This window comes from Megalops cyprinoides, chromosome 1, assembly GCF_013368585.1.
Source record: "Megalops cyprinoides isolate fMegCyp1 chromosome 1, fMegCyp1.pri, whole genome shotgun sequence".
Classification (NCBI taxonomy): domain Eukaryota; kingdom Metazoa; phylum Chordata; class Actinopteri; order Elopiformes; family Megalopidae; genus Megalops; species Megalops cyprinoides.
In genome coordinates this window covers 18,771,923-18,916,101 of record NC_050583.1, presented here as the reverse complement: position 1 = coordinate 18,916,101, position 144,179 = coordinate 18,771,923, and the positions used below count along the sequence as shown (strand labels likewise).

Here is a 144,179-nt window from a genome sequence, read left to right as displayed (position 1 = left end):
TGTCAGGGACAAACAGGGCATCCTGAATTCCCTTAACCTTTGGCCCCAGCTGGCAGCTCGGATTCTCTGTTTAAAGTCCCCACCTTTGGCTGAATGCATCTTTCCTTTCCACATAATGAGAGAGGCAGCTTGGCTCCAACCGGAGCTTTTCTGCTGCAATCACACAGCCCAGCACATCCATTATCAGGGCCTCTATAAGTGAGTGCAGCTCTGCAGAATAGCACTCTGTCTCACTTTGATAAGGAGATTACATCACTGTCTCTGGCTCATTATTATTACATTGCCAGCCCAGTTACACCGGTTTTGTTCAAAGATCGTGCGCTATATACTGTAGCAAGCCGGCATAAATGTCAGCTCTCCAAGGCAAAGGCACTGTGCAGAACGAGATTTACATAATTTACAGGTAAACCACTGCATTTATGCACCCACTGGGTAACTGGAGGGCCTGTGTGCCTATGTGTGCGGTGTAATTATAAGGAACGCGCTGTTCCTCGTGACTCTGGAGGGACAGAGTTCACTTCATCAGACAGTGGCCAATCAAACCGGGTCACCTCTCCGTTCGGGGGGAGGAGCAGGAGGGGGACGCAGAGTGCTCCTCTCCCGTTCTTCCATGGAGCCAAAAAACGGCTCCTTTCTGGCTGCAAAGCCCTTCTCCCGCACCTGCCGAGACATCTGCAGCATCACGAAGAGCCACTCCAGCCACATCCCATTGCGAAAAGAGCCAACGACAGTGCTGGATATGGGCACAAAGCGCTGTTAAAAGCACAGGGGAGAAGCTGATTGCCTGATTGCCCTTTAGTTAATGGACGCAGTCAAACCGCCTCTCAACCTCTCGGTCTGAGTAAAAGGCAGCAGCTTTCAAACTGCCACGTAACTAATCACCTTGCGGTCATCCCCCCCCCCCCCCCCCCCCCCCACCTCTCTTTCTCTCTCTCCCAGGACAAGATGAACCTGACAAAAAAAGAACCCAACGATAGATAATGTGACTGGGGATCATCTGAAAAAAAAGCGTCACGTGTCAGCTGATATGCTCACACTCCTGCAGGCACACAGGGGCCCAGAAGTGCCGCAGGGGGGCTGGTGTTAATCAGCACGGTCTCTGAGGAGCCTGGGCTCCACAGCGGGTCCTTTCTCCAGAGGCTAATTGGAGGGGCCCTCCACAGGCTCCCTCCTGGTGCAGCTCATCAATATCCCCCTGCAAAGCGTTGTCAAAAACAAAAAAAAAAGGGAGAAGAGAGATCCATGAGTCTGGTGTGGAGTCATTTCCCTCTGGGCTGGGATTACTGCAGACTGCAGCAGTAATAACTACAGCTAACTAATCCCCCCCTTCATGACAGGGTCTTGGCTGATTTCAAAGCTAGCAGCTCATTTTGCCCACCTCAGAAGGGAATTACTTTAAAGTTTTTTTCGAATGTAAAGTTTTTAATTCCTCAACAAATTTATGAGTCACAGTATCAAAGCCAGGCTATTTTAGACACCATTGTATATCAGACCCTGCCCTAAGTAATCTGAAACTATGGCTAATCAGATTTTTTTCAGTGTGTATGTTAAGGATCGTTTTTAAGTAACAGCACGATCTGTGTTTCATTTGCATGAAATGAAAACTTCTCTCTGATGTGAAGGGGTCTGTGCTTGTTCTCGGCTTCCTATTCTCCATTTCATTTCCCTTTTCCATCTAGGAGATGATGATGTTCAACTTCCACTCATTTAGTAATGTGCCACCATGGTGATTGACAGTATTTAGTCAATGTGATCCATTACTGTTTACATTCCTTTGATATTTGTGATACCCAGGTCCATCATATTTTGTCCTGCATTTGCAGAATTTTACCCAAACCTGTCTGCCCAATTTTTGGCATCTTCTACCCTTTTCCATCAAGAAAGGCCATTCTGTGAAATTCATATATGTCTCCATTTTTGGGGAAACGCAATTTCTGGCCCCATAACTTATCTGGTATTATTTCACCAGGAGGTAACTGTGCAGAGTAGGTGAAGGGTATACTCCACAGCTTTTTGGCTTTATGTAACCGTTTTTGGAACTGCCAAATATAAATGAGATTCGCCTCACCATGACAACCCCTGCAGTTGTAGAGAAATGCTAAAGCGAGACAAATGCAAGCCGCTGAAATACTCACACACAGCTAATAGCTATTTTTGCACTACAAGTTACACGATGCACTATGGTGAGGTGGGCAACAACTGGAGATTAGGCACTCCACCTCTAACATCATCTGAGCAACTCACGGGAACCTGTTGAATTGCAGGGTGCCTGAGAGCAGCGAAATGAGGAAATAACACAGAGAAATAACACACCCACCCCTATCCCCAGCGGTACAAGGCCAATTTGCTCTGCTGCCGTGGGATCACAGACACAGTTAGCTAGTGACGTGGCTAGGATCAAATCCTCACCACAGGACTCAGCCTGCACTCGAGACAAGTTTCTCAACAGCTACTGGGAGCCCATATGCTCTACCTAATTACATCACAATCAGCAAGTGCACATTGTGGTTGTTGTAAATTTTCCCTGCTATAAAAAAAGATAAGTAGCCACATAAAAGAAACCAAATCCTGTCAGCTTCCACACCTGGATGCCTACATTGTCTGGAATAGGAGGGTTCATGTCTCTGCTTTAACTGAGATCAAATTGAGATATTGATCCTTGGTCCAAGACAACCTCAGAAATAAGATGTCTGACCTGTTGAATTGAATTGAGATTGATGCTCTATTATACTATAAAATCTTGTGACAAAACATCTCATCTCTATTATCCTAGGTCTGACATTCAACACTTATGTAAAGAAAATCTCCAGAGCAGCATTCTTTAGTTTGAGTCATTGCTAAAATCAGACGTTTTATGTTATTACAGGATGCTGAGAAAATAATCCATGCATTTGTACCCTTGACACCACGCTACTGCAAATGTCATGTTGTCTGGCTGTTCCAGCATCTCCACAAAGAGCCTGCAGTCAGTACATAACACAGCTGCTCAGATTTTAAGCAAAACAAGGAGATATGAGCACATCAGTCCCATTCTCTGTTCTCTTCATTGGCTTACTGTGAAATACCAGACTGACTATAAAGTACTTCTTTTTTCTGTATTTGATGTAAGTATTCTGTATTCTGTATCTGTATTTGTAAGTGATTACACTTTTTGTCTATATCTATTATTTCATCTGTTTTCATTGGTGTTTGCAGTGCATTTCATATTTGAATTTTATATTTTTGATTCACTTTATTTCTTTTATTGTTACACGGTACCTGCTTATTTAGTGTTTGCTTTGATTGTGCTTTTACACGTTTATTATGTGAAACCTATTGACATTTCATGTAAAAATCAGAATTTGATAAATCTGACATTTGACAGTAGTTTGTTACAGCAAATGGTTACACATTGTTTATACACCAATTCAACAACCTCAATCACCAGATTGACTAAATTTAAGATTTTTTTCTCTTACTGCATTTAGCCTTGAAACTCTTTGAAGACTTTTTTTCTAACTCTGCCCAATGGTGGAGGACCTTTTCTGAAGGGGCCTGCTATGTCCTAAACAAAATGGTTCCCAACTATTCCCAAACTATTAAACCATTATCCAGCCCACCTGTGTTAAGTTCATAGCTACTGTTTTCAACCCAAACCTGCCCAGCCTTGTATTTAGGGGTCACTAACAGATTTGCAAATTGTTATCATTACCAATGTGTTTACCATTGTGCTCTCCATCAACCAGGAGCCATGACTCAGTTCATACTGTGGTTGAACTCCTTAACTTTATTAAGTGAAAGGCAATGTGATCATTTAAAATGTGCTACATTGCCATGTAAGGAAGCAAAAACACATTTGAGTAACCCATAGCCTAGAAATTAGCCTATCATAGATTAAAAAAAGAAAACGCAATTTAAAATAATGAGTCTCAGATCTTCAGAGATAAGAGACCTGAGACCTCAATGGATAGCAAACAGATCTGTCCACAAAATCTTTCACAGCTGCGCTGAAGTCATTAAGGCAATTATACACCAAAGGAGATTAATTTACTTTCTATTTTCACTCATACATGCCCAACTGATTGTGTGTTGTAATGCCAAACCTATGGGTTGAGAGGGAATTAAATTAGGCATTTCTGAATGGCAATATTACAATTGCAGTCTCCAAGGTCTTTAACCAGCATGTTGAGAGACCTTCACCTAAGAAAGTGTGTAAACCAGAAGCACCGTGATGCTTTTTATAGCGGCATTTTTAGCAGCAGGTTTTTTTATGAGTTGCTTTCAAGGCTCAGCACTCTGCTTCATCCTCTCTGTTCTAGCTGTAGACCAAAGTGTTCCTCATCTAGGTATGTGTGCCTGCAAACCTATTAGTCTTTGTGCATAAAAACGGGACACTTCAGCACTAACAGTGGTCCCATTATACTGGGGGTGATGCACGGTGACTAGCACACTTGTGTGATGTACAACACACCCTCACACACAAAAGCGGAGGGGTAGCGCTGATTTCCAGCTCTCCATTTATGAAATTTCCTGATATTTCAGCGGTAGCCCATAATAAAGACGATGGCTTAACAACATGCAACATTCAACCTCCGCACCTTTGTTTCCTGTGCAGGGGAAGAGTTGAGTTTTACAAATGTGCAAGCAAAATTCGCCATGTGCACATGAACACACTCCTGCGATATCATGTATCACTGGAGGCAGTACTGGGGTCTGTATAGTGTGCGGAGGAGCTCATACAGTGCCTGAAAGCCACAGTGCCCACAGAGTTACCTCAATCGCCCACACAAAGTGTAACACCAGTACATCAGGTCAAATCGACGGACCGCAAAGCTTATCAATTGATGAGACACTGTCTCCAAAGTAGAAAAGCTAAGGTTTAAAATGAGCACTAGGTAAGTGTTGCACCAGGGTGTGCGGTCAGGGTCTTCTGGTGGTGATTAATGCTGGGATATTTTCCCATTAAAAGGGTTTAGCTTAAGCCAAATAGAGTAACAACAGAGCGACAATCTTCATTTTTTGCTGCCACACAAAATGGAGGAATTTACTTGGGTGCAGCTTGTGGCTATTATGTTGGCTCTAAGGCTTTGTGTTCTTCCTGGAAGGGGAGTCTCAAAGGCTCAAAAATATGGGAGGGATAACATTTGCATAATCTTCCTCCAATTCCAAATGGTGGAAAAATGTCAGTAAGAATAATATGAGAGAAAACAGAAGTCAAATGACAAAAAATGTTCTCATGAAAAATGCAAGAAGTTCATGAGGTTCAAGTGTGTGGGTGTTCCATTTCAGCACTCTCAGAAAAAAAAACATACGCTGTATTTGATACATAAAATCAACAAGTATAAACTACTTTATCTCAGACAAGGTACAACAAAATAAACTAGAAATAAATGTATGGGTTTCCACAACATTAATTAGTTGAATGTTAATCTGAACTAACAACCTAATGCAAAAGGTATACTAAGTCAATGTACTCTAATAAAGGATCTCCCACTCCCTATTGCACTGTGCCCCCAGCTAAGCTAAACTGTGCTATGGATTGTAAACGTCTCACTCCCAGCAGATATACCCACAGCCTTGGGCACTAAAAAAATTCTGTAACATTACAAGCTTGTGCAATTTGTAATGTTGAATACATATTTCAGGGTTTATTAACAATAGATCAGCAGCAAGAACAACACAACGAACAGGTATACACATCAATTTAACACACCTTAAAAGAACTCCAAGAATCTGTGCAGGATCCAAAGGCATGCATCTGCATGTCCTTGTGAAATCTGTTTCTACTAAGAAGCAGAAACTTCCTTGTCTTGTCCCAGACTACTAGTTCAGAGATGTGGCGCACCTTTATTGAATGTAAGTAAGCCTCTGCCCTCGCAAGCACCACCCAGAAGTAATCATTAATTTATAGTATCTTGTAAAGCTGCAGAGAGGTTGAATATTCTACAACCTTTCTTGGGAAAGACTCAAAAGAATAAACTGACAAGCTGTCAGAGGGACGTTTCAGACCATATCAGAGTTCAGCTCAGCGCACATGTGCTGTGGTAAGTAATTTTGTCTGTACCTGTATAACATTTTGATACAGAACTGTACTTTTAACACTAACGGCAGACAAACATCCTCCTGTGCAGATGAGATCCTGTACAATATCTCTGGGTACTTTCATGTTTGCTATTTAATTGTTAGCCTGTTGCCTTCTGGTGTATCAGGTATAATTCAAGGTGTGAGAATTTTATTTGGTTTCATTTGGTTCACATCTGGTTTCAGCACCAACTTTCTGGACGTTCCATAGAGTGCCTGCTGGCTTATTTTACCTGCCTCAGTCAGTGTGGTCTGTGGTGAATTCAGCAGTCAGGAAAGTTTCCTGACATTACCCTGGACAGTTTTACTGACCGTTTCACCTACTGTGTTTCAGTGCAGCTCAGGAAACCCCCCTGGGGTTTTTGGTTTCATTTCCAGTGATTTGGGACTATTTGCTACACAGTTTTTTTTTAGTTGTTTGCTTCGAAAAACCACTTCAACACTGCAGAAAAGCAGAAATTCCACAGGGTAATTGCAGCGACCCTGCTCTTTGTTGTAGCTCAGAACAGGATCACCAACAACTTGATGTCTGTTTACGTTCAAAGACATCTTTTAGGTTTCCTTTCAAAGCAAGGAATCGTAGCATTATGCAACACCACCTCAGGCTACAAATATCAGCCCTGAAAGTGCAAGCGAACTGTTTTCTAGCTTGCAGGCTCAGAGGATTTGAAGTGCAAAAGATGGCACATATGGTAGAAAATCAGTGACAGTCTTTGCCAAGTCACCCAGCTTTTTCTTTCATACTGGGCTTCCGTTTTAGTAGCATTGTCTCTGCGGACAGATAAAATAAACAGTCTTGTTCTCGCCAAAGCTCAGCAAACCCCTTTTCATGTGTATGTAGGCTGCAGGACACTCCCAGTGCAACATCCAAGGTGGATCTTGTTTCTCCATTTAAAAGGAGGAGGGAGACAAAGCATGTTTTCTTGTTTTCCTTAGCTAGCTGCACAGCCCACAATTTTTTTATAACCTCATATGCTCATCAATTGTGTGAAAACTATTTATATAAGTAGTAGCATCCATGAGCCTTGTTCCAACAGTTACTTTTTAAGACTTTTGTATCCCTTCTCTCACACTTTAAATGTATTTAAATTTACAATGCAGTTCACAGTAGGAGATATCAGATGCAATTAAGGTCAATCCAACCCTAGCATTGCTTGTTTCAGAAAGCAACAAGCAAATGTAATATTGCTTGTCAATGAAGTATCATGGTAACATGATAACAGCAATGTAATATCTTCAGATAACATGGCAAGGTAAAGGAGAGGATGGGAACAGCACAGTCATCTTATTGTTGTGGTTTGGGAAATACCTACTTAATGCTTCACCAGTCTGACTGCCACCAATGAGCTCTGCTGTGACTGTTGCAATTACTTTCACTTGTTGCAAGCAAATGTTAAAAATGTAAATAAACAGAGCAGTATTCCTAGATTAAACAGCACAGATTGTATTTTAGCAGGTACCATGTATTTCTTAATTTTTGCTTATCAGCATCCATATGCATAAACATAAGCCCCGTCAGTTTCTGTTTATTTTTGATAACTCGCCATTTCCTTGAAGTCATTCATTTACTTTTCCTCATAATGGCATCTCACAGCATCAAACAAGTGATAAACTACTTCAGAATAAGTGCTTCTGCTGCTACAGTACAATCATGCTTGCATTATACAGAATATTGAAAGCTAATTAAACTGGATCTTCTGCGGCAGCTTAGCTGCCAAAATTGATTTCACTGCGGTGTTTATGAGTAGAAAACTTTGACTGGCTTGAAGGTTGATGATGTAAAGATGTAGCATCTGCCACTGTCCACTACTGAAGAAGTCTCAATTAAAGGGATCTGCTGGGGCACACACTTCACATTACATTACAGTTCATAACTTTGGAAATTAGCCACAGGGTTTGCCTCTGATTACAGACCTGAACAATGCCATTGTGGGCAGAAAGCAATGGCACCTTAAAGGGGAAGTGTTTGTGATAATCAAAAACACAGACAATGGCAGAGCTGAATTATCTGAGTACTGAAGATATAAGTCTGTCAATCACTGGAGTGGGGCAATGTGTAATAGTGATACTGACAAGTCATATTACGACCCCAGGACTGTATGCAGGTGTTAGGCAAAAACAAAATAATGCAAAAACAGGAGAGAATACCAACCCACTGCTGCTATGCTGTTATGATTTACTGGATTTGAATCTATTGATTATGGTCGTAAGCAGTAACCACATTTCAACCAATTGCTCATTCATTAGGTCAGGGATCTTGTGTTACCTCACACAGACTGAATGGTCAAAACATCACTACTTATGAGTAAAATCGAATAAATCACAATAGAGTATGATAGCAGTGCGCTGGTATTCTTTTCTTATTTTACATATTACAACCTTGTATGACTGCAAAGATAAAGCTAAATCTTAAGAACTGTAGCTCAGTACTGAGGAATTACAAACTTGGCGGCACGTTTTTATTCATTTTTAAACATACAGTAAAAACATCTCTGATACGGTATATTGGCAAAGGAATTCTAGCAGTACCAGTGACACATCTGTGTAGGTGGTAATGAGTGTAGAAAGTAGTATAGTGTGACAAATGTAATATCACCACCTTTTGCAGACTACTTCCTGCCCAGATGGTGCTTTTTACAGAATTCTTTTTGACTCCCACCACTTCCTCATAAGCATGTATCACAAGTATTTATTAATGTATGCATCAAAAGCAAACAAGAGTGTGATCTGATACTGTAGATATATGCAGAGGTGCCATCAATTAAACGTGACGATATGTGAGCTGCAGGGAAAATCCACAGAAAGTAATGTACTTCAACTTTGCATTTATATGGCAGATCCAAAAATGGGGGTCGTCACTGCAGCAGCCTTTTTCCTTTTCCTTTTTGCAGTTGTCACCTCTACCACCAATGGTAAGTCATCCCTCTTCCTGAAATGAGATTTCAACTCAGTGTGTATTCAAGATTATTCTACCCTTACCAAAAAACTGTCCTATGCAGTGCTGTAGTGTTCTGTACTGTGGGGCAAGAAAAATCTACTGAAGGATTTGCAATTGTCAAGCATGGCATTTTACAAAAGATTGCTTTCTCTTTGTATCACTGAAATCATCCTTGGAAGCCAATAGTGTTTCTTTACCGTTGTCTGGCAAATGGTCAGATGGTGATTTGCTGTTTCATTTCAGTTTGGTAGTTTGTTTTTCCTCTAAAAAGTTTGTACAGTGTATTTCATTTAGTGATCTCCACAGTGAAAAATGAACTGCCACCAGTGGTGCTTCTGTGCAGATAAGATCTCCCCCTTCCTGCCACAGGCTTGGTGGAGCTGCACGCCAACAGGTTGGTGACAGCACAGTGCCACAGCCGAGTGACGCTGCACTGCAACATCTCCTCGCTGAATGGCCTCTCGGTCACGCTCCTAGCCTGGATCCATGAAAAGACAGGGGAAAATCTGTGCTCGTTCGACAACAAGGCGTCACATAAACCAGATGCTAGAATCCTGTGCGACTACATGCCCGAGAAGCAGCTGGCCCTGACCTTCAAGCATGTGTGGCCTTCAGACCAGGGAACATACATCTGCAAACTGCGCTCCAACCAGGGCATGAAACACGTCAGCTCTGCTGTGAAAGTACAAGGTGAGTATTGTCTCTGTGCTTTTCAGTCTCATACAAACTGTATATTTCCCCAAAGGGCAAAAAAACTCCCACTGGTTTGATACCTAGTGACCAGAAACTAATGTTGCCTCACGGCTGTGTAAAAGGCAGGTGAAGGGGTCTCCACTGGTTGTGCCTGCCGAGTAGATTTTATTGGAGTCTGTGCCTGAGACTGTCTATTGATTTGGAGCCTGAGGGCTGTGCGCTGCTGAAGTCCAGTTGTGAAGGCTCAAAACCGACCCGTTACAAGCATCTTGATTAAATGTGATAAATGGGAGGGATTACGTAGCCACCAATGTACTTGAATACTGTTGCTCCACTGCATGAGCTTTAGTAATTTCGCCCTGCTTCCTGTCACCTGTTGTCCTTATTATTCACACCTTTGAAAGGCTTTTTTTTTCTTTTTCCCTGAAGAATGTCACGGACATGCCAAACAACACTCGTCCTCGTCACAGGTGGAGTGCCATTTCCATGGGGTATACCCCCAAGGTGAGGTGCACTGGTTTTTCCACGAGAAGAATGTAACTCTGGACGCAACACCAGCCACCTGTGCCGGACCGGACCACAAGGGACTGTACAATGTCTCCAGCAACCTCCCCACTGAAAAGACAACAGGGGACTACACCTGTTCTCTGTGGATTCCCAGCACTGGAGATTACCTGGTCAGCAAAAAGGTGAACGTGTGGATGCCACCCACCCAAGACCATCAGAGAAGCAGGGCCGCCTCAAGGCATGTTGTGGGGCTGGGTTGGGCCCTGCTTCACATCTGGCGCTTCATTGTGTAACACTTCAGTTGTGCCCGGGGGGCTGCTTTTACAGGAAGCCACGTGACCAACACAGTTCACCCAGCCAATAAAGAAACTGCAAAAAAGTCCCGAGTAGATGATATGAAAAACACACACACCAGTCACACAGACATGTGTGTATGTTTTTCTCTTCTTTTGTACAGTAGATTTTCAGTTTCATTGTATATGGTGGTATGTAAATATTATGCAATTATTTCTCTTCTGCATCCACTTATTTTTCTATGGCCATTTCCTATAATAAAGGAATCCAAAAGTGATAAGGAGATTACTGAACACACAATAAGGTGTGGTCAGTGGACTTTTGTACTCAAGGGCGAGCCTTGGCAGTGTATCTGTGCGCAACGCTGTTGTGAAACAGAATTGAGCCATCTGAGAGCTGCTGCAGGTTTTCCAAATCATTCCAACAGACGAAAATTATAAAATATGGGAGGGGACGCTCAGCGCCAGACCATTTTATGAACCATTGTGTCAAAGATAAATCTCTGTTGCTAATTTCATGGGGCATTACTGCCCTCTGGTGTCCTGGTTTGGGGAACTTCTGGGGATATTTACCAATATGGTGTCACTGTAACGTTAAAAGCGATGAAAACAGTATTAATATGTGTTGAGGCTTAACCACAAGAATAGGCACAGTGAGGTAAAAGGGAAGTGGGGCAGGCATAACAACAATTACCGTCTAATGCATACCACTTCCTGCTTGCATCTTTTGTAATGTATCTCATCTACTGCAAGTAGCTCATAAGATGCACACAGAGATGTGCATATCTCACATGTCTGCCTCCAGCTCCCTGCCTCACACTGCTATGGTAATATAAATACTGAGATTGCACTAGAGACCCCAAGATGCCTTTCCATCACCTTACAGTGACCTGTCTGCCCACATGACGTGGGAGGCTTAGAGACATTGAAATATCCTTTGTTTATTTTTTTAAGCTTCACAGCTGATGTTAAAACTCATGATTCATGTTTTGTTATTGCCTGAAAGAAATATTTATCATGAATTTGATGCTGTATGTCACTATATACAATATGCGTCCCTGTTCACACACCCTTGCACGCAGTGACTGTCCCCATGAACTGTATCAGTATTAACACAGTCGTTTCTGTCCCCTGTTCTGCTAGCTGGAAGATGGGCTTGTTATTTTACTGCCTTTTCAAATCCAGTAATTAGAAATAAAACAACTTTCAATACTTTCAATGATTTATTCATAATCTTGGCTGTGAATTGTATGCTTGGCACTGATAGTCATTACTGATACAGAGATGACTGAAATAAGCCCATTGAATAAGCCTTATTAACTACAAATTTATTATTTGATACACAATGGAGAGCTCGTGTTTCAAAGGACATTTGCCTCAGTGGGGATCTGTGGTGCTCTCAAATGCAAGAGATGGAATGACAGGTTTTTACAGTGGCTTTGATACATGAATACTGACGTGAGGGCACTTCTGTTTCTTTGGCTTCGACCCCCCACTGGTTTGGGATGTTACAGTCTGAGCCCACTTTCCCACTGGCCTAGTGCCCCCTCACTGACCCGCTCACCAACAGCTGAGGTTTAGTGTAGGGGAAACTGCACACCTCCTCAGCACTCCTCCACTGAGTGATCTAGGTGGATAGAGACAATGGCTCAAAGAGCAGCCAGCTCCTTGCCCAAAGCAATTTCACTACCACTGCTGCGGAAAAAGTAAGCCTTTTCATTTAGCATTTTCAAGCTTCTTCGCTTATCCACTTTCCTCTGTTAAACTCTGTCGAAGGCGACCAGTGTGTGCTTTTAGTGGAATTAACAAGGCATTGTTGTTGTTGTTGTCGAATCAACTGTGCAATTGGTTTGAAAGACAGATTCAAAGAGCTTCCTGCTGTTTCACAGGAATAAATATCCCACAGACAAAGAGGCAGAGGTAGTTTGTGCAAGAAATCATGATACAGCAAAGCAGAAAGGTGTGTCTGAAATAAAGATCTTATCTTTCAAATAAAATGAGAAACTGAGCTCTCACTGGACCTCTGGTCTTCAGCAGATACCACTTCACTAATTGAGTCTCATAGGCTTTAAAAAGTAATAAACACTGTACCATTTCTTGTCTCTGTGCTTCCTGGCAATTGATGTGGTTGTGTGTTGCTGACACTTTGAAATGTGATAGCCTTTATATTAATTATAATTAATAATACATATAAATTCATTATAATAATTTACTGGAATTATAATAATTTACAAATATATTTGTTTTAGTTTGTATGGGCAGATTCACCTACAGAGCCATAAGAACAGGCTTGGCATTTGATCTATAGAGACATAAAGACATAAAAAATGCCTTGTCTTAAATTGTTCCCACATTAGAGCTGACAGAGTCATAGGTGGCTGCTCACATGGCCAGCATACTCATGCCCAGACGCTCTCACTTTACTGTGACTCGATCCTCAGGGATACAACACCAGATCTAGGGAACAGCCTGTCCCTCATGTGTATCCTCCTGGCAGACGATGTGAGTTGTCTGGAATTTGCTTTGACTGCGGCCTACACAGCAACCACCTGGTCTTACTGTTGCCATGGTGCACGGACTTAGACTGGTAGACAGAAACAAAACTACGAATGTTAAAATGGTTTTATGCTCTCTGTGTGGCTGAAGACGCTGGCAAAGGTGCTGCTTTAAAAGCCACAGTACACATAGATTTTTACTGATTTCACCTGAATTGTTCATGCAAACTTTCCCATTCTGATTATTAGCTACATTACTGAGATGTACATTTGCTACGTTACTGAGACGTTTTTAAAAGCGTGTCAGGAGCAAATCAAGCATTTGACTGACACTCAGATTGTGACTGCAGTTTCTTCATTTTCTCCCTAATTCCAATTGCAGATTTTGTAATCTTCAAAACTGATAAGTAAGGAAAACATTACTTTTCTATTCTGTTCAGAATAACAACTCCAAAGGAAGAAAACTTTACCGTGGTACTGACACTTAAGTACAAGGCACATACTTAGCAAAACATTGCCCTCTATTGGAATGAGTGAGGAACTTCTAATCATGGTATGGAGGGTAGGTAGATATATTTGTTTTTGACAGGATTGCTGAAATGAATACGATAACGCAACATACAGTCAGTACATCAACATGTAGCCACCTCAGCCAACGTACAAAGGTTTATTATACAATATACAATATACATTATACAATATACAAAAGACTTGATTATGACAGGTTTGTTTTTTTTGGGTTAACATTCGAATACATTACTGACCGTCAATATCAGTGCAAACAAGTTCAGAAATCTGTTGAAACTGATGTTTTTGTATCTCAAAGAGCTGAAAAGGCCCTGTTTTGTGCCATATACCCAAACACAGGGAAGTATCATGCGCAATACATTTCAAAGAGGTTACTGTAGCTCGTTTGTTCAAGCTAACTTTCAGGTAGTTATAATTTTGTTTATTTTGTCCTTTAAAGTGTGTTTTTTTCCTTTGTTCTATTATCAAGATTTTGTACTATTAGTTTTGTTTCTATTCTGCTTCCTATGCTTTATTATATCCCACTTTTATGATCCTTTTTTGAAGGGGGCTTGGTGTTTGTGAATTTAAGATGTCCTAATTCTTTTATTTTTCATGAAACCTAGAGAAATATAGGAAATCATACTCAGTATAACTGATAGCTGTGAATTATATGCATTTACAGCTTGACATATTTTATGTTCTCATGCACTGCTTTCCGCTGGATATATATCAGTGAACACTTATGAAACATGTCACAGAGGGAGGTCCAGTCATGGTGTAAAAGAATTCCACAATTTCAAACCATGAACTTCAGCATCCATCAGCACAAAACCTCAGTTTCTCTTCTCAACTCAGCCTTGATTCCTGAGTAATGCAATCAGTGCGTTTTTGACTGTGAGAATTCCTCTTTTTTCTACTTTCTTCTCTGCACCACAAGGGGGCGTATCCATCCCATAAGACCTGATAAAATGGACCACAACCACAGAAAAGAAAATTGTACTCCTCTGATTAGATCAGATAAGACTATTTTAAAGTCATGAAATGGAGATGAGTTAGCATCTAGTGAGAATGGTAAGGTCTATATCTGGTAGTTCAGTGTTACATCTAGGACTGCACATTAGTTAAATGGGGGAACCTGATTTCATGTAGTTTATCTGGAGCCCTGGCTCTTACACAGGGACCCAAAAACAGACTCTTACCTGGAATGTTAAACATCCCAGTAGCAGACATGAAAAAATCATGTAATGATATCTCTCTCATCAGAAAGTAGGCATTTTAACTGCAGTTTTACAATGTTATTGTATTTTTAAAATCTTTTTGTGAAGATACACATATAATACGTTTTCCATTTTACAAAGGAATTAAATCTGTATGAAGCACAAAACTAAAGGGAATAGAAATGTAGTGTTTCTGCACTTAAGGGTAACTGACTTAATGGAAAGTTATATGTATATAACTTTCTGTACTATCCATATAACTTGCGGTCAATTGCAGTTATATATATATATATATATATATATATATATATATATATATATATATATATATATAATTGCAATTGACCGCTATATATAGTGTATACATGTAGTCATGTATATATACATGATTACCATATTAGTCTAATTCAAATGAAGATCTACACACCAATCACCAATTAAAAGCTTGACCATGCAATAAAAGCCTGGTTGATGTACAGAATATTAAAACTGTTCAGTATATGTTTACAAATCCCAAAGCTAACGGGGGAGTGCACAAGGCAGAGAGGACGAGGCACACGTGCACAGTAGCATGATCACAGAAACAGAATGCTTGGAAGACAACTAATTCGGCTTCATTGTTCAGAACGGAACGACATGATCTCCGCGCCGCACCTTCGGAAAAGAGATATGAATGCGATATGCCTGCACGCCCTGTGAAATGAGGAATATAAATCAGGTGCTGGAGTGTCCCGTGTCCGCGTGCCGGTATTAATGAAGAGCTGTCAGACTGTGATTGCTCCTAACACAGCTCTCAATGAGGCAGAGTGGTGCAGAGACGGGGCCAACTTAATCTGAGTCCATCTCCCTGCGCCAGGCAGGTGATTTATTCTTTGTCTACCTCTGCACCAGAGACAAGTCAGGCTATTAGTCTGACAGTCTTTTCTCTCTCACATCTTCTTTATCATTATCGTAATTTATTAGATGCTATCCACGTCGCACTGTCAGTGAAGGCTCTGCTCTCTTATTCAGCCTTGTTTTCTTCAGTGCTTCATGCACCAGAACCCCATTGGTTTTATTAACCACCCCATGGGCACTATTTGTTAATTGTGCTTGTTTTTCTTGTTTAGAAGGGTAACGCATCTAGCATAAGAATGGACTGGTTTAGTGTTCTTAGAGCAGCAGTAGTAGTCAAGATATGCACCTTGGTGCTGTTATATTGTTCCTGGAATGATGGAGATGGAGATATAGAAGGATGGAGATAGCTAGAAGAGGTACCGTCTTCAATACCCAGCGCTTGCACAGGAGAGCATCATTAGCAATGACACGACGCTCATTACAACCTACAGAAATGCTCAGCACTTGTAAGACCATACAACTTGCTTTATGGAATCTGCCCCGGGCTTTGTTCGCTCCCAGCCTTGTACAGCTCCTGTTTGATGTGGTTCCTCTCTTTCATGCGGTAAACACTTCAGAACCGGCACAAAATGCAGGCTAGAGCGGGGAGGTGCAGTCAGCGGGATCGCTGCTTCAGCACGCACTTCAAGCTGTGGAACATCGCTGGATCCCGGGGCGGTTGCTATGGAGAGCTGAAGCTGCCAGTGTTTCTGCCACACACAGAAACAGGAGGCTGCATTCTCTCTGACTAATTAGCAGGGTCATTTTTTTTCTTTGCACATAAGATCGTGCACATTTCATTCAAATTCTCTCTTGTTGTTGCTATGTACTAGAAAAAAATGTCGGACATTATTTATTTAAAGTGCTTTGATTTTAACAGTAAAGAACACTTTAAATTTGTCTTATTCCAATTGTTTTTAACATAAACCATGATTGATAAATTCATAGATGTATTTTTTGAGTAGTGACAATATAACCATTCAGTTTGTAATAGAATTTCAGATTGTTATGTGTATCCAATGCTGAGAGTGTCCTCCAAGGCCCCCCCCCCCTCTCCCTCTCTCCCTTTCTGTGTGTGTGTCCTCACCTCTCTTCCTCTCTCTTTCTGTTGTGAAAGAAGATTAATCTGCTCCATTGCATTGCAAGAAACATACAATATATGTGTAAAGTCATTGAAAACTTGTAAAAGTATAAATATATTCAAGGTGTAGCTGAAGGTTTGAATGAAGGCTGAAGGTGAATACACCTGATTTTCAGAATAGACTGACTGATGACATGTGATATTTGTCATATTATTCCATTGGTAAAAAAGCAAAGCAAGATGTATCCCTTCAAAAAAAGGACCCATATATAGAGCACTTAATGATGATAAATCAATGTAGGCCTGGGATTCAGACACTATATTTTGCTTTGTGGAAGTATATTTAGACACAAACTTGAGAAATGGGCTCAGTCAACAGGTTAACAGTGCTGATTGAAGCACTGGACTTGAGCAGTAACCTTCCTAAATAGCAGGCTGTCCCATTTTCATGGTCAAACATTTATCACAGCTAAGTGTTAACAGTGGGAAAAAAGTCTGAATTCTCCAGATTTAGTTGTCTTTGAATTGAAAACACAAGTAATGTTACACATAGTCAACAACACAAAAACTCATCAACCCCTCCTTAAGATGAGAATTTTCTATTTTAGTTGTGGCTTCAGTGTTTTTAATTGACAAACAACTTCTAGGATCCAGTGCCATTTTATGGACCAATGGTGAGAATATTTCCAGCCGCTGCCTCTTTCTGTCTTGATGACATTATAGCCAATTTGATGTCTTTTCTGCCATTCATTCTACCATCCTGGCTGACTACAAATAGCAACAGCTCATAAAAATAGGAACTGCACTGTGCACTGGCTCGTCAAACTGTCACCCCAGGTACAGATATAGCAAGATGATGGACAGCGCAAGAATCTCAGGGACAGACAGAGATAGAGAGGTTTAGCAACACGGGTCAAGGTTGGTTGGTCTGGACACAGTGATGCTTGAAGGACAGCGAAGGGTTCGAAACTGCAAGCACTGCAGCTGTGACGGCAGTGGCAGTCCAACCGGCCGTTTTTCACAGACTGATCACGCAGAACGTGACACATAACGAGGGAGATAATGGGAAACCTGAGCAACAGGACCACCCGTCGTATACAGGTCCTTAGCAGTGAGCCTCCATTTTCAAATCATGTCTACAAACCCCCCCATCTGCACTCGCATAAAGCCTGGGATTCCATGTTCATGGCAGTCGTTAAAGGGCTATATTTCAGCTGGGCTCTCACAGGTGGAGAGAGGTTACCGTGATAGGCAGGTCTGATCTCACCCATCTCATCGCGCAGGTCGTGAGCGGCGGGTCACATGCTTGCCATCTGCTTTCAGAGTTTGCCATGACATCCCGTTGCCACTGGAAACCGAACACAATCCCTGGCTGGACGATATTTCCTCTCTCTTCACTGCTAATGTGGCACATAGAATCCAGGTTTCAGCAGGAATACGGTTACCATCAAACAAACTGACTTTGTTCTGTAGTTAAGCAATCTCATGCTAATGGTATAGTAAATTCTGCACTTGCATTTGCTTTCGCTCTCACTCGATTCATGAGACTGTATTATTCACTCCACTTTATGTCACACTGTAGAACTGTAGAATCTCATTAGATCATTATGAGGTTGTCATTATCGTATGATCATTATTTAATCGTCTTACTTGTCTTTTCCAATATCATCGTGCTTTGTGCTGCTATCCTCTCTTTCTGTCACTCTCAGTTTGATTTTATCCTTCTCTTCTGTGCTCTAATACTGTGTTAATACAGTACCTTGTAATTACAGTTGTGTCTTATTTCTTTTGTTTCACTCATTTACATTGGTAATTGTGAACAGCACTGTAAAAAATGTATTATTAGCCGATTGATTGGTTATTAATCAAGTGATTATTTGTTGATTCATTCATTAATTTGCTGAGTAATCTGCTTTCATAGTTTGACTGTATGTACTGTATGTCCATAAATGTATTATGCATTTGATTTGATAAAATACAACAGTACAAGTATTACTTGTTGATTCAGGCAATGTGTTTCAAAGCACAGCAGGCAAATTGCTATATTGCTGAAGGCTGCAGACTTTAAATTGGCTAGTAGTGTCTTGCAATAAAGCAATGTTTTACTTCTTCAAAACATGTGCAGGCTTTGCACCTACTCTCTGACTCTCTGGAATGACTAATATCATGGCTGTTATCCTATGTTTCCAAAGCGCTTGTCTATCAGAGGTTTTAGCAAGGAATAACAATCTTTTAGAATATAAAATATCAAAACCAATTTTAGTATTTTTTCCACTGACAATTTCTTTTTGTCAAAAACATTGTTTGAGTCACTGTCTCATATATGAATGGAAATTTCAAAATGGTGCAAAATATCCAGCAGGAAAGGGATGAATGACCTATGAAGAATTGCAGGTCATGCAAGTCAATGCAAGAGTACAGATGCAAAGAAACAGAGATAGGATTTTAGTAAAATACAGCAGTAATCTGGGAAACTCATGTTTTGTCATTGGCACATTAATAGCATTCATAATAACATTATAAATAACATTATAAATAAAATATTTATGGTGATAGCAAAAACCGAGAGCATATACAAAATAATAGTTTATCTTAAATAAAACAATAAGTATGCGTCGTTATCTTTTAAACTCCAAGTGCAATTCGTATTTTTCACAACCCTTATTTTTTACAGATTCCTCCCTGTAAACATATACAAAACCTGAAGAGTAATGTTACTTGAATCAGTAGACCCTTGTCTAAACAAAATGGTCACACATTCAAACTGGTAAAGGATCTGTAATATCACCACAGTTATTACAATTTAAATAATCAAACAATTTTTATAGGATATTTTCCAAAAATCTTGGCTCAAAAATACATTGTAAATAGAAGTTATGGATTTTGTTCATACCAAATATCACACAGGAGTTTTCCCTTGTTTATAGGTTTATGTGAGCTACCTGAAAGATACGAGGCAAAATTTTGTATAATACGTGCTCATAGAGTCACAGAACAACTTACGCCCAAAAGATATGTTTTATTGGTAGGGCCCTACATTTCCTGTGACTTAATTTTATAACTATAATTCATGTCCTCATATACCCAGTTGTTGATACGCCCTCCCCACGAAGCCACAATGCACACGGTCATTCAATTGCAATAACTTAATGACCTCAATTACCCATTTAATTACATTGTATTGTGTGTATTGTGGTCTCTTTAAAGGGGCAGTCTGTCTGTTGGCCCAGATTTATTCAGCAGTGCATTATGTAATCTGTTGATAGAATAGCCCATATCCTACCCAGCCCTGATCCTGGCCTGCATTGTGTGTGCGCTGCTTTGCTTGTTTTCAGCTCAGCTCTCAGCTCATTGTGTTTGATTGATCTGTTAATTGAATTCTTTATCTTTATCTGTATTTGCACTCTATTTATTATGTTTATTTATCTCTATGTTTAATCTGCCGTGCGTTGTTTCTGAAAATGTTGGAAGTGCGGTGTGTTAATGGCAATATAAATTAGTTCTTCAACAAATTTGAAGCAGCTGTGAAATAATTTTCTCTGAGTTCCACTCATATAATAATTGCTCTTAATAAAGGTGAACACTCCTTTGGATTATTCATGTTTAAGGGGTCTAAATGAATGGGGGAAAGAACTTACAGAGGCACATTCACATTTATTATTCTGATAAAGCAAACACCTGTATCTTTAACAAAATAGCAGCAGCCATTATCCAGATCAGTCATCAAGGAACAACTCTATCAAATCTAATGACTAGAAAGCTAAGTGAAAATGGAAACAAAAATAAACATTGACCTACGTGTGCTTGTGTAAGCTTTTTGCATTAGCTTCCACCTCCTTTCTCATCTCAGTCTTCCTGCAACAGCAGCTCTAACCTTGTTTAGTGATCAACTTTATTTGTTACAGAGACACCTGGTGGAATTAAGATGAATTGCATGTTTAAAAAGCGGTTGGCAGAAGACTGAGGACGGCACGGTATATTGGAAGCCATATAATAAAGAATATGAACAAAACTATGGAATTGTTGCTAATGGAAATATATTCAGCTCAATAACATAGAGGAATTATAAGGAAATAATAAAATACATTGTATCACCTTCTTCTTTACAGGTATTTAATTTTGTAAAAAGTTCATTTAAAATGTGTGCTGTGCTTGTGCATGCTCAAGAAGCATTAGCAATTGCAATTACAACGCATGGTTGTTTCATTTCATTATATACATTTCAGCTCCTGTTATATTATGGTGGACTGCTGAAGAGCATAACTGCCTTCTTCACCTGTGATGGAACTCCTCCAGCCTCTGCTGCTGTCATACCTGCCCCTAAAATCTGAGATGGCCAATCAGATGCCCCCCCATACTTTGTATGTGTGAAGCCATGCAGAGTCATTACAGAGTCCATTACAGAGTCTCTAAACATTCAAACAGGTGGCCTCTGAAGGGAGAGATTCCAGTCGAACACATGTTCATGGATATGTTTGACAGTTGCATCAGCATCTTCCCAGAACTTGATAAATCTTGACAATCATCAAAAATATTTTTTAAAAAATAAACTTCTTTCCCACATCCTTTTTATCAATAGCTGCTGCCTTAAAGTAAAACCTTAAAGAAGTGTATATTGGCTGAATTTTGTATATGTATATATATATTTTTTAGATTCCCAGAGTCTGTGCATATGTCTGAGCAGCTTAGGCAAAAACACCAACAATACACTAATCCACACATTCTGTTATATAACAACAATAAACTAGGCAAGTCAGCATATCAAAAGTTTGGGTGTGTCATCCAGTGCTGGAAAAGGCACTTATCAACTGCTTTCTCTCCTTTCACTCCTAGTCCCTGATGCAGCACACTCCTTATAAAGACTGCAGTCAGTGACGAAAATGTACATTTAATTAGCTGACTGCAGAGCAAATCCACTCCCCTTCTCCTATGAGCTGATGAATATTGTTCTAGAGGCATCTGTCCATCTCAGCATATGTGTCTTAGCATACCAGCACTGATGATGATTCAAAATGAACTCATTGCAAGAACATCCACAGCTTTTCTGGCAGAATTCATTTTTCAGCGATTTACACCTAAAGGAAATTGAAAATAATGTAACGGCTCTCTTATTTTACACACAACATACCAGCCCTCCATCAACCTCCCACCCCCACCCATGTATTTTTTCCCTATATCAATGCAGTCCTGGTTGTGCATTATGAAAGACAGTGTGGATTGCTTTGAAGTGCATACATCAAGAATGCAATTCTAGTACAATCCAATGTGCCTCGGACAAGCCAGCGGGATTGCGATGAGCTACAGGGCTGAAAAGCAGGTGTACACTCATGATTAATCTCCCAGTTGCCATGGTCTCTATCACACTGCATAAACACATCTCATTTCAAGATGCTGCCAAGGAGCTAAAACAGAGCTAGATACCGTTATATAATTCAAAGCATTTGCTGTGAATGATCAATAATGGAATTATATTCTTCTTGAAGATTTATTTATATAAAATATGTATTATTCATGGGAATTGTACTTTCAATAAGGTAAAGTTCTATTTGGCCTACCTGTCCACCAGCAGTGAACAGTGAGGTAAATTTATAAGAATTATTTACAGAGATTCCACCTTCCAGCCAGCCTATGAAAATCACATAGGATGCAGTACTGTAGGCTTGAAATACATGAGCTTTCAACAGAGGTAGCAATCATCTTTTATTTGATAGTATATCAACTCTGGGACTACAGTCACCATTTGTTATCTATTTATATCCCTGTTTTTAAACAAATGTTATTTGTTTTACAAAACCCAGACTGCCAGTATTTGGAATCACATGAGTGAATATCTGAGGGCATAGGGCATACATCTGAATGTAGGTGGTGGCTGGAATTTAAACACTGCATTCTCCAGACATGATAACACATTGGCATCAAAAACAACAATACTCAGCTTTCACAACTGGAGATGTCTAGCTCATATGTAGATGCTGTTATAGGGCATTTCCAGGAGAGGAGGCCTGGCCTTTGGAAAGCAAAGAGCTCTCCCAGATGCTGTTTTTACGGTGGCTGACTGGCCATTCCGAACGCTGAAGGGGACGCAGGCCATTTTTTTGTGGGTCTAAGGGCTGTCGATGGCAAATTATTCCCGTCTGGTGCAGCGGCTCCATCTGTGAAGAGAGTCGCTGGATTGCGGGCGGCGTTATGAAACGGACGCAATAAAAGGGCACTCATGGGTGGAAGTGCTCCGGCGGACAGGAAACGGAGGACTCGCCGCCACTCTGCCCGAGAGTGCCCACACAAGGACACGGGACCGAGGCCGCCATGAACGCGGTGACCTCCGCTGCCCACACCTGTATCACGCGGATGACTACTTTCAAATAACATAGCTTCCAGCACAACACATGCTGGCAGAGACGGGATAAGCAGCATGTAAACAGTCGAACATACAGACTAAATATTGCTTCTTCAGACTTTTTTTTTCTATTTTTTAACTATTCTATGCACTTCTCTCTACCATTTGCCTTTATTCTGACATACTGAAAGTCAAAAATCAAAACCATTAGTTCAGGTATATTTTTAACGCTATGAGTGGGCTAATGCATGAGTCACTCATCCTCTTTGGATGTTCAGACAGTAAAAATAGTGGGATGGTGTAGCTAGAAAGCAGGGTAGAAGCAAACAAACCAAAAAAAAATTGTTAGTGTCAGATGATGTCTAGGTTGGATATTAGCATTTTAAAAACACATGTGGGAGTATGACTGTGCCTTATTTAATCCAAGAGGGCAACGGCAAAAAAACACATCTTATTTCCTACCCCGAGATGCTTTCAGCTCAAAGAGAAGGTAAACTGTTCCTAAAAGAGCAAAAAGGTACAGTGGAAATATTTACTCAAGGGATCCTGTGAGTGTATTCTATAAACGCACTTCAAACAGCGGCTCAGAGCACAGAGGGAGCTTTGCACAAATGGGCTCCTGGTGATTCGTCCTCATCTGCCTGGAAAGACACGAGCAGGTTGGGGGGCATTTCCAGTCACGTCGGGGCGCAGGAGGAAAGAGCTGACGTGAACATTGTGCCACCAGGATCTATCAAAACCTTCGGCGTTTACTCTCCTTACGCCTTTGCAAAACCTTCAGCAACATCATAATGGATTAGGTACAGTGACAGATAACAAAAAGAGTCACCGAAATTATCCCAGCAAGGACACGTTACACTGTCAAGTCAATTTAGCTCCCGTCCTTTTTTTTTGTGCATCTTTGCAATAAAAGCTTGCGGGGTATTGATAATTCTTTTGCTGATATGCCGATATGGTTGGATCCCAACTGGGCAAAAAACAGAACATATTCTCAACTATCACACAGTATGAAAGTCAATATACCACCCAGTGATGCAATCACTGTATACGATTACTCATGGAGATTACATCACTTTACTTATGAGGTTTAAGGACAGAAGCCTCCTCGGTCAGTAGCCCAGGTGTTGCGTCCGTGGTGGAAGTCCTTTGTGAGTGGTGTGGATGTGCGTATGCCTAATCCACGCACTCATGCCTGGTCAGGTGTGCTCTGTTTGTACATACAAAGGTCAGGTGTCTTCTGTTTGTACACACGAAGCTCCAGGAGGTTGCGGTGAGTCGGCCCCTGGGTCCCCTCACAAACAAGCCGCAGGGTAGATTTGCGTCACCCTGAGCACTCGCTCCCCCGATTGCGTGGCGGTGAAGGCAGGTGCTAAGAGACGACTACGGGAGGGTGGCCATTGTGTGACCCACAGGTGATGACAGGTTTAGAGTCTGGTGACACGGGAGGCACACAGATAGACACAGAGCCTCACCTGCTTCGGGGGCGGGGTGGAGGGGGGAGGTGAGACCAGGCAATCTGATGTTTAAAGTAAGGACCATAAATGTTAAAGCTTTCAGAATTTGAAAAAAAAGAAAATTTGAGAACTTAGAACTTCTCACATAAGCAAACACAGCAAGTGGAATTTGTGAAGCCTTGTTTTCATGCATACACTCACACACACACACACACACACACACACACAATCACTCTAGATTTGGTCTAGATTTTGGTCTAGATTTATCCACAGATAAACTCTCCAACCTTGGTTCATTGCCATGCCAACACTGCAGTCAACAGGACCAACTTGCTCTTATAGGTCTGATCATTAATACAAATGCTTGACAATGATTGTCCAGGCAGCACATAGGTTCTGCGTAGTGACCCATCTACCAAGTTGTGTTTCATAACCATAGCACAAACACATTTTACGAATCTGGGCAGAGTTTGCAGGGACAGGGTGGGTTCTGATTGGTTCTTGTTCTGGCCAGATGGGCTCTATTTTCCTTTGTCAATAAATTGGATCATTAAAGCACTAGCTGGAGTCGCCATGGTGACCAGCAGCAGCGTGAAATCAGGGGAGAGGTAATTGTGAACAGCATGAAAAGACCTGATCTTGAACAGCACACAATGCCACATGCCTTAGTCTACCAACCCAGCTCAAGCTTGCCCTAGAACATATACTGTCCATAACTCTGCAACACATATTAAGAGTGCAACAGTGCTGTGATAGTCTGATGAAAAACATGTGCACAGTTAACCTGGAGCATATTCACACTTATGTGAGTGGTGTATGCTGCCACTCTTAAAACTAGTTTCCAGGAGTTAACTGCATGAAATATGAAACAGTGGCATTTTTATAAGCCGAATGAGATCAGCAGATAAAATGTCGGAGTCGTCTTACTTTGCTTGCATCAGTTTGTGTCAGGACTAAAGTTGAGCCACCAAAGCTTCTCCATTTTCTGCTGATGGGATTATATAGAATTAAACCGAATGAAAAATATCCACTCTCCAGTTTCACCAGTCTAAAAATATAGAATGTGTTAAACAGTGTCATGCAAAGAAGTGTCCAGCGTTTTTCTTAAACTATGCAGGACTAAAACATGCTCTGCCTCCATGGAAAGAAAACTTCATATTTGAATTTTTTTTAAATATCAATATCAGGTTTCTTAAGGTAGACAACCCATGGAGTTGTAATTTCCTTAACATAGATATATCCCCCCATTTTTGTGTCAGGATTCGATATATATTGCTGGATAATGTCAGTTAAATACTCTGTTTCCCCCTGAAAGTATTATACAGTCCAATTACAAGAATCATTTTGGGCTCACTCATGTGTAATATGATAGTCAGTTGAGTACAATGGCACGTCATAAGTGAAAAAAGCCCTTAAAATTTCGAAAATGAAATGTACATATCGTGTCTGGCATTAATGAGCATAGCAGCTAAACTGTAAAATTTTTCCAAAAAATGTGCATTTTAGCTAAGTGCTCAGAGAAAAGAAAGATGCCACTTTCTGCCAGTGAAAGCACATCCCTTCTTCAGTCTAAAGACAGAGAGGGCATGAAAAACAAGGGAGACAGAAACCTAAGGGAAATATGCAAAACACTTACGAGGGAGGAAGCTATGACTAAGGCAGCCCTTGACAGACCAGACAAGTTTATGATTAAACAGTGACTGTGCTATAGCATTGCAGACTACAACAGCGGCAAGTGTCATGAAGACCATCAAGATAACTAACCAAATCAAGTTATTTTTTTGTCTGAAAAATTTGTCTAAGGACACTGACTGCACTGTGATGTTGTAGCCTGCTTAACAAACAGTGAACAGCAATATGGACTTTGCTCAGTTACATCAGAGAAAAGCATTAAATAAGACATAAATGTCCATTTTGTCCACTCATTTCTCATTCTGTGTAAAAGAATCAAATAACCCTTAGTGGATGTGATTCTTATAAACAGATAGTATTGTGTTTAAAACCATCAAATTTAATTCATTCTCAAGATTTAAATTTTACAAATTTCAGTTGTAACTACAGTTATGAGTCACTACAAAATTGAAGAGGAACTCACAACTAATCCGGCTGAATCACCACGGCAACAAACTGAAAGCAGTACAATATCACTGTACTTGAGGAACCACACATACTGTAGGAACTGAATGGATCAGTGAGTCTGTGAATCAGATTTTTGTACTGAATGAAACATTTTGACCCAGTCCAAAGAGCCAAATGTAACACACAGGCAACAATACAAGCTAGAAAACAAACTCGGCTCGTTAAAGTCTATAGGAATAAATGCTAAATCAGGAGCATCCGGGTCTGTTGAAAAGGAAACCCATAATCGCACCTGATTTCATTCTAATTACTTGTCAGGAGACAGGGACTCATAGTAAGTACGGCTGATCATTGTCCAGATCTCATGATCTATTCACAATAGTTTTTGTCTATTAGCCCTTCACATTGATTCCTGTCTTTGTTCCATTTAACGATCATCCAACTCATTCGATCAGAAGGCACTGTAACAAGGCATTGTTTGTCTCATGATCTCTCACGTGCTGTTTATTGTGGATCTAATCAGGAGGCATCTCTCATTGACACCTGTCTTTGTCCTGCTGCCAAGGCGGAGCTGAGCGGTCAAAGGCACATGAGAGCTCCCTCCCTCTGTCTGTTCCCCCGTGTGGTTGAGTCGGGACCCTCGCAGCACTTTCCACGCAAAGCAGGATCAATGTCATAAAGGGGTGTAATGGAGAGGAAACCACGCTGGTCGGAAACTGTGGAAATGGAGCAGCATTGCAATTAAACGTGATGGCACGCGTCTTCAGATTGTCAGAGATTCCTCCCTCCCCTCCGTCCTGAAAGGCACATGAATCACAGGTTTTTGTGCTTTCAGATGGAAGCGCATTCCATTAAACATAAATTGGGCTAGGGGAGATATTACTCTCTGCAAGATGGGGCTTTCAAACCTGGACATCACACATGTTTTGTCATCACTGACAAGCCTGACCCACTGCACCTCTGCCACATGCTCAGCACAATAACAAAGAGTTGCTATTTATACATTTCTGAAAAGCACACACAGCACAGACAGACCAGTGGCTGAGTTTCCACTTCTTGAAAACAGAAACCATATGTATGTGTGTGTGTGTGTGTGTGTGTGTGTGTGTGTGAGAGAGAGAGAGAGAGAGAGAGGGCATTTTTCTATTATAAATGAAATTCTGACAGACATTAAATTTGACACATTTCAATACGTGTTACTTTGACAGTTTTAAATGACATAATGTCCTCTAACCTCTCATTTATTCTAAACCTGGAAAATTACTGTCATAATAGTGGTGCTATTCTCAGAAAAAAATTAGATTAAATTTTGTAATGTGATGTGAGATCTACATACGTGTGCAAAATCTTTAGGGTGTCATGTTTTGTGTTTTTTGATGTTGGTGGAGACAAATAAGGTAAAAAGAAAAAGAATTCAGAGATGCCATGGAAACTCATTAGGACACATTTTTAAAACCGTTTATGTAGGAACTTTGCATGACAATGAAATTCCTGTGATATCCTCTCCCTCCCTATCCGCTTCACTGTGATTCAGCTCCAGTAACCTTGGACACGGCCAGAGTCGTGATACTCTGGGGCCAATAGGATCAACCACAATCAGGACTCTTTTCAGCATGTTGCCACAATGCACTTTGTCCTAAACACATCTTAGCAAGTGTTACATTTTTTCTGTCTCTGACATATTTTCTATTCATTTAATAAGCCACCAAACAAATAATGACGTCCAAGAAATGGGGGAAAAAAAATCTTGTTACTGTCAAAAATTAATGGTTTGGTGGTAGAGAAAAAAATGGTGGAGGGGGAAAAAAGCAATGTTTGTCTGCGTACATCTAGTATTCCAATGCTCCATTCTGTTCTGTGTCCTAAAAACCTAAAACCCCAATCCTCCACTTCCATTCAATGTTGCACACGAGCTTTGCTGCTCACAGTGAAATACAGATTCTGGTCAAAAGCTTCAGTCTGTGGATTGCTTCCTGATCACATAATGACACCGATAATTCTGTAGACTTCCTTTGAGCATGTCAGCGTGTGGGTTGTGTATGGGGCAGATTTAATCTAACCATTTCTTTTGGTGAAGTACATATGAAGGAGTGTTAGTCATAGATATTTAGCATCTCTATAAAGGCTTTCGCTGCACAAAAACGGCACGTGTCTCACAAAGAAAAATGTAAGTCAGCACATGTGCAAATACAGACCTTTTCAAATAAGATTTAACGAACTATGGCCATGACATCAATGGCCCTTGAACACTTCCGTTTGTGGTCCAAAACAACAGTCGAAACGCTGAAGAAGATATTGGGGGTTAACGTAAAATTACTTGCTACCTCTAACAGCAAACAGTCATGTCTTTCAAGACGTTGAAATAAACACTAGTGCCTCAGTTGTACGCTTTCCCTGCGAGATGGAACAAATTTGCAGACTGAAATCAAAGTGTTTCGCTCTCCCAACTGAAATGCAGCGGAGTGCGTGACATGACTGCTGTTTCTACAGACTAATGTTTGTGAGCTACATTCCTGACTCTCATGCAAGAGACATTACAGTCACGATAATCTGAGCTATATTGGCGCCCTTTGGTTAGCCCGCAACCCCTCTTTCGTTGCTGTACAGAGGTATTTCTTAACCACTGTGTCGCGACGCAAAATGGATTGCTGCAGCTTTATTCCTTGGTTGCAAGAGAAAAAGTTCCCTCTGTTAGCCAATGTTCACGCAATAGCAATACATAAACGTATTAATCAATCTACTGAACATCAGTGGCATCTACTGTCGTGTCACGGGGATAATTTTGGCTTTGAGGTCGATCTAACCAGATAGCTAATATATCGTTCAGGATAACTTCCAGCAAGAAATGTTTAAGTGACATTGATTCCCATACAAAACGACTATCCTGCGGTCACAGACACTGCTCACTGAAGCATCTAATGTAGTACGATAAAGGTGAGTTACGCATCAAAGTAGGTTACCTCAGGTAGAATTTCTAGCTAAATCTTTGAACAATAACAATTTCCCCACTGAAATTCTCCAAATGTGTCAGAAGCCCTTGGTCATTTTTAATATATCGATTGTCACAGCGCTGAAGTCAGTGGTAGTTGAAGAATTAATCAGCATACAGGAGAAATGGGAGGTTATTGTGAAATATGAAGATGTGTCATAACCTTCTCAGTGTCTCAATGATTTGGAAATTAACAGACTGCCACAACAAAGGACAGTTGTGCCTAACATGCTATGACCATTGTGGTCTAGGGAATGAATTTAGAGTCATGCATAATAATAGGAAATTAAGCCCAGATGAAACAGAATGTGTGAATGCAGAGTCTGACCTCCAGTTGCATTCTGCAGCAGACACAACTGCCTGCCAAGTATCCTACCAATTAATGTGCATAGTGTCAAATCTTTCAGAAAGGCCAAATGCTCATTAGACCAGTAATTGCAAAACACTGAGACGGCATATTGTGGCCCAGCCAACACATAGACAGGAAACCACACCTTTACTATTGCCCATAATGTATGACAAAGGAGGCAGCTAACTTGCAATAGGCTACAAAGAACGGATGTTGCTGTAGACTGAATATGAGGAAATATGTGCTATCGAGGTAGGACAGACAAGTAGTGAAAAATATTGATATGGGGACAGGAGGGAAAATAAGAAGAAGTGCAAGAATATGATGAACAACATATCAAATGGTCAAAGTCTGAGCATTTACTTATGGTTTTAAGAAACTGTGTCCAAAATTTGTGTTTTTCAAAGAAGTTAGCCTGAAGAGAATGTTGTCAGGATTTACAATTTACAGTCATTGTGGTTGTTTCTGTAGGAAACATTGAAAGGGCTTAACTCTCAATACTGTACAAGTATGGCAGTATGCTGGCCACCTATTCGTAACTTCACTCAATGGCATACCTGCCATCCCAATCATTCATTTCTTCATGTGAGGAGTTTGTTTCAGGAAATCGGTCAGGGTTTGACCCGGAGAGATAGCTGCACAGTGATGTTATATGATCATATTTTTTGTAATCACTATCAATTTATATTGCCCATCTCTTCCTGTGGGAGAAAAGATTAAGGTGAATAGCAGAATGCTTATACCCCTCCCATGGGCACTCAAACAGAATGGAATAGAAAACAGAAATGTCTTTTTTTTTCAGCTGAGGAAAAAGTGGGTCACTTTTTCAAAGAACAGAAATCTCTGACATTACTTCCAACGAGCTGTGTCTGAGTCACTGGCATTTCATGCTAGAAAGTAAACAATCCCCTGCCGCTGGCAAAGCAAGATGTGGTTCTAAAACTTCTGGTAATAAAACAGCAACTTTATCAAATACTGTTCCCCCAGACTTTGACTATGTGCAAGAGACGGAAATAATGTGGTGACATATTGAACACCATGCACTCTTCATAGCTCAAAGGAATGTTAGCACTGCAGAAATCCCTGCAACAAGTGTGAGGAGCTGAATGGCAGCTTTCAGGGAATATGATCAGGGGTGCAGTATATTCTTATATGCTAGTTTAATGCAGTGTTACTGTTAATTGTGTTCACAATGTGTACTCTGTTCAGCGGCAGCAGGTTGGCTATAAACCTGAGGAGGCCAGGGTTATGGGGGTAGAAGAATATTTTTTGGACAAATTACTCAAAAATGGTTTGGTAACTTCTGGGGGAGGATATTGCTTAATTCCACAGTGAATGAGGCAAAAATACAAAATAATATAAGCTTATTGCTTACAATTCTAATCAAATTGAATTAATTTGCATTTTCACATATTTCCCATACATCATGAAATGCTTCACCTCCACGCAAGTAAGACCAGGGTGACAGCGGCAAGGAAAAACAGCCTTCCACCAAGTATTTAGCTTTAGCTCTTTACTTGAAGACAAAATATCTTATACTCCTTAATCATTGCAATCTGAGAATTTGATATGCATTCCAAGTGTATCATTTGAGGCCAGTACAGCTTTCTGGAGTTCCATACGCTCTGCTGTGGATTTGGAATAACTCTGTCTCATGCTCCTGTGCATTGTGTCTCTCCTGAATTGAATGAGGACTCAATACAAGCTGCCTACTACCAATGAAACAAATACCACATATGACGCATGAGAACAAATAAGGTAAATAGGCTAATGCACCCACAAAAGTAAACACTGACTAAGAATCTCCACTTTCTGAAACATAAAAAAACAATGCAATATTCTGGAATGATTCCCAAGAAATGGAATAAAATGGAGGCAACTGGATCATTCTGGAATGTTTTGATATACCAGAAAATACAGCTGAAAATTTAACAACTTCTAATTGAACACTTCTAATTTAACAACAATAAAACAAAGATTTCAGCTCCACACTCCAAATGAGTTATTCTCATGTACTGACGTGCACTGTATATTTACACACTATTAATTATGTTACAAAAAAGGTGGAATATTAATTTTTGAATAATTTTAGAGGAGGCTTGGCTCTGAGCAGCCACCACAGACAGTTAGTTTTATAGTAACGATGGTTAATTGCGCACACATTTTAAAAATTACACTCTGCATTGTTTCCAGTTGCTGTTACGTTTGAAAGGCCTGAGACAGAATCACAAAAACACCAGAATCGAGGAGAAGAAAGACTATTGTCTAATGTTAAGCGGGTCTGTATCCTCACAGAGCAAGCAGACAGGCCCTGGAGACTCACGGATGACACTGAAAGTTCAGGAGGGAGCTGAGGATGTGTGGTGGGTAAGAGACTGCTGGAACCAGCGGGACCCTGAGAGATAAGAGAATGGGACAGTCAGGACAGGCTGGCTGCTGTGCGGCATGATACTGCTGGAACCACAGGGGAGAGTTACGGGGGAGCAAGTGTGGTGGAGAGGACGTGATCGATTTCTCAACACTGCATCAAAACGCACTCTCCCAGGTCTGTGTTATGGTGAAATCACCCACTGGCAGTCTGGAACAGAGGGATGTGGGGACGGACCCCCAATGGAAGTGCTTTAATGGAAGCACTTGAAACTCTGGCACGGGATACACGGCACAGAGCATCAGGTTCACAATGCGGGAAGATTGAAATTCAAATTCAGAGGGCGCTGAACGCTTCACTTCCAATACTGAGGACAAATGTTCTACGCTGCAGTGTTTTTTTCCTTCTCTCTGTGCTCTTCCAACCAAGCTCAGTGACTACGTCACCTGTCCTCATGCACTTCACCCTCAGTTAATAGAAAAATGTACTTCTTGTAGCCCATCTCCCTTTACAGCACATCCGCTTCACACACAAACTCACACAGATCTGCACAGTCACTTTACTTATATAACAGTCTACATCATATCCTGTGGAATTTATATTTATATTTATATTTTTATATTCATATTTTTATATTTCTAAACCTACCATGTGCCTTGATGCCCTTGCTGTAAATATTTGTAGCTTGTTCTGTCTCTAATGTCACACATTTTATTTATGTCTGTGTTATTGAGCCATTTGTGTTTATTGTATATCTGTGAAAATTCTTGTTCTTGTCTCCTAGTGTCACTGCGTTATGTCGAACTGTTGTATTGTCACCGTGGGCCTGAGAGAAACGCAATTTCAATCCTCCGTGTGTCCTGTGCATATTGCAGAATTGACAATAAAGTTGACTTTGACTTTGACTTTTGACTTTTTCCACATCCCGTTACCATGTGCATAGTCAATGCCACCCTCCATTGAATATTTCAATATACCTATCTGATGTGAAATGAACTTCCTGCGATTATGTTAAGGTAATGAAGGAGTGCCCCATGCCAGCGAGAATGATCTCTGCAAGTCGTATGAGCCCTTTGTCCCCTGAAAGGAGTACAGGGGAACTTTTAATTAGTCCCTTCGCAATGGGGCATGTTCTTCGCTGTCTCTCACCTTCCTTCATCCAATTCAACCACTACCCTGTGAATGCAGCTATCTGCGTCAGGTGTTGAGGAGTCATCAGGGTCTCAGTGGCATCCTACCACCACAGAGAGCAAAGGTGTGCCTAAAGCAAGATCCCTGATGCGCTGCGTGATCCCTGATGCTCTGGACAATGAGAAAGCATTCCGCCTGCAAGGACCTGGGGCAGCTACGAGCTCCCAGTACTAGCAATGGGTTATCTGAGGCAACAGTCACTAATGAGCCCTCTACTCAACGACAGATCTAGACGCCACATCTCGGGAAAAGGAGGGCAGGCATAGGCTATCTATTTTTGACCCAATATAATGAGCCCTCTTTTTCACATTTCAGTTACGGTTATGCGTTGGCACCATGTCGTCACAGAGAGTGAAAAGAGACAGGGCTTCTGGCTATGCCTTCAGATGATGAGTTTGCAAGTCACAATGAATTAGGAAGCACGCCGAAGGGGAGAGTGAATAGAGTCCATTTGGATAAGTCAGTCTTGAGAAAGGCCAAAGACAGACCATTCGGGTTGCACAATGACTGGTCACTCCTCTGTAACTTAGTACAGTAAGTAAGTACCCTTTCTGACTAACCAGTGCATGATGCCAAAATGACAATGTGAACAAAACCCCACATGTAATCCCTATGCCCCAAATTATATTCTACACAAAACTAAAGAGGGAGGGGTGGGGCACTCTCTCTTTTGGTGACGACACGCTGTACAGTGTCCCGGGGCAGTGGTATATACACATACGGTACGAACAGCACAAGCACGGCAGCGTAAACGTGTCTCTGTGGCACGTGTGCATCCCCAGGCCACGGTTTCCCTGGCTGCTTTGTGCACTGCCTACCTGCTTGTCACATCTAATCTCAGACCCAGAGAGCAGTACGGACGCAAGTGTAGCCACGCCCTGCTACAAGAAGGACCTTTTTATTGCATTCAACATTTTTTTTTTATTTCTCTCTGTTATTGTTTTTGTTTTTCCAGAATGCTCCCTTTGCAGATGTCAGCAGCCATAACTGAGCATGCTCCGTGGCTCTCTGCTTCAGGACTGACACTCCACACCCACTCACCCTACTGACCCAGTTATGCTGATAAGGCCCCACAACCATGTGTGTGTTCAGCCCTGGGTACAGCTCCTCTCAATCAACAGAGATACAATAGTAGTGAGATGAGCTAATTATAATGCTACACTAGAGAGAGATGCCTGGGTCACTCCATACAAAATCAACCTGTGCTCCAATTTGAGCCTCTAAAGCTCACTCCGGAAGCTGGTATATGTTTTCCATATCAGTGTGAAACTTACATAGCCTTTGAGATATTTTGGGTTATTTTTACAGTAATTAAAGAAATGTGTCAGCTGTAATGTCTTGTTGCAGGGAGAGTGGTTAACTCAAACATACACATCAGAAACACACCACAGCTGAATGTGATTAGACCATGACATGGTTGAATTTTGAAAAAGGTCCTCATGACCCCAGAGTAGAATTTTTTGATACAATTAATAACAAGAGAGATACAATGCATGATGGGAAATATGCTTGATGGAAGTAGTTATCCTTCGGCATTTTCATGCCCACCCAGGCTTTTTTAATCCTATATGGTTTATGAGCAGGAGTGGTAACCAGCCTGGTTTAATGCCCTACTAAGTCACCATAAAACATTAAAATTATATATCTAAACTAAAACTTGTGATCTCAGGGTCTAAATATATGTAGGAAAATCAGACAGGATCATCTAACCTGATTGATTTCAATTAAAAAATCATAAATTTTGCATGGCATAGAGTTACAGTATGTCTGAAACATAATCCTGCAATGGTTTTGCTTGCACGGTGTATGTTACAGATTTTGCCATCCTCTACATGAGCCTGTTGCTGAGCTTGTTTAGGTGATTTCAGTTGAAACAAATTAGGGAGAGAGCTGATATCAGACCACAGCACAATATGGTCTTGCTTGGCAGATACTCCTGTTTTGCTTGCTCTACAGTATTTTTTATTCTAAACCAATTTAATAGGAGGATTATGTGAGGATTATGTTGTTCATTATATTGTATGTCAGCTTTTTCAATCTCTGAACCGTTTCCAACATTCCCTCTTGGCGTTTTCCCTCTTTTTTTCTGCAAAGGAAAGTAATCACTACAGAGATTACATGTTGTGTCTGTCTGAGTGATTACAATACAGTAATCACCCAGACAGATACAACATGTTCTCGCATTTTAATGTCGTGTTTACAGCTCACCTGACTAGGCCTAACCATCAGCGCGCATAGTTTACAGCCCACTGCCTTCCTCACTTCCTGCTGGACTCCTGCCCTTGTTCATCCAGACCCTGGGAGAGCTCTGCCCCGTAACCCTCCTCCCACTTAAACCACTGGAGCTGCCTCTTAATTCCCACTAATGTCAGATCAAACACAGGACAATAACGCACCTTCTGCTGCGGCCACACAGCTGCGGCAGGGCCGGTCCTCCATGTACACCGGCGCTTTCCCCTTAAAGACAACACAGCGTGCTGTTAAATGACGCAGCCCCCACCGAGGGAGGCTACCGACGATAGCGCGCGGGTGTGCCGTACTGCCCGCGAGATCAGCCGCAGACAATGAAGCTCGCAGACTGCAATGTGCCATCTTAAAACGTGGCGTTCGCGTTCACATTTTCAGAGAGGTTTCACAGCATCTCCCCTCTCAAGAGGAGGGAATTTGAGAGCCGATCTTTTTTGCAGCTCAATATCAAAAACAGAATTATTCATCAAAGCTTTGGTTATGAAATAAGTAACAATGCGTCTCCTGGCTCTTTAATGTTTAGCACTGCCTATACTGCACTTGTTTTTTTTCGTGCTCTGAAGGAAGTCTGGCTCATTATCGTGCAAGAGGCTTATTGAGAAGATATCCATCACAAATCACTCCAAAACTAGCCAATACAGAGCGGCATGAGGACCACTCTAAGGTCAATGGCTAGTAAGGCCCTGAATATATTTCTATAACTGTGCAAATACCATAGTAAAACCACCAGCCTAACTGCCAGCAGTCATTCTCTTTTGACATTTATGCAGCATTCATTACCTGTAAAGGTCAAGTCCCCTCTCAAGGACTTCAGAATCCATGGGGAATGAACAGCCCCTTTTCAAATAAAACAGAAGACATCTGTCCTGTGTGCATCTGCATTTATTTACCGTGAGCCAAGGATCTTCCAGTCTTATCATTCACTGAAAAAGGAAAAGGACCTAGCTCATATATAAAAAGAAAAAATATGAGGGTATAAAAAATAATACATCGGAAATGATTTAGATATTTTTTGCAAGATCCCTATATTGACTGAAGCTCTGTATTTCCCTGTTACATTTACATGAGGGCCTGTGAAATACGGGTGAAAAAAATAGCCACTTTCCAGTTGTACTACCACAAATTGTTTGTGAATAATATAATTTTATTAACAATAATGATACAACAATTGCATAATTCCTACCATAGCTTACAACTGAGGAAATGTATATTTTTGTCTGTAAGTCCCTCCAAAAAAAATTTAGTTATTCACATTTCCAGACTGAAACTTGACAAGCCCAAATCCAATTATAATTCGTGCCTGTACAAAATTCTTTCTTCCTCCCACAACTCTAAAGTGGGTCAGCATCAGAGAGGCAATTTCACAGATGGGTACTAACATCCCATTTTGGCTCATTCATATAAGTCTTGCATGTCTTCCAAATCTTCCACCCAAAAGGCAGATGATGAATCAGAGCTGGGGATTGCAACTCTGGGTGCAGAAATGATGACACGGTGTTTGACCTCATTATCGCGAGTCATCTTCAGCTCTTCTTCACTTGAGATATGCAGGCTTACCGTGTGGATCGTTCTCGGCTGCTGCTACCTTCTCATTTGGCTGGGGTGACACCCCTCTGGACACCTTGGTGTCAAGGACAATCTGATGTATGTTTTTATTTATTGCATGACTTAAGTCAACCTGGCAGCCATTTCTAAATAAACACCTGCACAATTTTCAGGTTTTCCTTAGCTCGCATTCAGCTCCACAACAGTTTTAGTGCACATAGACTTTCAACTGCCTGGCTAAAGACTGCTCTCCATGAACCAACAGAGAAGCTGGCAACTTCTGACATACGGAAATTTCTTAACATTACTGTATTCTAAACTGTTTCAGTAACTCATTTGTAAAAGTTGCTCAGACATAAAATAATATGATGGCCCTGCTCTAACCCACTTAGGCTAAGGTTTTATGAAGGATTTATCATTAGCATCTCGCTGCCTAGATCCATAGCTCATCACATCGCTGCCCAGGTCCACAGCTCACGTCACTGCGCTTGGACTCAACGCTGAGCTCTCAGCTGAGGACCACATGACATATTTCTCCTCGGTTTTCTAGGTCAAACATTTCTATTTGCTCTGATTATTGATAATGTGTTTTTTTGGGTCATTGTGACAGCCTTATAAGGGAAGTCATAATTTTGTTGCTTTTCGAGAGCGGGTGACCCTGTGTTTTGGATGAGCTATGATGAATGCCACTTGCACAACAAAACACAGGAAGGAAGGGCTTTCCTCCACACTGTAGTGGGAGGCATAATATGTAGGACAGTAATGTAGGGCAAATTACCATCACCCATAGAATAACCGCCGACTCACCACCGACTCGGCCCCACACGTGCAAACACACAAAGCCATCACCTAAACATGCACTCACCTAGAATAATAACAAGTGGCTTTACAACAGGGACTTCACCGCACACACACACTGGCTCTGGTATGTCGTCACCCCAACACTCTGTTAACAGTGAAAACAACATCATTAACAGAGTAAAGCCAGATACCTGTGTCCAGCAAGGTGTTACCGATATCACACCTTCAATATTACCACTACCATCAGCAGCTCACTTCTTTCTGGATATTCCCAGAGTATCTCAACTAGCTCTCTACAATGAGACAATACTAATGGGATTGAGACAACCATTTCTAAGATATCAATACTGTATAAATACGTGTGTATTTAAATATGCTTACATATATAAAGTAGCATACTATATACATATATACATATAGTGACACATATTGCATTACAGTTCAGGAAAGAAAGGACAGAGAAAACAGCCAAATGAAAACCACACTGCTTGTTACAGCAGGTATTCCACAGATCCACTTATATTCTATGGATGCAGTAATGAAATCATCTGTATCCACTGTTATCCCATCCTGACAATATACAGACAAGCTGATCTGTGTAGCAGCTTCTCTGAGGTGATTTTATGAACAGACAGCATTTATTAATGGTGAAACAGCACACACTCAAGAGTAAAAAAATCTTTAACTCTCCCACACAAGTTCACTGAATGAAAATGAGAAAAAGAAACAATCCCAATTCCCGAGAGAAAATGTTTGCTGCTTTTTAAGACTTTTTTTCTTTGCTGCTTTTACTTGTCTTTTTGTAGTTTGTTGTAGTTCACCAGCCTCTCTCTCATCATAAATAAAGAATTTCTGCTGCAAAACAACTAAATGCCAGCATTTTTATCAATAACACAAGCATGGATTGTTGCAGACTGGATCTTCAAGAGGCAGGGGCTGCTTGTTCTACCAGAAGTAGAGACAATGTCGTCATCAAAGACGATGCGTATTCTTCCAGCTGAATGGCAGACAAACCTTTGGGCTCCTATCAGTGCCGTGGCTTGTTTTACGTAGATAAAGGCTATGTGGCCTCCCTTCCCCTCATGCCAGATTTCATGGTCTCTTCTTATCCAAAGCAGCACACCCCGACTATTGACTGGGACCAATGTGAAGAATGAGCCTTCAACTGTATTGTGAAATTGTAAATGAGCTGGTATTTTTAACATACTCAGCAACATGTTTCATTTGTATTGTATGCTGAATGCGTGGTCATAAATGTTTCCGTAAATGTGTCACTTTCCACTAACAGCTGCACCCATAGCAGATCTCTGATCCATCACCTTTGTTTCAGACCTGATAATTGTTGTTTTGCCTGTGTAAGAGGTAGCCGCATGAAGGAAGCCAGCCATTAGCTAACAAGCGACACCTGTCAGATTAGCAGGTTAGTGTGTGTAAAGGCAGGTGTGTGGCTGTGGAAGAAGGTAGTTTGTTGTTACACATGTCATCCTGTCAATGCTTAGTTTCCTGATGTTTAAATTTTATTTATTATTATTTTTTATATGTAAATTGCTTCCTCTGCTGCCCTTTTCAGGTGTTCATCGGCCAGCACTGTCAAAGCCGATTTTAATGACAGCGTGCCCCAATGAGGGAGCCGAGGGAGTGCAACTTTGAGAAGCTAAGACCTATACCCTTCTCACACGTCCACATCCTGGTGATGTGACAGCCGAAATGCAATGTGACAGAAGTGTTCCTTCTCCCCGGTCACGCCATCAGGGGCAATACAAACCTGACAGGCCAGATGACTGCTGACTCAACGACACCCTGGCCTCCCTCGCCATTCCCCTGTGCTAAGCTGACTTGTCCTGCGGGATGCAAAATTAGCATCGTTTTGTTAAGCAGACGCTCGCAGCTACGGTTTGCATTTACAGAGGTTGATACAGGCTGAGTTTAGGCAGTTTTAGGTATCTTGTTCATGGATACAAAGACCTGCTGGAAAATCGAACCTCTGTTACAGGTGTGGTTCCTTATCCCCTGTGCCACATCACTGCCCAAAAGTGCCTACTGTCAAATCTCAATACATTATAGACACGGACCCTGTTTCATACTGGGACAGAAGTGTTTGTAAAAGGAGGACATTATTAGCCTACATCCAAATTTGGGTTCATCATAGCAGAATATGTCACTGAATACACTATGATTGGACACACTGACCTTTTTGAGGTACCGTTGAAGGTACAGGAGTTGTGGTTGACATTTTCTCAGCAGGAAAGCTGGATGTGGAGTTTGATGCCGTAATGTTCATCTCTTAATTGGGTTCACGCTAAAAATTGATGCAGGAGGATGCACGAGGACATTGTCCTTTTGTTGCCTTAGTTTAATCAGCCTGCCTTTCAATGTGAATGTTTCAATGTGAACAGTAGTTTTTCGATGTTTCCATGTGAACAGTAATGTGGATGTGGATAACAGATCAACAATATAGGAGCTTAAATCTTTATGTAGTTAAAGCTTAGTTTAGATGGAGAAAGTTTGACAGTGGCAATGGCACCTGCTATGGCTAGCTTTTAATTATATCTCCAACTTCATACATAGGCATCAACTTCAATATTTATATTTGTCTAAGAAACAGATTGCAAGCATTTAAGCATAAGTCTTTAGATCAAAGTGTGTTTGAATGCATGTTCCCCATTATCTTAATCAGGTGTGTCCAAACTTTTGACTGGTACTGTATATTCTACCAGACTCTTGCAGCAGAGTTTATTATTTTCAGTTAATCCACATTGCAAGACCTCTGCCTCTATTCAATATCCAACTGTTTTCCCATTCCTTCCAGCAAGGAAGCAGCAAGCTACTCTCTCTCCTGTGCTTAGCTTGAAGCCTGTCATGCATTCAAGGTGTTGGGTTAATTCCCTCTTGGGTTGGCAGCACCCTGAAGCACAGAGGCTAAGGTCAATCTTAAACATGTATATGGTCATACTTTCACACGTGCGCTGCATTAAACTCTTGCCTTGTACTTGTATCATTAAATGGGTTCATTAACATTGGATCTGTATGTTCTGCAAAGCCGCACACAGGAAACACTTCTCATTATTTTTCGCTTCCCTGTGGGAGATCTGTGAGATTTTGACACATTATCTAGGTGTTGCTTGTGGAGAGCTGAGAACACCCCCAACACACACACACACACACATACACACATACCCATTTGATGTTCTGTGAAGCAAAGGACTTCCTGTCAGCACATTACACTCCCCAACACAGACACACTCACAGGAACTCTCAGTCCTGATCAGCTCTGTACCTGACACCTCTGGTGTGGTGGCAACAAGAAATGAAACAGCTGTACACTTCACTGGCTTTGTTTGCACCATCAGTGCAGACTCCATCTCAGGGAAAACTCCTTCTCGCTCTAAAATGGCACCACCTTCAAAGGAATGTGATTTTAATTCATGAGAACACATTCTTTACAATCAGAGCGGAGAGCGTCCCAGCTATAGAGAATCCATATTAGAGCATCCCAGTTTTCACAAAGGAGAAAGTGGAGCACAAATCCAAGAGCCCCTCAGGCCTGCAGTAAAATTCAATACATTTCATCGTGTCTAGAAGGAACAGGGCCAGTCAGCTTAAATCAGGAATCAAAAAGTCACAGGGCAGTCTGAGCTTTACTGAGACATGTCGCAGAATAGAGCCCAGTGCAAAATAAAAAAGGAGATATCGCTTAACCTACCCTCCAGCAGAGAAGGCAGGATTTAGAGAATGATTTTTCCAAGTCAACCAAGGTAACCAAGGCAAGGAAAACCACAGTGAAACACAAATAGCCAGTCTGGAGTAAATCAATTTGTTGGTATAAATACAAAATAGAAAGTGTAATTCTTAAACAATTTTTTTTTTATCATTTTCCAAACAAGGTCTGTGATTTTAACCATCACAAATGGGGCTCAGTGCTGTGTTGGCAATTAGATGTAATGTAAATGATGTGACTGGTCTGTGTCAGTGATTGATTCATTATGAAAATAAGACTCCAATATTTGCTTTCTGCATGGCAGGTCAGCTCATTTTGCACAAGGACCTAGTTTCCAAATGAAAATTTTCCTGCACGTTTTCCAGTGGGAGACACAGATACCATTTGTCTCCCCTCCACAAAATCACGAGGTGTCAGTGCCTGGATTTTAGTCAAGCAACATGTGGCCTCCACTAGCCTATAATAACTACTTTAATGACCCTTCCTTCTCTGTACTCAGAGACAACAATGGAGGCACTTGGAGGGGGCTGTAAACCCAGCTCACTTAATATTATAGTATTTCTATGTGTCTGAGCCCATGCTGAACAGTTCATTTATCAAAGATAGACCATACAATAAAAAAGCTACGATTAAAGATATCAGATACAGTTGAAAGAAGAAGGTGTCCAAAATTCATATTAACAGGTACTGGACAGAATCCTGCCAGTGCGGGGGTGGGGGTGTCATTTGGGAACTGTCTGCTGTTTCTTACACAACAGCAGACAGCAAAAAAAAGTTATGTGTCAAAATATAAAGACCAGGCCTCTCAAGTCATTATTTTTAATGCAAAGTGATAATTACCGTCTCTCACCATCTGGCGAGCGCCCTAGCCTTGCACTTAACTCCCCTTCACCCCACCTCAGAGCCCAAAGTCCCCCATCATTTCCCCATTTGTTACGCGGCGGTTGTAGGTACATGGCCCAATCAGGCCCACATCTGCTCCACCAGCCCCCTCTTATCTGAGGCAACTTGCGGTGAACCTGAAGTTTAACAACACCCTGTGTCAAGACCAGTTACGTAAAGACCAGCCATCCCATGGGGTCATGCTTGACGAGTTACAGTCTTTAATTATTTTGTGTGCGAGTAGGACCGTGTTGTTGTCGTACCGCTGAGGCTGCCTGCAGGTATTGCATAACCCTGGCTGTGTGTACCGAGGGGGCGAATGCTCACATCAGCTTGCCGAACGACCCCCCCCAGGCTGCGCAAAGAGGGCGGGCGGAGTTCAAGCGAGTGCAGCCGGCTCTGTCTGGGTCAGGCCACCCCGTGCCATGCTGACTGACTTCACCACTGTCATTACTATCATGCACAAGAGCATATTATTAAATGGTGAAATCAAACTATGATTCTACCATGGAGGTCTTCATCAGGTCACATCTGTGTGTACTGCAACAGCCATTGTAAAAACATTGCTTAATTTCACCCAATTTCATGCATTTTTAACCTGGGAGTGTCGCAATGGAGCATTAAAACAGGGTATATATTTTTCCATAGCATGCTTTTTTGTTTCATTTTTTAACCACACAGCACCTGTGGAAATGCATGGATGCTTGTGCTTTCTGGTCTTCAGTCAAGATAAGGGCAGTCATGGAATGTCATGCAGCAGTTCACCTGATTTAGGAACATCAACACACACTCAACAAAAAGACACATTTCTGTGCTCTTGCTTTAGGTCACAACTCTGCTCTCTTTCTTTGTGTGCCTTCTGAGGCCTAAGAGCCAAAGCCTTTACCGTGAACAGGGACCAGGAATGAGCACACCGAATCCCCTCAGAGGCGTGTGACCAGGGCCACTAGAACAACAAGGGCCTTTGGCACCTGTCTACTCTTATTTAGCACACTATTTACAGCAGGGCTGGTTTCCTTTATTAGCTTTAGCCTGGGAGCATGAATCAATCTCAATTACACTTTTCAATTTGATTACAATGCTACCAAACTGGGGCCACTCAATGTTTCCAGTCTAAACCCAAACACAGCAGCACTGGTTGAAAATGACAATTATAATTCTAACCGTTGGACTCGTAACCAAAATTATCTCAATTACAGGGGTGCCAGAATCTTTTAAGAAATCTAAAATAAGCAATGGATGTCAGCATGCCAACATTACAGGAAATTAGAGCCAGAAAGCTTCCAGGGACTGATAATTGAAATTAAACTTGGAAAAAAAACTTTTCAGATGAACGATTAAGCATGACAGACGAGTGCGTGTGCCTGATGAATAAACCCACCCCCGCCTAAGTCTTCATGCGCCTAGACACCGATCCAGAGAGAGTGCTTCTGTGAAGTGTGTGATCCAGTCGCTGAGTGCTTACATGAAAGCCAGCCAGTGAAGAAGGGAGGTGGAGTGGGTTAGCACGGCGACATGACCCTCAGCCTCTGGGATCTCCCTGCGTTTTGCGGGGGGCTTTTATGTCTGCAAGGACTGCACGAGGGAGCCGCTCATGGTGATGTGAAGTGCCGGGTAAGAGCTTCCCACACAGCGGAAAATCCGCGGGCCCGGAGGAGGCTCTGCTCGGCGAGACAGAGATCAGAGGCCCCTCGGCGCCTCTCCTCACGCATAGCCTACCTGTGGCTGGTGGAATCACAGAGAGGGTGAGTCATCGGGCCAGCGTCCCCGGCTCAGGGCGCTACAGCGGTGGAGACAGTCCGAGTCCCAGCCTGCTGATGTCACTGCTGGCTGTTTCAGTGCCTCTTTATCACGGACGACTCAGCTCCAGCCTCTTCCGGCCAGGCTAGAGGAGGGCCCTAAAGAGGCTTTTGTACACCCTTTTTGGGGGAGCAATTTACAGCTTAATTCCTGCTATCTGGCATATGTCACACCAGGACTGTCTCTCGGAGTGATGAATCCTGTAGTGCATGGCCGGGAAGGACCGGAGCCCAGGCTAAGTTGGCTTATGCAGTTTGGCTCTGGGTAGGAGCTGCCTCCATCCCGTGAGTTAGATGCAGAAAAGACTACGGGCCTACCACCTGCCGTTAGCCATGAGCAACACATTCGCTCGTATGGGTGAACCAAGATGTTTGGTGTCCCATGATATTGCAGATTGTTTCTCCTGCAACAACCTGTTTATCCCCTGCACAGCCACTGCAATGTCAATCTTAGAACTTGATACTTAAGGCAGAGCTAGTGCATTTCGTACAATCTGAGCCACAGTGCCACAGTAAATCAGAAACAGCCAGAAAAAAAAGCAGTTATGATCCATTTCCATTTTTCTGACTCCACAGGTAGAATTCTACATTGGTTAGAATCTGAACTTTAGACTATATTCCTGGGAAACAAGCAATGATGGTACAATATGTTCTTTGTGCAGAGAGTGAAAACCGCACCTTAATTATCCCCTCAAAACATGGTTAGAACTCAGCAGGGTAGGACTCTAACAGGGAACTAAGTGCCTCTGTTGAAGGGCACAGGAGGGAAATTTGTTCATGTGGAAGATAAAATGTAAAACTTGCGCAAAACTGGTAAAGCAAGGAAGGGAGTGGCACGGGGCTAAAAAGAATAGAATGCCTTTTAGCTATTAGCGGAGATGAAAGTATAAAATGCCAATTAGTAGCTACGCACAGTAACGCAGAGTTATTTCGAAGGATCTGTGAACAACCTCAGGCAAGTAGTTTCAGAACAGACACTGAATAAGACAGAACAAGTGAAGAAATTACAGAGAGGTACTCAAGAGGAATGCAAGTCATGTACAGCATTACATTACAGTACCAGCTGAAAACAAAGACAAAAGTACTAAACTGATCTGTGGAACAGTGAATCCAATTGTGAATTGTTTTAGGCTAATTATAAACCGGCCTGTCTTTCCAAGCATCATGGTTATTTATACATTCCATGATTCTCCACATCTATTGATTCATACTGCATTACACAATGGTCTCAGACTGGTGAGTCAGTAAGCAAATCTATAACTTCACTTCATCATCGGGCAATAAAGCTATTGGGCACCTTTTAATTCTTATCGTATTCTTTAAAAAAAAAAAATCAAAAACAATAATTAAACTTTTTTTTTTCTAAAAAGTTTTAGAAAGTTCTCACATGCAAGACCAAAAAAATGTGCAGGAGTTTTGTCTCACTGAACTTTTCTGAAGAAATGAGCAAACATAAAGCTGCTGGTGGTGTTAATCCCGGGAGAGCTGTAAGAGGCAAATACAGAGAGGCAGCGTGGAGAGCGTCCCTCCGAGAGACATCAACGCCTGTTAAAGGCACACTATCAGGAGCCCGTTACCCTATTACACGAAACTCTCATATCAACGTGGACATTTTACCTGGAAAGTTAAGCAAATAAGCAAATAAATAAATAAATAAATAAATTGTTCATTTCATTTCAAGTTTTACAGTTTTGAGAATTCTCGAGTTTCAAAGCCCCGTCCAGGAACTGTCGGGAATTGGCCTCGGCATGAATCCTTGACGCAACACAATGTGATGTTTGTTGTTTTTGTGTCATTGTGTCAGTCCGTTAACTGCATATGTCCCTGTCAAATAGGGTAATTAAACAAAGCATCCATATACTTCGAATTTTTCAGACATGGTGAATACCTTGGCATGAAGGCTGGGAAAACTGTGGATAGAAAGATGTTGTTTCACCACAACAATTTACATGCTGGTTACTAATAAAAATGCCTTACCTCGTCCTTTCCCCTTGGGGCTGATTACCCAGGTTTTTTGAGTGGATGCCCTTGAGAGTCCCCCAGTCTGCTGCCACTTCCTTCAGCTTTGACAAACAGTGTGACGCATAGGCCTCCCCAAGGACCCTCCTGCACCGCTGAGACTCCGCTGTTCACCGCGCGGCTCCGACACAGACGAGCTGAGCTTCTTTGCCAATTAGCTAGGCTAAGGATCTAAAACTTCCACTGACAGTGCACACCAAAATACCCGCAAAAAACAAGCACAGCCGCGAAGACTTCACACGCAGACACATGAAAGCAAGGAAGGGTATTTCATATAGAGTATCATTAATTTAATTTGCTTCACTCCTGAAATCAGATTACAGGAATTTGTCATTCTTTTCGGCTGAAAAAAAAGTAAAGCGTTCACCGCAATGCATGTTTTATGGAATGATCACTTTGGGGGCCGGTGACAGCACTCTCAAAGTTCTCCAGCAGCAATGCAGTGATGAAAGCTGTGATAGTTGCAACTTGTGTCCATGCCGTACTGTATGGTTCCAGCAGCTTCAGGTGCAAGTCTGTCACCGCTGAATGGCTTTCTACACTAATCTGGTACAAGTTATCAGGTGAGGCAATGGAACTTTGCACGTTGATAGTGGGGCCTATGTGGAGGGCATCACTGACTGCAATAGGTGATTCACGTTTTTACAATACCCCTCTATGTGGAAAGCATATGAGGTACAGCCCTTGCAGAGCCAATGGCAAGACCTCTTTGACTGCACTCTCTGTGGAGGGCCACTATTATCAAGAGCTCTATGCACAGTCTCAGACAAAAACACAAAACACATGGAGTATTTTCCAGCACCAGAAACAGTTTCTCCAGAGCAACAATGCATTACTGGCAGCATTTGCCTCTGAATGTGCTGAGGGTTAATGGCTTAGAACCGTCCTGATCAAGGTCACCCTTTCAGCGGAACCTCGGTCACTGTGGAACGGAACAGCTGGAAATGACGCTCAACTCAGAGGCTCAATAAACAGCTTAAGGCCAGTGCAAACAGGACCGGATATAGATGGTTAGCCAAGAAAATCAACGCGGACCGCTATCCGAGTTGTTTGTAAATGGATGTACCCAGAGCCAATCAGACTGCAGGAGGGTGTGACTTAAGGCCCTTTTTGAGCTTCTGTGTGAATATGAACACACTGTAGAAGAACAGTGCAGGCAGTGGTCTCAGCATTCAGTACTCAAAATGAAGGTAGGCAACTATGCAGTGCTCAAAAAATCAGTTTTCAGGGGGAGCGCAAGTTTGAAAGGTATATATGCATGCACAATGAACTCCAAAAGTATTTTGACAGTGACACATGTTGTTGCTTTAGCTCTGTATTCCAGTAGACAAATGAGCCAGTTCCAGTAGCAGTCTTACATGCCCAAGGCATAATACTACCTCTACCATGTTTCACAGACAAGGTGGTATGTTTTTGATCATAGGCAGTTGCTATTTTCTCCAAACTTTCCTGTTTCCATCACTCTGGTACAGGTTAATCTTCATTTGCCAGTACCAGTTTGTCTGCAGGATAATGCGATTTATGGCCCTTTTGAGCCTGGACACCGTAGAAGAAATAGTGCAGGCAGCACCCTTAGGGAACGTTACCACTGAAAATGAAGGTAGGCAACTCTGAAGTACTCAAAGATCAGTTTACAGGGGGACCTGGGTATATACTTATTTGTGGGCTTTATCTCATCTGTCCATAAGACTGTGGCAAAATGCCACAGGCCCTTTTAGATTCATTTTAAGCAATGTGTAACCTTGCCATTCTGTTCTTTAGCCTTACTAGTGTTTTGCATCTTGCAGTATACCCTCTCAATTTCTGCTGCCGTAGTTTTCTGTGTATGGTAGTCTGTGGTACATCTATGCCTACATCCAGGAGAGTGTTCCTGATCTCTTGGATTGTTGTTCGTGGGGTTCTTCACAGGTATTCCTCAGTCATCCACTACAGGGGTCGTCCTTGGTCTACCAGGTCATTTGCCGTTGCTGAGCTCAGCAAATGCAAACTGTGCATTTTGGCATGCCTAAAGTTTTTCCTATGTCTTTGATTGATTTATTCTGATTTTTTAGACGGCTGTCTTTAACAGGCATTGACACTTCATTGTCCAAATACTTGTGTACTCTAAAATGGGGGGACTGTGTACAAAACATGCTGTATTTTCTGGACAATCCATCAGATGTGGACGAAGGTACCCTCAAATTAAAGTTGACAGTCTGCACTTTTACCTCACAGGCATTGTATCATTTTGAATTCAAAACACTGTGTCTGTCACTGTCCAAATACTTTCAGCGTTCACAGTACATAGCTTTCAAGCTCTGTCATAATGTGCTGCTGAATTTGCTCAGGAAAGCGTTTATTCCTCATAGGAATACATAAATATACAAATACATATAAATATATAAATCCTTGGATGCTTTGTGTCCTCTACACCCCTTTAAAAAGCTCTCAAATGCATTATTTTGCCTTCCCTTCTATTGAAATCAAATCTATTGATATAGTATGGAGTGAACAGATGAAGCATGACATAACACAAGTGACATAATATGACAAAAACATCTTCATTTTCCTTGTATTGTGAAGATCAGCCCACACCTGACCTCCTCCTGGATCAGTCCGGCAGTTCAAATTCAAATCATGTCTCGTGTTGTAACAGAATGGTAACTAGTGTCTAAGACTCACTAGTCACAGCTGATCAGGGGGCATTGGGTTGTTGTGCAGAGGGCTGAAAGGAATGAGAGAGAAAGGCATATCTCTTAACAGCCTTCTCCGAGTTAGAGAGGTTCAGATAATAAGGGAGACACAGAAAAAACAGCACACCACGATGTCCATTTCCAAATCCTGCTTCAGAAATTATATTGATCACTGCATTCCACAAAGCCTTTAAGAATATTCAATACATAATATAAATTTTAAAGCAATACAGAATATGAGCTTTAAAGTTCAAAGCAGAAGATGCACTCTAGTGTGCCGATAGTGTGTGTAATCCTGAATGCAACCTGAAAATGTCATAACATTGATTATTTAATGTTTGATGTAGAATCAGCAAAGTGCTAGCTTTTGATCCTAAAAATATAAATGTGCCTGAGCTTTCACCACATTGACTGTAAAAAGGTATTTTATATGTTTTTACAGAGGATTAATTTTGTGAAAGGCAAAGAGAAACACATAATTATATGAAATGTGCCAGGAGTTTTGCATCAAACTTGATACAAATCCTGTGAAAAAAATATTTGCTTCATAAAGAATTTTGTGTTTATTGTTATTATTGTCACTCTTTAAAACAAGATCGGACTCCTCATAGTGAGAAAGATAAAGATGGAAAGATTTGTTTCAATCAGATAAAGGATGAACAAAAAGTCATACTTAATGCAGCTTAATGAAATTGTACTTGCTCTTAATGAAATACAAATTATACTTGCTCTTCATGGAAACACAAATTATGCAGGTAAGCCTGTTTTGGAGGGCTCCAAGCCCAGGGATTGAAGCAACTGTATGGTCTACTGGTACAGACTGTTTAATATGTGTAATCAGTGGCCTTGAACAGGGGATCTGAATACTGTAATAAAATATGTTTAAGTTGCCCTCTATTCTATTTACAGTAAGAGACACTGCAATAAGTGGTGAACATCAGGAGTTTGAATCTCCGAGAAATAGTGTATACACTTAAATACATTACCTTGCTTTCCTCAGTCTGGTCCTGTTTCTAATTTGCATGAATCCTTCTGATTGGTCACTTTGAGCCCCCACTAAAACATACAGCTGTTTGTTGATTGGCTAAAAGCTACAGTGGGCATGGAATCTCAGCTGTTGAAAATACACATAAGTAGAAGCATGCAAGCAGAAAGACTCAGAGCCACGATTGCTGCTTTGCCAGGAGTGTGCTTTGTCACATACTCACTGCTGCCGGACCATTCTGAAAACTAACAGACAGCCAAAACAAAGACTCAACAGGTAACTATTCAGCTGGCTTGCACAAAGAATTGATCTAATTTCCAGTGCTAAAGCTGTAAGACCAAGCATCACAAAGAGACCTTTTGCAGCACACACCTACATGAGGCAGGAGAGCATGTCTCTGGACGTGAAAGAGAAGACACATGTGCGGCTCGTGTTCCTGGGGGCGGCCGGCGTGGGCAAAACAGCCCTGATCCGCCGCTTCCTGCAGGACACCTTCGAGACCAAGCACCGGCGCACGGTGGAGGAGCTGCACAGCAAGGAGTACGACATCAACGGCGTCAAGGTGACCATCGAGATCATGGACACGAGCGGCAGCTACTCCTTCCCGGCGATGAGGAAGCTCTCCATCCAGAACAGCGACGCCTTCGCCCTGGTCTACGCCATCGACGACCCCGAGTCCCTGGAGGCGGTCAAGAGCTTGCGAGACGAGATCCTGGAGGTGAAGGAGGACAAGCTCACGCCCATCGTGGTGGTGGGCAACAAGACGGACCGGGAGGGCGAGCGGCAGGTGTCCAGCGAGGACGTGCTCTCCACCGTGGAGCTGGACTGGAACAACTGCTTCCTGGAAGCCTCCGCCAAGGAGAACGACAACGTGGTGGAGGTGTTCCGAGAGCTGCTCCAGCAAGCCAACCTGCCCAGCTGCCTCAGCCCAGCCCTGCGCAGGCGCCGGGAGACCTTCCCCAAGGACAACGGCATCCGGCCACCCATGAACAAGACCAACAGCTGCTCCATCTCCTAAATGAGGCAGAGAGCTGGAGGGAGCACAAGGGACATCTCCCCGCTGCACGGCGGTGCCGCTGCCACAGAGAGTGAGAGAGAGCGAGAGAGAGAGAATCCTCCCTCCACCTCAACCTTCAGAGTGACTTTGTGCGTAAAGAAAAAAAGGACACTGACTATGGTTAAAGTCGAAAAGAAGACAGCGGGGAGAGGGGAAAATATTAAGCCTGTGTGAAAATGACTTTGGTTCAACTTTTGGGGACTGAAAATTTGGGGGGAGGGGCTGACAGGATGATCAGAGACACAGAGCTGATCGTTTTTTAAATCTACTGTGATGATATTGAAGTAACAATGAGCTTATGGTGTTCAAGTTTAGATCAATGTCCACCTATGTATTGTATGTGTATTACTTTTGCAAATACATAGTATTCACTTGCAATAACACTTCAGACTGTTGAAAATAGTCAAAGCATATTAATTTAACTGAAAACAAAAACATGTGCATATTGTGCAGTCTATACAAAGTTTCTGCTCCAATTTTATTTATTCACTCACTGGAAAATTAAGTTGTAACAAAGCATAATGTTTACATAATAAATTGCTTCATTTGCTGTCATTGTGACAGAGCATGTATTGAATTAAAGTAAATAAGTTGTTGTATTGCAATGTTTACCAGCACTTTGTTTCAAATGAGTGTATTAAGTATTATGTTTCATTTTTTATTTATTTTTATTTGAAATTTATTTTTTAAATAAATATGGGTAAGCTAACATAAAATGTGCTGTGTCTTGAATGTGTTGTGTGTTTGCATAGTGAAGTTTTCTCAACACTACCGTGCAGAAGAGAACAGGCTATATATTCCAAATATAGTTCCTAAGCCTATGCTGAGGATGAAAACATGTTTCACTTACATACTAGTATTGTACTGAGAGATAGACACAAAATCCAGAAGAGGAGAGAGTATTTTCAACAGTTGGACTTCTGCAAGTATGCAGGCAATGGGGATGCAACATCACTTAGAGCATGCAATATAACAAGCAGTTTAACACTGCTAAAAACTTAACTTGAAGGAGCTGTGAACAGAGACAGCCAGGTGTCTCAGGGGGAGTGTTTCGTTATGATCTACCACGTGTGTTTCCTCCAAAAAGTTTACTCAGTCACATTTCAAACTATATTACCTCACTGTTCCTGTCTTGTTACATTAAATGTCAGCTGCGGACAGAACAATCTTCAGATTTATCTTATCGTCAAATAATTATTCTTTTCTATTAAGCATTGCTTTGTATAGTTCACCCTCTTAATGCATATTGTGGTAAGGCGCACTTCATTCATTTTGTTTGCTGACTGAACCCATCCTTACATGCTTATTTGTGGCATATTCTGTAACTTCTCTGTTTATGTAAGTTGCCCCATTATTGTCTCACTTCAGCAGTTTGTTCTAATTTATTGACAGACCACGGCCTAAAAACAGGAGGGTCAAGCATCCCGGAGTATCAGAAATAGGACATGGAAGTGAGTTAAATGAGTTCAGTGTCCCAAAATTATATCCAGATTTTAAATTAACTTGTGCAGTGAACAGTGACATACCCCGCTAATTGTTACGTGTTCATAAAAGTAGAAAACGTTTTGGACACGCGGTGACCTTATGCAACCACAGTTATAAATTGTATTAGATCGCCCCCTGGTGGTACTTCGTATGATTGTTCCGCCTTTATAGTTGTTCACGCACATCATGAAAGGGCATTTGATCAACGGGGGAGCACAACTGGCTGAAGGAGAAAATGTACGGGAACTTCGTGTCAGACAAAAGATTATTGTTCCTCCGACTAGTTCATAGGAAGTGAACTTGTTCCTACAATTCAAATGTAGTCTTCAAATAAAAATAAAACGAACAAAAGCATACTGAATGACTAATGTTTTATTTAATCAATGCATTTCACGTTCTCACGATTTCTGTAATTCCGATTAGAGAGCCTATATGTATAACTTATAACTAAGGAATAACCCTCACGTTTGCTAACAACATAGAATTGCATCAAGACATGTAGCTTCCCAAAAACTGTTGCTGAGAGAAGGGACATTTTACATCTGTGGAACATCTTTAAGCTATTACTCTCAGTCAGATGTAGAGTCAATCCTCAACATCAAAATTCAAATCTGTCAAAAGCAGCAGAATTTGATTAGGGCAAAACTACCATATTAATCATCTCTTCTTAAGTGTGCACATACACTGGGGAAATCAACCAATATACATACAATTACAGAAACGCAATATTTAAAAATAAATATCATCACCCAATCCAGCATGGGTTATTTGTTCTTGCATGAATTTGACAGTTGCTTTTAATGAAGATTTCTAATTCAATGAATGTTTCCATAGTGATAACAGATGAGTCCATAACCAGGCTATGCCAGAGATGATTATGACAATGTTATTTCATACTCTTTCACTAGGTATATCTAGTTGTGGTCACTATTTAGGTGTTTAATCTAAACTGTGTGATTGAACCTGAGGTCTAACAAGGACAAAACCTTTCAGTGTGCAGACTTAGGAGTGCACCGTCTTGGTTACTACTTGCTCAATTTCTTTGGTAAGAATATTGACACTCCATCCATATTTTTGTAATCTAATGTTGTTTTCCACAGTATTATTGAGTAGCACTCAGCAGACAGCAAGACTGCCTATCAGTATTTCAGGGATGGCTGATCTACACTATATGGCCAAAAGCTTGTGGACACCTGGCCATCACACCTATATGAGCTTATTGGACATCCCATTCCAAAACCATGGGCATTAATATGGAGTTGCCACCCCCCCCCCTAGCAGCTATAACAGCCTTCACTCTTCTGGAAAGGCTTTCCACAAGATTTTGGAGTGTGTCTGTGGGAATGTGTGCCCATTCAACCAAAAGAGCATTTGTGAGGTCAGTCACTGATGTTGGATGAGAAGGCCTGGCTTGCAATCAGCGTTCTAATTCATCCCAAAGGTGTTCAATGGGGTCGGAGTTCCTCCACACCAAACTTGTAAAACCATGTCTTTATGGACGTTGCTTTGTGCACAGGGGCACAGTCATGCTGGAACAGGAAAGGGCCTTCCCCAAACTGCTGCCACAAAGTTGGAAGCATACAATTGTCTAAAATGTCTTTGTATGCTGTAGCATTAATGGTACCCTTCACTGGAACTAAGGGGCCTAGCCCAAACCCTGAAAAACAGCCCCAGACCATTATCCCTACTCCACCAAACTTTACAGTAGGCACTGTGCAGTCCAGTAGATAGCGCTGTCCTCAAACCCAGATTTGTCCATCAAACTACCAGATAGTGAAGCATTATTCATCACCCCAGAGAATGTGTTTCCACTGCTCCAGAGTCCAGTTGGCGGCGTGCTTTGCACCACGCCGGCTGTCGCTTGGTATAGCGCATAGTGATGTTGGGCTTGTGTGCAGCTGCTCGGCCATGGAAACCCATTTCAGGAAGCTCCCGACGCACAGTTCTTTTGCTGATGTTGCAGGCAGAGACAGTTTGGAACTCTGTAATGAGTGATTCAGCGGAGGGTAGGTGGTTTTTACGTGCTACGTGCTTCAGCACTCAGGAGCCCCGCTCTGTAGGTTTGCGTGGTCTACCGCTTTGTGGCTTAGCTGTTGTTGTTCCTAGATACTTCTACTTGACAATAATAGCACTTACAGTTGATCGGGGCAGATCTAGCAAGGCAGAAATTTTGTGAACTGACTTGAGGCAAAAATGGCATCCTATGACAGTGCCACGTTTGAAGTCGTAGAGTGAGTTCTCCAGTACGACCCATTCTACTTCCAAGGTTTGTCTATGGAGATTGCATGGCTATGTGCTTCATTTTATGCACCTGTTAAATATTGGTGTGGCTGAAACACCTGAACTCAATAATTAGGAGGGGTGTCCACATACTTTTGGCCATATAGTATATATTCCACTCTAGAAGTCAGGTGACCACCTGCTGTATGTACAACAATCAGTCTTGATACTGGAACCATACATTTTTATAGTGTGATTTACTAAATGGGTTCAGGGTCACAGCCACTGCAGGTCTATGATATGCCTGTTCAATTTTCATACAAGCCACATCTATCATATCTTTAAAGTCCTCTGTGAAAGACTGTAGCAAGATCAAGCAGAATTTAACATCCTTTGTCACCTTAAAGGTGTTCTCCACAGAACTGCTAACAAATGTTGTGTCGCCAGTCACACAGGCTATTATTTTCATCAGCCAATTAAAAAGTGGTAATTAATAAAGTACTTTCTACAAAGCCCTCTCCCTCTAACTACTGATTGCAGACATTTCCTATTATGGAAGCATTGTGGCTGCCCTATTTGGTCTTCACAACCCGCATGTCTGCCATCACAAAGTAACAGAGAACAAGGGACCTACTACCAGAGGGACCATGTAACAACAGCATAGCAACACACACGCACACCCGCGCGCACACACACACACACACACAGCTGCACCGTTCATGTTCTTCCCCTTTCCTGCCCAGCATAGACAAGGTGCATTGTTTCCTAAGTCTCAGACAAGGAAGTGGCCTCTGATCAGTTGCTCTCTGGTTCCTCTTTACTCTGCGTTTAAACAGGCTTCTGTCTCACCATTTCACATTTTCACTGCACGCAGGCTGACAGAAAGGCCTACACTGCTGTTCAGGTACGTACCCCTATGGCTTGGAGGCCTCTAGAAAACAAGTAACACATGCCATTTGGGTTTTTCTGTTGGTGAAAAAATTGTAGAATACAATGAATGTGTTTTTTTTATTAGACGGCCTTCAATGGTGAGGTATGCAGTAGTTTGTTTTTGAACTACAGTGGTACATTTCTATGTGTCCTGTTTGCTTTGCAGCAGGTTCAGGAAAACTAGTGCTTGAAATTAATGACTGATTATCCTCATGCTAGTTAAGACAAATGAAAATAATATTTTGGCAAATTATTCCATGTAAAATTTAAGATGACATGTCAACCTGATAAACAGTGATTTTTTTTTGTGAAGCTCTAGGTGGCATAGCTTCCACATTTGATCTGCACTTCCTCATTAACCTGCTGACCATCTTAAGAGGCTGAACATTTTGCTTAGGTTGGGGGTGGGGGGGGGGGGGGGGTTTCTCCTTTACCTTTGTCTCTGCCCCTGGACTTGGTCGAAGCTCCTCAGTGACTGCAGAGAAACCTGAGGAGTTTGGAACAAGTACAGGGTCCCTGACTCTGTCTATTGTAGTTATGTATTTAATATTTACACAATTGAACTGAGAACTGAAAATAGGCTAAAGAGATGGGGTTTTTTTAGAGATTTACTGTGACTACACATACCAGACAGACCAGTGAAAAGACCAAGTATCTGGGAATATTTTGTGAAATTTAAACATAAATCCATCAATATATGTTCAAGTACTTATCAGTGGTAGAGGTCCTATGTTTATTTCTGTGTCTGACCCACCAGTTGTTTTATGTATGTTTAGTGTAGGAAATGCCCTATAAATACCCTCCTTGAATACAGATTTGGATTTTCCAATACCGGTACCACAGAAATTATGAAACACAAACAGGAATAGTTGCTGTTCAAAAGTTGCTATTCCAAAATCACTATCCAGAACTTTCTCTGCCATTGACCCCCCAATGGGGGACCTTCCACACTTCATCCGTTCTGCCAAATCCCTCACAATTTTTAAGAAACATCTGAAGACACAGCTCTTCCGCACTCACCTGACCACCGCATCACTACCACCTAAAGCAATTGTCCTACACTGTTTTCCTGTTAAAAAAAAAAAAAAAAAAAACATCAAATTTAATGCTTTAATATGCTTGTATCTTTACCAGCTAGCTTGTACCTTGCCTGGCCAACTATTGAAACTTGGTCATGCAGCACTTCTAATATTCTCTTTGACTCATGACTCTTTGTATGACTTTTGCTTGTTTTGTAATCTGCCTTGTAAATTGCTTTGGATAAAAGCATCTGCCAAATGAACAAATGTGAATGTAAAATATACCTGTTTCAAACATATCCAACATCCCTTTTTTTGTTTAGCTTAATATATTTACGCTCCGGTGGATGGATGTTATAAATACAATATTGCACATCATGTTAGCCAAAGAAATCGTAACATTTCTCAGTTTTTTGATTGACTGTCTGCCTGGCTTTCTGACTGAAGAACTAAACTAATAAACTAATAAACTAAAATAATAAACTTAAGTTCACCACTACATTGCAAAAAAAAGGCACTAATGAGATTGACCCAAGGTGTCACAGTTCCTAAAGAGTTCTTGTAGCCACTTCCAACTGGGCTCACATATTGTAGTGGTAATATATACATACAGGTCCTTCTCAAAAAATTAGCATATTGTGATAAAGTTCACTATTTTCTGTTATGTAATGATAAACATTAGACTTTCATATATTTTAGATTCATTACACACAACTGAAGTAGTTCAAGCCTTTTATTGTTTTAATATTGATGATTTTGGCAAAAAAGTAAAGAAAAACCAAAAATCCCTATCTCAAAAAATTAGCATATGTCATCCGACCAATAAAAAAAAAGTGTTTTTAATACAAAAAAAGTCAACCTTCAAATAATTATGTTCAGTTATGCACTCAATACTTGGTCGGGAATCCTTTTGCAGAAATGACTGCTTCAATGCGGCGTGGCATGGAGGCAATCAGCCGGTGGCACTGCTGAGGTGTTATGGAGGCCCAGGATGCTTCGATAGCGGCCTTAAGCTCATCCACAGTGTTGGGTCTGGTGTCTCTCAACTTCCTCTTCACAATATCCCACAGATTCTCGATGGGGTTCAGGTCAGGAGAGTTGGCAGGCCAGTTGAGCACAGTAATACCATGGTCAGTAAACCATTTACCAGTGGTTTTGGCACTGTGAGCAGGTGCCAGGTCGTGCTGAAAAATGAAATCTTCATCTCCATAAAGCTTTTCAGCAGATGGAAGCATGAAGTGCTCCAAAATCTCCTGATAACTAGCTGCATTGACCCTGCCCTTGATAAAACACAGTGGACCAACACCAGCAGCTGACATGGCACCCCAGAGCATCACTGACTGTGGGTACTTGACACTGGACTTCAGGCATTTTGGCATTTCCTTCTCACCAGTCTTCCTCCAGACTCTGGCACCTTGATTTCCGAATGACATGCAAAATTTGCTTTCATCCTAAAAAAGTACTTTGGACCACTGAGCAACAGTCCAGTGCTGCTTCTCTGTAGCCCAGGTCAGGCGCTTCTGCCGCTGTTTCTGGTTCAAAAGTGGCTTGACCTGGGGAATGCGGCACCTGTAGCCCATTTCCTGCACACGCCTGTGCACGGTGGCTCTGGATGTTTCTACTCCAGACTCAGTCCACTGCTTCCACAGCTCCCCCAAGGTCTGGAATCGGCCCTTCTCCACAATCTTCCTCAGGGTCCGGTCACCTCTTCTGGTTGTGCAGCGTTTTCTGCCACACTTTTTCCTTCCCACAGACGTCCCACTGAGGTGCCTTGATACAGCACTCTGGGAACAGCCTATTCGATCAGAGATTTCTTTCTGTGTCTTACCCTCTTGCTTGAGGGTGTCAATGATGGCCTTCTGGACAGCAGTCAGGTCGGCAGTCTTACCCATGATTGCGGTTTTGAGTAATGAATCAGGCTGGGAGTCTTTAAAAGCCTCAGGAATCTTTTGCAGGTGTTTAGAGTTAATTCGTTGATTGAGATGATTAGGTTAATAGCGTGTTTAGAGTACCTTTTCATGATATGCTAATTTTCTGAGATAGGAATTTTGGGTTTTCATGAGCTGTATGCCAAAATCATCAGTATTAAAACAATAAAACACCTGAGATATTTCAGTTGGTGTGCAATGAATCTAAAATATATGAAAGTTTAATTTTTATCATTACATTATGGAAAATAGTGAACTTTATCACTATATGCTAATTTTTTGAGAAGGACCTGTAACTGGTTTAATGCACACATTATGCTTACAATAATCTTTCAGAAGAAAATAAATTGGATACATTATACAAACTGTTAGACTTATTTAGATTTTATTTAGGGCTAGGAGTGCTTGGACCTGGGTGCAAATGGATATGGTATGTCCAGATTCTAGGAATTAAGGTGTAAACAGTGGTGCTTTCAGCCAGTCCTTGTCCATGTTGGTCAAATCCATAATTCTGATGGTTGCACATACACAGTTCCACCACTTGGGGGTGAGTGAGGAGAAAGGCAAGTTCATTCAGGGTGTGCAGTCACAGAGAGTAGGAATTGTGCCCTTGACAGCACGGTAGACAACATCTGCAGCTGAATATTGCACAAACTGTGATCAGAAGCCAGTGGGAAATGAAAAGCAAGACATGGTCTTACTTAAGGAGGGTGAAGACTAGCCAAGCAACAGTGTTCTGAATGAAGTGAAGCTATCTAAGGCCGCAGGCAGGGAGGTCAGCCAACATAGAGCTACAGTAGACAAGGCAGGACAGCAGAACGGCTCGGGCCAGAAACTGAGATACCGCCCTGCTATTCATTTAGTGATTACACTTGTCTCTTCACCAAGGCCATGTGCCACAGGGTGGGGAAAAACTAACCCTACATATCTTGTGCAGCCCCGGCATCCAAATCCACCAAAAGGATGAAGTCCGAAACCATAATGTGAGGCATCCCTGCCTACCTCAAAGTACATTATTCATCCGTGACCGTTTCCATTCATAAGCAAATCAAGAGTGCTTAAAATCTGATTTGCATATGAACCAGGGCTACCTTGTTTCCCTAACATTCCACTGTCTGTTTTCAAAGCTTGACATTCAAAAGGTGGGGCACAGAGACCAAACAGACCAAACACCAACCAATGCAAATAAATCCATTTTTATTATGTGGTTACAAACACGCAGCTCTTACAAAGCCCATTCTACAGACAGTCATTACAATTATGACATGCTATATGAATTTTATATGTGGAAGAAACAACCTTTGTGTCTTCATGAAAAGCACACAGGGCACACTGAACAGGAGTATATATTTAAACAAACAAACTGTAAACTGAGATGCTAATAATAGCAATGTCTAGTGTAGTGCTTTTGAACTTCAGGTGATGAACCCCACCTTGGTGATGTAAGCAGAAAAAAAAAAATACTGCATTAGCAATCAGACAAAGATTACTGATGCCACCGTCAAAGGCATCAGGCCAGCATGGTCCAGCAGCTTTTCTTTTGCATAGACACGAGGAGTCCCAGGAGATCCCTTCAGCTGGGAAAACACTACAGTCTGCCAAAAATGTATTCTAAGGGATTGAGGCCAACACCGTGGGGGGGGGGGGACTTGATGCACCTCCTCAAAAATATAAAGCCCAGCATTTATCTCTTCACTTCCTGATATGCCTGATAACCACATCTGATACGTTGAGAAGCAGCTCACTTCGCTATAGCACGTACAAGTAAACACAGTATTTATCCTGATATACCAGGGCATAGAACCTGGGAACAGAAAGGCAAAAGACGACATGGAGGCGTCTGACAGCACTGAATGCTTCCACAGTTCAGCTACGAGCGCTTCTGCGGGTCTAACTTCATCAGGGTGCAAATATTTTCTCATGCCAAATTGCATATGCAGTAAAATGCTTGCGAAGGCCATCTGCAAACAAGCTGCACTGAAACAACAAAATGTATTCCCTTTCGGTACCAAACAGAAATCTTGAGTACAGTCTGGTTCAGATGGAGAAAATCCTTGAAGTGTCATGCACCGTCAGTGTGTGAAACCCTGCTTAACTCACAAGCCACAATAGCTAAATGCTATCCTCCCAGTGACAACAGCATCTACAGGACCGATGAACAGCCCTTTACAATGAACATTTACATGAAATGAAACCATGGCTTTACACACAAACACTGGACATCTCACACAACATCAAAGTCTGACAGTTTTGCTAGATTTATACTGGAAGGTCATGCTGACTTCCTGTGTTCAGATCTTTTTTTCTGGCTGTTGCATTACAATGTAATCAGTACCAAGACAGAACACATGAGAACAAGACAAGACACACTTGCTTAACGATGTATTGGGTTTCATTCATTGTGCATCCCTTCAAGCAGTTGTGCATACTTTATCTGAGTAAAAAGCGTTCAACAGTCACAGATCAACACCCGCCTGAACAGCCTGCAGGCAGAGGAAAAACACTGGATTCAACAATGAACTGAGCAACAAATTTTATCGGCGCACAAACGATGATGTCCTTTCAAAAAAGCATAATGTGGGAAAATACCTACTCATTAAAAGGCAATAAGAGCAATGAATGAAAACATGTCCACTTTCCTTTGGAGGAACCAGTGGCTCCAAGTTGTAAAATGTCTATTTTGCTTCCTTAATGGGACCCTCACTACGTAAATTCCTAACACCTCAAAGCATTCATTCAGAGAGGAGGAAAATACTGTTCCAATCCAGACACCACAGTGTAAAGTACTGAAGTATACGTAGACTTTGGGTACACTTAGGAAGCAACTAAAAGGCAGCTTTTCTTTTATGTGCGGAACAAAAACATGACTTTTATTGTATAGCTCCTTAGTTTGCAAGGACGTACAGTACACGTGCATTTGGACAGAATACAGAAATACTTACTGACCCTTCAAGCATTTACTGTACCCTGCTTTCCGCTTTTTGCTGCACAGTCATTTTTACACTTGCAATAATGAAATAATTATGTAATAATGTTACAGATGACAGGTAAATCAAATTGGTTCTGGGGGAGGGAGGGAAGAAAATAATGTGGAGAGGTTGACATTGGCAGGGTGTCTGCAGCCCCTCCTCAGTGAGAACTCAAGAGTGTGTGGGCACAGGGAAAGGAGCCTGTCAGGCGGCAAGATGCCAGCGCGGGAGGCTGGAGGATGGAAACCCCCACCTCCCCCATCACCCTCGCCCTCACCTCAGGCCCAAACTCAGCCCCCTCGCCAACCTCCCCTAGTCATCGACGGTGATGTTGCGGAACAGATAGGCCATTGACTCCCCGTTGTGAATGCGGCGAATGGCCTCTGCCAGGATCATGCTGACATCCACCGTCTTGATCTTGGGGCACTGGAGCTTCTGCACCTCATGAGGGACAGTGTTGGTCACCACCACCTGACAACGCAGGGACAAAATGCAGCTTAGCAAAGACCGGGAAGCCTGGGACCCACCGGTGGATGATGAAATCAATATTTCTGCTCCAGCTCTGATCTACTATATTGATCTTCGGTTTGCTGACCTTAAATGCATTTCTGATTTATTTTTAAAGGGGGCTGGGTGTTCCTTACAGTAATGAGCACGCTGTTGAAACCATTACTTAAAGAAAATGTTTCTAGGCGGCACAAAGAGCGGGGCTCACCTCATCAATAGCAGACTCCTCGATCAGGCGGGGGGCATCAGCGGACAACAGGCCATGTGTGGCCATGATGTAGATCTTGTAAGCCCCCCTCTCCTTCAGGATCTCTGCAGCAGCAACAAAGTCCTCCACATCGTCTATGATGTCGTCCTAGCAGAGAGCAGCAACATCTCAACATGGTTCCAGAAGCTTTGGGCACACTTCCCCCTAATGCTCTCTTCTCTTTTTTTTTAGCCTGATCTGGTCATGATTTGCATATAATGCCTAATACTTGCTCAAAGATGCTTGTTTTGTAGCTTCACACTAAGAAACCAGACGAGCAGGGAATGCCTGGTTGAAGCCAGTACACAATCTGTACAAAACTCCCCACTTTGTTAATCTAGCATCTTATCATTCTACTGAAAATACATTAGTGTCTTGCTTTCAACTATACCTATTACTACAAAATGAACCAATACAAAGGGAAAAATTCTTACGACAATGATGGCAATTCTTCCTCCCACATCTCCCACCACTGTGATGGGTGGTTTTTCCTTAGCCATCATTACTGCAACACAAAAAATGCAAGTTACACCCAGCTCCCGCTAACAGTTTCAGGCATGTAAGCATACAGAAATAAAATCACCAAAATCATCTTAGTGTAGATTGGGTAAGATGGGTTAAAGTGGGCTTTTCAAAACTGCAAGACCTTCTTTGCTGAATCCACAAAATCCGTTTGTCCCAACTGGCCCTCCTTGTCAAACCTCTACCCACCCCCTGAAACAAAGGAACACTTTTGTTTAAAGAAAAAGAAAAAAAAAAAAAAAAACTTAACACTCTTACAGTTTATACAACACATCAGCAGGGAGGGTCATTAATCTTCACTGCCTGCCTTCCTCTTTCGCTAGGGAGTAATGGAGTGAAGAAATATGCGAGATGAAGGTTAGAGCAGGCTGGCCAGGTTAGGTGACAAATGTGACACATCAGAGACTCCATAAATAAGACTGGGGTCTGGTCACAATACTGCTTAGCCTAAGCTTTAGCATAAGCTTTAGCATAAGCGTGGATAATGTGCATTCATACGCTGGCTGTTTCAAAGACACCCAACAAGCGTTTGCTTTAGTTAATGTTAGCTATATAGTAAAAGTCTCACACGCTAGTTCATATGATTACCAGTTAGATGGGCCGTCTAATTTGAGGCAAGCTGTTAAATGAACTGGTGAATGCATCACATTCCCCATTTTACCCCACCTACAATTTAAGTTTCGATTTGAAGGGAAATCTTCATTGCAGCACATGCCATGCAAAATCAAAACAACCTCGTCTTTTGCCCAGCATACCCAATCAGACTCCTGTATATTTAGAAACTCCCACAAGAGTGCATCGTTTTTTAAGAGGAGTTCTGGAACAGAGGAAAAAGTTCCATTCAGAGTGGGAACAGACAACAGCTACTGTTCCATTTTTTTCACTCCAGAAACACTACAACCATGCAGGGACTTTAGGAGGGATGTCAAAGTTTTTAAATATACAAGAATCAAACCTTTTTTCATCGATCCATCAAAGCCAACCAAAATAAAGACAATGCAGTGAAACAAAGGCTTGCCAACATCCCCTGTCTGGCCGCTGTGGTCTTTTCACAGGTAGGCTGTGGCATTATTGCTCTCAGGAAACACAGAAAAAAAGGCAGACAGCCAGCTGACACACACGCACAGCCAGGACAGCCAGGACAGCCAAATATATAGGAGCACTGTTCAGCAGAGCTAGATTATAGCAGGGATTATAGCACTGACATATGCCCATCAACTCCCAGATAAGGCCAGAGGCAAACAGAGTTACTGTACACTATTGGCTTGGCCTAAGTAATTAACATCAAGCACTTTTTATCCATCCATCACCATTTTCTCAGGAATATAGCAAGTAAAACACTGTTCATTAATTAGGTGTTTGCTCAATTTACATGACTAACAGTGTAGTGTACTGTGGGTTTATTAAATTCTTCCAGGATGTACTGGAATGGTATGAGAGCTTTATACTAAGCTGAGAAGCAACACGCTGTAGGCCACATTTAGTACACAAGGGGGAGAGTTGGCAAGCCCTATTGCCTCATTACGATTTCAAAACTGCTACAGGTTACCAACAATAGATCTGCCATGAGTGCAGAATTCAGAATACCGTAGGGAAACAACCATGAAAAAAGTGCTGTTCTTTAGATGGGTGTTTCCCAGAAATCAGTGTTTCAAGGAAGTAAAAAATAAATCAATAAACCAAACATTAAGTCAGTGTTTGGTATTCTGACACAAAAGGGGATAAGATGTGGTTGTAAGTAAAGGGCACCTCATGCAGTAGGCTGTCGTGTGTGGATGTGGTGGACGTGAGACTGCAGACCTGTTTTAACTCAGCTCTGACCTAGGGTCAGTGGGCGCACGAATGTCCTGGTCCCTGTGTGCTTTTCAACCATGGCACCATGACACATCTGTCATATTCTAAGGATGTCACTGGCATTAACGTCTTGTTCCTCCATACATACCAAATGAAACGGTAGCAGTGAGACCTTATGAGGACCACAGGGTAGAGGCAGGACCAAACAACCACGCTAAGAATGTGGCACTGTGTCCCAACTTCTCACGTGGAGAACAGAGATGCAAAAATCCCCCTTACCCTTGCGAGATTCAAGACATTGTATATTCTCTACACTTCTTTACATACCTGCAAGGCTAAATTTTTATATGAACTGCATGATTGCTGGGTGCTACTAAGTGGTGATATTACAGGGCAGACTCAGCAATTTGAGCACTTTTTCCCCTGCAATAAAAATTATGGGAAACCAGCATGGATGGTCTTGGCTCTGAACGCTAATTGGTTTGCTGAATTCTAATTGGACTGTGATCGGAAGCGATGGAAGAGTGCCCCGTTTTAAAACCCCTGTCGGATTCGTGACAGCCAGCTGCCGGAAAAATTAGAAATCTTACAGGATCTCAACAAGATGAGGCAGTGTGTTGATTAGCAATTCAATCCAGTATCAAAAGACATCACTCTCCAGAAATAATGGTTCCCTTTCATCAAAGGATTGTTCGGAAATTATCCTACAGATTTTTACAACGGAGAGCTTTCAACCCTGTGCATGGCAAACACTCTGAAAATCTGCCTTCACAGTTTATCACAACTGCGGTCACAATGTCAGTACATCCAGGAGATCCCCTCAGTGCCATATTGCTGGCCTGAGTTCTTGCATAACCTCGACCTGGAGCACCGACATCTAGCTAGGGCCCAGTGTGACTGGCCAGTCCCCATGCCTCTCTTTTGCACTGCCCTCTCATGGTATAACCCACTCCACAGCCAATCCCAGCTCCTCCAGCCAAGCCCAAGCAGAGACAGTCATGCCTGCAGCTGTGGGGTGCAACTGTGCAGCTACAAGCCCTGGAATAAAGGATACACTTGGCTCGCAGGAGACTGACTCATGCCTACTAGCTATGAGCTCAGGTAGAACAAAAAAAGGAAAACGCGTCCCCATCCAGGTTGAAAGGTCACCACGTCAAATGTGAGTTCAGGTTTAAAAAATACAGCTGACTAAATGGGTCAGCAGCATCGATTTCAGTAAGCAGTGCACTGGCAAGGGCCCAGATCCAGACAGACCAGCTTTGATGTTCTGAATCAAAGACAGCACTGCATGAAGGGAATGGGCTTCAAAGACCTAGTACGGTCCATTTCAGATGTCAGCTTCCCCAACCACCCACCCCCCCGCAGTGGAAATTAAATAAGGTTCCTGAATCTCAGAGTGTGTCATGACCACAGAGATTGAAAGCCCTCACTCACAACAAAGTCTACATGCATGTGTTAAGGAACCATCTGATATGTTATTGCTGTGTTCAAAAGCAGAATGGAATTACTGTCGTACTTGGGAGCTCTATGCCAGGGAACGGAGCTTGGTGTTTCCCTATTACCAACAAATAAATGGCACATTAACAGATAGTCAAACACAGGTGACATGACACAGATACAGCGACAGGACTGGAAAAAGCCCCTTGGTATTCTCTGTGAAAAGGTAATGATCTCATTTTGGTAAATCCTCATTTGAAAAATCCAGAGATTACAGCAAAATATGATTAGGTTTCTTGACTTAAAGTTTCCTTTAACAGCAGAGTACTGTTTGTTTCCCTGATTCAGAAGCTTAGGTAATGACGTACAGGCATTCGCAGCCACAAGTAAAAATTACATAACGGTCCATTGTTTTTCTTGTCCCTTCCCCCCTGTTCAGAGAAGCTTTTACTGTTATCCACGCTCTGATCCTGAATTAGGGAGCATGAAAGGAATCGATACTTTACTCTGCCCTCGGTAATTTGCTGGCAGGCGGCAAGAGTCTGAAACGTCAGAAGGGATTTTGATACAACAAACTTGTTTTTCAGTCCTCTGATGGTTTGCAGTCTGCTGCTCCATCAGGGAGAAAATGACAGTTTAGCCTAATCCTCTGCATAAAAATGCAAAACCCATGGATTCCCATGAGGAGACAACCATGTAATAACTACTGTGCTACACATCTAGTCCCAGGGGGGTAGGAAACAAGCCTGGGTGGGATTCTGCTTCCATTTCTGTTGGAAAATGGAAATGACCACAGAGGAGTTCTTAGCCAATTTGCTGATCAAATAACAGAGGCACACAAGAGGATTTTTGAAGTCCTGGATTAGAACAGTAATAAATATACAAATGCACAGTGCTAGAAGTAATGATCCAGCTACACAGGCTTAACAACTTATTAAGTTCTAGAGTCATTTGCCGATATCATGACACAAACGCCACCTCGTGTAACGTTTTTATCAAGAGCAAGAGCCTAACTGGAGGACTTCAGCTAAATGTGTATTTCATATGGTCGCATCTACAAGAAAAGATTTTTCACCAGCTTCTAACAATGCAGCATTATTTATGGATCCTATCTTGGCTGCTTTGACTTCCTTTGATCACAGCAGTGTTTAAAAAGCCTCCCCAGCAGATAAATTATTTCTAAATGTGCTTCACACAATAACCATCTGACAGACAGTGGCCTTTGGCTCACAGAATGCAACAGCTTACCAAGAAAAACAAGCCAAGTGCCTTTTCCATAAAATAGAGCCCTGATTTAGGTAACTGGAGAGCTGTAGACTGTGACTTCCCTCAATTGATTCTTCTGTGTGTTGGATTCAGGAAAACTGTATCATTCTGTCACCTTACTCAAACGTACTGTGATACGTGTAGCTTTGTTCCATAAAAGAAGGTCTCTACCCTTCAAAGACATTAAGGCCATTTTTTCTACACATCTGTAAACAATACTGTCTAAGTCAACTGGAGAGGTCTGTTCCAGGGACACAGATGCCTAGAATATGCTTTAAAAGGGACTGCAAACCAAAGGGCTCCCAAAGAGTTCAGCAGTTGTGTCTGACATCTATAAACCAAACCTGTTATATAAAGTAACTGCAAAGACCAATTAGAGACAGGGGTTCACTGTGTTATCTGTTGTTCACGGTGTTATATTTGTTCAGTGTTATTTAGATGGATGAAGAATATTAAAGAACTTGGAATAGACCACGGGTCAGCGATGGTGGCGCTTTCAGTCATGCCTCTTCTCAAACGGTTCCATTCTAGGAGTCCTGAATCGGTAAGAGGATGCTGCAGCGCCACCACCAGGCCGACCGTGGCCTAGTAGCTCCAGAGAGGCGGAGAGGACAGTGTGAAAAGGGCCTGGCGGCATCTTACACGGCAGCTCCAACCCCGGGTGGCCTGTGGTGTTGCGGACAGAGGGGGGAGAGTGTCGGCCGTCGGCCATGTCAGACTCAGAGCACTGAGCCTCCCCATGCATCACAGCCAGGCCCAGCCGCAGCCTCTCCGCATAAGACTGAGCCCTGGAACGACATATAGACTGTTAAAACGCACACACCCTCATGCTCACACGCACAGGTACCAAAACACAAACGTCTGTCACAGTCACCTTTGCAACAGCACAACTGGTCACCATATACAGCACACAGAGGCAAGCTTTGTGAACTCAGCCCGTCACAGTTATTGCTGCAATAGCAAAGTTGGACATCACATCTAGTGCACACAAACCAGCCCTAGTGACATCAAACTCACTATTACACTGGAACATACACATACACCCAAATACACGCGCACACATACGCACACGCACAGCGAAGCGACAAAACAACACCAGTTGCCTGCAGTCAGCAACTCGACACGCAACTCGCTTTTTCCAGGCTACACATTACCTCTTGGCAGCTGACGGGGACTTTGCAACAATAATGGCATTACGATAATCTGGGATCTGAAAGGGAAAGTGGGGAAAGGGTTGGACAAAGCAATTTACATACATCCAAACAGTAGGCACTCTGGCTCTGTTTAAAAGTAACCCTTTAAGCCCTCTAGCCCTCATTTTGGGAGTCAGAAAAGACACGGGCCCAGCATGAGGGGATGTCCAGATTCAGAGTGACTGAGATGAGGTAAATTAAAAAAATTTATCCCTGAAATAAATTGTCAACAAATGGGAAATCAATGGCTCCCCTGCAAGTACGAAATCTTTATTGGCCTACCGAATCAAAACAGTGGGTGCACTGCAATTCTGTCAGTTCATACATGACTTGACCACCATCTGCAAAACCACAATGTCCCCAAACTCCTGTGAGACACATACTGTAGTCATGCTATTTACTAGCAAAAGGGAGGGTAGTGGTGCCCAGCTGATGATGAAATTACTTTAAGACATGGGTCAAGGCACCTCTTTTTACAAATCCTTCGCCCCTCCTCCCTCAAGCCTTAGACTGACTGCTTGGTAAGGTCATGCCATGTCACCAAGGACGAGCACTTTTGAGGGCTAGAGGATTTAAGAGTCAGTGACACTTCAACGCTCTTGAAATGGTCATCTAATCTGAATGGACTGCTGCTGTTACACATCACCCATTTCACTGAAACAGAACAATCACTGCAGGTTACCTCCTCCTGGATGTACTGCAGAAGGAAGGGGGAGGCTCTCAGGTTGTCCACAGGAAAACTGAAGAAGCCTTGAATCTCCTTCTGGTGCAAATCCATAGTGATGATGTGAGTTAAACCTGTGAATGCCAATAGAGCAAACTGTCAACAGGTCGGTAAGGAAGCTGCTAATGGGGATGACAGCTTAGCCCCAGGATCCAGTTACCTTCACACTCACTACCCACAGCTGCCTGTCAGGGGATGAGATGCAGCAAAGCCATCTGCAAATTTTCATTCTAACCAAGGCTGGAATCTCCTCTAGACACTCACTAACTAGTTTATTAGACATCACTGTATCAAGCAGGCAAAGTTGGGCTTCTAACTTAGAAAGATGTTAGCTCTGCCCCAACATAACATTTGTGGCAAAGGCAATTTTTAATATGCTTTTCAAATGTTAACTTAATCTGTCCCTGGTATACAAATATGCAACAGTCAAACAGGCAAATTAAAGTGCAGATGACAAAATTATTCATTACTAAAATCCTATACATAACTTCAGTAGGCAAATTCTGCTTTGCGTGTATGTTCATTGTATGACAGTAGAGCCCCCTCTACAATGAAAACAAACCATATTACCTGCTTTGGCTAGCATAGAGGCCAGCAATTTGCAAACAATGGAGCCTCTTTTCCTCATCTTACACTGTTTGCTGTAAGGGAAGTAAGGAATGACCCCGATAATGTTCTTTGCACAAGAGGTCTTCAGGGCATAGGCCATCACCAACAGCTCCATGATAGCCGTGTTAACATCTCTAGATTCAGAAGAAAAAAACAAAGTGATTAATTATGAATACTAAAGCACAAAGGCTTACATCTAACTCTCACCGAGCTCTGCCTGCACTTCACAGACAACTCAGTTAGAGACTCGTATTACAGTGTTGACACTATGCCTGTAACCCTGACACTGTAAAGGTCTCCTTTAGTCTTTCCTTTTCAGAGCCTCTAGGGGAATGACTACAACCCTGAAGTGGGAGAATATTTTCCCGTTATTATGCCTCACCAGAACCGCAATAACACAGCACTGCACTTTTAACCAACAGGAAAGCAGTTTATCCTGGGTGACAACACAGGCTAACCATGTACCCATACAGTGCCTACTGGTGCAGCCCCCGAAAGCAGGAGCCCAACAGCGGAGTCTAAAAGCTGCTCAGGATTACATCTCAGTTTACAGAGATCAGACCTCTCCCGCTGCCCCGGGGCCTGAGGTGGCCAGTGTCACTGGGAGGTCCTTGTGAGACTCGGCTGTGGCCTCACAGCACAATTCTGATTACAGTAATCAGCTACGGAATGCAACTGACTCACCAACACTTACAAATGGGTGCTGCTTATCTATACATGCTATGAAACAGCAAGATACTGAAGATTGCTGCGAAGCTTTGATGTTCAAGTCCCTAGAAAAAGAATGTCCAAGCACGCTGTCTAAAATAGTTTCTTAACCTTCAAAAGGCCAATAATTTTGATCATCCTGATAAAAAGGTGATCCTCCACTGGTCTGGGGTGAGAGGGGATGCTATTCCAAGGACTTCTTAGAATTCTTTTAGGGCAGTGCATAGTTTAGTTAGTTAGTCAAACACGCTTTAACATGCTTTGACATAAGGTAAATCATTTGATGTAGCTCCAGAGAATGCAACTGACAACATGAGGTTATGGACAATTTAAGACAAAGACCACCCGGCCTTACCTGGGTATGGTCTGGATGATGAAGATATCTTGCCCTCGTACAGATTCTTTCACATCTACTCTGGTTTCTGCTCAGAAGAGAAATAAACACATTCAATTCCAGTAGCGAGATGGGCGTTTACACTTTCCAATTCCATTTCAAATGATTTTGGTGGAAAGGCACTTTGAAAATGGACCAGGTGCTGAAGGACTTAGTCACACCACTGGCAGTTGCACATCCAGGCCATCACCATGACATTGTCACTAGGAGTACTCAAGCAGACATGAGGTCAGGACACCGCACCAAAAACCTCACCTCTGTTTGACTCCTGGTAGACCACTGACTTCCCCAGTTCCACACCAAGGCGCCTGGCAAGGAAGACGTGTGAGAGCAAAAAATTAAAACATACACAGATTCACTGAGAGACAAACCATATCAAAGGGGGAAATGGCTATATACAATACACTTCCTCTTACAGGGCTGTCATCTGTAAGTTATAGATGGAGATATACTAGCTGTATCAGCCAAAAATGCTATTGACCACTTTAACTAATCCCCAGGTAGCCACACCTCAGCCATTCATAATTCCTTTCTACCTACATCACTGATAGCGTGACTAGTAATCAATTCCCACGTGTTTCACACATCCATAAATTCTAAAGGCCAGGCCTATCTCGGCACAGACGCACCATACACAAACAAAAAGGACATACAAGCTAGTGCAAACAGTTGACTTATGATATGAGGGTCAGAGTTAATGCAGAACCAAAAGGTCAGAGCAACTCAGGATGGGGGGAAGTTTCACAAACCATAACAGCTGTCATTAATATGATCTGCAGTCAGTTAAATTCAAAATTGTTGACATACTGGGTAACCAAACATGTAGTGCACAGTGCAGTATGAATTTTAGCCAGAAAACCTGCAGCCTTAAAAAAAAAAAAAAAAAAAACTGTAACATGACTGTAATGTTTGATTAACAGACGGGTCAAGGTTCCACTTTAATTCCAGCCCAGTGATAAACACAGAAGGCTGCTATAAACATGTTTACCATTAACAGAATTCTTTAAAGTGCATGCTTCCATGTTGTGCCTTCATCACAAGGTAGCCTAATGATTATAACACCAGTGCTCATTAACATCGATGGACAGTAGCAAATAGTCTTTTGACATCAAGTGATGCAGCTGAATGCTAGAGCTTGTTAAGTGACATCATAACTGATTTTCTGCCTGTAAATCTCAGACAAGTTCACTAGGCAGATGACAACTACACCAGCAAGTAAATATAAATTCTGCAATTTCAGAAAAAAAAGCATTGAATAATGACTTATTTCAATTTTCAAGTATGGTACACACACAGACACATTTTTCACTTGTGGCTATTTAATTATTTTCTTGGGGAATTCTTTACCAGCATAATATTTTTAAATTCTATTACTTTTTAACTATTAAAATTAAGTTAAAGAAATATTAAAATGAAGTGCTCTTCAGCAGTGGGCTATTTCCTCACTGTTTTTTTCCCCCTACAATACAGCAATTACAAACCTCAGGTGCCTCAGTAGAGTGAAAAAAGCCAATTTCCAAGCACTGCAATAATTCTGTCTTTGTAATTTAATGTCTATGGTAAGAGTTATTCAATTCAGTTGAATTAAAAAAAAAACTATTGCCTATCCCACAGGGATAGAAAATTTTCTTTGACAGGAGGCTCAGTAAAACATATAAAAAAACATTCACGTTGGGAACAAGGACATGCATACATTAAAAACACAGAGCAGATAAAATAGCAGTTGGGATAAAAGTCTTCTTGTAAATGTTCTTTTTGACCAAAGGTACTGTGTACCATCTCCCTGATGGGAGTGGCTGAAAGGAGTTATGGAAGGGGTGGGAAAGGTCTGTTGCAATGAGGAGGGCTTTCCTTCTGACTGCCAGCGTTTAGAGTTCTGAAAGTGGTGCTTGCTGTGTGCCTGTTATCTTGCTAGCTTGGTTTGTGATCCTTGAAAGCCCGTTTTTGCATTTAACTAAAAGGGTTGAACCAGGATGAGATGTTGACGGTGAGCACAGATTCGACGAGTGATATGTAGGCAACTGTTAAAATGTCCTTGCTAATATTAAAACATCTCAGCTTCCATAGAAGGCCTAGGCATTGTTGAGCCTTTTTAAAGACACTATCTGCGTGCTTGGCAAAGGTGAGACAGGGGTCGATCTCTGTGCTTAGGTATTTATTATTTCTCATCCCTTCAACTTTGAATGTTCTGGAATACATATAACATGTCATACAATGTACCATAATCTGAAATAAGAAAAAGTAATGCAGTTGATTGTATTATGTGCATTGAGCCTATGTGTATGCTGTACATGAAACAACTTTTTACAAGGGGTCTGTCCCTTGGAGTCATTAGATCTGTCACTAGCAAATGAAGTGAACCAAGAAGTCCATGTGCAGCGTGCTCTGGTTCTGTACAAAGGACACTCTCTTTAAAATTTCTTTGGGGTCAACATCATTCAGACTGGGTGTAATAGAGATGGGCAGACAAGAAAAGAAAAAGGGAGCAATTATGTGCTAGCCCATGCTAACCAACTGTAGGTATTACTCTTTGATACAATGTAAAATAAAAGTGCACATACACATGTTTTAACTGTACTTACTCAGCAGCCTTATACAAAGGGCAACTTTAATCTGTCCAAGATATGACGTCTCTATGCTGCATTCATTTACAGTAAACACAGAACAGAACAGAGCACTGTCCTTTTTTGGCAATCATCACTCTCGTATGCAATGGCGAGACACTGGGACCAGCAAAACCTGCAAAATGGTGACCCCATGGACGATTAAAAGCTTAATTAGAGTGCATTTTGGCAGCTACAGTTATCAAGGACGTAAGGGGGTAATCCTGCCATAAGCCTTGGCCGAAAAACTGAATGGTCAGCAGCAGTGATCTCACACTCTATGCATGCAGTGAACTACCTCTTGCAAGGAAATAGTGATGATTCCCTCTGTGCTGTTCATTTGCACACACATTCTGCCTGTGACCAAACTGAAAAATGTATTTTAATGCCATTTACTTCATTTGTGCTCCAGGACACGTATGAACAGACTGAACTTCCTGACCTTAAAACACACCAGTTTAACATAATCAAAAGCAAAAACTGGAAAATGCAGTCTCTTAGGGAAATTTCTCTGTGTGAAGAACTAACTACCTGCATTACTGCAATGTCACAGTGAGGAGGTCCCATTTCCATTAACCCTGGTCAAAGCACACTAGAACATGACCAAACTACTAAGGACATGTCCACTTATAGCCAGCTGCAGAAAAGACACGGTGGAAAGTTGGAAGTTCCAGGTGCAGCTGAAACCTAGGTCACCAGGGCATGGCAGAAGTAGATGCGTTTATGGACCCTCGTCATATGACAACAGAGGAAATAGCACTATTTATATGGTGTTCTGTCAGGCTATCTCCCGTGACTAGAACTGACTGGTACTGAGATCCAAAAGATCAAATTAATTACTGCATATACTCCAGCTGGATGGAGCCACAGATCACTGCATGGGAGCAGGAGCAAGCCATTGCACCCCTGATCACACGGCCAGGGTCCCTCCAGAGGAAAGGGCAACTCAAGAAATGGAAATGAGGCAACTGTCCTAAGATCAGTTTTCAAAAGCAAAGCTATAAGACTAAGGGAAAAAGGTTTCTGCAATGTGACAAAATTGAAAGTTATCTGAGCAGCACTGTTTTCCTTTCCAACAAAAACTGTCAGTCCTCAACAAAGACATTCCGTACAAAAATGGCTAGTGTAGCAATTTAACAAACAGAATACTTCTTTCCAAAATCTGTCTTTTTGAAAACCATTTGCTGTGAGTCTACAACAGACCCCACTGCTATACTTATCTTTAAAAAAAGCAGATATCTTCTCACAAAAAATGAGAAACCTGATTATTTTTTATTGTTAATTATGGCTTTTGGTGTTCAAATCGATATTCCCACACAACTCACAACTCATTTCCCTTCAATTCTCACATTTCTGCCTATTGGTTCAAGCATCTCAGTCTGTTCCAAAATCTTCTCGCATTTCTGAAATACACACCAGCCATTTTAGAAGCTGGCATGCTTACACTGTCAATTCCAGCCCAGTGCCAACATAAGTGTCTGTTTACACATTTACGGACTTTAAACTCTTCCTCTGAAATACAGTTTAGTTTTCATGTCAAAGAATCGGAGAAGCTCAGAGCAATCTCAGGGACATTAATACAAAAAAATGTAAATAAATTCCTTTTTGTCACTACACGCGCTGCATTTGTCTGGCTATAGCATTAACGTCATCTGAAATTTAACTTAAAATTCACTCACTTCGGACTCCAGCAGATTCCAAAGGCAGTCCTACAGTAATGTAATACACCTAAACACAGTGTGAAGCTAAAAGGAGCAGCACAGATTGAAGTGCTTCCATGGTCTCCAAGTTTCTCAGAGCTTCAAGTCCCTACAAAAGTTGTTCTTGAGCCCATAAAAGAGCCAAAGAGGTTCAACTACTAGGCAATAGGGTTTACTTTTACAGGGTAAGTGGAAGATATTGCCCACCCACAAAAAGTGAGACTAATTATGCTACATAAAGGAGGTACACAAGGGTCCCACAGCACTCCGTTAAAAGTAAAATGAATACATTCATCGAGGCTGTTGCTGGTCCCTTCCCCATACGAATTCTGCTACAGAAAGGCATAAAACCTTCAGTAACCATGTCATGCAGTCTTTAAGTTGTCAGCCAACAGCAATAATAAACACGAGTATCAGAGCCTCTGGTGCAATATGAATTGGCATATTTAATCGTCACATCATAGCATTTCCATGTAAGCCTGTTGTCGACATTACTAGGGTGAATACCAATGGCCGACGCATAACGAAGCAAGATAGTTAGTCCTACGCTAATCATTCAGAGTGAATGATGCTAAATATCCTACCCACTGTCTAGTTTTAAACTCACTGACTCTAGCTATACAGTACTAGCTACAATTCAAAAAGGGCAATAATATGTACGGGAAAACTGCAATTAAGACGCCGACATTAAGGAGTATATTAACTCGACAAACCCCTTTTACTGACCACCTGTGACCAGACCCCTAAACCACAGAATACACAGAAATTTTAATGCTACTGTTACTGGATAAAAGCCGAAAGTCCTCTGCCTGTTTCTATTGATGTATTATGACGTGAAGGTCACTTCCATCGAATGTCTCGCAGACCAGTTTTCCAATACGGAGAAAAACACTATATACATCAAAATAAAGGCAGCCGTCACGCCAACTTACTGTAACGTCAATTAATGGACGACTGCGGGTCGAGACGGCCAGCATGTTTGCACTTGATTATCCAATAAGGATCCCTTCAGCAATACGAAACTTACTGTATTTTTATACAATACTTACTCTGTGATCTTCTTGGCCAGTTCTGTACATGCTGTAGTGGAGTTAGCAGAAAAGACACGATATCCGCTTTTTGCGACATTCATTCTCGGATGGTAACCATGCGAAAGCCTCAGAGTATGAGAATGAGAGAAAGAAGACTTGTGAGGCCCTATGAGTCTTTTCGACATGTCTGCTCACACAAAGGACAGAGTTTAAAACATTCACACCCTACACCATGCAATCACTGAGGCAAATTAACTGCAAGTTAGCTAGATTGCCACTTGTCGACTCACTCAAAAGCAATGAAACTTGCTAACATACAGTTACTTTTTAGCTATTCAAGTTAGTGAAAACCCTAATGTTAGCGTTAATACAATGTAAAACGCGTAACGTCAGCCAGATGTCTTGCTAGCCAGACACTCGCGGTGACAAGCAGATATTTTCAGACAAAGCGATTAAGTTAGCTAGATAGTTACTTCATGGCCAACTAGGTACAGATGTAGCTAAATTTTCAGAATACAAATCCAGGTATCTGAACAAAGAGCAAATATAAATGAAGCTAGTCAGCTATAGCTAACGTTAGCTATTCAGCCACAGTTTAACAGTAACGTCAACACTTGACTTACTTTTTCCTTCTTTTTAAGCCTTGCAACCAAGTCAGCGGTAATAGTCAGCTAGCTAGCTAACAATGCCGCTTAAACACCAGCTAACTTGTTGGCGTGCGAGTAACTACTAGAGGGAGGTAGCTAGCTAGCTAACGTTAGCGCAGCAGAATAGCTTGCTAACACTGTTAGCTGTCTTAGTTAATGAATATGTAGTCAGCTAGAAGTAACTAGCTAGGCACGTTAGCTGGCCACAGCTGTCTGTACTGATAGGTGGTTAGCGAGCTAATAGCAGTAGCGAGTGTCAACAATAGCCAGCTATATTCAATCTAGCTACCTCATGATTTACATAGCCATTGACCTAGCTTCCGAAAAGAGACCACCGTAGGAAACACGTCTACCGCTAGACTGATACCGAGTTGGTGTCAAAAACTACTGCACATATATGCGTACACCTGTCAACCCGCTACCGAATTATCTCTCTCACTACAGCCGATAGCTTGCTAGCAACGAGGCGATAATTTAAAATGAACGGACTGTATCACCAGCTATTAGGCTAAGTGTCGGTCGGTCTTGTTTACAAAAATAGCGAAGGTCAGCTAGCTAGGTCCTGAGCGATAACTACAGGGGTTAGATATCTCTGCTCGAGCTACGTCGTCAACTTTTTACTAGCCAACGTTATTTCCCAGTAAGCAATCGATATATGTGACAGTCGATATTTGTATCGGTGTAGCTGCCCAGTCTTAGATATTCCTAGACAGTTAACACTCTACCACTACCCTGCCTTTCTCGCGGTACTGTCGCTAAACTTTGTTGCAATGCGGTCACAGTAAAGAAGTCGTCACGCTTCTCGTGATTGGCTAACGGTTGAATTTAACGGGCACCCAGATATAGCCAATGAGAACAATGCATTCGAAATCAAAAGGGTGTCACGCTGGGAATTTCAGCCACTCAGAATGCTCCCGGGTCGAGCAAGAAAGGTCAAAGTTTGAAACGCGCGACATATTTCCGCAGTTCGAATGTTGCGGCATTGGTTTACAGATATTTGTATTAGTCGTTGGACAAGTTGTATCAGTTTTGTTAAGAACGTTAAACTGGTTTGTTTCTTCTTAATCTTCTGTGAAGGACTGTATATATTGCCAGTGTTTAGATAGCTAGTTAGCTAACTAACCATACTTACCAGTCTAGCTCAGTCCTGCGTAGCTCGGGCTAGGTATGGAAGCTAGGTACAAAAAAGTCTTATAAGGGTTATAGGTCATTATGAAGCAATGCAGTAATGTTAGCGATAATAGCCAGCAACCAAAGTTATAAATATGTTATATACCAGAATAAAAATATGTCTAAGTTCTTCTAATAGTAATAGTATTCGAATACAGTGCTATTCAAAGCATTAAATCAATATTAGAAAGATGTTCTTGAAAAATACTTTACTTTTTCAAAGTTTATTATAAAATAAAACACATCATCTGAGAATAAATCACCGTTCTATTTCACTCAAGCAAAACAGTTATTCGTAAGTAAAAAAAAAAAATTATTGACCTAGATACAGTGTTAAGCTCAAGACACAATCCATATGTCTAATACAAAGCTCAAATTTACAAAATATGGCACAATGGAAACTATTTACATCTTTATTTCTACAAGCAACTAGGCCCTGTCTTAAAAGTATACACAAATAAATCACTTTCCAAAATGATCTTAATCCACCTTTTCATATACAAAGTTGAAGTGCGTAAGTGCTTTCAGACCATCCCAGATGTACATGCAGTTTGTAGTTTGAGTCATACAGAATGAACTTTTAAATGGCTACAGAAGGCAAGAATGTAATTGAACTGCTCGGACTATAATTCCAGTGGGTGGTTTCTGTGTCATCCTTTTGTAACTCTTCTCTTTTGATCGATGGAAGGTACACGCTTGCTCTTTCACAATCAGTGTGTTCACCAAAACACCCTTTTCATGAGAGACTTGAGCAAGCATACTTGCTTCCCTCACTGTCCTACCTTTTGTAAAATCCAGCCATCCCCGTCTTGCGAAAGCAGGCCTTGACAGAGGAGACACATTTAACAAAGATAGTCGCTGCCGCCATGTTTTTTCCTTCTCTCTCCTTGTCGTCCTCAGCACTTGAGCACCTTCTCTTTGAGCAGGTCAAGGATGACCTGTCTCTCCTGGCTCTCCAGCTCAAAGCGCCGCTCTCTCTCCTTCCTCTCAGCCCCCAGCCTCTCCCTCTCCAGGGCGATTTTGCTCCTCTGGATCTCCAGTTCCTCCCGCCGCAGGGCCATCTCTTCTTCCCGCAGACGCTGCTCCGCCTCCGACCGCTTCTCCAGGAAGCTGAGGATTTCAGAGTAGGTTTGGCAGCAGCACTGGCATGGCCGTTTGGCTGTGGGCGCCGCCATTTCCACCATCTCTTCCTGCTCCTCTGGGTCTGGGGTTGGGGGTACTGGGCCAGGGGAAACCAAAGAGAACAATTTCCTGGGTTTACTGTCCTCAGCAGTGGTAACGGTGTTTGATTATCTACACAATTTGACATCCTTTAAAGATGCTGAATAAATACAATCCATTAGTAACAGTCGTAGCAGTAGCATCTTTTTATTTGGTCATAGTACTGTTTTCAGCATACTACACTATTTTATTTTACTATCAGACACAATTGAACTTTGCATCTATGAAACATGGTTAATTAAATGTTAACAACAAATGGACCCTAATTCAAGCTTATAAACAATTGCCAACATATTTTTAAAAGACCGTTAAATTTACCTGTGCTTTGTGTCTCCTCACCTGCAGGAGGCACTGTCTGGGTAGGCATCACACTGAGCTTGTCTTGCTCTGGTAGTACCAGCTCCTCCAGTGATCTTTTCCTAAGATCCTCATCCTGGTACTTATTCTCATTGCTTCCCAGAAGCCCCTTTTCTGCTTCCAATTCCAGTACCTCATGTAGCAGGTCTTCTTTTTGGGCATAAAGCCTTTCTGTCCCAAACCTGAGAAGAGGAACACAGTAATCTTACTGGCAATGAAAGCCTTACTTATCTGCTCATAGTGGCCTCTGTGTTTTCTGCCATTACAGTTGATTTTTAAATATTTGGAAATATTTTTACTGATATTTTTGGCAAATGTTAAAAACAGAACACAAATACAAAGGACAATAAAACTATTCAATATAATGTAAATATATACACAAAAATTGATATTAAGTAAAATAACATAGATGCTGACATTAACACAATGGATTACCAATCAAGTATAACTTCATTTTTCATGCACAGTAATCTGTTGAGCTATCATGGGCAAACCAGATACTAGTTTCAAATCAGTTTGCAAATCCTTTTTCTCACTTGTTGGGGCAGTCATAAAGGCTCAACTGTTTTCTATATTACCCTCAACACAAAAATATATTTCTTTCACATGTCCAAGAATGAACAGCGAACAAACTGTTTGCCCCTGTTGGGTTTCATATGAAATTTAAATAAGTTGAGCATCAACTCTTACAAGTTATTTTAAGTCACTTTTTTAAAGCTGATGAAAGCTACAACAGCAATGACAACCTTGACTCATATGTAGATTTACTGTGCTAACTATTACTATGCATCAATCAGCATGCATCAATCAGCAAAGTCTCAGGTCATTGGCCGTGGGGGGTGTACACTGTATAAAGAATATTTTACTAGGATCACATGAGTGCCTGAGCCTGGCCTGACCTGCGCAGGCTGGCAAAGTCCTGCTTCTTGTAGTAGTCCAGCAGCAGTGTGGTCCTCTCGCGGCATCGCCTGGCGTCCACCTCAAAGCTCTCGTCCTGCAGGGCAGCAGTGATGATCTCACCCACTCTGGCCCAGATCCGGCCCGGCTCCTTGGAGGAGAAAGGGTTCTGAGCGATGACTTCCCTCAGCAGTAGGATGTCGTGGCGGGCAGAGAAGCGCACCTGCCGCTTCCGCGGGGTGGTGGAGGGGCCAGCGATGGAGAAACCTGTGGGCAGAGGAGGGGTGAGAGAGAAAAATCATTTAGGTCTATGTCCTCTGAGTGTTACCGAAAGAGGTGGTAATAACTATAACAAGATGGCTGCACTGAGGAGTGAGAAGCTGATTGATGAAGGGTATCTAGAACAGAAAAGTAAACTTCTGACAGACAGTACTGGCAGACAGTCCTGTGCAGAAAGTTTGAGAGACATTTAATACTTGATGTGTTTATTTGGCTGGCACCCTGACCCAGAATGACTATGTTATGGCAGGGTAGGGGGGAAGAGAAAATGATGTAAGAAAATCTATCCAACCAATTGGTATTCTCTACAGAAGAAAATTGTGTATTTTGATAACATTTTGAATTATTAATTTTAATGTAACAACAATAAACACATTTAATGTCATAACTGTAATCAAATAAAATATTGTTTATAATTATATTACTGTTGCCGTCATCAAAATCTTCAAATAACGGTATAATACACACTGAGAGAATACATTAATGTGTTTGGAATCCATGTGTGATCCAGCTGATGCAGCTAGCTAGCCAAACCGGCACGACAGCAATTTGTAATTTAATACATAGACGGACATTTTTATTAGGGGTCGCCGCTTGTAATCTGAAAGCATGACACATGAATATGAGCTGTCATCAAGCCTCGCTTTCTCACACGAATTTGTGAATGTTTTCAGCGCTGTTGCCGCATGATATAAAGTAGTCAATCGGATTGCCAAACACACGTAGCTACGCCAGTTAGCTACGTCTACGCATTACAGAGATTACGCAGACAGAGGAGGGAACAGTATCTCAGTGTTTATTTAGCTGTGGCGCGATATTGCAATCAAATGGGATATTTATGGAGGTAGGAGAATACATGTATTCTGTCAATTGCTAAAGAAAATAAAATCCATATCAGACGTAACGTTAGCGGTGTAAATCAGAAGTCTTACCACCGTTGCTTGGCAGCTCCACTACACGTTCCATGTCGTCTTGTATCCGGGGTCAGCTGATACACAGGAATTGTTGAGGTCACAGTACACGTCCACTCACCAGTACAGGTTCCACTCTGACGTGTAACTCAACTTCTCAGAAAATCTGGCAAAACTGGAGAGACCAGAAAGTGTAAGTCCTGTAAATATCCACAAGAGGGCAACAAAAGTCTATGTCTGTTTCTAATCTTATCCTTTCCGATTGTCGTTATGGTGCTCACCAAATACCATTGCGCTTGAAGTTTACATCTGTATGATATCGTATGCATTATGTTGCTGCATGGAGGTGCAAAAAATAAAAACAGCAACCTTATTAAACATTACTATTATTATTGATTAGATCATTTTCTTTTATTCATTGGCATAGACGTCGAAAACCAGACAGTAAATTAAATTATGCACAGAGAGTTGCACTATCAGATCATTAATAACGCAACCGGGATTGCTAAAACGGCTGTGAACAAATAGGCTAATTTACTACTTCAGTGGCCTTGTGGGGGACTATCTGATCCAGATCCTTTTTGGTTGAACACTGACGATTGCGATACAAAGCATAAATTCATTAGCGTGATTTAGTGTTTTTCGATGTCATCCTAGAAATAATAGATCGGTATCCGTTCCGAGGGACGATCTTGAACAGCCTCTAATAACTTTTTTCTTGGTAATTCTGCAATATATTCATGTATCTACATACATGACAGCAACAATATCTGTACTGCTGGTAATATTTTAGAAATATATTACAGATTTTCCACATTAATTTATATGTTTTATGTCATATTTTAAAATAAATCACTTTTTAATTATAACTGTCTGAGTCAAGACAAGTGATAAAAGGCAGAGCCTAGGAACTCTTAGTTAGGTAGAGTTAGGTCTACATTTAATGCAGACATGAAGCACAGGCAGAAGGAGCTCACAGAAAGAAAAAAAGAACAGACAGATGGGGTCTGTCATTCATGAAGTCTAATTGAGGTAACATCTGCAATATGAAAGCAACAACTTGAAAGTGGACTACCCAGTTAATGCACCATAAGTCATTGCACAGTGTTATTGGGGCAATCAAAGGACGCTTGCAACATGAGCAGCTGAGTTTTATTTTATTTGTTATACTTGACACTCACGTCAGTGCTCTGGTGTTTCAGGGTAATAAACTGTCACATTTCTTGACCTAGATTATGCTGCCTTGTTATCATATCGCAGTACTAGCCGATGCCCCTTAGATATTATTGAGGAAGAAATCATTACACACATCCTCTCGTTGGCACCAGAAGGGGAAAAGTCTTTCAACGAGCCCTTGGTTCCTCCTTAATGGTTCACCTTACGTCAGAGAATATTTCCTGGACTTTTTGCCTGACCAGGCACTTCTTTCATACTTTTTAGAGTGCCTGTTTTGCAACCCCATCTTTGGACAGCCCTATTTCCAATGCAGGAGTGTCTGACAGCTCCTCTGCCCCCCCCCCCCCCCCCCCCCACGCACTTTTGCCTGAGCTGAGTGTGGCCCTGTCACTCCACGCCCCCACACTGAGCCCTGCCTGAGCAACTTTCACAGTCCCGTAACTTGGTTCCCCTAATGTGCCCTGCTTATGTGGGCAGCGGAGCTTAACAGGTTTAATACAGTGTGGATAATAAGTTATAGTAATAATGAAATAATCGCAATAATAGTCTCCGCTCTATCAGCCGGAGGGGCCCACACTCCTCAAAAGCAGCTTTTGCAGATGCAGCTTGCTCACTGTACCGGCGCAGCCTGATTGAAGCTGACAACCTGTTACTTTTCATTTCAGGAGCTCTCCCACATGAGATAAGTGCTAGAATAGCTGGCAAAATGTTTGATGTTTGTGTGCCAAGGTAGATAGTTGCATACTTACCACAGTGTCCCTTGCCACATTCTATAAAAGAAAATTTTAAGATGGCTTTTTGGTCCGTTTAAAAAGTGACATACTGCTACTCATAAATGAATCAAATTAAACAGATCATATTGAGGTGTAAATTCCATATGCACTGTCTGTCGGCTAGTGTGGGAATGTGTTTGGGTTGTAAGGAAAAGTATTAGATGGGTCCCAATGTTCTAGGGTGATGATTTGAATACAGACACACAGGCACTGTGAGTGGATTATGCATACAAGCAGGGTAACAACAATGGGCCTTCAAGACAGCACCACTAAGGTGAAACAGAAGTAATTGAGTTAGCATGTGGAGGGGAAACTGATCAGCTTCCTTCACACCTAGGACATCCTGTCAGTCCTGTCTCAAGCCCAGCCCAACTCTGAATTTATCCCTTTTGAATCCAAATTCACATACACACCTTCACACAAAGGTTCTTTGATGGGGAGGGTCTTATGGGGTATAAACAGAGGTCATGGTTTCTGTGCTCTTGGCATTCGATCCACCTTGCGATACCCAGGGAATGCCTACACTGTGAGCTATACTACTTTTGCTTTGCAATAAAACATTATTTTGCCAGAGCCACCTTTTTGTCTTGCAAGTTGGAATTCTTACAGGGTGAACGTTTGCGTTGGGAGGACGAAGTATACTCAGATGAACAGGCTGTAGGGTGGTGTAGTGGAACTGATCTTGTTGTAAATAAGTTGCAGCTTCTTTCTCGGATCAGACACTACTGCTGTACCCTTAAGCGAGACGCTCAACCTGAATTGCTTGGGTAATAATAGAATATAAATGGATAGTATGTAAAAATGAATTTGCTCAAGTTAACCCCAGGGTATCTGCGAAGGAAATAACAAACCTTAATTTAATGTAATTATATTTTCGGCACCAAGGGATTAAACTCTGCCTGCAGTCAAGGTGCAGCCTCGTTCCTGCTGTCAGGTGAAGCACAAGAGGCAACTGTCAGTATTCTAGCTTAAGGCGGTGTCTGGACCTTTGTCAGCTACCTTAATATATACTAGTGAAGCAGCTTGTATGTAGAATGAGTGCATAGAGCTCCTTGGAATCTCAGAACATTCCTGTGCTTTTTTCACAGCAGATTTGTTCCCTTCCGGCTGCAACCCCAAGGTACCGCTTTGCTTTTATTTTTCAAGAGGAACTCAGTTGACCCCAAGGTTCTGTGTCTGGATCGTAACGATTCCTGACTGTGCTTTGATCAAAAAGAATAACCACAAAATAACTGTTGCACTGCTACAAAACTGGTTTCATGGTCACATTAGGTGTAAGTAATACCATTTGCAAGGAGAAACTGGTATGCGTTTGCAATGCATATTATGGGTGGCACAGGCCATCTCTCAACAATAGCAAATGGACAACATTGTAAGTCATTCAAAATTCCAGATAAATAAGTTGATGTTCAATTGTCATTGTGACAGATCTCGAGTTACCATAGCTTCTTTATTTAGTGATCCATCATCACATGATCATATTTCTCCTTTAGTAGAACTTCAAATCCAAAGTCAAGATTTCCTGCAAAGTCAGTAATTACACAAGTTTATAGTGGGCTGTCGCAGTACACTGCGCATGGCTTTGTGCAGAAATCTGTCATCTTCTTATTGCACTGACACAATCTGAATAGCACAACTTTCAAAAGACTTTTCTGCATAATAAAAATGTCAGCATGAACTCTTCTGCCTTTCTTCAGACAGCAGTTTATCAGTTTCCATATCTTCCTCTGATGAGCCGCTATCTCCATCACGATAATGCCAAACCATGCTTTTTAATATCCTCAGCGACGCTCTGGAAGAGATCAGCATGTTACATTAGTTTTAATACCCCATTTGACTCTTTGCATCACACTTGGTATGCATTCTTTGGGTTTGAAATGCCTTTTGTGGGCACATTGTTTTCCCTCTGAGTCACAATCCGTAAAAGACTTCACACCTTTATTTATTCATCACTGAACTGTGACTGAACTCTTCATTTAGTCTGAATCAACATGCAAACCTTGTTATCGCGAGTGAAATGTAAAATAAACTCTAGTAGCGGATGTCCATCCATGCGGTTAGCCATTCTCCATTTGGCCACTTGTAACCTTTGAACGTGAGATTTGAAAATGAAAATATTCTACAGCAAGCAAGCCACCATTGCCACATGTCAGGAAAATATTTGGGCATCACAGTGGAAAGAACATAGTAATATCACACTGCCAATATAAGAGAAAAGACAAGAACCAAAATGTCACAAATGAAAAATGCCTCTCTCTCCAGAGAAGATAGCTGGAGCGTGTTTGGAAAGGTGTAACATGACACCATTAGAATTCTGGTCAGCGTGGGTGGTCGTGGCTTATAAATTGCATTCACTTCCAGACATTTTTTAGAGCATTATTATCACATAGAGCTAAGCAAGTCCTAACTATTTGCAAATAGACTGTTACTTGCACCACTTACAAGGCAAGTGGGTGTGGTAGTGACTACGTTTACCTTTTATCTTTAACTACTTTCTTTTTTATTTCAAAGTAGACTTGTGACTTTCTGTTTTTTATTGTGAATAAAGCTCCTATGTATTCTGCAATTTACTCATGTTTCTTTCAACCGTATCCTGAATACCTGACCATTTTATTTCATTCATTGTCCCTGAAAACACATTATTTCCTACATAAAAAAAACAGTTGAGCTGCCAGCCTTCCACTGTCTTCCTCTGTAACTTAATTTCTTCCTGTCTTTATTTTGTCAATCCTGCCCTGTGAAACAGGGGCTCCCCATGTGTTCTTATCAGTGTGTGCATGTGCGCCAGGCTGTGCAGGCACCCCATCTCTGTCTTTCTGTCTGTTTGTCAGTGTCGCTCCCAGGGGCTGGCACAGCTGCATCACTCCAGTAACAACAGCCCTGGTGTGTGTGCGTGTGTATGCATGTGTGTGTGTGTGTGTGTGTGTGTATGCATGTGTGTGTGAGAGAGAAAGAGAAAGCGAGAGAGAGAGAGAGGGGCGGGTGGTTAATACAGGCGCGCTCACTGCTCTCTCTCTCTCTCTCTCTCTCTCTCTCTCTCTCTCTCTCTCTCTGTCTCTCTCTCTTTCTGTCAGGTCCTCACAAACACAAGAGAAGTTCAGAGAGGAGGCAGCTTCTGAGCCAGAGAGAGGGAATAAAGAGGGACCATCTTGAGAAGCAAGTTGCTGAGGACAGAGAGATTAGATACAGGGGAGAGGGGTGGGTGGGGGGTGGGTGCTGTGTCCCTGTGGATCTGCTTTCACCTCTGTCTCCGTGTGACTTCATCCTTTCCCTCCCTTCCTTCGCCGTGGTTGCTGGGGGAATCTGCTGCTGGAGACTTGGATGGAGAAGGAGCAGGGTGACGGGGGGATGGAGCACCGGGAGCGAGCCGACCCGCTCTCCGAGGCCGAGAGGGGGATGATCCTCAACACCTGGGGACGGGTCTACGAGAACTGCGAGGACGTGGGGGTGTCCATCCTCATCAGGTACTCCTTAACATCCTTCCTCTTTGTCCCTGGCTTCTGAAAGTTCAATAGGGACCTGAATATCAGCACCAGCGTGCACACTAGCACCAAACTCTGTGCGTGGTGCCTGTGCCAAAGCACATGCGCATCCAGACCTGACATTCTCATAGAAAAACAGGCATGGAAAGGAGGAGGCAGGGAATCTCTGAAGCGTGAACAGCAGAGATGAAACCTGGCTCAGAACACAGCTGGCATATGTTGCTTCTGCCTGGCATCAGCAGCTGGACTATGACAGGAGATTGGTGTACGAGCAGATTATTCTCTGCACTAAATTGCCTAAGATGCACTCTGTTTTCTGTTGAGATTCATTTTTACATCCCCTCACTGCGTTGCATGAAAAGGTGCCTGTACAAAGAAGAGAGGTCTGATTGACACGTTGCTTCATAGCTCTGACCCCACTTGATTTCAGGGGAATTGTAACTTTTTTATATTGCTCTCCAATATTGTTCGCTGCTATCGTTGCTTTTTTGTTATTTCTGTGTAACAACCCATATATTCTGAGCAAAATTCAGATTTTTTTACATTTACAATGAAATGTTGCCACATTTTGCCATAGCGTTACCAACCTTATCTTGAGCTGTAAAGTTTAACTGAAGATCATAATTCAACTTGAGTTGCCTCTCTGATTTACCCCCTTCCTGTCACCTGGTGTGACTCTAATCCATTAACGGCATGTGCTTGTGTGCTGTCTTCAAAAGTGGTTTTTACCATGTTTTTAATACATCTCAAACTTTTCTACAACCTTGAGGTAACCTTAATTAATATATGCTGAAAATGCAAAAGACAAACGACACAGCTGTAGAACCAAATTCCTTTATACTCATCAGCCGTCCTCAAGTTGAGGAATAGTTCCTTTGGCTGTTTCAGCCAAATACACTTCACAATCAAGACGCAGGGAATTTTGGCCCTTTCCTTCCCCTTTGAAAGCTTCTCAGAGAACATGACCTCCTATGAGTTTAATAATACTTTACCTCTCACGACACTAAGCACCCTGTAGAACAAGTATTTCAGTTTGTTTTCTTCACCATCACGTAGCACGCGTACAAGAAAAATAATGAGGACTCTGGGTGGAAAGTTAGATTTACACGTTCAAACATAGACAGTCTCCAAGCAAGCCGCTGTTTTATTTGAATCCCGCTAAACTGGTTACTGTCGGGGGGTGTGTTGCTCTTGGCCGGTTCAGTGCACGATATCGGTTTAATGGGATGCTGCGCTTGCTGTCTTCAAAGTGCTCAGAGGAGATTGCTCTGTCAGGGTTCGATGTGCAACTGTGCGGCTGCAGCTTTGAGGTGATCTCCAAAAATTCAAACGTGGAAACAAACGGTAATCTCTGAAGCCGGTTACACGCGTCAGTCTTTTTTAAGTGTGACCAGATCTGAAGTGGTCCTGCCAAGAAGTGAAGTCACTGCACCTCTCTGGGCAATCTGAAGCAGCGTATGTCGCCGCGTTACCGTTAGTAAAACAAAATTTACTCCTGAGAGAGCGAGATAAGACCACTGAGAAAAGGCATGCATCGGGATGCTGAAGTTAAACACTCCGACTCCTACTATCACCATGTTTGGGGTGGGAAATTGACTCGATTTTTATTTGTGTGTTTAAATAAATAGAATGTGTTCTGGAGTAAATACACCCTAATGTCGCTGGAAAAATACTGAAAAATTCATTAAATTAATGAATACCACATGTACAAGATCACAATATATCACATTTTCTTTTTTTATGGTGATGAACACTTTTACTTAGGGTAATTAGGTCAGGGCATCAGAACTGAGACAAAACAATACATGAGATGATATGGATATTTTATTTTGGATACTATGATTTTTTTTTTTCTTTTCAGAAAATGATCACTGAAAACGGTTGCTGTCTAATAATCCACTGAACAACCACTGGACAGTGGACAGTCTTTGGCGCGATCCTTTTAACGCTCTGCTTCTTTGTATTAGCCACACAGAGAAAAAAAGGACCCATGATCCTGAGTTGCCTCTTGTGAACAATAAGTAGAGTTAAAAAGAGTGACTTGTTCTGAGTTTAGGGGTATAGGATTAAAATATGTGTCCCTCGACGATACTCTCCTAAGTGTGCATTTGCCCTCAGGGTAGTAATAGGAGCAGAGCAGTCAAAGTGGTGCGTGTGTGTGCTTCTCTTATCTGTGGGTGGCAGCTCCCACTGTTGGCATTGCAACGTTTCACGTGTTACCCGCCGAGCCTGTGCCTCAGAGTCCGTCATTCTCCAAGGCTTTGCCAACATGCCCAGACTTGATAGTTTTTTAATGGTCCGCCCAATATGAGGCGTCCGATTCACTCACGTTCAGGGGCTTGTGATTATAGCATGTCTCACGCAAGAAGCACTGGTGTGATTCAGGAAACCATAAAAAGCGTATTCTCATGAGCTAGCTAGAAATCAGCGGTCTTTTCCAAGCATTCTGCTCCTTATTAATGGAGACAGATGGATTTGATTTGGTGCCAGTCGGTGACCCATCTTTGAACTCTGACTCCTGACTTCTGTCTTTGTTCAGCAGAGAGGCAGATCCTTGGAGGTAGAAGTAGCACAATAACGTTGTTCCAGTGAGAACCGTGAGTGGTTCAGGTGTGCTTCGGGCAAAGATTGTGGTCGAGTTCACAAATAAAAATGCAGCACAACAGAGGCCACATCCTGAGGATTATATTTCAAAATATGAAAAAAAGTAAATAAAGACTGAATTTTCTTTAGTTCATTAAAAAGAGGCATTAAAATCCCATAAATATAGCATACATGCATCTACAGCTGTGCAATACACTTTGAGACGGGTAATGCAATGAGTTGCCTGCCTGCCTGAGTTCTTGCGATCGTCTTACAGATGTCATTCTCCATACAAAAGGAGAAGAGCTAATGCATGTTAATCAGGGGGTAAGACAAACTCTTATAACAGACTATTGTCAATACATTACACATTGATGGGCTATTAACAAAAAATATCTTTTGTTAGGAGTCTTGTAAGGGGCATCTTTCTGTGTACACCCACTACAATTTTTCCCTTTGATGTACCTCTTATCCTGTTTTTAAAGACTGAGACCATTTGTGTTTATTTAAACCAATTCACCATTTGTAAATGTGATTAGCAGTATGGTGACTGTAGGAATTTCTGCTTGTGAGGTATCTCCAAGTTCAGCCAGGTTCAAATCAAGTGTGATTTACTGAAGACAGTAAATGATGATCACACTAAGTACACTGGGTACCGCAAGGCAGGGCAAATACAAAGAAATGTTACAGAGTGATTGTCTTTTTACTTCACAGGACCCATCATGATGGTCCACAGTTCCAGAACACCTTGATAAACCTGAACAGGTGTCTTTATGCTAATGCATGGACCAAATGGTTGCCTGTAGACAGACCCTCCTGCAGACATGTAAATGAGTGCTCCCAAAGCACCAGGCACCATTGTCTGCAAACCAGTTAAATTCCCAAGAATAGCTAATGAAATTTGCGAACAAATTCAAATGTTTTGATACATGATCATTCGCTGATGCATTGCAAGTCACCCGGGAAAAGAAAACAATCAGGTAATCTCTTTGATTTTACCATATCAGTTGGATAAAACATTCCTCTCGGTGGGGTAGTAAACTGTGTTTTGTATTACCAAGGATACCAAAGGATGGACTTTAAATATTTTAAAAGTTCCACAACAATCTCAGTCATGGTGTGACAGCTCTGAACTCTATCTTTTATGGGATTTTAAAATTCCACTTCACACGTATACTGTATGCACACAGTCTGTCAGCAAGCTTACGGTTATCACGAGGGGATGGACTCCCTGGCTGGACTCCAGATGGGACTATTCCAGGCAGGTTCACTCCAGCTCATAGCTCCCAGGACTGCTAGGGCTAACGTGCAGCAGCCTACGCCTAAGAAATCTGGCCCTGATCCTCATATGTAACCCAGAAATGCAGGAAATCAGGCTGCTCTTGCTTGATCGGTGTGGGTTAGGAAAGGCACCCCAGCAGGCCCTAAATCCTCTCCTCAGCAGCGGAGGAGAACATCTGTCAGTGTTTGGGTAAAACTCACAGCAAACGCAAATGTTTACCTCAGTGGGGACATGGTTAGCAAACTGAACTCTAGTAAACTCTTTGCATACTAACTTGTAGTTTGGTTTTCACAGGCAAACAAATTCAAACGTTTTGATACATGATCATTGGCTGATGCATTGCAAGTCACCCGGGAAAAGGATATGTTTGAGACTTTAGTAATAATAGTCTTCATATAGTTTGTATGGCTAGAAAAAGCAGGAAAACTGGTGGTAAATACATTAGAGTACAAACATTCAAACTTTTGAGTGGTAGGCAGTTAGATGGCTGTAGTTAAAGAGTTCAGTTACAGTACACACCAAAAAGAGGGATATTTAGATGGACGGAATAAACTCTAGTTGGTGTTTCAGGCATCTTAGAAAAACACTCACATCGCACTGTCAGGCAGCACAGGGTAGGACACAGTCGCAGACCCCAAAAAACGCGAGGGCAGAGAAAAAACACACGGCAGAATCAAAAAACCAGAATACAGGCAGGGTCAAAAACCAGGGAAGCAGTCCGTGGGAAAATCCAAAGCGGGATAGTCAGAACGGGCAGGGTCAGACAACAGGAAGGCACGATCGAGCAAACTAAGCAAAAGCGGCAGGCAAACAACGGAGTCAAAAACGGGCAGGTCGAAAATCACAAGAATAGCGAGGTAAAGAAAACGCGGGGACGAAACAGGCAAAAAACACTGAGACGAACTAGCAATGACTGCACAGCGAGCAGGGTATAAATAAGGACAGACCGACGAGGGGATGAGATGCAGGTGCGCAGGTAATAAGGCGGAGACAGGGCGGAGAGAAGGGCCGGGCAGAAACACAAGGAGAAAAAAAAGGAAAAAAAAACCAAAAGCGCAGGGCTAGGAGGCGGGAGTACTGACACGCACTCTACTGGGAGAGCTTTCACTGAGTGTTTATGATACATCTCTATGCACGCAACTTGCCCTGAGTTGGATATCTTGATGGCTACCCCGCAGGAATTACAGGAGTGGGTTCAGGTCAGAATCTGGTGTGTGAGAAAGTGCATCCTCCAAGTGTAATCCCCTGTAATTAACCAGAAAAGGCCTGATAAGACCCCTAATTACAATGCGCTAATGAAGTCATTTATATGCAGCCACAGGTCAGGCCTTTCAGTGCGAGGGTGCCTACACATAGACACTTAATCTGATTTCCACTTTTCCTCTACCCTTGAGTGTTTCTCTGATGCATTGAACAAGGTTCAGGGTTCAAACTCAGTGCCAAATTAGAGAGTGTGTTCAAAAGAAGGCAAGTTCTTTCCTCCTAGTTTATCAAATACTATGACATGCAGTCCTGAAATAATGATCAATTGGAACATTTTACAGAAGTAATTCACCCTCTGGAAATAAAACTACAGATGTTTTGGCTTTAGGACTTATTTACATAGCTTTGTGACATATTTAGCAGTTTTAGACAGTGAATGAAGCATTTCTGAGTGAAGGGTGAGATTCTTCATGCTAATTCATATACACATGTTGGCCTGCCTTTCCTGTTATTGACTTAGAAGAATGGAATGGAGTGGACATCTGGAACAGATGCGCATGGAGAGCTAGACTGGAACCATTCCAGACCCCGTAGCTCTTGACAGGATCTGGAGACCCTGCACCGCGATGCTGCCTGCGGCCAAACCAGTGAATGAATAAATAAAAACCGTCTGTCAGCCATGCTTGTGTAAAACAGCACTGAGATGAGTTAAATTGGGTCACCAAGCTGAGCATGGGATGGGGGTGGGGGAGGGTCCAGTTCATCAGAATGGATGGGGGGTGGGGGGTGGGAGGGGGTTGCCTGTCAAAATCCTGATAAATCACACAGCTGTTTATGAAAGAGCTACAGCAGTCTAAGAAAAGTGCTCTAAAGAGGTGAGAATGAATAGAGCTGTGTAATTTCAGCTCCATCCGATGCTAGCGCCAATCCGCGTGTATTTACTAAGACCAAACGGTACTTTATTGAGCAAGGATAGACAGGGGATGAGGAGAGCAGAAACACACTACTGCTTCAGCACTTGGTAAATCTTCTGTGTTTGCATTCTCACCTCTCCTTTCATTCACAGGTGCAGGTTCTCACATTTGAGCGCTAATTAGACCTGCGCAGGCGTCTAATCACCTTAGCTACAGCGAAGCGCAAGATAACTGCACCTAAATTGCACACATGAAAGTCCATTTTCTAAGTCCGGATACGCGTACTGTCCGTCAGTGGAGATCCAAAGCGCTGACACAAATTATGCCCAAATGCATTGTGCCCTTCGTCGGTGCAAAACCGCCGAAGCAGAAAGTGTCCCCAGGCCCCCCGTGCAGACAGTGTGGAGACGGGCTCGAAAGTGAACCAGCCCCCATCCTGCTTTTCTGCTGGCTGCCGCTCAGCACCTGTTTCTAATTACACAGACGGCAACTTAATGATTTTCTTCTCATCAGCGCCACTTCACTGTTCGTCTGTCAATCATGCGCTGCATTGGCAGAGACAAAACAGCCTCGTGAACAAGTTAGAGCATGATTCCCCGCTCTGCTGCGGAGTCGCACATACAGAAACATAAATCCAGCAAGCCCACATGCGTTTCCCCAAGAGGCTAGTCACTATTCTCACATCACGCTGCATGTAAGCAAGGGCTGCGTTCTGGTTTCGCTGCTTTTGGGGGCAGTCAAGGTAACGAACAGCGTCGCTTTTTCCATATGGCGTAAAGTGACTTTGTCCCATGCTGTGAATATTCATTGAGATAAACCTCTTTTGTTCACCATATGTTCTTATCACTTCATATGGGGCGTTCACATTGCATTCCTATAGCACCGGACAATAGAAGCACAGTTACCATTGACTGAACATTGACCAATTATTTATTTTCTTTCATACCAATATTCAAAGATTACAGAGGAAAGTAATTATGGCAACATTGCCGGTGTGGTATGATATTTGTTTTGGATGATGTAACCAGTAGAAGATAAGTGCACCCCCTGTTGACATAATCCAGTGGGTACAGTTTAGGGTGGATCCAGCCATCGACCTGAGCTGTTTAGGTCTGCCTAACCCATCAGCATTCTCTGCTTCCACAGGTTCTTTGTGAACTTCCCTTCAGCCAAGCAGTACTTCAGCCAGTTCCGGGACATGGAGGACCCAGAGGAGATGGAGCGGAGCACGCAGCTGCGGAAACACGCCCGGCGGGTCATGAACGCCCTCAACACTGTGCTGGAGAACCTCCACGACCCGGACAAGGTGGCTTCCGTCCTGGGATTGGTCGGCAAGGCGCACGCCATCAAACACAAAGTGGATCCCATGTACTTCAAGGTGAGGGCACAGTTGGCATCCATTCTCGTCTTGAGAGCAGCGAGAACGAGAGACAGTCAGAGTCCGTGACTGATTTCAAGTCAGTCCATCTAGAGCCGTGCGGTTCCATCCAGGTTCTGGTTAGCAGAAGGCGAACCTTTTTAATGCCCTTGCAGCTCATGCTGATTTGAAATTGACATGATTGCTCAGCCGCATGTTTGAACAGAAGTTCTCATGTCTTGTCTGCGCTCACACTACCTTATCTCTCTCTCCTGCTCTCTCCCCCTTTCTCAGATCCTCAGTGGGGTGATCCTGGAGGTGCTAACTGAAGACTACCCCGACTGCTTCACCCCAGAGGTGCAAAGAGCTTGGACCAAGCTAATGGGCGTGGTGTATTGGCACGTCACAGGGGCCTACGCAGAGGTTGGCTGGGTCCAGTTGTCCAGCTCAGCCGTGTGAGCGGCCAGAGTTTTAATAGGAGGGAATTGGTATCTTACTGTTGCCCCTCCGTGACAGGTCAGCCTGGGGAGTCAGGCGGGTGGGAGGGATGGGTGGACATTTGGTTGGGGACCAGAGACAGCAGCCAATATTTTGGAATTTATAGAATCTCCATGTTCTGTCCCTTCTACCCACTTTTTAGGGATCTTTCATTCTGCTCACTGATACATTGTGTGTAAAAATCTGCGTAACCTCTGAGGTGTCATCTGTGCTGTATACAGTGAGTGAGTGTGTGTTTAAGTATGCCCTCCTTCAAAATGTATAACCATCAGGTGGATCTCAGCTACCATCACACACACACACAAAAAAAAATCCAACTCTCGAGATTGGACTGCAGCTCTCTCTGACACATGTAATGCTGTTCTTCATTCAACCTGCACATGGCTTTCAACTGTCTCTGTCTCTTGTGCATCATAAAGTTGCGCTCACACACACACACACACACACACACACACACACACACACACACACACACACACTCACACACACATGCACAAACACTCACACACACAATACACACACACAAGCCTATACATTGGTTCATTTTTGACACAGTGATGAAGGCACAGGCTGGAGACTAATCGAATATCACATTACTGCGACTGTTAACTTGTTGCCCATATTGATTTATACAGGGCCAGAGCATTCCAGTCTCACACTGGCACCACGTTCAGCTGGGCGTGTGATCCACTCAGCTGAGATCTCTGTAAAATACTCTTTACCGATTTTCTTTTGTCAGTTTGTTCATGTTCAAAAACAGCATGGGTTCACTTGTGTTTATTGGTGTTCGTAAACATACCTTGACTTTGTCTGGATCATTACAAGTTCCTGAAGATGAGGAGACCCACAGGTTATTTAAGATGACTGTTTTACAACATTTGCTTTCACAAAAACCAATCGCAAAAACCAAAAAAAAAAAAATGATACAATATAATTTGAAACCCAATCATTTTTTCCACAGTAACTCAACTGCACAGCCAATCAAATGAAAGCAGGCCACGCAATAGCGAGGGAAAAAAAAAAAGCTTTTATAATCCGGCATGTTTGTCACAATTTTTAAACAAAATTCCCTTGATCATAAAAATGAGCCCTGTGTCGTTTCAGCCGGAGTCTGCCGTAGCCACTCCTTGCTCTCCTGTTCGGCTCTCTGCCGCTTTGTCATTTAGCGCTAATGAGGAGGTAATGAGTCCCACCGGCCATCCATAAACATCTCCCTCCAGCCCCATGCAGGAAGCTTCTGTCTGCTATGCCCCACTATTAATGGGAGAGCAGGGGGGAAATTGGACATGATTTGTGCCTCTCTCGCTGCCATTTTACGGGGCGATAAATAAAGCTCAAACTGTCAAGGTTAACCATTTCTGACAACACAAACAAACAGACAGATGAGCAGACAGATGAACCACAAGCACACACACACACACACATACAGTCTCGCTCACTCGTTCGCTCACGTACGACAGCTAGCTCGAGAGCACAAAAAACGAGCTCAGCCAGGGTGCAGCAGAAGAGTCAGGTACTTTTAACTTTGACTGTTGTTTACAAGTCTGCCCCCGCCTGACGTCAGCCAAGCGCCCTGTGAGCTGGCCCCCATGCCAAGTCTTTTTCTTATCCTCTTTATACCGCTTTCGTAGCATCCAGTGAAAGGATGTTTGTACTCCATGCTGACTTTTTTGACAACTTGTTTATTAAGTACTGCAGTGGACCATCAATACTCACAAAATGGCGTTGTACTGTTCTCTCTCTAGCTGTACGAATCCTCTGTGTCTGAGGTCTCTTCAGTATCCTGTAAAAAAGTGTTTCCGTTTGTGTGTTCTGCCCACCTGCTGACAGAAACAATCCACACCACGGTTTACAATCACACACCACAAAAAGTGCCATCATCACCTGCATTGTTTTATTTTTATTTATTTTTTTTTTTGGGGTGGGGGGGGGGTGAATGTTATGTTCCACAACCCAACGGGAATCCAAGAAAACACAATGTAATATATAAGAGAAGCAGTCTGATTTATATAACACCAACACTCACTGACTGGCAGAGTAGGAAAAAGGGGTGGATATGGAGCGCGTGAGCTCCGTCTCTCTTCCGATCGCAGCAGTTTTGTTTGCTTGTCCAAGACGTTGACTGGATTCTTATCCGTGCTGTGTGTGCACCTGTGACCTTTGAGCTCTCTCACACACGCATATGCCTGTCCACTATCTGCCTCTGCCCCTCTGCACTGAGGCCATCCACCTGGTCATTGTGAAAGGCAATTCCTGTGGCAACATACTTCAAGCGGCTGTAGGCCGAAGGTCATTTAAACACGGGAAGGGAAAGGGGAGCATCTTAATCCCCTTTGGCTGCCTGCGCCGGGGCGCATTTGTTGACTTAATCGACTTCAAACAACATGGTGTTGTGTAACTCTTGATTGGAACGGGACTGTAGGAGGGAGAAAGAGACAGACTGAGCATTGTGTGGCTCTTTCTTTCTGAGCCCGAGAGTTTAGCTGTACTTGCCTATGCATTTCATTTGTATGGACCTGAGTACATTGTTTTGCTTTAGAAAGTTGCCTTTTTCACTCCTCTTGAACCTCTTCTTTCAGGCACATATGCCTGCATAAATACCACAGTAGGCCTGGGGCCAGTCAATGTATTTTCATAGGTTTCAGGGAAACCATAGATTCTTATGTTCCCCCATTGCTGCACACCCCATAATAAAACAAATATTATCACATATTCCCCTTACACTTGGCATCACGGTTCCGTGCACTGTGTTCCATTGCTGATAAATGCAAATGCACTCCAGACCGGACCTTTCCACATCTGCACCCTCGCGCTCTCTCTCTCACACACACCCACACAATGTTCACACACACCTACGTGTATGGAGAGAGACAGAGACTCACATACATACACACAGAGTTGCACATATACTCATGCGCAGACCTAATTACACACATGGCACTGTCTGTCAGCAGGAAAGGCTTCTCAGATGTAAATTATTCTTCAAATAGCCTTATTTGCAAGTTATTGTTGTGACTTGTCTTGTCAGTTCAAAGCTTGGACTTTATATTTTTCTATATATACAAATATACAGTTTATCTATATATATATATGAATATATATGAAACTATGGTACATGAACAATATTGTATACTTTGTTGATTGGGGATGGAGGTAGTTTTGTGCTGTCTTAGCATGTTTGCACAGTCTACACAGACTTGTAACTTAGCAGACCTGATGGAATGAAATATGAATATCAATAAACCAATTATCTAAAGTCTGTTCTTCACCCTGGGTTTTCATTTCCCTTCGTCCACCAAATCAGGGAGCAAGTTCAGAGGTTGCACCATTTGGTATGACCCCCATACGCAGACATCCACATGTATAATTCAATATATGCTAGACCACCAGTCTAAATTCTGGGATCCCATCTTCAGCTGCCCCCTGGACTGGCACATTAGCTCCAATAATATGACTTGATAAAATCCTGACCATTATTTGACCATGTCACTTGTGTTCGAACAATGGGAGTTATTTCGCAAGATTTCCACATGAAACATCCCCGGAATGACAACTGAATCAAGCCAGAAACAGGTGCTTTTGACATTGTGCCACTAAGTCAAATTATGTGTCTGCAATTTCATGCATGACTCAAACCCTATTAAACACTGCACTGAAACGCTTTTTTTTTTTTTTTTTTTTTTGCAGAAAACCAGACCAGATTTGAAGGTGCGCTCTCCCATACATATTCACATTTTGTGCATCATTTCGTCGGGCTGACAGAATGGTGACATATCCCCTGTCACGCAGCTTGTCAGGAGAGCAGTGGCGCTGGAAACTCATTTGCAAGTCTCCAGCGGCAAGGCGCGACACGTACCAGACTGCACAGAGCTGCGCGGAGCAGCGCGGATTGCGAGCGAGCCCTCCCCCCTGGGGGGGGGGGGGGGCTGCCCATGTGAGCGATGGTGCGCTCACCATTGTTCAGGTGAGTAGTCTCCTTGATGGGATAATGAGCCCGCGGTGGTTTTTATTTTTACCCCGGTCCCCTCCCACCCTTCTGATCCTGCCTGCGTGATGAATTAACAGTCATGTGGCCTCCTCTGTTAACCCACTGCCCCCGCCCCCCCTCAACCCCCCCCCTCGCACAGACTGAGTCAGCAGTTCCAGGGATTGATGGATTAGCCGCGACCCTATTTATACTTGCGTGGCATGAGCACAAGCTATCGGTTCTGTAACCACCTTGGCTCATCCACTGAGCTCTCTAGCCATGGGGTGTCAGGTTAGGAGTCCTGTGACCATATTACCACATTATTATGAGTTTTGTGATAATCGTACATCAGGTCAAGATTTTTATGTGCACATTAAATGACGTTGTCAGATCTGAGGAAATGTACTGCCCAATGAGATTGTTTTTGACCATGCTGTATCAGGTCATGTGTCTATGGTCTATGGTCTTGTAATATTGGCCCATTCAACCCATTACATTGCTAATATATTTTTAAAGCTTTTTCTGCTGTAGAGCTTGGAACAGGATGCTGTTGTTGGTGACACTGAGGAAAAACATTAAAGCCCATGTCCTGAGACACGTCTGAGAACATTCTGAAACTGAGCATTGAATGCGAATGCAAGACAGAGATGATGAGATGCTCTGGCCTGCGTTAAGGCCTGAAAGGAGACGTGCATGCACAAACATCACAGATCTGAAACAATTCCAGCTACGCACGCCTGGGCAGTAATTGACGAAACGCAAGGAGGCCGGGCCAGCGCTGTGTGGAATTTCAGCGATTCCGTCAGAATGGCGCGAGAGACTAAAAGAGACGCCTGCCATTGTCTGTCGGACACACTTATACTCCTGTCTCTCTAATGAGATGGAAGGAGTCGGCATTTATCCGAGTGCAGTGGCACAAAACACAATGCAGCCGTCCGTGAATGCCCCACGCCTTTCAGATTCACCTCAGAACTCTTTATGCTTTCAAAGAGCTTGGCATTCAAGGGCTTAATCAGCTAGGCCTGGAGTGCCCACATTTCTAGATAAGAGAGGCCTGATTCATTACAGCTATCAAAACCATGAAAAAGTTCCTTGACAGATACCTATTATGTACCTCTTGGTAGAAGATCCTCTTGTCCGTGTGGCCGCAGAATGCCATCCTCCCCCATGTGGCGGTCAGCTTTGTGTATGTAGACCACAGACACTTTCTGCTATGCACTGTTAGAGCAGAGGGGGCACTGAGAGGTGGAGGTTTGGGTGACATTCCTGTTTAAGTGGGACAAATTGCGTGTACACAACTGATCATAAAACTATCATGTGCTATTTTTGTGCATGTAAGAACCATACGCCCTACTGTCTAATGTGGACCAGCACAACACCACTGTGCAGGTAACTGTGATGGAAGGTGACCACACAGTCAAACCAAACACATACCCATACATACATGTGCACACACACAATTGGCTATTGTGAAAATGTTCCAAGGGAGATATTGTACTATATATCATATTATAATACTGTATAAGCACTGCGCTGAAATAAGAATGTTTTATTCTTGTTTTATTGAATCTGTCTTTATATTCTCCTTTGTCAGCTGGTACAGGTCACTTAATCTCAAAAATACAAACAGATTGCAGGGTATCGTCAAAGCATACAGCAAAATTGCAGGTATGACGCTGAATGAGTTTACTAATCTGTACAAGGTCAGGATTTTGAAGAAGGCCCAGTCAATCCTGGCTGACCCTAGCCATCCCATGTTCAAGGAGTTCAAGTTGCTTCCATCTGGCTGCAGATACAAATTGCCAACATGCAAGACAAACATATTTAAGAACTTGTTTGTCCCAGCTGCCATTGGCCCTCTAAATAACTCAGTGTGATTTTTATGTTGTAGTTACCGTCCTTTACCCAGTGGGATTTTTATGGGATTTTTTTATGTTGTTTTTTTTATTTTGTGTCTATTGTTTATTGTTTATTTATTTGTTATTGTTCGTCTGATGTTGTGCGGATACTGCTGGCTGTGGAACAAATTGCCCCTCGGGGATAATAAAGATATCCTTGATCCTTGATCCTTAAACATCGTTTCGAGTTCACTGCAAGACCTCTTAAGTCTCACTCACCACATGCCATTGTTCATGACTGATTTTGCTGTAAAAGCTGTGTGATCGTCAGGGGGGGATTACTTCAGACAGCTGCATGCAAGGGGATCAGATCTGATCCCCTTCTGCTAATGTGGCGACAGGAAGTTGCAAAACCGAAGTACGTCTTCTCCTCAGGAAGAGGTCTGTAAATAGGAGGAGGTGGGCGGAACAGGGATTATGGCGTGGCTCGTTTTGCATACCCCCAGGACTAATGAGGAGGCTGGGCAGTAGTATTACGTTGAAAGTGCTCACACAACATGTTGTGGCTTATGTTTACCACGTTGCTCGTGCCTGGCCTTAATAACACTCCCTCTGATCTGGTTTAATCCAGCAGCTAATCTATCTGCAGGTGGTAGGAATCGTCGGAGGGCACAGAAATAGCCCTCAGTCGGCGCGCGCTTACTTCGCTCTCCTCACACTCGGAGCCATGGCCCGTTCATGCTGACCCTGCAGCCCACGGCCGGGGTACATGGGCTTAGACCATGTGCACAACGATCATGGTCCTCACCACCCTGGCCGTCATCCTGCGCCGGCGATTCTCCAACACAGTCAAGCCGTGAGTAGCCAGCTCCTCTCCCGCCTGCAGGGTTGGGGTCCTGTCATGCTCCGACCGGGGACATCCATTGACTAATCTCGTGTGCGGTTTTTGGGATGACCATCCGAGCGCTGAGGACACTCCGGATTCCGGAATTCTGGCTTGCAAAACCACAGCGGTCTGATCTTGGCTGGATATTGAATTCACCCTAGGTGGCAAGGCAGCTGCACGAAATAATCAATTCTCTGTTGGTCTGTTGTTGATCATGCTGTTTTCAAGCGTACATAATGAAGGAAATCCTGACTTCAATCGCGGCTTTTTCGAGAATCGTCCGGATGGGTTCTGGGAATCGCAATCTTTGAAGTGTGCAGAGCTGTTATCCAATGTTGCTTCTCAAGACGGTGAATTTGTGTAGTAAAATGGAAAGCCTGCAAGCGATGTGGAAAATACTGGGGGTGGAAAGATGAACTTATTAGAGTTGCTTTGTTTGAAATATGATTGTAATTTGTTCTGCAGTGTGCTGTGCATTCCTCGGGCGAACAGAATTTTATGATGAAGGACACTTCAGGGAATGAATATGCCAGACCTAATTGGGGCCCTTGTGTGTATTCCAGGGTATTGAGACAGTGCTACCTAACACATTGCTGTTAAGTGAAAATGACAGCTTTGTAGTCCAGAAATCCCATAGGTGACTAAATTTCATAAGAAGCTCTTGGATGATACCGAGTTCAGCCTCCAAGGCTATTTTTGTGGTGATATTTGAGGAATGCAAAAAAAAAGCCCAGTGAAAACAGCTCTAGGATTACCTTCAGAGACCTCACAGATACAGTGTTATTGCCAGCCTAATGCCAAGTACCAGGTTGTTCCTTGTCTTTGCCTCTCTGAGTTAACTGACAAGTTGCATAGTTAAAAAAAAAGCTTAAAAGAACAGGCTGTGATTTCTCTTAACACTAGTGGATTCCAGCCCCAGTCATAAAGCATATTTTTTATCACTGTTACTCAAAACATGATTGTGTTCCAGCAATTACACAACTAATCTTCTTATGATACTAAATCTACTGGACAATGTCTCATTGCTCTGTAAATGTTGTCCTTTTTTCTGTAGCAGCAAGATTCCACAGCAACGATGTTGAGGGAAAAAATATACAGCTACAGCTCCCCAAACTTCATTGATAACAAGGACGACAAATCAATGAGAAAGATTACAAGATTAGAATTATGTTAGTTTAGTACAGTGTTGAGGGGTTGCATCATTTTGATTTCTTTCAGAATGCATTTCCATTTTGGCATGACATAGTTTTTCTGTAAGGCTTCAATGGCTGACAGCTTAACTAAAATGCATCAAATAACTTTAGCGAATACCGTACAGGCAGTAAAATTTACAAAAACTGACTTTTCACTTTGCATTTATACTGGCTTTGTAAACCTGTTAATTCACATTACATTCACATTCTCATATTTGGTTTCAGTAGGCAATATTCATATTTTGAAAAAATACATAAAAAATACATCTTCATATCTTACAAGTCTTTCATACATAACAACATAAAATTACTCAGTTTGTCATTTAGCGTAGGCTGTTATGCAGAGCGATTTTCAAAGAACATTCATGTTTGGGGAACATTTAAACAATAGTGGCCTTCCCTTATGAAGTTTTTTTAGCTTGAATTTAAGCCAACACAAGTCTAGGTAACAGCCATTTCAAATAGGAGAAGCCTCTTCTTTTAACTACAACAGCTCAGAGCAATTAATCTATTATGGATAGCCACTTTCACGTCATATATATTCAATTTGACAAATCAATCTTGATTTTGCATAAGAAATGGGGTGGAAAGCAATTCTGCCCAAGTGGAAGTGTGTGTACGGAAACACCACAAGAGGGGAGAGAGGACGGGCCAGTGTTCTTCTGCGGCACTTTCGTTGGCTCCAGCCTTTCCAAAACCTTCCCTCCAAACAGCCGTTCTCATGATTCCAGAGCTGTAATCTGGTCCTCCACATGGCATCCAAACACGAAAGCCACAAGGGCACAAAAGCACTTTTCTGGAGCCCCTGCAATTAACAAGGATTAACCAGCACTGAATCAGGGTGGATGTGCAGGTTCTTGCCTGTATTTGCTTCACCTCTCCCCCCGTGAAACTCTTAAACAAATGAAACTAAAGAACTCTGAATTGAGCCCTTCCGAAGTGGTAATCCTCAGAGGAGGGGATTCATAGTTCATCTATGGTGGGGTTTTATAAGAACATTCATAGTTCATGTTTGTGGCTTTCATGAAAAAGGATTGATAGTAGAGGTTTAGTATGGTTTTGAGAAAAGAGACTCAGTAGATGCTCTATGGGGTTTTTAGAAGTGAGCAGTCGTAGTAAATACATAGCTAGTGGTCGGGGTTTAGTGAAGATTGGATTGACTGTGGGGTTAGTAATGACATCCCCTTCCCTCCCTATAACCAAAGCAGTTCATCACAGTCAGTGTCTCCACAAAGAACAGATGCACTAATCTTGCAACAATCAAGCATCTTTTCACCACGGTCACACTGGCAGCAAACTGACTTTATGGTTGCAACCTACACTTGTACAGAGTGGACTTGCTGCATCCACTGAAGCCAGCCTCTGAGATAAACACTACAATATTTCCTTGCCACTGTCAGCTCTTCTGACACAATGTCCATCTTCACTGAGGCAGTTGGGGTAATTGCCAATGTAAAATGAGCAGTCAATCTACAGTGTAGATCTCACAGACATCTCCTACACTTCCCCAGCTAACCTGATATGATAAGTGATATAAATCAATACCTCCTCCATCCCACCTTCCCGTGCAGGCACACAGAGGAAGTCACCGAGAAAGAGGCGGCTGATGCGCAGAGAGACCCTGAGCCTACGAAGAAAAGATGACCCCTTTCCTGCAAAACAATGCAAGGTATGTTACGCTTCCCCAAAACGCACATGAACACCCATGAAGGACCCCCTCAACTCCCACCCCACACCCTGCAAACTCACACACACACAAATGTCTTCCAATCTCGCAGTTCACTATGGACTTGAGTCTATCACATCACTTGACAACAAACTTGTATGTAGGATCAGGGTATGCAGTGATTCCCTTGTTGCAATACAGGAATGTTGGAAAGGCTATACTTTTTTAAATGACAAGTATCTGAACTGTTTACATGAGCAAAGTATGTTTCTATGTATTGCAAACTGTACTGTGCATGACATTGCAACTTTTTCTAATCCTTCCCTGCGGGAGTGAGTAATTCTGGCTCGACTGTACTTTCGGGTAATACTGTAACAATGGCAGGACAAAAGCAAAGCTGAGTTTCAACCCCACCTCCCCTCACTACATTTGCATGACGAGAAGCAAGATGGAAAGATCATGGAAAATACCAGAGGAATTTTTTCCATTAATGTGGTGTAAACATTGAAATTTATTAGGGGTGTTTTAAGTGACACAAACTGGTGTGGTCCTCACCAGAGGTTATGGGAAATAGTCTCTTATTCGACTGATCCCTGGATGCTGGAACCATCTGAAAGGAGTGCTTTCAGTTCTGTTTCGGGGGAGAGACTATCCCTTTTTACAGCTCCTTAGCAGCAGATACACTTGAAGTCACCCAGGAGTCTGCTGTCAAGTAAGAGCTGCTCCCTTCTCTAATTTGTCTAGCTCATCCTCGTGTTTCCATGGCGATCAGGTAAGGCCTTCCTCAACAGCAGGAATCAATAGCTCCCCATCAAAGTACACCGAACGACCCAGACAGTCCTCTGGCAACTGATTTAGCAGAATGACCACGGGCACTGGGCTGGTTGATGTTCAGGCCTATTTTAGGCCTCTCCGCAAAGTCTGAGGTGTGTGTGACAGCACAAGCCCAGTGTTGCCCTGTGGGAGGTCTGTGCTGTACACTGCAGTCGCATGGTCAGTGCACGTGCCCCATAAATGCTCTTTAAGTCAACCTGGTTAATGGAGTATGATAATTAAATAACAATAAATAATGAGACGTCCCTGTGAAGGACATGTCACTTCCATGGCAAGCACCCAGGTCATCAAGTCCCTCAGTTTAGTACCACTTCCTGTTAATTTGTTGCTTTAAAAAGACAAAACATCAATTTAAAAACAAAGTCAGAGGGTGTTTGTAGGTGCTTTTAAAAAGCAATATTTCCAAATGTGGATTTTTTTTTTTTTTTTTGCAAAGTCAAATTTTGTTTGTGCTCTTTTTACAAAAGTAGCACAGAATTATCTTCCTTAAAATCTCAGAGATGCTTCATAGATCACATTATTCTATTAATATTTTAAAAACTATTGATAAGTAACATAGTAAATTTTGTTTCAAAGATGGATATTGCCGCAAACATGTCAAAATATTTTTAATTATCTGTGCAGGTCTTCAGACAGTGACAGCATGCCGAAAACTGAACTGGTTAGACTGAATAGACAGAGTGAAAACAGGTGAGACAATGCTTTGGCTTTTTGCCAAAAGAACAGCTACACCTGACTGTGCCCCACCTTGTTGGGTTTCACTCACCCGTGCCTCCTCTGGTTGTGCCCTACCTGATTGTGTTTGACCTGATTGCATCATTCTCAGTTGTTAGCTGGCAGTATCTTACCCACTTTAGTCTCTCCTGGCTTTGTGTGGCCGGCCTTTGTCTCACCCAGCCATAGCTCAACTGCTTTGTTCTCACTCGATATTGTCACAGCTGAGTGTTTCTCCTGTGGCTGTGCCTCACCTAAGTACGCTCTGACACATTTTGTAATCTGAGATCTTCCTTCATAACAAAGTCCCCTCCTCAGTTTGTCTGACCTGCTTAAATGCCAGCAATATCGAAGTGTTACAGTGCACTGCAGTTTCTTCACATAGCTCAAGTTATTTAAAAATATCTTCAAATGGTTTTCTAACTGCTCTTACAACAACAGAGGTCCCGAAGAAAAAAGGAAATTGGATTTAAGATACAACAATAATACACATGCCTTTGGCCGTTGTTAAGGCTCGCCCATAGGGAGCTCACATGGAGCATTGTCTGACAGAGCAGAAGTGAGCTGGGTCACTCCAGTGCCGTGTCAATGAGAACTGCAAAAATAAGAATCCTGTCACAACCTGCAAGACAGACTCCACACCCCGGGACAGAAAGACAGAAAAAGGTCTCGTCCAGGTGGCTAGAGGAAGCCTGTCTGAGGCGGAGAGGACATGAGCCGCGGCAGTTGTGAAGGATGTGAGACAATGCAGCAGAGAGAAGAAAAGACAGAGCCACAGAGTAAGACACTGCCTGGCCTGCTTTTAGCTTTTTAAGTGCTTCCGCTCCTGACTACACCGCCCGTGCTGAATGATTTAAAGGTTACACAACCAGGTCCCAGATGTGTGGAAGGTCGCCTTAAGACTCCCACTCTTCTGACTGCAGCCCCAGTGAATCGATTGGGGTGAGATGGTCACTCTTATGCGCCTATTGTTACGCGGCTGGATGGAATGTAAGCTTTTTAGGTGATGAGTAAGATGGCTGCACATTTGTCTAAGAAGGAATCCAGTTTGGATGTGGATGCTTTATTACTGTGGAAGAAAAACATCTTTGCAACCAAAGTAGGTCTTGTGTGATTAAACAGGCATAAACTTATTCTCTGTTGCAACATTTTCCCTTAAATATTTATGTCCTTGCATGTCAGCTTTTATCCTCCATCTGTCTGGTCTTTTCTCACAGATGTGGGCCCTAGATGTAGAGTGTGTCCTCAGTTCAATGCATAGGAAGTTGGTAAGCCTGTCCAAGCCCCTCCTCTTTCAGTTATTCTCACCTCCTGACACACAAATGAATACAGCAAGACTGTGCATGCCGGGGTGGGGGAGGGCTGTAATCCTCTACTGGTCTGTCCCATTAACTGAGTCAGTACCTCACCCCGCTGAATAATCAATTAGCGGCAGTGGTTTGGAAATCACTGAAGGTGAACACGCCCGACAGCATTTGCCACAGGAGAGGGCTGTCTGTTGATGCTGCCAAGGGACAAACCTTTCTTTTGACTATAGCGTTAACCTGTTTCTATAAAATCATCAACACGTCCTGAATATGATCCATGTGGTTACTCTGACTATACGCTGATTTTGCCAAGATGCTCTGAAAGTTTGTTATTTATCATTTATTTATAGTGATTGCTCATTATTTATTTATAGCTGTTTGATCCTGTTATTGAAAACGTCTCACTAGTTCATTGCGTGAATATTGCATGCACGCCGCTGTTTCTCTGAACCTAAGTGCCGTGCCATTCTCTTCATTCTTCCAGCGTGCTCCTCTACAGAAACGCCCTCACCAATGCCCACGACCTGCCCACCTCTCCGGCTCCAGACATGCACCCTCTGTAATGCCCGGCACGGACATACCATAACATTTAACCCTCAAGCCTTCTGAGTTCCTGAAACACAACATGGACCGGGAGCTCACACCACGGTGATACTGAATACGGTACACCTCTGTAACGCTGCTTACCTTAAATACGTCTCAATGACAGCACCACACCTACAGGTGCTAATACCCTGACAGCTGTCGATCAGAAAAATAGGACACCACTTCTTAAAATGCAGAACCCAGCACACATACATGCACATATTCCATTCAAATTATTTCTGTTAATTGCTATTGTCAACACTATCTCCTCCAGACTGGTTGTGCTGTATAAACTGAAAGTATGAGATAACTCTAAAACTCTAAATCTTAAAACTCCTATGAGCAAACAAGCTCAAAAAAAATAAAAGGGTTTGCATGACAGATCATGCATTTGTCATTTATGTCTCTAACATGCATAGTATTGCCTGTGTTCTGAATGTCAGTTCTTCCAGCCTCGGAGAAGAAGTATTGTTATACCTGTTAGAGAACTAATGACATTCTAACCTTATTTTACCAGCCCAAATAAACCTTGAAGGTGCAGTCTGATCCCACAATAAAAAAAAGTCATTACAAAGAGCGCAGCATATCCCTACCATTTATCAGGGAACTCTGAAAACATAAAAATATCAAATAAACTGTGCCATGCACGTCAAATGTAGTTAGGGTGGAAATATTATGGAGCTTGATAATGTGGTTTTCTGCAGATAAAAGACCCTGTACTATGCTATCTTTCTCATCGTAACAGAATACTGTATAAAAGATACTGTAATAATGAGGCATGTAATTCTGCTCTCTGCATGACTGAATCTGTTTTCCCCGATGTAAAACTGTAGGGCAATTAAAGCCTACAGTATTCATGACCTAACTAAGTCTTAATGCTCTGAGAACGTTATGTGCTTCCCCGGATCAGTGAAATATAGACACTGGCTGAGTCTAAGTGACAGGGTCATAGAAAAGGGTAATCCATCACATACAGTGATATCATTTTAGAGCCTGATTTTAAAGGGCTTGGAATTGAAGTTCTGTGAGTTATTAACATAAGAATGCTCTTTGAAATGTCATTCTATATGAATGGTTACACCAGAAGATACTTTATTGTTGTGTTAAGACCAAATGGATTTGTAACAGAACAGCATGGGATACGTTCTAGCAACAACATGGGATTCAAAAACCTTAAAGCTCGATATCATGAGATTATATTGTTTATGAGAGGACCTTTTAATTTTACCTTTTAATTCTAACTGGTGTGAGAACCCCCCAATTCCCCTTCTGGAATGGATCATTTCTTTGTGTGAGCTTGAGGGGAATTTCTCTTTGTCCACTGTTATTTTCTCCTGTCATAACAAACAGCATGTTTGAGTGAGACACTGCTGTGAAATCGGCCCAATTTCAAGCCTGTCCTTCAGCACACCTGTAGCATTCCCAAGGCCTGTATGCTGCTTGTGGCCCCCATCTGGTAGTATGGCACCTTACTGAAATGAAATGTGGGCTTTTACAAAGGTTGAATGTTTTCACCTACAACGATCAATGGCTCAGGATGAGTTAAAAAGCTTCAATGCAATCAGAGTGAAAAATGGTCAAAATAATTACCATGAAGTTAGCCTTCAACCTGTCTTTGATAAAAAGCAGGCTGGTCACTGTAACCTGGACTCTGTCAATTGATTGTCTGAACCTTTCCTCCACAGCCCAGATGAGATCTGTTCTTTGTTCTTCCTGCCTGATTAAATAAATGACTGGAATATTTTTTTGCTTTGCTCCTCATAGTCTTGGGGACTGTAGTGCGTGGTTGTTTTCTTCTTCCACTGAGGTTTTATATGTTTTTAAAGGACACAGTGCATCACTTCCAGCAGAACACATTTAAAATCCAGCCCATTGTAGGTCAGGACACATGTGGTACCCATCTGATGGAGCGCCACTGAAATGAAACAAGTGCTTGTAACCAAAATAAAATTTAAGCAACATCTAACAAAAAGGCATCTGACCACTTTTCATGTATTACAAACAGATGTCTGTTAATAATCAGGAAAGACAAGACTCAAATATCTAACATGGTGGTTCATCTATCTCCATTCCATCCTGGCGAATCTGCACATCTCAAATTACCACATGAAAGCATGTTTTTTCTTTTTTTTTCTTCAACAAAACAAGCAGGGGCCTTTCGTTAATAAGATCGCCTTCCTGCTCTACAAAGCAGACCTCGAAAGCTAATTTAATGATCTGTGGAGGCCATGCCGTTTAATAGCACTGAAAGGCAGAGAGAGAAAAATTGTGTCTAATAGAGTCTGTAGTGCCTTCCCTTCCATGGCTCCATTTGAGTTTCACTCATATGTCGCTTGACATAATTACTGTGCAGATACACAGACAGAGAGAGATTGAGGGGCAGATAAATAAATATGAAATGGCCTGGCCAATCAACAGGTAGCGAGATTAAGCCTGTTGATTGCATTTTAATATGGGGTAATTGTTATAGTTACTGATGCTGCATATTCTGTCATCGCCTTCCCTCATTGCTGCTGGCAACCAGGCCAGGAAGGGAGCGGGGACTGTCCCTCTGTACCTGTGTACCCCATTACTGAGGGTTCATGCTGGATTTGGGGAGGATAACTGACAAGGGGGAACAGGCGCCTCATGGAGTTGAGTGCACCTCGGGAGGATTAGAACCTGAATAATTCAGCCGCAGTGTTAATCCACAAAGGTGAGCAGATAATTAATGGCTCGCTGACACAGCAGCCTCCCTCCATGTCCTCTCCCTTTCAAGACCGCGCCGACAGACAGCACAAATGCCACGACCAATTACAGGGCCAGAGAAGTGCTCAACACACCTGTCATCCCACCATCGAAGTTTCAGCATAGGTCAGGGGTCAGGGGTCAGGGAGAGGTGAAGACCTCTCAACTCTCAGCGAACAGCTGCAGGAAAGGAGACAGATAGCAGGAGAAACTTTCAAACAGAGCTCTCAATCGATCAATCCAAATGTATTTCTTATATTTTTACAACTGTGTTGACACAAAGTGCTGGACAGTTTACATTTTCCTGAGGGAAGTGAAAAACGAGAAAACCCAGGGCCATTTTGGGAAACAAAGGAAAATTATTCTCAGACCCAAGAAAAAGTGGTGGAGAAATGCTTCTGGAAATAATGGAAAAGAAAGCACTGAATGGAGACAAATGAGGGCTTGTAACTTGAAAATACCCATCAGAGGTAATCAATAGGTTTCTATGAATGCTGTTAATGGTAAGCTGTTGGTAGCTGGGGACTGGGCCACAGGTGCATTTGTTGCTTGGATGGCATGAAGGAGAGAGAGGGAGAGATGGAGGTGGAAAGTGGTCAAAGAGAGCAAGCTAATCAAGCTCAATATGTCATGACCAGTGCTACACGTAGTAGCCTCAGCAGGGATAAACTATGGAAGCACACAAAATGGGTTGGTGGCAAGGAGAAATCATGTGCCCATGAAGGTGATCAAAGACTGTCTTTTGCACAAGTTGCAAAGACTACACAGCAATGAAGGGAATTGCAGTTGTCTGATCTAGATTAAATAGTATAGACCATTTTTTGTACCTCTTGGAGAAAGGAAATGTGTCTGCGGTGAAAAAATAACTCTGGAAATATATTTACATGAGTTTCAAAAAATATCTGGGACCACTGTGACCCCAAAATAAATTTTAAAAATGGGGTGTTAAACTTAGTGACGAGAGTAAGCTCACGTTTTTTTCTGTAAGATACCTGGCATTGTGTATTGCCTGTGCAGCAATGAAAATTCGCATAACATTTCCAAGCAGCAGAGTAAAGAAGAGTAAAGACCAACCCCTGTGGGATATGCTCAGAAGTCCTTTAAAGTTTATTGAAAAGGATGTGGCTTTCTAATATTGTGTCGCCGCTCATGTTATGGCATACCTGTGGAGAGGGACAACTACAGTCAGTTGATAAAAATTGATAATCAACACGTTTAATGAAAGCTGTCTCCGTGTATGACCGGGTCTAATATTTGACTGAAACATCACAAAAATACTATATAATTCAAGATCGCCAAAAGATTGAGAATCTTGAGTTACAACTTTGTCCATAATTTTTTGATAAGGATGGGAATTCGGTATTAACCCAAAGATTAATTGGATTTAGATCTGATTTACTCAAAATGGACTTGATCACAGACAATTTTAGGGACTTGGGGGTGTAGCCTAACAATAAGAATGTATTGACAATGTTTAACATGGGCTGACACAACACAGGAGGGTCTCTTTCATGAGCCCAATTGGTATTGAAAAGGGTACATTTTAAGAAAGATTCAGAGGGATTTTCACTGTGTCAGTGACAGCACTGGCCTCTGACCACTGACTGAAAACAACATTGGGATCATGATAAATTACATTTCTACTCAAAAACTGGAACAGTCACCTTCAGTGCAATGAAATTTTATTCAGCACAGATATTGGATGCTACAGTAGAGGTCCAACATGTTCTTGTACACATTTTTAGGGGCACAATTACAGTGTTTTAATGCAATAATGCAATAATAGAATACAGAGTACACTAACAAAGGAATCCTTGGAGGTCTCTAAATTAGTATCTAAGTATACTTACTTACTGTTAAAAATTCCCTTTTGAAAACCATGGTCTGGCAATAAGCATGACTTGCAGTGTGTTTTTCCCACAACAGAATAGTGCAAATCTGAGTCAAGTGCATCTGCACACTCGTATGTGTGCACATGTGTGAGTGCCTGTGTGGCATGTGTGCATGTCTACACGTGTATGTGTGTGTGTGTGTACATGTCTGTGTATTTCATGATCTTAACACACATCTCCTTTTACTATGTTGTCATAATGCACTTTATCTGCAGGCCAAAGTTCAGGGCGATTACAGTACACACCCATGAGAATTTACCATCCAGATTCCAAACAACGGGGTATGAAGTACACAGAGGAAAGACAGTCATGTGGAGGCCTTGACCCCTGACTGAACACTTGTTGAGAGGAAACATATGTCTGTGTGTTTTCCTTATTTTACAAATGTTTTTTTTTTATTAAAAGTACACCCAAGAATAAGGCACCTAGCTGGTACTGGTTAATGGTGACTTCTGAGACACACATTGTCACACACTCCACTGACAGGACTAAAAAAAGGAAAAATGCTACATGCAAAAATGTGTTTCATTTCAATTTCAGCTGAGAGGGTTCGAGTTAACAAAGCTTTCTCTGATCAATTGCTAAGTGTAAATGATGGTGAGTAACTCTGGCTTTTTGCACACATCTCAGTGGGTCTGAAGAAACAGAGCGGACGAGTGATGCCCAGTGGCAGAGGGAATTAAAGCCGTGGCTGAGATTTAACCCAACTGCATTAATGCAAACAGGCACTGCTGGTCCATTAAACCAGAGCGCGCACACACACATTCAAAAACAAGCTGCGATGTGAACATCCAACCCACAAATCCACTCCTACAACCTGAAGACAAACAGACTCCCAGTGCAGTGACGAGCCTTTTGCCTGCACTTCTACTCATTTTAGGAACACTGACCATCACCATCAATGGTTCTGAGGCTGCCCCCGCTGCCACACAGCTGACTGGTCCAGCGCTGGCGGCCTGAGTCACCAACTCCAACAGCTGTGATTGTGATGTGATGTAAAGCTAGGCTTGCCAGGAAACAGAGCAGAAATAAGGGCTGGGGGGTGGAAGGGAAGCCCGGATTGGCAGGACTCCCTTTGCATGAGCAATCCACAGCACAAAGCACCTCCACAGATCATGACCTCATTGTTCTGTCAGTTTGGATCCTCTGATCAAGGGTCTGCCCTGGTATAGAACCGCACACCCACTGAATGACATCACAGTAGCAAGGACACAGAAAAAAACAAAAGAGAGAGAGAAAAAAAAGCTCAGACAGATGCCTGTCAGGTCAGAGGACCCCTCTAATAACCTGGCATAACAGCCAAAGCTAGAGGCACATCAGGTGAGGCACTCGTGAATGTTACTGAAAATTGCAACACAGAATCACAGGATTCTTAAAATAGATTTTTGAGAATGCTTGGGTCTGGTTTCCTGTCTTTGCAATGACCTGACCCACTGGAATCCCAGTCAGAACCACAGAAGGGCAGAAGGGTTCTCTCTGGAGACTCCGCTAATTGGAAAGGGGGGGAGGCAGGGGGCAAAGTTCTGGGAAGAGAATCATTTGCATAATTCACCACTCTTGCCTATCAAGCGTCGTGACTGCAGGAAAAACAGTAAGCGATGCCTTCGTGATGCAAAGTAAATTTCACCTCCAGCAGACAACATACATTCTCCCAATAATACATAAATGTGGGTGTAATAAACACTCTGCAGCACAGATAGGGAAGAATTTAATGTTGTTGCAGTCCTAAGAGGAACAACTGCTGGAACTATTGATTTGAATCTGGTACATACATTAATTGTCAATTAATTAGAAAGAATATGTCAGAACATTCACAGAATTTATTGAGCAGAAGCAGATGCTGCACACAGAACTAGTCAATGTCACATGCATACATATGACAGGGAGACACACACACACACACACATTACATTACATTACTGGCATTTAGCAGATGCTCTTGTCCAGACCAGATGCTCTTATCCACAATTTTTACATGTTATCCATTTATACAGCTGGATATTTACTGAGGCAATTCTAGCTCAGGCACCTTGCCCAAGGGTACAGCAGGGGAATAAAACCCACAACCTTCTGATTACAAGTCCTCCTCTTTACCACTATGCTATAGTGCTGGCCCATACAGTACATACATACGTGTTTACTGTTATATAAATATTTATATATAAACATAACTGTAAAATTAAAAGTAAACATTAAATATATATTTATTATTTTTACTTTTTAATTTTTATTTAAGTTCAATTAATGTGTGAGGATTTTGAAGTGTCTCTACTTAAAATTCAAATTTATTTATCCCTTAAAGAAGATGCTAAACAGCATAGATGAGGCCATCACACCAAGCCATATGCAGTGATCCCTTTTTGCACTGTCATTTCCATGTGTTACTCTGAATTCTGGCCCTTCCCACAAAGCTGCGAATGTACAACAGTTAATTTAAACATATGTTTGAACATTTAATTGTAGACAAGGCTCAGGACATTTCTCAACAACCCAAAATTTTGCTCCCAATTACTTCCATCCCAAACCACTGTGGACGTTCTGAAGAACACAGGCAGCAGCTGTGAAGCAAATGTGGACTGCGGCAGCAGTGAGATGGGGAGCCCTTCTATCTGCGAGCCTCTTTCCGCTGTCCCCGAGTTAAACACTTGTCTTCCATGCGTGCATTTATCTGAAGAGCCCTTTTTTTCAGGGCTGAGGGGATGGCAGAGGGATGCGGGTAATTGAGGGCTGAAAGGGAGCAGAGACGGAGACATCGAAGAGCCCCGTGGTCTGTGATCCAGCTCTCCCCAGACCCACTCCAGCTGCATGCGCGGGGTTCTCTGCTGCATGGCCCGTCGACAGCTGCCAAGGGCCAACACGCGTCCACACTGGACAGCAACATCCCAGCTGTACTGCACATCGGTCACATACACATCCCTTATCGCAATTTCCAACATATACCATTTCCTCAGCTATGCGCATGTTTAAAAATTACTATCTACCGCAGATATGAAGATAAAATATTACTAAACCTATGTGAAAAGTGCATCCTGATATAAATCTAGTCATCGATTCCAATTTGTGCACTAAAATCCATTCAGACTGCACATAAGGCATTCTAGTTCTTATTCAGACTTTGCTATCATGCACCGGCACAGACATGATTGAAATGACCCGCTGTTTGTCGCTAACACTACCATGCACATAACTAAAAATAGGAGATGGGGGCGTTGCTGGTAATGGCACCCCAGCTGATCCCCTGTCAACATATATGAAATGACACCTGTCTGCTGCCATGCTGTGTGCCTAACATGCTGTAATTGCCCATAACCCTGTCAGCTTCTTGTAATGGTAAAAAAAGCGTAGCTACAGGTGCTCTCGGAAGGTGCCTCTCTCCCACCAGTGGAAACAGTCATGCAAAACTGAAGTACGGTCAGCTTCCAGTGCTGATGTCCAGATAGAAGCATTAGTGTGGTCCTCCAGGGTGTTCCTTCAGCGATGTCTTTCAAAGACCCGCTGAGAATTTGTGTCCATCTGGCACTGAAAGGTGTATGACAGCACTGACAAGGTGCCACTCACAGAGAAGACACTTTTTGTTCATGAAAAAAAAATGTGGCCTGACAGGAACCAGATACCAGACGATAAACAGAGACGGCAAATATATTTTTGATGACACTGTAAATATTTGCAGTATGAATTAATTATCTCTTCAATGTCAGATTTCAAAAAGGTAACACATTTCTTTTTCTTTGTTTGTGTGTGATTGTGTGTGCATGTGTGTGTATACATATACAGTATATGTACACATATATGTATACACACACACACACAAATGCATACAATGTCATACTACAAGTAGCTGCCAAAATAAAGGTAACATTAAAAAATGAGGGATACAAAATATATTGAAAGCAGATGCTTCCACAAGTGTGGTGTGGTTCCTAAGTGGTGGTTCCATCTCTCAGTGACTTTGAGAGATGGGTGATTGTTGGGGCATGTTTAGTGGGATCTTCAGGGACAAACACTTCCAGCATCTGTGCATTGGTTCTGAGATGCAAGGCAAATAGACAAGAAACTCTCAATCAGTTGACTGCAAATATTAATCTAGGGTGTCAGTAGGTAGTTTCACCAAGAGAAGTTCTCTGAAGAACTCTGTGAGTGGGACACTGTGGCTGGGTTGCAATGGATAAACCCCTTATTACACCTAAAATGCACATTTTCAAGTAACGTGGTGCAAAGAACACAGGCAAGGGTTTGCTGTGTGGTGGAATAAAGTCGTATGGTTGTCCGTATGGAGTCATCCTTCACCCTGTTTTCAACAAACGAATAAGTGAGTGGGCGGTGCACACCAGAAGAAACCTACAGAGTTTGCTTCCACTCAGTCCTTCTGAGGGCAAGGTAAATGCCGATAAATACAAAGCCATTCTGAGTAATCACCTTTATCTTATGGTGAAGCACTTCTATCCTGACGGGAGTGATCTCTTCCAGGATGACAATACCCGTCCACAGGGCACAAGTAATCACGCAATGGTTTGATGGGCGTGAAAAATTCTGGCGTATTGCCTGAGACAGCATTTTCCACAACTATCAACAAAGCACTAAATGATGGAACTTGACATGGAGGAATCGTGTCACATCCCCCTAACAGAGTTTGAGACACTTGCAGGATTTATGCCAAGGCACATTGAAGCTGTTCTGGCAGCTTGTGGTGGCCAGACACCCTATTAATGCACTTTATGCTGGTGTTTCCTTTATTTTGGTAGTACGACCTGGAGTGACTGTTTCACTTTGAGTAACGTCTGTGTAGTTGTGCAAACTCAATTCGCAAAAGACAATCCAGCAAATTACAGTAGATTTTCCATGCTGTACTACCTCGGTGCACCTCCAGATTTCAAATCAACACTGCCCTCTGGTGGTGACATTCTTTTAAACGTAAACCCTCTGATGTATATTGATAAAGGTTCACAAATACGCTTAAATTAAGCATATTTTGTGGGTGGCAATAGCTGGACAGCTTTTTTTGGCAAGATATGACAGTCATTTTCAATTATACATCTTCTTATCAATAGGTGCTACATTAACTACATGTAACTTCATGGGGCTCTTCCTATATGCAGCATGTGTTTATAATTGGTCATCGCGAAAAAACATAAATGAACATAATGTGTTCTTGCCACAATCTTAATGCGTTTCCACTTGACGTATGATAGTGCCAGTGTATGACTTTTCTTCTAGGCTCACACAGCAGTTTTTCTTTTTTTTTTGCTACTGAGGCAGACAAAGTCCGTGCAAGACCTGGATTAGCTATAACCACTAAAAGAAACAAGGTAGGCCTACATAAAGGACAATGCATTGTAATGGAAAACGGTGCACACAAATGTCGGGATGTTGTGGCTTACTTTCGTCTCCATACTGCACATGCAACAACACAAGTGACAGATGACTGGCACGTCAAAAAAATCTATTTGTCAGGTGTTTCACCTCAAGTACAATAACCGTACAAAAAAGAGACAAAACTGTGTTGTGCCAGGTGTTTTACTTAAGCAACCCACTTTGGGGGACTGGAAGGGAGGTGGTATTTGCGAGAAATTAATTCTCCATTTTTGCCAAACACATTTTCCCAATGGTATACAGTGGCACAATGAAGATCAATCCATTTTCCATCTTCATTACATACTAAATTGTATCCTATTATTTCATAAAGCAAGACATTACCTAGTGTGAAGACGTGTAGCTATCTTGGAGAATGGGCTGATGTTAAGGTAAATGTTGAATTGACCGTATGAACATTTCCGTATTATAACGACCCACGTTGCACATTGTTGGAATGTGTAGAGTACTTTTGGGTGGTTCATATTCTGGCTTTAGCTAAGCAGTTTCATGGGTCCTACTTTCCAGTCATGCTGTCTGCCAACCACGAGAAGGCAGGAAAACGGCACCCGATGTGAGGGTTAAATTGAGAAATTTAACATAACCAACATATACAATATGCAAAGCCAACTTTGGAGAGCCCCCACCTGCTAAAAAAAGGAATCACTCAAAGTGTAATGCCAAGGTAAGCAAAGATAAAAGATTAGAACTAAAGTACTTATCAGTTTTATTTATTACACACCTCCAAAAACTCCCTCTCTTCTATGTAAGCTTAGGGAGTCTCCCCATCAAATAACTGCTCACCTGTCAAATTGACATGTACTACCTCACTAGTAACTTTACAACACTCATGGACTAAATTCAACATCTCATAATAACAAATCCTAAAAACTGGCACGTTTTGCGGGCCTTGCACGTCAAGCAGCCATGTGATCCCCACAGAGGTCCAAAAAGGAGATGAAGGATCTCAGCAAATCCTTGGCATGATATCCACCTCAGGGGGCCGGGGATGCACTACAGGTCTAATGACCTTCATAACTTACGCTGTAGCTCTGCCTGGTAGACCCTGCCCTGGAGGAGAAAAATGCCAGCTCAACTCTCATTTCCTCCATAGCTTCACCGGTGAGCTGGGGTTCTCTCAAAATCCCAGCGACAGCTGCATGAGCACTGTGTGGTCTGCTTCCGCTCTCTGCATCCCTGCCAGAGCCACTAGATTACTTTTCTGGCTCTTGGAAAAACTTAGATGCTGTATTACGACATTGTACAGTGCAACAGATATCAACACCTGTTTATCATCTGTTATCAGTTCATCACAACACAACAATCACAACAATCCAATACAATGATTTCTTACTGGAAAAAAAACTACAAGGCCAGATACTGGTATGAGTAATATTGAAGATAGTTACAATACTTTTCACATTTGGTTTCTTTCTTAAATGTTTTGCAAGTTTAATGCAGATGTCATAATTCCATTTGGAGTGGAAAAAGTGATAAATAGGACCACATGGATTCTTTTAGCAAGCAAATTGATCTTTGTTATTTTTCTTATTGTTGTTTCCTATAGCCTATAATTACTTGGGTCTGGTTGTATATTTTTCCTGAAAAAATAGTCTTGTACATCAGTGTTCAGAATTCACGTGTTGCAAGCAGGTGAAAATACTGTAGTAAGCTGACTTGCAATTATCGCAATACATCTATACAACTTTATAGACATTCTATGCTTATACTTTACTGCTCAACATGTGCACCCTATGCTTCTTAGCTCTTAGCTACTGAAGATGTCAATAAAGACCTGATACAGATAGCAAATTAATTAAGCAGGTTTCATCAAGTGCAGTGGAATCACAAAAGATACTATACACATGCATGAGAAAGATCCAGCAGGACCATAAAGGCCTGAAGGACAGGGAGACATGCTGGAGAGCACTATGATGCAGACCTGGTTACATAACAATGCCATGGATCTCTACACACAAGGAAGCATGTGTAAGTACATACACCATCAACTCAGAGCTCCCAGGAGGGCCAGTTAGGCAGCCTGGCATCTGGAGTACCAAACAACTCTTGAAACATTACCCTAGAGCCTGGCACAGGCAGAAATACAAACACAGGCACTGCAGCCTTCATCAGAAACACACATGCATTCCAACTCATTATCAGACATATTAACAATATGAGCCAAGAAACAGGCACTGTGTTGAATACCACAGCTGTATTCACACTAGACAGATCAGTTTTCTCACACTCTTGTGCAATGTTTATCGTGTTGAAGAACATATTTCAGAAAAACAAGCAGCAACCCAAGGTGACTGTAGACTCAATTCATTAGCCATCATCCAAAATATGAATGATATACACTTTGCGTGTTTTGGAAAGTAATTGCATGTCTCCTGCAATAGAGGGAGGTGGACTAGATAGCCAGAGGAGGAGATGTTCAAGAGCCAACTGAAGGAGAAACTCTACGAGGCTGCGCCGAATGTTTCAACCTAAGCTAAGGGGGAAAAGGCAGTCAAGATGGTCAGGACTGCAAGGTTAAATATGACAGCCCAGGGATGGGCTACATTGGCAGATCTTGGACAATGAGAGAGCGTGACTTCACTCCATTAATTTATATGAGACCAAATGTAAGCGAACAGCAAAGTAAACAAATGTAACAAAAAGACTCCTCAGACCAAGAGACCTTGCCTTGCCTGTTATGGCAACTGGTTTCTGAGAAGTGTACGGAGGAGGAGTGGACCATGCTGAAGACTAGCACAGATGGCCAGACAAACATATGCATTCACTCTCTGAGGGGCTCATGTTTCACTATCAATTCTGGGCAATCCAAGTAAATAAAAATCCAAATGCAAGATGTGATCTTTGTATATTTTTCGTTATATTTATTTTCTTAAAAGCTCTTCAAATATGTGTTACTCCACCAACCTTGGGACCATTATATCTTTTGAACTTTACTATGTTCTTCCTCTACCTCAAATGGCTAATGAAAAACAAGTCCTCATTTAACCAAAGTAGTAGATTATTGTGCAGTCTGCCACTGAACATTTCAAAGTGGATGATTCAATCACAGAAAAACTCAAGACCCTAGGCAGGCTCCACAGGACCAACAAAACTCAAAGATGAAGTCTCAGTCTGAACACAGCTAATCTAATCTTGCAACTGAATACCTTCTCCTTTCACTTAATACCACTGAGAACAGCACGTATTCTGAAGGTATAAATCTTGGAGAATATAACATAATACATTCAGAATCTATGTGCACACTGAAGGAAATTACCTGGGGTCCATCGACCTCACTATTGTGATAAAAAAAAGAGCCAAATTTATGAAGAGCAAATTCAAACTTTTCAGTCCCATGAAATCATTTCCCACTTTGGTCCAATGACTGTGAGATCTTACAACCCTTGCCATTTACCATCACCTTCAGACCTTAAATTTGTTCTGAAGTTTTGAACTTGGAACAAGACTCTTGGATTACTCCCCTAAATTAACACTGATCTGTAGAAAACCTGTCAATACCTTGGATTGTTGTTGCCACTTTAAATTGTTTTAGTAACTGTGAATTACTTTTGCGTTTTTGACTGTACTACGCATTAGAAGGTACAAGTACTCCGACAATCAACCTGGGGTCTGTTAAACATCCCAACCAACAGCTTCACTTACATCACTTGGCACACCTGTTCTACATTTGCTTCAAAACACCCAGAGATAGATACACACGGACGACATGTTGCTTTATTAACTTGCCATGTGTAATGAGAAGCTGCATAGTGGTTAGGCTGGTTAAACACTTACTGCTTCCTGCTACTCCATTTTTTGTGAATATAGTTATGGTTGTTACCAAATGTATTGGCAGGCCCAACACAGCACTTTTAAGGTAGGTTACACCACTTCAATTAAGTACCTAAGTGTTTTAGAACATGTGGCCTTATTAATATAGAACAATTTATACCACCACACACCAGCACATTTTACACAGTGGAGGAAAATATGTGGATGTTTCCTTATGCAACAAGAATTGTAGCTAAAATGTTACACCAAGAAACAAACACTTAACAGTAACAAACATTTTATCCATAACGATTTTTATTTACATTTAGTTGTTTAGTAGATACTTATCAAGTGACTTACACATTAACAATTCTTACATGCTATCCATTAATACAGCTGGATATTTCCACAGGCCATTTTGGGGTAAATACCTTGTCCAAGTCTACAAAAGCGGTGCCCCAGCATGGAAAGGGTAACCTTTAAGGTTACAAGCTTTGTTCCTTACTACACCACTACAGTAGTTACTGCCTCAACTCAGTCAGACAAACACCCACAAGAACACACACAAAACTTGACAAATCCAGTCCAAAAGATCATGGGACCTCTAAAAGGATTCTAGCCAATATGCACTGTATCAAACCTGACAAATTTACTACAGCAAAAATGTGGGTTAAATTAGGAAGTTTAGTCTACAAAGTTTTGCAAATGAAGACACTCCTGATAACAAATTAAGAGTTGCAGTATAAATCTGATAAAGGTCAGGAAATGTAGGACTATGGCAACATGTGCTTCCCTGGGAGTGAGTGCAGTAAGCCAGACAACGCATTAATTTTATAATTTTTTTTTATTTAGAACTTAAATTCTTTCCTTTTCCCGTGTGTCATGACCTGGCTCCAAGTCACAAGAAGTGGACCACCACACCAAACAGTGTAGTGTACTAAAGCACTAAACATTAAAACTGCATCCACCAATGTGGATGGTCCACCAGTACGTGTACAGTACAGTAAGTGTAGTGTATGTGGGGATGCAAAAAGAAACTAACAAAATAAACACTGTCTATGGCCAGGAGACTAAAATGGGGAGAGGGAGCAAGCTGTGGCTGTTGGGAGCCAGGGCCTCAAATGAGCAGGCGGAAGCGACCACACACACAGAGAGCACAGATTAACAAGCACGAGTATCATCACTGGAAGGCAGGGCCGTGACACTTGTCAAGGTCTCATTTCCGCATCTCTCCACAGCAAATGCCCTGAAACAAGAAAAAATGTTGGTATATAATCACAATCAGGTTTGCAGGAACCCCCAAAGCTCTTCCGCTGAAAAGCATGTGCAGAATATGCCTCAAAGGGGAACAATGCACTGCAGAACGGTTTGATCTGTAAGTATGAAATGCAAACGACCGTCAGCATTATCACAACCAAAACTCTCCTGTATTACTTTTATCAAACAAGCCTCAGGATACCAAGAGTCCACAGAGATGTTCGGACAGGGATAACTTTGCATCATCACTGGCTTGTGCTAATGTTTTAAGAAGATGAATTACCTCAACTTCGGCATATCAATGAACACTGAATGTCTCCAAGGTGACAGTTCCGATCCCTCGGCTGGAACGGCTGAATTTCATTCACCCTTCAGCCTTTGCCACCCTGTGGAAACAAAAGAGCTCTGGCCACTTGTGTCCATCACCCTTCAGCAAACCAGCCTCAACAGGGCCGTGCGTTTCTCAGAATAACGCTTACCATCGTCAGTTATCGCATCAGACGGCACTTCCTATATAGCGTTATCATCACAGAGACTCAGCATCAACAACCAAATTCATTTTCCTCTGGACTAAGACACTCACTCATCACATTCAAATACCATTTCATGTCATGTCTGAAAGTTCAGTTGTGCGTCTAATTTAAAAGGGATTTTGAATTTTCTCACCTTTCATTTAGAATCTCCTGAACGATGTGTGATCGCCTTGCTGAAAATAAACGGTAGCACAATCATTAATACACACGCACTGGGAACTAGAACAGCAAACTGATTTTTCAATATAAACGTTTTGTTGAATTAAATTAAAACAAGACCTTGCATGCTTGAAAGGTACTGATATGCCAAATGCATTAAGTCAGCCATCAGGGATCAACAGTTTCCACACCTATCATTGTTCAGACAGGGATAACTTGATTCATCACTGGCTAGACTCAAACGACAGCATCATTTGTATTACAGCCATTTCAAACACCTTGTTGTGAAGTAAATCACGAAGCAATGAATTGTGGAGGGGCACTGGCTTCCCTTCGATCCATGGTCATCCATCTCCGATCTGCAATACAATGATGGGGAAACATGGTTCAGACACTTTACTGCAAAAGCTGCATTAGATATTCAAATATGAATTCAAACTGAATCCATGAATTTCTGATTTAGCACGTCATTAAATTTTAGTATTTCACTTTATGATTTAAACCAGGACCCCTTGTCCTGCATGTTTTAGACCCCTCCTTGCTCCAACACAGCTGATTCAAATGATCAACTCGTTATGAACTTCTAAAGCTGCTTAAACTGATCGGAGCAGGGAGAGCTCTAAAACATGCAGGACAATGGGTCCTCCAGGAGAGGTTTGGGAAACGCCGATTTAAACTTTTCAGTTAACCACACTTGTACTGCCCTCTAGGGGAAATAAATAGCATAACGTTATGCCTAAATTCTGCCGTTGCACATATCTTATCCCCTACCAAATTTAAATAACACACCTTCAGCCTGGTATTGCCGAAAGACGAACCCATATATTCACGTGGTTCATTCTGATGGAGCTGTACAGTTTTACATTTACAAAAAGCTTGACATCAACGATCTCTATCTGTTTTCATACAGATACACTGAGGTAGGTAGCTGGCTAACTTGGCTAAATGGGTGGACTAGCTAGCCATCAAACGTTGGGGTTATCACGCTTACGATCCAATAGGAATAACTGTTCATGCGCCAGCAATGACTACATATTTTGCCAGTTTCCCCACGATAAAGGAAAAACGCACGTGTCCAGTTAGCTACACAAGGAACATAAGGGAAGGCAAGTTGCCAAGTCGCTAGCTAGGTCATTCAAATTGCAAATTGCAATCGCTAATTGATGCAATTAGTTAGTTACCGAAATAGCCTGATAATATGTACGATGCTTTAAAAACATGTCGTTTTATGCATATAGTGTGCCATTTAGGCCGCGTGTGATCCCACGAACACATGCCCACGCAAGAAAAAAAAGCCTTAAGAGTACCTTGTTACTCTGTTTCGAACCTATATGCTCATATTGATCAGTAGTTAGCTAATCAGTCCAATTTAACAGCAAACATTTACACAAATTAAAATACGTAAAAACAGGCACAGACAACTTTAGCCACAAGTACGTCTGAGTCACTGTGCGTAAATTATGCTAGCCAGCTAAAAATGAAATTGCTATCCAGTCAACAATACGAAAGTTAAGCGACACTTACTCTTTTAGGGAGGTTTAAGCACGACTATATCATCTGATGTCATCACATGCATTGTTTCTTATTAGCACGTTATACGATTTTCTTTTAAATATGCAACGCTAGCTAACTACTTGTCTCAGTCCTTCCAACGCCACGCTGCCCGTATAGCCTCCCGCTTCGAAAGGAAGAACAGCGGGCGTGACGTTGCGTTTTGTAGCCACGGATGTCTAGCACAAGGCCTCCTGGGAAACTGAGTTGGTATCAACCGAGTAACATTATTTGAAGTGAGGGCCACAGCAATCGAAGCTTGAATAAAGCGACTTTAGTCAAAGCAGATTCATCCACATAACTCTACTTACAACGAAATATAGACTACTGATTAGTCCTTTATTAATCCAAATTGTAATTAATTAAAACAAATCTAAAACTAAGGCGTTTAGAGATGGCGTGTAGAGCGAAAAAAACATTGAATTCCATCTCGCACAAAGACTATGCTGTACTGCGAAGTATCGTATTAATGCATTCATTTCATTATAACATAGTTAAGCGCATTACCTGAACTGTTTTGTGATTATGACTTTTTGTTGACTTGTATTCGTATTGCCAAATGACGGCCTCCGTATATTATTCATTCTCGAGTTAGACCCATTTCATGTTGAGCTAAATTAACCTATCGATAATGCCATGTAGTTGGAATTGTTCATATCACGTCCATTTATTTATACAATGGTGCGTCTTGGTACAATGGTGGCTGGAGCATACTCGCGCACATGTACCACGCATTGCCTTTTACCTTTTGTCATTACAGCAGACGCACGTATGCACTGCGCCTTAAAGAAAATAATAAATATGCCCAGTAAAGCGGCATGAAAAATGTTACCTGCAAGACTCAAATGACCACATTCGAACACGTCAGTGCGTATACTTAAGTGTGTTCCATACAATGCAGCACAACACGGCATACAATAAGGCAAAATGCCCTACATTTAAATCAACACAAATAAGTGAAAGTGAGTTATCCTGGCAGCTGGTGAAGAAAACAGGGTCCAGCTGGTTGCCTAATTGTGCGTGGAGGATATCTGATGAAGGCTGAGCTTGAAGGAGTGGGGCGGGGACAGGGCACCCATAGTCTGGTAGTTCTCAGGTTGGAGTTCTCCTTTCCCCCTCCTTTTCTGCATTGCCTTGCTTTGTCATGGTGAAAGCATGTCTGCATTCTTTTGAAATGACAAATAACACCCCCACTGATCGCAAAATGAGAATTTACTGGTTAACTATCCAACACGGAAATTCCCTGGTCGGCTTATAAAGTTTTACTAATAAGACAGAAAGATACGTAAAGAACGCATACTTTGATTGAGTAGTCCAATTCTTCGCAGCAACCACATGTTCAATGCACATGAGTACAGCTATTTTAACTACAGACTCTATCAGAAATATATTACGGTGGTAACCATAATGAGCATTGTACAGGTATGGCCTACTGTAAAAGTTTTATACATGTGCCTAGTTAATGACTAAAGTGCCTAGAAAAGAATTCTCATCATCTACCCACGCATGTAGTAAAGCGGGGTCAGAGTTGATAAGCACCGTGCTTTGTGAGCGAGTGCACTGTTGTTCCTTTTCCTATCACTAGGGAGCGACGTGGCTCGCCCTTTCAACAAAGCAAAACTGCTTGGTCTAATGACCAACAGCATTGAACTCAAATTCTTACTGCAGCTGAAACTGTCAAGCCAGGCAGACGCAGTCTCTCCCTCTCTCGACCGCCTGCCCAACGTGTGTGTGTATGTGTATGTTGCACTATCCTCCGCACGTCGGTCTGCGGATCGCGTCCCCTTCTCCTTCCCTTTCATACTTCTCCGAACAAGATGGATCAAAAGAAAACAGAACCGGACTCATACCACCGCAACGGAATCGCCCAGGTTGTTCTGTACGGGGAATTCACGGCCACAGCCAACAGAAAGGTCAGGTATGCAGTGTGCTTGACAGAGATCGACCTCACTGTTCAAAAGATCACCTCGACACCTGCGGGACGGAGCAAGGTGGTCTTCAACTTGAGAGACTGTGTCGGTTGCCGGGCTTTCAAGGGAGAGGACAACACGGACGTTGGAGCTTATTTTTCAGCATATTTTTACCCTTTTAAGAGGAGATGGATGAGTTCCGGGGTGGCCCGTCAGAGGGTTGAGCAGTGTTTTCGGGTAGCACTGGCACAGGACTCCCATGCGAACCTTGAGGAGGCACAGCGATGGGCTCGTGCCATTGACGAAGGTTCCGTCCGCCAGCTGCCACAGAGAGATGGTGAGAATCTTTTCTGATGTTACTTTTTTGAAATCGAGCGCCGGCGCTCCCGATATCAAAGGCTACAATTCCACGATAAATGACAGCATTGTGTAATAGTCTTTTGTTGCTAATACTGAATGAAGCTTTTCCTTTTGCTGGTCTTATCTGTCTCGGCAAACTAACAAAGTTAACTACTGCATCCTGTTCTTGCTGGTAGCTTCTGAATCGTCTTATCATTTGAACTCCTGTAGACTAAACAAATAAAATGATGGGTGATTGTTATTTGTGGAAATACCGACGGGAAATAGCTCAATATCTATCTTAAATACGTGTGCATTTTATTTGACTAGAGGTCGTAGATGCAATTTCTTTAGCAGTCCAATTTTGGTGTTAATCAGTGCATCAGTGTACGGAGTGTGCCTGGAGCAATTTGAGTGCCAATTTAATCTGTCCACTGTTCTTTTTAACAAAAAGCCAGGGTGAACTATTTGTTATTCGTTTCAAGTCCGTGAAAATTAATTGATTTTCAAGTTATGTCTAAAAAATAATAAAAAAAACATGTATGACTGAAGAATCGGGGCGCTAATGTTTACCAAACGTGAAAAACAGACTAGTAGAACGGAGCAGAATGAACTTTATTAGGCTAAACCACGAGAAGCAGCTACGAAGATAAGGGGAAACACAACTACAGAAAAAAAACACAAATAGGCTAAACCTAATAACTGAAAGAAAGCTAATCAAAAATGACACAGTTATAGGGTATTTATACAATTCAGTGCAAATCTCAGGTGGCAGCTGAGCCTATAAGGTTTTATTGCCCACCTTAACTTTCGTGCGAGATTGTGACCTAGAACCAGCTTCTCAGATTGCCGTTTTTGTTTTCACTTAGACAAAAGGCAATGCAGTTCTGCACTTATTGTGTTGTCATTTACTATGTTACCTTATCTCCCAAACAAATGCCCTAAGGCTTATTGTGCATTGAACCCTAACTGACTCTACCTGTTATGGAAGCTCCTAGTAATTATTGCTCCCATCGAAACGTATAATCAGATGATCAATACAAACGTCAACCCCCCCCCCCCCCCCCCTTTTTTTTTTTTTTTTGCATAACAACAAATGTATTAGTTTCGGGGTAAGAACGGGGGTTATCACAATTTTGGGATTACAGTGAACTACAGCTTTCTTATTTGTTCAAAAATGTGTGTCCCGAGCCGAGTGGAAAACAATCTAATTGAGTTCGGTGTGTAAAGTTCAGGCCAAGCCGCAAAATTATAACTTTGTCATTGAGAGAAGCAAGTGATTATATTTAATTATAGATTTCTAGTTATTTCAGGAGGTGGTTGTTGTTTTGCTCCATTGTTTTCTGTCAAGGTGCAAGCTATTGAGAAGCGGCCAGTAGACAGGAATTGATTATTATGGGATCGTATTCCCAATCAGATATTTTTGGCATATCAACACAGACCACAGGTAAATTGTATCAAAGAGGCCTATGCAGTGAAGACAAATAAACTTTAATGCAGGACAGTGATGGCTGTAGAAAATGAATACATAATAAATAAGTTTGACAATCATGGCTGTATGAAATTAAATATCAACATGAAAATTATGTCGTAAAAATGAAACAATGAACGAGGGATTATCTGACTGTCAGATTACATCTGCTGCCATTGGAATGGGTAGGTGTAGCGCCATACCACAAAAATAATTTTAAACAGCAGAGCAAAAGATTCTCACTTAGCTTAGGCAACTAAGTAAGAAATCATGTCTGACTCCAGGAAACCAGGACTGAATAGTGTTAGGAAAGCAGGAGCTCTCAGGGAAAGAAAACCCTTGTCACTGAAAGATTGGAGTTCTCAGGAAGCAGGACAAACTTTGACCTGTGCCAGGTGATTACTTCAGTCCTCTAGTGCAGAATAAATCTGGTTATTCTAAATCTACCCCGTATTCATATGGGCAGCAGTGTAGTGGAGTGGTAAGGAGACGGTTAACCAAAAGGTCACTGGTTCGTCCACTGCTGCTGTATTTTTGGGCAAGGTACTTAACCCACAACTGCCTCGGTAAAAATCTAGCTGTATAAATAAATAACATTGTAAACTACATAAGTCGCTCTGGATAAGAGTGTCTGCTAAATGACAATAATGTAATGTAATTCACCTGTGTCAGCCAGAGATTTTCTGGGGTAGGGGTGTAAACAGGGATCTGCTGCTATGGTTCAACCAGAGGAGGAGTCTTCAAATAGAGGATCATGCTGGTGACATTCACTCAGGGGCCGAAAAACATGACTGTGTTTTGAAGTGAACCATAGCTTATGAATGGAGAAGTTGCGGATCCTTAGTTATCTTTGAAACTGACATGTCATAGTGTAGATGCCATAACATGCCATGTATTAGGGTCAGATTACAGCCCAAGAAATGCGAAGTAATGTAGAATATGGTTGTATTGCTTAACAAAGGGTCTTTTTACAATATGTGGCAATTAAGTCACAAGCACAGTCATAGTTTCCTCCCGTTGACGTGAGTATTGCTCAGCAGCATTCCGTGATACTTAAAATGACCCCTCTGTGTCACCTTAAAACAGGAACCTAATGGTGGTCAGGTTGGTTGAGAAATTCTGCCTGCAGCTGGATGAGCATTCTTTAGTGGGCCTGCATTAAGCTTTCTTAGCAGTCTCATTTTCTTGTTTATTTTACATGTATGTGTCTGCCAGCATCTGTTTGATTTCCAATAAATTAAAATGTGATGGCAGACACCACATTATTGTACTTCAAGCTGTACAGGAATGCCACTCTTTTCCTGAAATAGAACAGGAATAATGACATTGAGGAGGCAAGAAACATTATATTTGGCATTGACTGGTGCACAATGCCGTTTGTTCACTGTGGAGTCAGATGTTGTAAAGGAACGAAGACAACTGCAGCATTGCCTCCAGGTGTCCACGGTAACCAAGGGAGAGCTTAGCGATTGGTCCTTGAGGAAGGCACCTTGTGTTGTAGCCAGCTGGAGTTCAGTCACACCACATAGCGGCAAGGCTGATTCCAGCATATCTGAGAAGCCTATGGCTCTGTGAACGTGTTTATCGGAGGGTCTAAGCAGGGGATCGGATGCAAACAGGATATTTTTATCTACTTAATGCATTCATTCATGAACCCTTGTTGTTGGTTTTGTAGTCCCTGAGAGGAATGATTATAGACAATTGGATATACAGTATAACAAGTCTTTTTCTTGGTGCTCCTTTTAAATGTAATCTTCCCTGTAATGGCCAGGCACCACAGTGCTGATAAATTCAAACATGCATATCGTTTTATCCTTAGACCCGCCCCTCCTTTCTAATTTTACATATCAAGTGAAGATGAGTCTGAATAAGTCATGACTATCTGTGTATCAGCTTCTTTCTGTGCTGTGCTGTGCTGTATGCTTGCCAACAACTGGCTGACATCATGCATTCATGCTGTGAAATGGAATGAACAATGATGAAATCAATAATGAAATATATATTGGAAGGTTTTTCGAAGGATTATTTCCTTTTGGAGGAAAAAAAGCAGGTCCATTTACCTTTTTCAAGAGCCGTCACTCACAGACCAATAGTCATTAAGCCAGGGCATGATTTATTCAGTACCTTAGGTTGTTTCAACGTATACATCCCAGGGCAGCCAATGCAGTGAACATATACATTTCAAAAGAGTTACATGTGGCTAATAGACAGAATATGATGCATTAATGACCTGTGCCATACAGTATCAGATGCTCTTCTGAAGGTAAGTTCAGTGGGCATCAATTTAACTTTTTCAAGATTTCAAGGATAGTGCATAATTACTTTCAATACTATGCATTTTGAATTTTTTTCATATGCTGCTGGATTATGTAATGGCATGCTGTATGAAATAATTTTTCCCAATTGCCCTTATATTCTGTATCTTTGGTCATTCATACTGTATAATGAAGCCCAAGTTTGATCTGACGCTATTACACGGCACAACAATCAAAAGAGACTTCAGATGTTTAAGCCTGACGTTGAAATGAATTTCCTGTTCTTCTACATTCTCAGAGCACATGGTAGGCAGCATTCATTCATTTTGCTACTTCCTGACTTCAGCGAAGTGTGGTTTCTGTACGCGCCACACCAGCCCTTCCACTGGTTCCGCCACCAAACCCGCCCGCCAAAAAAAAAAAAAAACCCTGTGTCAACTGTCTCACTAGCGCAGTACTCGCACAGCCGTCTGCTTCCCGCCCTTAAGCTTGTGTCATGTGACTTGAGAATGTGATTAAAGAAAATGTAGCCGTCTGGCGCGAACATCATCTTGGGGGGGGATTGGTGTGAGAGGAGGTGGGGGTAGCGTGTTCCACAGACGATGCCCCGACCCCTGAGTTTGTGCTGAGGGCCTAATATACTGTGTGAGGCCTCGCCCTGAGACACCCGTCCGCCGCTCAGTGCGATGAAGTCTGACACGCTGTCAGGGCCCCAAACTCTGCCCCCCCCCCCCCCCCCCCCCCACCCCCGACCTTGGTCCCGGGCTTGCGTGCATCAAGGCTGGCTATAGCTGAGTCACGGCTGTCTGTCACCCCTTTGGGGTAGATCATGCAACACCTGCGGTTGTGGCTTTGATGAGAAGAGGCCTGCTTCCATTTGTTTTTTACAGCCAAATGTTTATCTTTTGATTCCTGGTGGTGCATTCCCTTCATTCACAACTAACACGCTTGTGTTGTAACTCAGCTCCTTCCTTGGGACTTGAGGCTGTGAATCTCAATGCAACGGTGCAGGCAGCCGAAGCCTGTGATGGCTGTAATGCTGTCTTTCTCAGGTCTCATCAGCCACTGCTAGCTTGACTTGAGTGCTGAATACAGTATTTACATATAAATCGCCCAAGACTTCTTTGTTGGGAGATTTACAAGCACCCACAAGAATATGAGCACAGTTCTGCCCCTCTGGGGAAAAAAAAGACGTCAAACACAGTAACGTTAACCGTAAATGTTCCTCCACCTTGAACTTCGGCTTAAAGGAGGGGTTTGTGTCCCAGTCTGTAGTTTGTTTTGACGTCTGACTGGGAGATGGGATCTGACGGGCTGTATATTGCCTCTGTGGCGTCCCTTCCTCCTGCTGATGATACATCTGGCATATCTGCTGCCTGAAGCGCACACAGTTACTCAGTGGCGAAAAGTTGACAACTCACAAAAACAGCCATTTTTCTTTCATTCAGCCCCCCGGTTCTGTGCTATTGTAGAGACCCCAGAGACACATACTGTCAGGCGGTGGTCAGTTCCTTTCTCTCTCTCTCTCTCTCTCTCTCTCTCTCCGATACGGATGCCCCTGGGAGGCAGACAGCTTGGCAGCCAGACAGCCCTGTGCAGCCTCCAACCCCTCCCTCGCTCCTGCGACCTGGGCTGCATCCCTCCGGAAATCTGCTCCCATCCCGACAAGCTCTGATGCACATGTGTATATGTGTGTGTGTGTATATGTGTGTGTGCGCGCGTGTGTGTGTGTGTGTGTGTGTGTGCGCGCATGTGTGTGTGTGTGTGTGGCACATGCAGCAGTGTGCACCACACCCTTCTGCAGCAAGTAATTACAGTGAATGGAACAAATGTGTGTGTGGTGCGGTGGGATTATGGTGATGTCACATACAGTACAAAATAGAACAGCGGATGGGTATGTGACATACGAATGTGCAGACCAAGTATCTGTTTGCTTGTGATTGTAAGTCTTTAGGTACTTTGTCCTAGAACACTCTGTCTAGGTTATCTCCGCCTGTCATATAAAATCTGTTCTGTAAACAGCTTCTTGTGTTTTCACCTGATAACACTTAAAATTGATTTTGGCCACACAAAGAAAATCGTGATGCCTTGAGTTAACTAAATAATGAATAATGAAGCCTGATAATCACATTTCAAAGGTCCATGCTTTCACAGACAACAGTTTCAGAGCAGGGATTTCCTGTATGACAGAGGCATAGAGTGGCCATACAGCACAGTATCTCGGTTAAAATGTGATCTCTACTGTGTTTCATGATTGACTGGCATTCAGGGGCAGAGTGATGATGACAAAGACAAGTGGGAGAAAAGAGACTCTCAGTTTGGAGTTAAACAGTGCTGACTGTGACATAGGAAGAGTGAGTCAGCAAGTTCTGTGGAGGGGCAAAGGAGGAGGTGGTGGTGGTTGGGGGGGTGAAGACCCCAGGGGGCTCACTGCACCCCTGAACTCCGGGGGAAAGGCAAGAAAAGAAACGACACATCAGGCATTCGTAACCATATGGGCTTGAAGCTGTCGGATAGATCCCAGCAGTTCGCGCGAAAGCTGTGGCACCTGCCTTTTTTTATCACATTGTGAAACTGTGAGGTCATAATGGCAGTGTCACTCCTCAATGAGACATCTTCCTGCTATTCACCTGAATGACTGAGGGTGTGAAGTCAGCTGTTTCGAGTCAGGCCACTTGGCCTAACAGGGGAAGAAGGCTGAGCTGTTTTATTAGGGTGTGATCATAATTGTAATTAAGTATTTGCAATGGCTTGCTAACCTGTGGCACGCAGTGTTGGTGCAGTTACAACAGCACAGACATGCAGTAGGAAACCAGACCTTATGAGGAAAGCAAAAGAATTAGTAAATGACCGCACATTCACCGTCTGGGCAGTAAAACCGGAATGGTTTGTAATGTAAAGCTTGCATTTAAATATCATCTTGACAATCTTGTGAGTAAACTATGACAGAAGATCGGTTTCCTGTATAGAAATAGAGCCAACTTCCCTCTGTTTTGCAGAAAAAGGATTATTGAAGCAGTATTCATGACAGTTTTACATTATAGGGATGTGATTTACAGGCACGCAGCTTCTTCTATCCTCAAACCTCTGAATTGAGTGTATCATTCTGCCCTGCGCTTTATTACTGGTGATGTTTATGGTACTCAGCATTGCATTCTGTATGAGAAGGTTGGTTGGTCCTCTCTTTCGGAGAGACGTGACAGGCATTGGCATTTATTTATTTACAAAGCCCTTATTAGCAAATTACCATCTTATATTACATCTCTTTTGGACAAATCAGTAAGGACTTACCAAACACGGGCATGTGATTGGCTCACACTCCATGTGCCTAAAGTAAATTCTGAATTTGGAAAGACCGCATTTAGATTTTATGCTCCATACACATGGAATAATCTGCAGAGCACTTTAAAAATGAATAATTTTATAACTTATCGAGAATTTAGAAGCAAGATTTTAAACCTTCCCAAAACAGAATGAAATTGTTTTTAAATTGTTTTAATTGATGCGGTTTTATGCTCTTATTTTCATTAGATAAATGGCTGGTACTTTTAATTTGGCATTTTGTGTTTTAAATTTCTCTTATGTGTTACTTTATTACAATATTGTATTTTTCTACTGTCATTTATTAATTAATTTGTACTGTAAATTCTTTTTAGATTATTTGTTTTAATTTTATTTTATTTACATCAGGTCTTTCTTGAAAATGAGATGTCTATCTCAGTGGGAGTCACCTGAATAAATAAAGTTTAATAAAAGTATGTGATTATGCAGATAAAAATATTATTGGTGGTTGATGGTGACTAGATAGGTGTATTAACCTGCTGTCAGTGAGGCAGGCTGGCAGCATCATCGCTTCTCGGTTTGGAAGGTGGAAATAAGTCACATTTCAGAGTGATCATTTCAAATGCTGGAGCAGAAGATTTTGAGGATAGTCTGAGTTTGAATCTCAAAGTTAACAAACAAATGTCAGTGGACTTTGCATATTCAGAAACATTTCCAATGCAAATTTGGGGTGTAATGTTGCGTGACCCACATTCCTGCATTTAGAGGGCCTGTTTAAAGCTGTCAGGAGAGGATGATCAGCTGTGTTTGACTAGCAAGTGGCTCCTATTTTAAACCACAGGATAAGCAAAAGGAGCCTTTTGGTGACTTCAGGTGACTTTTTAAGGTCAAGCGGTAGACTTATTCATCCTCAAACTCCTGTTGTACATTGAGCATGCTCAGAATGGATTTGTGAAAGAAATTGACCTTTTCAATGCTTTAAAAAATAAACAACATAACAAAAAGCAGCTTCCAGTATCATTACTAACAATATTCTAGAAGTGCATCCATGGCTCTTAGAGCACAAAGGCTCCATTGTGGAAAACAACAATGAATTGTGTGTGTTGCGTTTTGTTTTTTTTTTTCTGTAGGGAAACACTCAACATATTGTTTCCTTTTTTATTTCTGTTTGCTTCCTTTTGCTCTGTTTAACCTCCGTTCATATTTCATATTTTGTATAAGGAGCGTTTCAGGAGTAAGTGGCCGTGGGGTGGGATTGGCTGATGGGAGTGCCCCCCCCCCCCCTCCCCGTGCCCCTGCAGGGAGGGCACTTCCGCGGCGGAGGCTATCGTAAGCGATCACACAGAGGCTCCTTGTGTGCGGGGGCCGAGACGCAGCGGGGTGGGCTCCGATGCCAGCTCTCCTGGCACGGCGCCGCGGGGCCGAGCACCGGCATACCAGTCCTCTCAGTGGGTCCGGGACCGTCCCCCGGGGAGGGGTCCGCGGCTCGCAGAGGCTCTGGCTCCGGGGCCCCGAGGCGACAGAAGTCCTTTCTTCTGGCGCAAAGCCGAGGCATCTGCAGCAGATACGTTTTGTTGGCCTCTTCTGCCAGATTCAATTCATGCCCCCCCCCCCCCCCCTCCTGACTGGCAGTCCCACCAGCAACACCCAAAAAAGTCTGGTGTTTTCTGGGCTCTTTAAACAGCCTTTGCATCCACTCATCTCTCTGTCCTTATATTATCTGTTTCCCTCCACTTAACCTCCCTGAATGCACTTACACCTTCTGGCTGGGTTAGCAGTTTCAACTCTACAGTCTTATCCATGCTCTGTGTTAGTACACACACACACACACACACAGAGGGTTTGAGTTATGACAGTGCTCCATGTTTAAATTGGAACATTTTTTTGGCCAGCAAATGAGAGCACAGGAGCCACCATGAGGCTCTCCATGAAACCCTTTCAGCCAGAAGAGCGAGAACACAAAGATGGACACTGCTTGCTGAGTTTTGTTTGTTTTATCTGTTGATGATGATGGGCGTAACGCTGAGCCATGGCTCGGCAACTACAAAGACACAGGAAATTCTGTAATGCTCTGCTTTACGTAACTATCAGAAACGGCTAATGGCTTTCACAGCGGTGGTTGAAGTAAAGGCAGCCATGGAATGTTTGCTGTTGTGCAAACCTAATTTCTTTCCTTTACTGTGTACAGTAAAACTGAAGATAAAAGAAGTTCTTGATAAATGCTCAGAGTGGGCGTGACTTAAAATGAGTCTGTAATTCAAAACTTCAAAACTCTGTGACTTAAAAGGACTCTTGACTGTCGGACAAAGTGGGATGAGTCTGTCTGAAAGACTGTTTTCCAACTGTTTTAAAGTTAATGGTGAAACTCCTCCCTCAGTAACTGTGGTGACTGATGTGTTCAGCTCATAAAGAAATTTCCTCAGAGGTTCCACCCCACATACCACTTCCTACTTTGCTTGAACCAGTTTAGCCTGATGTTCTTGAGCTGATGGTTTTTTTCTACTTCCCAAGGAGCCGACAATTGACATTCTTCCCTTCTCTCCCTCCCTGTCTCCCTCTCCTTCTCATTCACTCTCTCTCTCCCCCTCCCACTCCCTCTGCATTCCTGCCTCCCTCTCTCTGTCTCCCCCCCCTCTCTCCTTCCTTCTCTCCCTCCTTCTTTCTCAGGTGTGCTGTACAGCGAGGTACGGAGGCCCTGCAGGGTCATGCTGCTCCTGAACCCACACAGCGGGAAGGGTCAGGCGCTCAGTCTCTTCACAGGCCACGTCCAGCGCATGCTCACAGAGGCTGGAGTCCCGCACACTCTGGTCATCACCGGTCAGTAAACCCCCCCCCACCCCACACCCACCCCACACTGCTGCACAAGTACAGCTGCTGGCAGTCCGACCACATGGCCACCCGCCTTTTCTCATTTACAATGCCCTGTCTGCCATCGTCATGGTGACTGCCCCACGGTTTGCTCCTCCTCACCGTGTAGCACCTATGGGAACTTTTAATTGCTCTCACTGTCATTGCCATGACCAGTTCACACTCATATGTGATTTGGGCCACTTGCAGGTGCTCATATATATATACAACTTTGCAAGCACCGAGCGTCCTCTGGTCCACCTGCTAAGCAAACAGATGTTGTGGTATTTAGTATCATAGTGAAGGCTGCACTGTGCTAAGGGTATGTAATTATTGGCTTCCCCCAGTGCAGCCAGATCTTTACTCCCGTCTGCAGTGTGTCCCTCTCCTCCCCTTGTCCTCAGAGCACCTCATTATCCCACTGCAGCCAAATAATAACCCTTTTCAAATGACGAGAGGCATCCCGTTAACACGTCCACTCCGTGCTGTCTAAAACTGCTGAGTACACAGATATGCCACAGTTCTAAGATCCTAACTCCATTTTTTCCGAAAAGCAGTTCATCTCGCGGACAAGTCAGAATAAATGCCATCTTCAAAAGTTAAAAAAAAAAGCCCAGTTCACTCAAACACGGCACATTCCGAAATCTGAATAGCAGCCTGTCCTATGTGTCTGGGGAGGCGGGTCAGCGCCAGAGATGCGAGTTTGCGGCCTTGTTTTTTTTTTTTTTTACAGTGCGGAGCGTTGATTATCGGTCCAGTTGTCTTTGAGTGTCCCTGTGTGCTCCATGGCTCAGAGACGCTCGGAGAGGAGAGAAGTGTTGCCTGTCTATGCGCACAGTAAGGCTTCGGCCTTGGCCAGGGGCATGGCGACGGTTAGCAGCTGGAGCCTAATAAAAAAAGACAATCGAATTATTGATGCTTGGCTGTAAAGCGCAGTGCCACTAGAGGCAAGGGAGGGATCCGGAGCCGCGCGGATATGGGTCAGCGGAGTTCTGTCGCTCAGCCCTCCAGCTCGGGCAGAAAACGGGCTGTCCGGCCTCATTAACTGATGGCACCTCGGCTCTCTTCCCATCGCACGCCCTGTTAAATAACAGCCCCTCCAGAAGCACTCTTTCGCAGCAAAACACCAGAGGAGGAAAACGGCAAGAAAAGAGCATGGGATGTTTGCGAGTCTTTCGCCCATGATGTGTGGAGCTCAATTAACGGGCGGGGTTTGAAGGAGCAGAATTATGGGACCGATTAAGAACGCGCTCAACGGTGAACTGTTCGTATCTGTGTACTCATCAGGGATTGGAATTCTTTGCTTTTATTGAAGGATGCTGTTGCTAATTGAATTTTGCCTATAAAGTCACAGGCATTTAATCGGTTCTGTAATTCGTGCGAAACGTCAGATCCAACCGGGGTCGGAAACCCACTGGAGGCCGTTACTCGTCGTGACTGTATCAGAACGGCAGAGGCCGGAGGCCAGGGCCGGAGCTGCGGTCAGCGAGAGAGGGAGCGTCAGCAAGCTGGTGTTCCGCTGGCCGTTTCTGGTTTGATGACCTCCCTGTGGACAGACATCGCGAGCGGGCATCCGTGGCCTGAAACGGACTGATCCCAGAGCAGTCCCTGCAGGCGGGCTCGTGAGCGATGGCTCCGGCCCCGGGCGCCCGTGAGAGCGCTGACTCAGCAGCTGCATCTCCTCCTGCTTCCTGACAGCCTCGTCGCCACGGGACCCCCAGCCCCTGTGTGTCCATGAGGGCCTCAGTCCACACATACAGTACCGTTTCTGGGCTGGGAGATGTACAGTACCAGTCAAAAGGTCGGAGATACCTACTCATAGAAGGGTTCGTTATTATTACTATTTATTATTATTACACGTTAGAAAGATACTAAAGACATCAACACTATGAAATAACACAAATGGAATTTGTGACCAAAAAAAGCGTTATCAACAAATGAAAACCATCTTATGTTTTAGATTCTTCAAAATTGCCAAACGATTTTTTTTAAGACTAAATTGTTTTTGAAAGAAATTCATACATAAGCATCAACGTCACTCTTTGTATTCATCTAAGAAACAAGATGTTCAAGAATTTAAGCATTAGTCTGTAGATCAAAATGTCTTTGAATGCAATATCTTCATCAGATGTGTGCAGACTTTTTACTGGTACTGTACATCTCCTAGCCCAGAAACACGCTGCCTTTTACCGTAAGCCTCCCATCCCACCACATGAACGGCGAGGGAACAACCCAGCCGATTCCGCGCGTCACGTTTGCGTTCTGGTCACGGGCCTGCTGAAAGGGTGCGTTATTTATGTGCGAACCATCCAAAGAGCAAGCCTCCGCTAAGCCCCGTCGGGCTGCGGTCCTGAGAAGGGAGTGGGAGGCTGTGGCCTCCTTTGTATGAGGGCTGGGTCTGTGAGGCGACCGAGGCGACAGTGAGGGGGGGCGGGGAGAAGGGAGGTGCAAAGGTCGTTGGAGGTTAAACCTGCCTCTCTGATATTAGAAGTTCAGATGAGCCTCAGCGTGGCAACAAGGGCCGAATTGACCTCCATCCTACACAACCTCCCCCCCCCCAACCCCCGTCCCAATACAGTCGAGTTCAGTGAATGGATCGGCTGCATGGCATGTTAGTCTCGGTCCGTGGAGCCCGGGACAGCGTGCCAGAGGTTGACCCAATAAAGACAAGCTGGACCCCTTGAGAGAATGCCAGTAAAAAAAATAAATAAAAGAATGAATTGGATAACCATATTCTCCAGGCCGTTGTACTGAGAGTAACGCGTAGCGTGTCCAATTATCCAGCAACCTTTGCACCGCTCATTTACAGCTTTGTTGCTTGCGGCCCGACTGTTTTACACCCACTGCATAGGCAAATGTGACCGGACTGATAAGAGGAAATTGATTCCCACCCTGCCTCCCTCAGCGCGGCGAAACCTGGAGTAATCTGATCCCACTGCAGAGGCCTGAGTTTCCGAGGGAAAACAGTAGCGCTCCTCTTTCTCCAACATTACAAAAAAAAAAAACACAAAAGACAAAAGGCACTAGCCAAACGCTCAAATGCACCTGGAGGCGAGGGATGTGATAATGACACCTGAGGAGGAGGAATGCAAGTGATACTGAAGTGATGTTATCTGTGACCTGAGTCCGGAAGCTCGGAGTAACAGGGCTCGGCTGTTTTCCGTGGTTTCCGCGCGAGCTGGAAATTCCTGGGGACCGTCTGGGAGCCTGGCAACAGCATGGCGGTGCGTTTCAGCCCGGGCGAGGCAGGCAAACAAAGGGCTCTCGGGCTCCCAGCAAGGGCTGTGAACCTGTTTTAATTATAGCGCCGGTGGAAGCGAATCATAGCAGAGTAAGGGGCAAGATGGGTGTTTGATGATACAGCAAACTCAGGCCGCTGGACGCCACCTCCTGTTGGGGTCCACGCAGCGAGATGGTGGCTGGCCACTCCCGCTTGACGTAGCAGACTGACCTTGACCACACATGATCTGAATAAAGACTGTCTTGCTGATAGCTGTGTCTCTTTTTCTTCCCCTGAAAAAAAAAAAAAAACTGAAAAATCTTCACTACACTTTGGTTCTTTTGTGCTGGAAGTCGCTCTGGATAAGAGCGTCTGCTAAATGAATGTAATGTATTGTAAAATCTACCATTGAAAAATTGGCCAGTGAAGAATTACCCATTGAACTCATTCCTCAAACGTGATGGAAATTACACCCCTACTCAGACAAACTGATGAAGCTGATTAGTGCTGTGACAGGGAGCATTGTGGCACGGTGGAGAAGGAGTTGGCTGATAACCCAAAGAGTGCAGGTTTATTTCTCAAGGAGGGGCGCTGCTGTTGTACCCTTGAGCAAGATTCAAGATCTCAGTTGCCTCGGTAAATATCCACTTGTGTAAGTGGATAATATATATGTGAGACATGTCTGGTATTATTCCCTGGTAAATGGCATCTGGCAGGCAGATAAGTAATAATGTATGCGCTGGTGCACATTATTGCGAAATTGCACACATTTTGGCTGTGGTGACCCCCCCCCCGTGTCTTCACAGAGCGGCAGAACCACGCCCGGGAGCTGGTGAGAGAGGCAGACCTTTCGCAGTGGGACGCCATGGTCATCATTTCGGGGGACGGGCTGCTGTTCGAGGTGACTGCGTGTGACCCTCCCCGTTCGGAGGACATCAACCCGATGAGAAATGGCTTCTGTCCCACATTCGCTTAAGTCCCCCTTTTCTGCAGCGCCTCTCGTCGGGCCAGGGGCTGAATTATCACTAAATTATTCACTGGAGGTCCGTCGCATTCGGCGGCGTTTAAGCAGTCTCTCCCCTCGGCTAGACACTCCCTTGCCTCTCAGCCCCCTCCGCGTGCAACGGCTGCTCTGGTGGAGGTGGGGTGGTGCGGTAGTCACGGTCCTGTCTGTGCCCCAGGTGGTGAACGGGCTGATGGAGAGAGAGGATTGGGAGGCCGCCATTCAGACTCCGCTGGGGATCTTGCCCGGGGGCTCAGGGAACGCACTGGCTGCCTCCATCCACCACTACTCGGGGTGAGACCTCTCAGTGTGTATGCACTATCTGTGCTATTCATGTGCTCAGCAGATGCTGTCAACATGGGCAAATCTAATACGGCACCAGAGAATAATATCCACGGCCGGGCTTCACAGAGTGAGAGAATCTGCACTGCCACACAAAGGCTGATTTACCTAACCGGAATACAACAAAGAGAAGGCTCCAGAGCCTGTTTTGTTCTGTGCTGGTAGGGTGATTCACAAATCATTGTAGCACGGTTTTGGTGGTTGCTACGCTTAAGTGTTTTTTATGTCGGTATTTAGAGATTGCCGTGTTTACTGGCACTGAGATAAAATCAGTTTATTGAAAGCACACAGGAAATAAAGGGTTAAGCTCAACAGCGAGCAAATTCTGTGGGTAAAGGGGTTATTCAGCTAGCCTTGCACTGTGTCAGCTTCTGAAAGCTTCCATTTCTTCTCTTGTTCTCATTCAAAATATGAGCTCCCCCTGCTGGATGTTTACATACACTACACTGCAGTCACTGTCAAAAGGATACAACAGCAAGAAGATCCTCCTGAAATGATTACTTATGGTGTGGCATCAGAGTTTAACTATTTGTCACATCACAAAAATCACAGTGATTGATTATCCTTGAACAATTTAATGTGCCTGGCTGCCGCTTATGAAACAGATCAGTCTTGGTTATAAGCCCTGGTAAACGGTGACACATGATTGGTTCAGATGTAGACAATAGGCAGCGGTGATGCGTCAGTTGTAGGGTGACCTCTGCCCCCTTCATTCACGCGGCAGGGGTGCTTTCTTGTCCGCTTACCCTGACAGGTCCCAGCCGGTGTCGAGCGAGGAGCTGCTGGTGAGCTGCGGCTTCCTGCTGTGCAAAGGGCTGGTGTCTCGGATGGACCTGGTGTCCGTCCACACGGCCTCCAGCCAGCGCCTCTTCTCCTTCCTGTCGCTGGCCTGGGGCTTCGTGGCGGACGTGGACATTGAGAGCGAGAAGTACCGGCACGTCGGGGCGGCCCGGTTCACGGTGGGCACGCTGGTGCGGCTGGCCTCCCTGCGCGTCTACCAGGGCCGGCTGGCCTATCTGCCCGCCGAGGAGCCCCCGCCCCCGGCCCAGGTCTCCCCCCCGCCCCCCGCCTCCACCTTCTGCTCCTCGCTGCTCTGCCGGCCCTCCAGCGCCTCCCCCGGCCAGAACACCTTCCACAACTCCTGTAACTCCAACAACGCCGCCAAGGCCAAGAGGGGCGACGGCACGGCGCCGGCCCCCAGGGGCCCGCCGGACTCCCTCCTGGCGCCCCTGGAGCAGCCGGTGCCCGGCGACTGGACGGTGGTGGAGGAGGAGGACTTTGTGCTGATGCTAGCCATGTACCAGTCCCACCTGGCGGAGGACCTGCTGGCCGCCCCCGGCGCCACTCTGGAGGACGGCCTCATCCACCTCTTCTACGTCAAGGCCGGCATCTCCCGCGCCGCCCTGCTGCGCCTCTTCCTGGCCATGGAGAAGGGCACGCACCTGGCCAGCAGCTGCCCCTACCTGGTGCACGTGAAGGTGCGGGCGCTGCGGCTGGAGCCCTTCTCCCCGAAAGGCGTGATCACGGTCGACGGGGAGTCGGTGGACTACGGACCCATTCAGGCTCAGGTCCATGGCGGGTTAGCCCGACTCATCTCTGGGTGACAGCCGGGCCCAGCCCATACACACGGCTCCAGTGACCGCACAGACATGCAGTCCTGCACATAGATCATAGATCCAAAGGTCTGACTATTGAGGTTTTTACGTTTTCTCTCAGAACTGAAGTTTTGAAAGTGCCAAAGTCGCGAGCCTTTGGAAAGTTTTACAATTGATTTTCCTACAGCGTGAGATCGGGCCCGTACACATAAAGGTTCTAAGAATGAATTTAAACCACAGAAGAAAAAAACTCTTTCCTTAAAATGAATACACTGGGAGTGTATGCTGAATGCAGTACTGTATGCTGTACTGGGTAGCTTATGATTTCTATTTATAGCACAGTACTTATATGCTTGATTAATTTATGCACAAAATCCCAAATCATCACTGCTACATTGGAGCTTCTTTCTCATTGACAAATAATGCAGGGTTGTGACCATTTTTAATTTTGAGAGAGCAGGCTTTACTCCATTGGGCAGTTGATGTCA

The 144,179-nt window shown here is 42.8% G+C and overlaps 5 protein-coding genes, 1 long non-coding RNA gene and 2 other non-coding genes across 11 annotated transcripts; 4 read left to right on the top strand and 4 right to left on the bottom strand.

Annotated features, from left to right (window-relative positions):
* The first annotated feature begins 5,825 nt into the window (after positions 1 to 5,825).
* LOC118770408 lies at positions 5,826 to 10,579 on the top strand. Its single transcript, XM_036518095.1, has 4 exons — positions 5,826 to 6,023; positions 8,898 to 8,972; positions 9,368 to 9,688; positions 10,121 to 10,579. The coding sequence occupies exons 1-4, from the start codon at positions 6,014 to 6,016 to the stop codon at positions 10,489 to 10,491; spliced, it is 777 nt and encodes a 258-aa protein (XP_036373988.1). The 5' UTR covers positions 5,826 to 6,013; the 3' UTR covers positions 10,492 to 10,579.
* A 39,703-nt stretch (positions 10,580 to 50,282) lies between these two features.
* Positions 50,283 to 51,466, top strand: rasd4 (rasd family member 4). Its single transcript, XM_036547661.1, has one exon. The coding sequence runs from the start codon at positions 50,482 to 50,484 to the stop codon at positions 51,121 to 51,123; it is 642 nt and encodes a 213-aa protein (XP_036403554.1). The 5' UTR covers positions 50,283 to 50,481; the 3' UTR covers positions 51,124 to 51,466.
* An 8,909-nt stretch (positions 51,467 to 60,375) lies between these two features.
* prpsap1 (phosphoribosyl pyrophosphate synthetase-associated protein 1) lies at positions 60,376 to 77,854 on the bottom strand. 4 transcript variants are annotated; one of them, XM_036524002.1, is made up of 12 exons: positions 77,072 to 77,854; positions 76,467 to 76,574; positions 71,370 to 71,422; positions 71,076 to 71,142; positions 69,974 to 70,146; positions 69,362 to 69,477; positions 68,641 to 68,696; positions 68,129 to 68,274; positions 66,300 to 66,338; positions 62,902 to 62,972; positions 62,429 to 62,575; positions 60,376 to 62,184 (listed from the first exon to the last, which is right to left on the bottom strand). In XM_036524002.1, the coding sequence occupies exons 2-12, from the start codon at positions 76,547 to 76,549 to the stop codon at positions 62,026 to 62,028; spliced, it is 1,110 nt and encodes a 369-aa protein (XP_036379895.1). In that variant the 5' UTR covers positions 76,550 to 76,574; positions 77,072 to 77,854; the 3' UTR covers positions 60,376 to 62,025. The 4 variants fall into 4 exon arrangements, with proteins under 4 accessions (XP_036379895.1, XP_036379885.1, XP_036379866.1 ...); XM_036523992.1 differs by having other exon boundaries at positions 77,385 to 77,854; XM_036523973.1 differs by lacking the exon at positions 77,072 to 77,854 and having other exon boundaries at positions 76,467 to 77,021.
* A 9,285-nt stretch (positions 77,855 to 87,139) lies between these two features.
* Positions 87,140 to 95,159, top strand: cygb2 (cytoglobin 2). The gene is made up of 3 exons (XM_036534630.1): positions 87,140 to 87,343; positions 94,490 to 94,721; positions 94,995 to 95,159. The coding sequence occupies exons 1-3, from the start codon at positions 87,201 to 87,203 to the stop codon at positions 95,157 to 95,159; spliced, it is 540 nt and encodes a 179-aa protein (XP_036390523.1). The 5' UTR covers positions 87,140 to 87,200.
* A 27,184-nt stretch (positions 95,160 to 122,343) lies between these two features.
* Positions 122,344 to 125,549, bottom strand: LOC118792622. Its single transcript, XR_005005610.1, has 5 exons — positions 125,401 to 125,549; positions 124,155 to 124,235; positions 123,851 to 123,890; positions 123,468 to 123,570; positions 122,344 to 123,173 (listed from the first exon to the last, which is right to left on the bottom strand). It is a non-coding gene; the product is annotated as an uncharacterized LOC118792622 (long non-coding RNA).
* On the bottom strand, positions 123,371 to 123,441 carry LOC118794233. Its single transcript, XR_005005756.1, has one exon. It is a non-coding gene; the product is annotated as a small nucleolar RNA R38 (small nucleolar RNA).
* LOC118794251 lies at positions 123,646 to 123,718 on the bottom strand. Its single transcript, XR_005005759.1, has one exon. It is a non-coding gene; the product is annotated as a small nucleolar RNA SNORD49 (small nucleolar RNA).
* Positions 125,550 to 127,187: 1,638 nt separating the features above from the next.
* Positions 127,188 to 143,888, top strand: LOC118786236 (sphingosine kinase 1). The gene is made up of 7 exons (XM_036541349.1): positions 127,188 to 127,674; positions 137,352 to 137,501; positions 141,558 to 141,652; positions 141,933 to 142,048; positions 142,851 to 143,126; positions 143,221 to 143,262; positions 143,298 to 143,888. The coding sequence occupies exons 1-7, from the start codon at positions 127,245 to 127,247 to the stop codon at positions 143,698 to 143,700; spliced, it is 1,512 nt and encodes a 503-aa protein (XP_036397242.1). The 5' UTR covers positions 127,188 to 127,244; the 3' UTR covers positions 143,701 to 143,888.
* Positions 143,889 to 144,179: the final 291 nt, after the last annotated feature.

Bases quoted from the DNA above. Each gene is read 5' to 3' on its own strand.
- LOC118770408 (XM_036518095.1), top strand. The intron at 8,973-9,367 runs GTAAGTCATCCC...TTCCTGCCACAG, and splicing joins TGTCACCTCTACCACCAATG to GCTTGGTGGAGCTGCACGCC. The intron at 9,689-10,120 runs GTGAGTATTGTC...TTTTCCCTGAAG, and splicing joins CTCTGCTGTGAAAGTACAAG to AATGTCACGGACATGCCAAA.
- rasd4 (XM_036547661.1), top strand. From the start codon at position 50,482: ATGAGGCAGGAGAGCATGTCTCTGGACGTGAAAGAGAAGACACATGTG.
- prpsap1 (XM_036523973.1), bottom strand. From the start codon at position 76,633: ATGTCGAAAAGACTCATAGGGCCTCACAAGTCTTCTTTCTCTCATTCT. The intron at 71,423-76,466 runs GTAAGTATTGTA...CTTCCTTGCCAG, and splicing joins CTGGCCAAGAAGATCACAGA to GCGCCTTGGTGTGGAACTGG. The intron at 68,697-69,361 runs GTAACCTGCAGT...TTTCCCTTTCAG, and splicing joins TGCAGTACATCCAGGAGGAG to ATCCCAGATTATCGTAATGC.
- cygb2 (XM_036534630.1), top strand. From the start codon at position 87,201: ATGGAGAAGGAGCAGGGTGACGGGGGGATGGAGCACCGGGAGCGAGCC. The intron at 87,344-94,489 runs GTACTCCTTAAC...CTGCTTCCACAG, and splicing joins GGGGTGTCCATCCTCATCAG to GTTCTTTGTGAACTTCCCTT. The intron at 94,722-94,994 runs GTGAGGGCACAG...CCCCTTTCTCAG, and splicing joins TGGATCCCATGTACTTCAAG to ATCCTCAGTGGGGTGATCCT.
- LOC118786236 (XM_036541349.1), top strand. From the start codon at position 127,245: ATGGATCAAAAGAAAACAGAACCGGACTCATACCACCGCAACGGAATC. The intron at 142,049-142,850 runs GTGAGACCTCTC...TTACCCTGACAG, and splicing joins TCCATCCACCACTACTCGGG to GTCCCAGCCGGTGTCGAGCG. The intron at 143,127-143,220 runs GCCCCCGCCCCC...TCCCCCGGCCAG, and splicing joins GCCTATCTGCCCGCCGAGGA to AACACCTTCCACAACTCCTG.